The sequence below is a fragment of the Thalassophryne amazonica genome, chromosome 17 (genome assembly GCF_902500255.1).
Source record: "Thalassophryne amazonica chromosome 17, fThaAma1.1, whole genome shotgun sequence".
NCBI lineage: Eukaryota > Metazoa > Chordata > Actinopteri > Batrachoidiformes > Batrachoididae > Thalassophryne > Thalassophryne amazonica.
The window spans coordinates 40,641,650-40,785,828 of NC_047119.1; the positions used below are offsets into that span (position 1 = coordinate 40,641,650).

The following is a 144,179-nucleotide window of genomic DNA, read 5'->3' on the forward strand; positions in this document are numbered from 1 at the left end:
TGAGAGCTCCAGTGACAGACTTAGGGCTTGGAATGATGACTTATCAATAGATCTGTCAGAGGAAGACTGGCAAAAAAGAAACATGCATTCTAGCTCACACCAGATCCATTAACACATGCCTCCAATTGATATGGTTGATGTGGGTGCATGCAATACCAGTAGATATAGATATAATGGTGATGTGCCTGATATATAATCAAAATGCAGAGAACACAAAGGAACATTGATACATTGTGTGTGGTATTATTAAAAAAATTTAAAATAATACTGTTTTGGGAAGAGATTAAAAAATGTGATGGAAAAAACTGTTTCCAAATGTGTGATAATGGACCTCAAGTTTTTATTTGGCTTCTACCCTGAGCAACACAATTACACTAAGAATGAAGGACACTTTTCGATTTAGGCTTACTTAATGCCAAACGATACACAACCCCTGGCAAAAATTATGGAATCACCGGCCTCGGAGGATGTTCATTCAGTTGTTTAATTTTGTAGAAAAAAAGCAGATCACAGACATGACACAAAACTAAAGTCATTTCAAATGGCAACTTCCTGGCTTTAAGAAACACTATAAGAAATCAAGAAAAAAAGATTGTGGCAGTCAGTAACGGTTACTTTTTTAGACCAAGCAGAGGAAAAAAATATGGAATCACTCAATTCTGAGGAAAAAATTATGGAATCACCCTGTAAATTTTCATCCCCCAAATTAACACCTGCATCAAATCAGATCTGCTCATTGACTTTGACCCTATGCCATGACATTGACCCTATGTATGTTTTTGCAGTTTTTGCTCTATGGCAAGATGCATTATCATCTTGAAAAATGATTTCATCATCCCCAAACATCCTTTCAATTGTCCAAAATATCAACATAAACTTCTGCATTTATTGATGATGTAATGACAGCCATCTCCCCAGTGCCTTTACCTGACATGCAGCCCCATATCATCAATGACTGTGGAAATTTACATGTTCTCTTCAGGCAGTCATCTTTATAAATCTCATTGGAAAGGCACCAAACAAAAGTTCCAGCATCATCACCTTGCCCAATGCAGATTCAAGAGTCATCACTGAATATGACTTTCATCCAGTCATCCACAGTCCACAATTGCTTTTCCTTAGCCCATTGTAACCTTGTTTTTTTCTGTTTAGGTGTTAATGATGCCTTTCGTTTAGCTTTCTGTATGTAAATCCCATTTCCTTTAGGCGGTTTCTTACAGTTCGGTCACAGACGTTGACTCCAGTTTCCTCCCATTCGTTCCTCATTTGTTTTGTTGTACATTTTTCAATTTTTGAGACATATTGCTTTAAGTTTTCTGTCTTGACGCTTTGATGTCTTCCTTGGTCTACCAGTATGTTTGCCTTTAACAACCTTCCCATGTTGTTTGTATTTGGTCCAGAGTTTAGACACAGCTGACTGTGAACAACCAACATCTTTTGCAACATTGCGTGATGATTTACCCTCTTTTAAGAGTTTGATAATCCTCTCCTTTGTTTCAATTGACATCTCTCGTGTTGGAGCCATGATTCATGTCAGTCCACTTGGTGCAATAGCTCTCCAAGGTGTGTTCACTCCTTTTTAGATGCAGACTAACGAGCAGATCTGATATGATGCAGGTGTTAGTTTTGGGGATGAAAATTTACAGGGTGATTCCATAATTTTTTCCTCAGAATTGAGTGATTCCATATTTTTTTCCTCTGCTTGGTCTAAAAAAGTAACCGTTACTGACTGCCACAATCTTTTTTTCTTGATTTCTTATAGTGTTTCTTAAAGCCAGAAAGTTGCCATTTGAAATGACTTTAGTTTTGTGTCATGTCTGTGATCTGCTTTTTTTCTACAAAATTAAACAACTGAATGAACATCCTCCGAGGCCGGTGATTCCATAATTTTTGCCAGGGGTTGCATATCCCAACATTGGAAGAAATCCCATAGACCAAAACTGGACCAGTGGCTACGACAAATGATATCAACTCTCCCACTGGAAAGGATTACATATATGTTATATGTTAAAGGACAAATGTCATGAATTTGAAGATATCTGGAGGCCTTTCATTTAATTTATTAAGAAGATGTGAACAAAAGATTAGGTTTGGGACTAATTATTTATAATAGAGACTATTAGGGCACTTGTTTGTTTGTTTTGGGTGGTGGTGTTTGTGGTGTGTTGTTTTGAAAAATAAAGTTAAGGAAAAAATTATTTTTGATTTGTAAAGCTGAGGCTGAATGGTCTGTGGTGTATAGGTTTTAATATAAACTAAAAAAGCTTCATTAATTTCTCTTGGTTAGTCACTAAACCATAATTTATCTGAAATGTGGTTATTGTTCTTTTAGTATCAGATTGTTTAATATGCCAACCTAAGAGCTAACTAGCTCTTTCTCTTTGCTCATAATAGGACTGTTTGTGTTTCAGTCAGCTTTTAGTTGCCTTATCGACCTTTAGTTGACCTTCCAGCACCTTGTCCTCACACATCTCAAGGCCATCTCTAACCCACACCTGGATCCCCTGCAGTTCACCTACAGAGCCAACAGATCTGTAGATGATGCTCTCAGCACGGCCCTCTACTTCATCCTCCAGCATCTGGGCTCCCCAGGAACCTGTGTCAGGATTTTGTTTCTGAACTTCAGCTCTGCTTTCAATACGATCAATCAATCAATCAATCAATCAATTTTTTATATAGCACCAAATCACAACAAACAGTTGCCCCAAGGCGCTTTATATTGTAAGGCAAGGCCATACAATAATTATGTAAAACCCCAACGGTCAAAACGACCCCCTGTGAGCAAGCACTTGGCTACAGTGGGAAGGAAAAACTCCCTTTAACAGGAAGAAACCTCCAGCAGAACCAGGCCCAGGGAGGGGCAGTCCTCTGCTGGGACTGGTTGGGGCTGAGGGAGAGAACCAGGAAAAAGACATGCTGTGGAGGGGAGCAGAGATCGATCACTAATGATTAAATGCAGAGTGGTGCATACAGAGCAAAAAGAGAAAGAAACAGTGCATCATGGGAACCCCCCAGCAGTCTACATCTATAGCAGCATAACTAAGGGATGGTTCAGGGTCACCTGATCCAGCCCTAACTATACGCTTTAGCAAAAAGGAAAGTTTTAAGCCTAATCTTAAAAGTAGAGGGGGTGTCTGTCTCCCTGATCTGAATTGGGAGCTGGTTCCACAGGAGAGGAGCCTGAAAGCTGAAGGCTCTGCCTCCCATTCTACTCTTACAAACCCTAGGAACTACAAGTAAGCCTGCAGTCTGAGAGCGAAGCGCTCTATTGGGGTGATATGGTACTACGATGTCCCTAAGATAAGATGGGACCTGATTATTCAAAACCTTATAAGTAAGAAGAGAATTTTAAATTCTATTCTAGAATTAACAGGAAGCCAATGAAGAGAGGCCAATATGGGTGAGATATGCTCTCTCCTTCTAGTCCCCGTTAGTACTCTAGCTGCAGCATTTTGAATTAACTGAAGGCTTTTTAGGGAACTTTTAGGACAACCTGATAATAATGAATTACAATAGTCCAGCCTAGAGGAAATAAATGCATGAATTAGTTTTTCAGCATCACTCTGAGACAAGACCTTTCTGATTTTAGAGATATTGCGTAAATGCAAAAAAGCAGTCCTACATATTTGTTTAATATGCGCTTTGAATGACATATCCTGATCAAAAATGACTCCAAGATTTCTCACAGTATTACTAGAGGTCAGGGTAATGCCATCCAGAGTAAGGATCTGGTTAGACACCATGTTTCTAAGATTTGTGGGGCCAAGTACAACAACTTCAGTTTTATCTGAGTTTAAAAGCAGGAAATTAGAGGTCATCCATGTCTTTATGTCTGTAAGACAATCCTGCAGTTTAGCTAATTGGTGTGTGTCCTCTGGCTTCATGGATAGATAAAGCTGGGTAACATCTGCGTAACAATGAAAATTTAAGCAATACCGTCTAATAATACTGCCTAAGGGAAGCATGTATAAAGTGAATAAAATTGGTCCTAGCACAGAACCTTGTGGAACTCCATAATTAACTTTAGTCTGTGAAGAAGATTCCCCATTTACATGAACAAATTGTAATCTATTAGACAAATATGATTCAAACCACCGCAGCGCAGTGCCTTTAATACCTATGGCATGCTCTAATCTCTGTAATAAAATTTTATGGTCAACAGTATCAAAAGCAGCACTGAGGTCTAACATAACAAGCACAGAGATGAGTCCACTGTCCGAGGCCATAAGAAGATCATTTGTAACCTTCACTAATGCTGTTTCTGTACTATGATGAATTCTAAAACCTGACTGAAACTCTTCAAATAGACCATTCCTCTGCAGATTATCAGTTAGCTGTTTTACAACTACCCTTTCAAGAATTTTTGAGAGAAAAGGAAGGTTGGAGATTGGCCTATAATTAGCTAAGATAGCTGGGTCAAGTGATGGCTTTTTAAGTAATGGTTTAATTACTGCCACCTTAAAAGCCTGTGGTACATAGCCAACTAACAAAGATAGATTGATCATATTTAAGATCGAAGCATTAAATAATGGTAGGGCTTCCTTGAGCAGCCTGGTAGGAATGGGGTCTAATAAACATGTTGATGGTTTGGATGAAGTAACTAATGAAAATAACTCAGACAGAACAATCGGAGAGAAAGAGTCTAACCAAATACCGGCATCACTGAAAGCAGCCAAAGATAACGATACATCTTTGGGATGGTTATGAGTAATTTTTTCTCTAATAGTTAAAATTTTGTTAGCAAAGAAAGTCATGAAGTCATTACTAGTTAAAGTTAATGGAATACTCAGCTCAATAGAGCTCTGACTCTTTGTCAGCCTGGCTACAGTGCTGAAAAGAAACCTGGGGTTGTTCTTATTTTCTTCAATTAGTGATGAGTAGAAAGATGTTCTAGCTTTACGGAGGGCTTTTTTTATAGAGCAACAGACTCTTTTTCCAAGCTAAGTGAAGATCTTCTAAATTAGTGAGACGCCATTTCCTCTCCAACTTACGGGTTATCTGCTTTAAGCTGCAAGTTTGTGAGTTATACCACGGAGCTCTCTTTTTCAGAGGAGCTACAGCATCCAAAGTTGTCTTCAATGAGGATGTAAAACTATTGACGAGATACTCTATCTCACTTACATAGTTTAGGTAGCTACTCTGCACTGTGTTGGTATATGGCATTAGAGAACATAAAGAAGGAATCATATCCTTAAACCTAGTTACAGCGCTTTCTGAAAGACTTCTAGTGTAATGAAACTTATTCCCCACTGCTGGGTAGTCCATCAGAGTAAATGTAAATGTTATTAAGAAATGATCAGACAGAAGGGAGTTTTCAGGGAATACTGTTAAGTCTTCTATTTCCATACCATAAGTCAGAACAAGATCTAAGATATGATTAAAGTGGTGGGTGGACTCATTTACTTTTTTAGCAAAGCCAATAGAGTCTAATAATAGATTAAATGCAGTGTTGAGGCTGTCATTCTCAGCATCTGTGTGGATGTTAAAATCGCCCACTATAATTATCTTATCTGAGCTAAGCACTAAGTCAGACAAAAGGTCTGAAAATTCACAGAGAAACTCACAGTAACGGTACGATAGATAATAACAAATAAAACTGGTTTTTGGGACTTCCAATTTGGATGGACAAGACTAAGAGTCAAGCTTTCAAATGAATTAAAGCTCTGTCTGGGTTTTTGATTAATTAATAAGCTGGAATGGAAGATTGCTGCTAATCCTCCGCCCCGGCCCGTGCTACGAGCATTCTGACAGTTAGTGTGACTCGGGGGTGTTGACTCATTTAAACTAATATATTCATCCTGCTGTAACCAGGTTTCTGTAAGGCAGAATAAATCAATATGTTGATCAATTATTATATCATTTACCAACAGGGACTTAGAAGAGAGAGACCTAATGTTTAATAGACCACATTTAACTGTTTTAGTCTGTGGTGCAGTTGAAGGTGCTATATTATTTTTTCTTTTTGAATTTTTATGCTTAAATAGATTTTTGCTGGTTATTGGTGGTCTGGGAGCAGACACCGTCTCTACGGGGATGGGGTAATTAGGGGATGGCAGGGGGAGAGAAGCTGCAGAGAGGTGTGTAAGACTACAACTCTGCTTCCTGGTCCCAACCCTGGATAGTCACGGTTTGGAGGATTTAAGAAAATTGGCCAGATTTCTAGAAATGAGAGCTGCTCCATCCAAAGTGGGATGGATGCCGTCTCTCCTAACAAGACCAGGTTTTCCCCAGAAGCTTTGCCAATTATCTATGAAGCCCACCTCATTTTTTGGACACCACTCAGACAGCCAGCAATTCAAGGAGAACATGCGGCTAAACATGTCACTCCCGGTCCGATTGGGGAGGGGCCCAGAGAAAACTACAGCCCGGCCCTGTTGCAGGACAAGCTCTCGCAGCTTGGTGTGCCTGACTCCAACTGTAGGTGGATCACTGACTTCCTGTCTAACAGGAGGCAGCATGTGAAGCTGGGTGGACACATCTCCAACACACGGCCCATCAGTACCGGATTCCCCCAAGGCTGCATTCTTTCTCTTCTCCTCCTCTCCCTGTACACCAACAGCTGCACCCCCAGTCACCAGTCTGTGAAGCTCATGAAGTTCAAGACAGGAAATCGACCACCTGGTGTCCTGGTACAGACAGAACACCTGGAGCTCAATGCCCTCAAGACAGTAGAGATGGTTGTTGACTTCAGAAAGAATCTGGCCAACCCCATCACCCTGAGTGACTCCCTAGTTGCCATTGTGGAGTCCTTGCGCTGCCTGGGGATCACCATCACCCAGGACCTGAAGTGGGAGCCAAACGTCAGCTCTCACATCAAGAGAGCACAGCACAGGATGTATTTTCTGTGGCAGCTGAGGAAGTTCAACCGCCCAAAAACAATGATGGTGAACTTCTACACTGCCATCACTGAATCCATCCTCCCTGCCAAGGACAGGAGTAGACTGCAGCGTATCATCCATGCAGCAGAGGTGAGTGATTGCAATCTGCCATCCCTACAAGACCTGTATGTGTTCAGGGCCCTGAGGCGAGCAAGGCAGATTGTGACTGATCCCTCTGACTCAGGACGTAAAATTGTTGTCACCCTCCCCTCTGGCAGGAGGTTGAGCTTCATCAGGACCAAAACCTCAAGACACAAAAACAGCTTCTTTCCATCCGTAGCTGGACTCAATAATACCAGAGACCCCCACTTACTCTGCCTCCCTCCCCACTACCATAAAGCACAGACTGGTCATCCCTGCACTGAAAGATACTGTACACCTGTACCCCAATCACGTGTTTTTGCATTGTCCCATTTCATTACTTTTTATCTATTTAACAGTGAATGTAGTTTTGTGTATTTGACTCTTTTACTTCTTATATAAGTTTTTTCTTTTCCGATTGTTTATTCAGCAATAGCACCAGATCAAATTCCTTGTATGTGCAAACAATATAAATAAAGCTGAAAGTGACCGAGCAGCACACGATTATAACAGCAAGAGAGTATCTGCTGGGAGGGTCGAAGGTCTTGGAGCGGAGACAGTGAGAGGTCTTCGCACATCTTGTTTGATACATTTTTAGGGAGTAAAACGTTGGTAGACAACATGTCAACTGTGGAATAAGAGCTGTTTTGTTTAACCAGAGGAGTTTTGATCCAACAGAAGAATTTACCCATATGAGGTGCTGGTGAACTTAAAGACACATTTCAGTCACGCAAGGACACTAAGCAGTTCAAATGTATAAATGTATAAAGTGTAAAACATATGAAAGTCATAACAGTAGGCTGTTTCATTTCTCTTATCTTTTGTTTTCTAACTGTTCCATCTCCAACCTCCAGGATTTGTGTTTAGAGCTTGTGACACTTATCATCTTTTTAAAAAAAGAAAAAAAAAATGAACAAACTCTCGTGTTTACATTTTGGAACTAAAACTTCACTTAACCAACAGGTGGAATGGAAGACTTTTTTTAACTAATCTGTGACGTCATCAGACTGCGACAGCCTGGCTGCAGCGGTGTCGGTGATGGCTGCGGTCCCGGAGCGGAGCAGCGGAGGTTCGGGCTCCTGTGTCCGATTCGGACGGCCTCGGTGGCTGCTGGCGCCGCTGCTGCTCTCGGTGTGTCTGGTGCCGGCGGTCTCGGCGCTGCTGGAGGGTCTTTATTGCGGCACTCAGGTCTGCTACGAAGTGCTCGGCGTCACGCGGGAAGCTTCCAAGGCGGAGATCGCACGCGCCTACCGGCAGCTGGCCCGCCGGTACCACCCGGACCGGTTCCGATCGGGAGATCTGGGAGCCGAGGGAGAGACTCAAGAGTCCGCCGAGCAGAAGTTTCTGCTGATCGCCACCGCCTACGAAACCTTAAAGGTAGGTCTGAAAAGAAACTCAAAGTTTGCTTCAACACGTCATCACTGTTTTTAAACGTCACACTTAAACTGCAGGGCCTTTAAAAAAAAACAAACAAAACAACAACAGTGATGTGTCAGTCTAAAAAAATAATGAAATCAAATAAAATAACATTGTGTTTGTAATTACAAAGACACTTTCAGTAATTTAAAAAAAGATCAGTCAAATAAAAAAATAATTAAAAGAACTGGGTAACTTAAAGTCAATTATTAATTAAACAGCCTGTCAGACATAAAGAAAAAAAACTCTTTAAAGATTAACTTAAAGTCAGTCGTTAAAAAAAAAAAAAGAACCCGTCGGTCCTAAAATGATTTCTAAGCAAAACACTAGCATTCACATGCCGACAGTAGAAAAAACGTCACAGCGATCACAAATCTAATGACGTGAAACTTATTTATTTATTCACGGTAATTAGACAGAGCATTTGTCTTAATTTAACAAGTCTTCCATCTTTGTTTCTCTCTGTGACGTCACACGTGTTTAGTAGACGTAAACACGACCGTCCAGCTTTGAGCATTGTTATACAAACCTTTATGGAAAAAAATACTGCAGGTCTTTAGCTGTCCACGACACGTACCATCACGGTGTGACGCTCTCACGGAGACGGCAGAGGTCAAATCCACCCTCACTCACTATCTCACAGATATTTCTGCTCTGTGAATCACTTCTGGAGGCGGAGTCAGAATCCAAACCGTCTTTACGAACTAATGTCTTTGTTTTTGCTGCAGATCAACGCTCAAACTACGCACTTGTTGCCATGGTAACGCCACTGCTCCATCTTACCTTGCTCTTCAGTGTGATGTAGCCACTGTTGTGTTCTTTGTATTTAATGGTGTTTGACAAAGATAAGATAAGCAATTAGAGAGACTTTATTGTCATTGTAATAAACAACAAAACTTCGTTGGTGACAACCAGTCAGTAGCACCAATGATTAATTATAAAAATAAAATAAAAGCGCAGTAAGGTGCAAGAGACTGATAAACTGCTTATTTCTGCAACAGCACCCTCACCCAAGCCTCAAAACACCAATAGGTGGCAATAAAAAAAACCCGCTGATGTCACAGAGGAACAAACATTAGGGTTTGTGGTCAATGCTCATCACAAACTTTCTTTATTTTGAAGATGATGAAACATCTCGTGCTGAAAAAAATGGTCAAACTTATTCTTGTATTTTGCATTTTCAGACACTTTAATAGGAAAATTTGTAACAAACCAGACTTTTGGTTTCTGTGTTAATGATATTCTTCAGAAGAATTCAAACCTTCATTTTAAAAAGTTACAAGGTTTTGAATTCTCAGCACAGCTTCACATTTCTTATAATTAAATTATTAAAAATGCACTGAAAAATAATGGGATTAAAGATGGTTAGTGTAGTTTAAATCCATTTTAGAACAGATAATCCCACTTGGAGCACTACATACTATTCTATTGGATTACCAGTTTCAGAACATATGGGATGAGCAAAAATAACCCTATTCATGAATCTGACTCTGACCCTGAGTCTGACTCTGACCGTGGCCCTGACCTTGATTCTGACACTGAGTATTACCCTAATTTTGACCCTTATCCTGAGACTGGCCGCGACCTTAAATATGTTCCCGCTGCTTTCACGTGTTCAGAGGGAATGTTCTTGGTCAGATGACCTTCTGTCAGATGGGTTGGAGCGTCGATCTGTTTAATAAAGTTGTTTTGTCTTTTGCGTAAAAATAAACATGAGAGGTTTTCTCCACTTCTCTGCTGTTCTGCTTTCACATGGAACATTTTGGATAAATTGTAAAAAATTATTGGAATAAATGTCCTCTGTTGTGCTGATGAAACCCGACTTTCTGCATCTGTTTGAGCAAGTGATAAAAGTAGGAAAAAATATTAATACTTCTCAGTTCTGATCATTTATTGTTTCATCCAACTCTTTTTCACTTTGAGCAAAACTGTTCCAAACATCGGTTTTACGTTTGATCCGTGTAACAGGATCACCATTACCAGAAGCCCCACCCACACTGGGTGTGGCTGCATGCCACACCCAGCTGTGTTTAACTAGACTTAGTCTTAATCAGGTGACGGTTCTGCACCTGCAGGCCGTCCTTGGTGTGGAACCATTTGAAACCAGATTCTTTTGAATGATCTGGATTAAAGAACAGTACAAAATAAACTGAAACATTACAATCTTAATTTTCAACAAACTCTATCCTCTGGTTTTGTGTCCACGCAGGATGAGGACAGTCGGCGAGACTACGACTACATGCTGGACCACCCGGATGAATACTACCAGCACTATTACGCCTACTACCGCCGACGCCTCGCCCCCAAAGTGGATGTCAGACTTGTCATCCTCATCACAGTCTGTGCCATCTCCATCTTCCAGGTCTGACCTCCAAAAGCCTTTTTTAAAAACCATGTATCACATTTAAAGCTGTTTGTTAACCATTTTAAAGTCATACTATCTCAACTTTAACCAGACTAAATCCAGCAGGTTCGCAGGCTTGGAACCAGTGAACCGGTGTCATGTTGTCTGATAGTTTGTGGTCCAGGCAAACAAGCTTACAGTGCATCCGGAAGTGTTCACAGCACTTCACTTTTTCTACATTTCATTCTCCTTATTCCAAAATGGAGTAAATTAATTTTTTTCCCTCAAAATTCTACTCACAACACCCCATAATGACAACATGAAAAAAATTTTTTTCTTTGCAAATTTCTTAAAAATTAAAAAACAAAGAAGTCACACATAAGTATTCACACCCTTTGTGCAGTATTTTGTTGCACGAGCAATTACAGTCTCAATTCTTCTTGAATATGATGCCACAAGCTTGGTGCACCTATCTTTGGGCAGTTTTGTCCATTCCTCTTTGCTGCACCTCTCAAGCTCCATCAGGTTGGATGTAGAGCATCAGTGCACAGACATTTTCAGATATCTCCAGAGATTGTCAATAAGTTTCAGGTCTGGGCTCTGGCTGGGCCACTCAAGGACATTCACAGAGTTGTCCTGAAGTTACTCCTTTGATATCTTGACTGTGTGCTTCGAGTCATTGACTGAAAGATGAACCATCGTCTCAGTCTGAGGTCAAGCGCACTCTGGATTTGGTTTTCATCCATGATGTCTCTGTACATTGCTGCATTCATCTTTCCCTCAATCCTGACTAGTCTCCCAGTTCCTGCCACTGAAAAACATCCCCACAGCATGATGGTGCCACCACCATGCTTCACTGTAGGGATGGTGCCTGGTTTCCTCCAAACATGACACAGAAGAATTCAATATTTGTCTCATCAGTCCAGAGAATTTTTGGTTCTCATGGTATGAGAGTTTTTCAGGTGCCATACAGGCCTGATTGGTGTATTGTCCTTCTGGAAGGCTCTCCTCTCTCCACAGAGAAATCCTTGAGCTCTGACAGAGTGACCATTAGGTTCTTGGTCACCTCCCTGACTAATGCCTGTCTCCCCCGCTCACCCACTTTAACGGGGGGCCAGCTCTAGGAAGAGTCCTGGTGGATCCGAACGTCTGCCATTTACGGATGATGTTGGCCACTGTGCTCACTGGGACGTTCAAAGCAGCAGAAATGTTTCTATACCCTTCCTCAGATTTGTGCCTTGAGACAATCCTGTCTCGGAGGTCTACAGACAATTCCTTTGACTTCATGCTTGGTTTGTGCTCTGACATGCACTGTCAACTGTAGGACCTTATATGTAGACAGGTGTATGTCTTTCCAAATCATGTCCAATCAAGTGAATTTACCCCAGGTGGATTCAGTTAAGCTGTAGAAGCATCTCAAGGATGATCAGTGGTTAACTGATTAACACACATTAACTGATTAACATCAGCTTTAGCAGATGGAATCAGTTAATCAGTGAAATCACCTGATTGAGGGGGGTGGTTACAAAAGAAACCTGCACACTCCTGGCCCTTTCTGGAATCAGTTTGACACCTCTGTCTTAGAGGCATCGGCACAACCGTGGGGGATAATGTGTGTTTTTGAAAACATTTATCAGAGCAGCAGTGGAAACACGCTTCGTGTGGATCTGCTTGTTTTGACTAATACCTAATTGAAAATGGATGAGTGGGTCTCTGGAGGATCCTGGAATGGCTTTGTGTCAAACGGCTACTTAGTGTGACTCAGATGAGGAGAATCACTGACACCGAGTTAATGTTTTGACGTTTCAGTTTTCATACATGGTGTGAATGTGTGATATCTCTGCCTCTCTGATGCAGTACTACAGCTGGTGCAGCAGCTACAACGAGGCCATCAATTATCTGGTGACCGTACCCAAGTATCGAATCCAGGCCACTGAGATCGCCAAACAGCAGGGCCTACTCAACCGCTCCAAGGAGAAAGGCAAGAACCGGCGCTCCAAAGAGGAGATCCGAGAGCAGGAGGAGGAGGTAATCCGTGACATCATCAAGAACAAGATCGACATTAAAGGTGGCTACCAGAAGCCGAATGTGACAGACATCTTGCTGTGCCAAATCATCCTCTTCCCGTACTACCTGACTACCTACGTCACATGGTACGCCGGCTGGGTGTACCGCTTCACTATCTGCCGTGAGGAGTACGGCGACGATGAGAAGCTTTACCTCATCAGGTCAGCTCCCAGCATGCCCTTCTGCCCTCTGACTGGTGTGCCTTGATAGAGAGAGTGGTGTCAACTCAGAGCGTGGCACCATTTTGGGCCCAACTGCGCTGAACTACTGAATGAACCTTTAATGTTTTCAACATTTTTTTGAATCATTTAACCACATACAACAACACATCAAGGTACAGGTGCTATCAAAATAAATATAAAACTAGTTAAGCTATCAAATTTACATAAATTTACAATTTGTGAAGATTTATTTAATTAATTTAAAACCTGATTTATGCAGCTGCAGCTCTGTAACTCTGTGTAATGCATTGACGTGCGTGAGTTTTGTCTCTGGATTATACTTTATTCTGGACTAATTTGACCCTCAATAAGCTTTTCTTTCTACAATCATCACCTCCAAATCAAAGGTACGCTGTACAATTTCCTCTTTTAGACTTTGTGGTATAAAGTTGCGGACTTTTTTGATCCATTTTTAATCTGTAAAAACTGTTGGGATGTTGTAATGGGAGACAAAGGATTGAAAGCAGAAAAGTGTCAAATCACAGCCTTTTGTGTCTGATTTAACAGGTGTACGTCAGGCTTCAGGTCACAGTCTGAACACGGTTTGAAAAAAATAAATGGTCGGACTTTTAATCAGGGAAATTACTCCGGTTCCATTTTCCTCAAATCAGTGAGTGTTAGAGCTGAACTTTAATTTGTACCTCTGCACGTCCAGACTGCTCGGGGTTTTTAATGGAAATACATTGCGATCGGACGGGACATTTTATCCGATGCGAGCGAAATGTATGTAACGTATTAGTTACAGTCAGGAGGTGCCGAACATCTATGGGGAGTCCTGAATCGGGTCCTGCACCTCATTTAATGACCAGCTGAAAATTTCCCCTGAAAACTTTTGTCTGCCAAATGTATTTGAGCCATTATCAAAATGTAAACGGTGTGCGCACTGTAAAACCACGATTATAATGTGATGGCAGACGAAACAGTGAAAGCAGAAAAGTGTCAAATCTCAGCCTTTTGTGTCTGATTTAACAGGTGCACGTCAGGCTGCAGCTCTGAGTCTGAGCACGGCATGAAAAAAATAAACGGTCGGGCTTTTAATCACAGAAATGACTCCGGCCCCACATGCTAGGGGTTTAATGGAAATATGATTAAATGACTTTCTTTGCTAATAAAATTTTAACTATTAGAGAAAAAATTACTCATAACCATCCCAAAGACGTATCGTTATCTTTGGCTGCTTTCAGTGATGCCGGTATTTGGTTAGACTCTTTCTCTCCGATTGTTCTGAGTTATTTTCATTAGTTACGTCCTCCAAACAATCAACATGTCTATTAGACCCCATTCCTACCAGGCTGCTCAAGGAAGCCCTACCATTAATTAATGCTTCGATCTTAAATAGGATCAATCTATCTTTATTAGTTGGCTATGTACCACAGGCTTTTAAGGTGGCAGTAATTAAACCATTACTTAAAAAGCCATCACTTGACCCAGCTATCTTAGCTAATTATAGGCCAATCTCCAACCTTCCTTTTCTCTCAAAAATTCTTGAAAGGGTTGTTGTAAAACAGCTAACTGATCATCTGCAGAGGAATGGTCTATTTGAAGAGTTTCAGTCAGGTTTTAGAATTCATCATAGTACAGAAACAGCATTAGTGAAGGTTACAAATGATCTTATGGCCTCAGACAGTGGACTCATCTCTGTGCTTGTTCTGTTAGACCTCAGTGCTGCTTTTGATACTGTTGACCATAAAATTTTATTACAGAGATTAGAGCATGCCATAGGTATTAAAGGCACTGCGCTGCGGTGGTTTGAATCATATTTATCTAATAGATTACAATTTGTTCATGTAAATGGGGAATCTTCTTCACAGACTAAGGTTAATTATGGAGTTCCACAAGGTTCTGTGCTAGGACCAATTTTATTCACTTTATACATGTTTCCCTTAGGCAGTATTATTAGACGGCATTGCTTAAATTTTCATTGTTACGCAGATGATACCCAGCTTTATCTATCCATGAAGCCAGAGGACACACACCAATTAGCTAAACTGCAGGATTGTCTTACAGACATAAAGACATGGATGACCTCTAATTTCCTGCTTTTAAACTCAGATGAAACCGAAGTTATTGTACTTGGCCCCACAAATCTTAGAAACATGGTGTCTAACCAGATCCTTACTCTGGATGGCATTACCCTGACCTCTAGTAATACTGTGAGAAATCTTGGAGTCATTTTTGATCAGGATAGGTCATTCAATGCGCATATTAAACAAATATGTAGGACTGCTTTTTTGCATTTGCGCAATATCTCTAAAATTAGAAAGGTCTTGTCTCAGAGTGATGCTGAAAAACTAATTCATGCATTTATTTCCTCTAGGCTGGACTATTGTAATTCATTATTATCAGGTTGTCCTAAAAGTTCCCTGAAAAGCCTTCAGTTAATTCAAAATGCTGCAGCTAGAGTGCTAACAGGGACTAGAAGGAGAGAGCATATCTCACCCATATTGTCCTCTCTTCATTGGCTTCCTGTTAATTCTAGAATAGAATTTAAAATTCTTCTTCTTACTTATAAGGTTTTGAATAATCAGGTCCCATCTTATCTTAGGGACCTCGTAGTACCATATCACCCCAATAGAGTGCTTCGCTCTCAGACTGCAGGCTTACTTGTAGTTCCTAGGGTTTGTAAGAGTAGAATGGGAGGCAGAGCCTTCAGCTTTCAGGCTCCTCTCCTGTGGAATAAGCTCCCAATTCAGATTAGGGAGACAGACACCTTCTCTACATTTAAGATTAGGCTTAAAACTTTCCTTTTTGCTAAAGCTTATAGTTAGGGATGGATCAGGTGAACCATCCCTTAGTTATGCTGCTATAGACTTAGACTGCTGGGGGGTTCCCATGATGCACTGAGTGTTTCTTTCTCTTTTTGCTCTGTATGCACCACTCTGCATTTAATCATTAGTGATTGATCTCTGCTCCCCTCCACAGCATGTCTTTTTCCTGGTTCTCTCCCTCAGCCCCAACCAGTCCCAGCAGAAGACTGCCCCTCCCTGGGCCTGGTTCTGCTGGAGGTTTCTTCCTGTTAAAAGGGAGTTTTTCCTTCCCACTGTTGCCAAGTGCTTGCTCACAGGGGGTCGTTTTGACCGTTGGGGTTTTTCCGTAATTATTGTATGGCCTTGCCTTACAATATAAAGCGCCTTGGGGCAACTGTTTGTTTGTTGTGATTTGGCGCTATATAAATAAAATTGATTTGATTTGAAATACAGTAGTGTTCAGAATAATAGTAGTGCTATGTGACTAAAAAGATTAATCCAGGTTTTGAGTATATTTCTTATTGTTAATGGGAACCAAGGTACCAGTAGATTCTCACAAATCCAACAAGACCAAGCATTCATGATATGCACACTCTTAAGGCTATGAAATTGGGCTATTAGTAAAAAAAAAAAAATAGTAGAAAAGGGGGTGTTCACAATAATAGTAGTGTGGCATTCAGTCAATGAGTTCGTCAGTTTTGTGGAACAAACAGGTGTGAATCAGGTGTCCCCTATTTAAGGATGAAGCCAGCACCTGTTGAACATGCTTTTCTCTTTGAAAGACTGCGGAAAATGGAACGTTCAAGACATTGTTTAGAAGAACAGCGTAGTTTGATTAAAATGTTGATTGGAGAGGGGAAACTTATACGAAAACTTATAGGCTGTTCATCTACAATGATCTTCAGTGCTTTAAAAATGGACAAAAAAAAAACAGAGACGTGGAAGAAAATGGAAAACAAACATCAAAATGGATAAAAGAATAACCAGAATGGCAAAGGCTCACCCATTGATCAGCTCCAGGATGATCAAAAACAGTCTGGAGCTACCTGTAAGTGCTGTGACAGTTAGAAGACGCCTGTGTGAAGCTAATTTATTTGCAAGAATCCCCCACAAAGTCCCTCTGTTAAATAAAAGATGTGCAGAAGAGGTTACAATTTGCCAAAGAACACATCAACTGGCCTAAAGAGAAATGGAGGAATATTTTGTGGACTGAAGAGAGTAAAATTGTTCTTTTTGGGTCCAAGGGCTGCAGACAGTTTATGAACACCCCCGTTTCTACTTTTTTTTTTTTTACTAATAGCCCAATTTCATAGCCTTAAGAGTGTGCATATCATGAATGCTTGATCTTGTTGAATTTGTGAGAATCTACTGAATCTACTGGTACCTTGTTTCCCATGTAACAATAAGAAATACTCAAAACCTGGATTAATCTTTTTAGTCACATAGCACTACTATTATTCTGAACACTACTGTACATTGTGATCGGACCGGACATTTTATCCGATGTGAGTGAAAATCTGTTGTACAAAATTCGTTATATATAGTGTTAATTACATGGAAAACAATACAAAACTTTGGGACTTTTTTTGTCTGGTGACTGCAATATTTGGTTTATACGATGATGGTTAGGTGAGTTTTACTGTACATGGGACTGAACAATAAATTTACGTCTTAAAACTTTGATGATGATGTCAGCTTCCATCCCACACGGCTGACTTTATTTTCCCAAATTTTTCTTCTGTTCAGATCTGAAGGGAATCTGTACATCTTGAAGCCCTTGTTGTGTCTATTTGTGCCTCCAAATGCACAACAACCCATCATTTACGTGCAGATAGATTAACAGCCAGCGCTATTTTGAACCCAAGATGACACCATGAGTCACGTGACCGATTTTTTTTTTTTTTTTTTTTTTGGAGGGGGGGGGGTTCTCTCGCCACTATCAAGGCACACTAGCCCTGACAGCCCACTCACAGAATAAAAAAAAACAACATAGCACTGTGACACAACACGCCCACAACATAATTAATAAGTAATACAAAATAGAACTGTATATGTTAAAGAAAAACAGTGTTTTTATAATAAAAATAAACTGTATAAATGCTGAAGTGCACAGTATGTAATAGTAATTCTTGAAAATGGGCAATTAATTTAATTGGTCACAAAGCTTGTGATTAATTTTTTTTAATCACCTGATAACACAACTAGCAACCTTGTCTTGTCACTGCCCTTTCTGTAGAGCCACACCCAAACCTGAGCCCAGCGTTTTGATTGACTGTGAGAACCAGTGATAAACAAACAAACCCGTTAATATGATGCTGTTTGATTTATTTTAATAATTTTTTTGTCTGCCTGCAGGAGGCTGATGAAAATGTCACAGTCTCAGTTTGACAGTCTGGAAGAAAGCAGCAAACGGACGTTTCTGGACAAACGGCTCTGGATCCGAGAAAACTTTGAGGTTTACCTTTATTTATTAATAAACATACAGACTGACATCGAAGAACATATTTAGTGAAAAGTATGATTTACTTTAATGACTTTAATTGGTAGCGGCTAATTTATTTATTAAGAGCGACTTGAAGTTGCAAGTGAGCTCGACGTCCTGACAGTGGCGTGTTTCAGGTTTACCGGCGGCAGCAGGAAGAGGAGATGAAGGTGAAGATGGCGATGGACCCGCGGATGAAGCGTTACCGCCGCTGGATGAAGAACGAGGGACCCGGCCGGCTCACCTTCGTTGACGACTGACGGCGTGCGTGGGTTTGTAACAGCACGCCCACCTTACTGGTGATGCATGCGTGGCAGATGAAGCTGCGAATAGACACGTTAACTCCGCCCCTTTCTACAGGCAGGCATGTTTTCGTCACGATGTGTCAGATGATTGAAGGTTCAATAAAACATGAGCAGGAGTTTACGATTTATTTAAAACAAAAAAATTAGACTACACGTCTCATTTTTTAAATCAAATTTTCTCCACCTGAGTTTTGTATCAACAGATTTCTATATCCATTTCTTTTTTTTTTCTTTAATCAGAGACTGTTACTGTTGCAGCTACTGTCAGTAATATTTAAAGAAGAAATCGCCAAGTGTTTATATTTTTGTCGTTTTGTATACAAAGATCATCACCAGAGTTCAGCTGTTTAGATCCACCCCTCTGCTGCCATTTCCATAGCAACCCGTTTGGTACCTGAGTGTGTTTAACTGCTGGACACGTGGGCTTTTGTTGGATGACTGTTCTAGGAGAAAAATTCTGCATCATTTTTTTGTGGCATTTCCTTCATTGGCGCCATCAGTGCGTCTGCACAAGATTATCGCCAAAGTCAACGGCGACAGTCACCAACTCTACTTTCACCTTGCTGTGACCTTTGACCTAGGCTGAGGGATCTCATGTTCAACATCTTTCAAACCGGAAAAATAAAGACCGAAGCGCCCCCCCCCCCAACATGCTGGGAAATCACTACATTCACTTCCTCCTTTTCTTCATTCAACCAGTCGGTAAACGAGGTGCGTTTGTGTCACTCAGGAATACGGTGAACACGCTGCAGTTTTCTTTCCTGGCCCCACTGATGGATTATTTTCTGGATTTAAGGAGGATTGCGGTTACGAAGGGGCAGGTGTGTGCATCTGTGTGTCCGTCCTTGTTATTTCAGGTAAAAAGTCATTGGTTGATGTCATGTTTGTATTTCCTGGAGAAATTCAACAAAGTGGCATGAAAATCTGAGTTTGTTTTCTCAGAATGCCGTTTATCTGATTTATGTAGAAGTACTGTGAGCTCATAATCTGCTGCGATAAATTACAAACTAAATGGTAATTTGTCATGAGGACATTTTTTAAGAGTTAATAAAAACACTTTTTAAGATCAGAGCCATGTTGGAATGATTGAGGAAAACACTTTGTGGGGGGAAAAAGTTTGTTGTCAGAACCACCGGCTGAGTTTGTTTTCATTGTTCTAGATGATGTTTTTTTTTTTTTTTTACTGGCATTGTGGTTTTGCTGTCTGTGAAAGAGTCACATTTAGAAGAAGTGCACAAACTGAGTTTAAAAGGATCCCACAATGCACGTGATGTCACATGACTTGTGCCTTCATCGGTTTTACACAGACCTTTTATGATGGTGCAGAAAATGCTGTTTCAGCAATGATGGTATTGTTTTCTGTGCCATACCATGGTTGGCCACTAAGCTAAATAGGTGGAGAATAAAAACAAAAACAATACGTAGACTGCATATTCTGTGTGATGTTACCCGTAGGTTTTCTATGGCGACCCGGAACCGCTGATATGAAGCCCGTATGTGGGTGTCGCCATGTTGACAGCAGCAGCTCTAACCCTGGCTACGTCACAATGAATTCATTAATGCATAAAGGGCCAGAGCGTGCGTGCGTGTGTGTGTGTGCGTGTGTGTGTGTGTGTGTGTGTGTGTGTGTGTGTGTGATGAAAGAAGCATGAACACACCTCTTTCTTCCAGTCTGAACCACATAAGCTAACAGGCTAACCTGTGTTTTGGTGTTTATTAAATAATATTTTTGGGGACTGTACAATGGTTCTCTTAACTTTATTTGGGGTGAATATTAAAAGTTATGAGCCGTTTATTTCTTCAGTAATCATATATCAACAGGACAAAGCTACTGACAGCTGCTAAAAGTGATAACGCTGTTAACGTACAACATTAATAAGATGTGAGTTTCACTCAACATGAATATTTCAACAGATGTCTTAGAGGATCTGTTAGGATGCTTCACCACAAGATGGATTATTCCAGGTGTTTGTAGTAAAATACGACACACAAAAACACAACAGCTAGCAGCCACATTGAGCGGACACTGAGCTAAAGTCCAGGGGAAGAATCACTGGGCTCAGTCATTGTCACTCAAAGCAGCCATGCCCCCAGTTATACAGAGCTTTGTCTTAAAACTTCTTAAGCTAAGACATTAGAAAAAAAAAGTTTTTTGTGTGAGTCTGTAAACATGTTTATTTCTGCTCTAAAGTTGGACATTTTAACATAAGCTCCTATGGGAAGTTGCTCACTTTTGGAGCCAGCCTCAAGTGTCCAGTCAAGGAACTGCAATATTTTCTTCTGATAGAGCTTCATCTGAGACCACTGAAGTTTACGGCTTGGAAAAAACTCTGCCTTAAATACTGTTCTGTTTAAAGCCCCATGCACGTGGCGTTGGCATTATACGGGAAGAATATTCTCATCAGGTTGTCATTTGTTGACAGATATTAAAATCTTTAATGTGCCTGTTGTTTTCCATTAACACAATCAAATTACATATTTCAGATTATGGTTTCTTGCAAACTCACCAAAGACAGAAGAACCAAGATGTTTCATCTATTTTTAGACTGAAACCTGACGTGTGTGTATCTGACTGACTAGTTAAATGCCACGTTGACGCCTCTGAACGTTTTCTTTCAGTGTTAAGCTGTTTGACTTGTGTTTTTTTTTTTTTTTTTCTCTAGGCAGGAAGGATGATGCTACGTTGCAGTCGATGTAACCTTTGGCTAGTTTGTGTTTTCACAGTGAACTGATGACGATTGAACATGTGCCATCACCTGCATCATAAATGTGGAAGTTTTTGATTGCGTGTGTGTGGAGTGGCCATCTTACCACTCCCTTTGTATGTGGCCACGTTTGTAGATGATGTGCTTAAGTCTCTCTGACCAAGTCAACTGTTAATTAACTTTATTGTTGAGTCAGTCCTGGAACCTCCAGGCCACTGCGGCCGGTGGTTCCAGTGCTTATCCCCGGATTCTGTAGCGTTACCTAGATGAGGCTAGATGCCAGTCCATCACAGGTTATTTTACTCCTAATTACTTATTTCCTGCTCAGTGGACTGAGGCGATCTGGAACTGAACCCCGGTCTGTAGGCGGGGCTGTGCTCAGTCATGGTTCATGCTAAAGAGTTTAGAAATTCACCTTTCATGACTGAAGTTTGTTCAGGTAGATGCACTCAGAGCGTTGTTTTCACTGCAACTGATTCTAAGGACGACTAATTGATGTACAACAGCTTTGGGGCGGCCCCTCGGCATCATGGGAGCTATCGCCAACTGAGCTAATGTTTTACTGCCATCTTTATTTGTTAGCAGAATAACTCAAAAACTAAGGAAGAGATTTCAATGAAATTTGGTGAGCAGATCAGTAATGTTTTACTAAATAAATTATGTAATTTTAATTAAATTCATGCTGTAAAGTTGATGTTTGGCACATACACGAGCAGATGGATAATGTTCTAAAAAAAAATTGATCCGGAACACATTTTCTACTGGAACACTGGTGGAGGTTGGTGCTCTCTGAGTGCCTTATAGTTAAAGCAGGTATCTTCACATAGTTTAATCAAAATTTCAGTTGTTAATTTTTGACAGCTAAGGAAGGGTCACATGACCTCTGGGCTCTGCTGGTGAGTTTAATCCAGTAAGCACGTGTGAAAAGATCAGGCAGGAAAAATCTAATTCAACATAAAATAGATGTGAAAATATGCACGGTCTTTTGGGTTGGTACGAACGAGTACGCTAGTGCAGGCTTTACCCGAATGCCCTCTGGTGGCCATTTTTGGCCGATGAAAACATGGCCAAACTCGATACAACTACGTTAATTTTAATCACTTTTCAAAGGGGTCAGACTCGTCAATGAAGTCAATTTAATGTACAATGGTTAATTTCAGCAGCACAGTGGCTTAATGGTTAGCACTGTTGCCTCACAGCGAGAAGGTTGTGGGTTCAATTCCCGTGGCCTTTCTGTGTGGAGTTTGCATGTTCTCCCCGTGTGCTCCGGTTTCCTCCCACATCCAAAGACATTGGATTGGAATCTTTAAATTGTCCGTAGGTGTGTGTGTGGGTGTGTCTGTGTTTGTCTGTTTGTGGCCCTGCGACAGACTGGCATACCCTGCCTCACGCTTTATGACTACTGGGATAGGCTCCAGCCCCCCGCGACCCTTAATTGGACTAAGGGAGAAGATGAGTGAATGAATGGTTAATTTCAGGTCAGCTTGGTGCATCAATCTCATCGTTCCAGGCAATGAGAGCTATCAGCTGACTGTTAGAAGCAAGTTAGAGACAAAACCAAACCAGCTGATTTCAATAGAAAGCAACACAGCCTGAGCCTGTTTTCGTCCGGTGTCCAGCCACGGAAGAAGGAATTACCGCCTTCACATGCGCAACTTCGCCGGGTGACTGAAACTTTTATCTCAAAAAGGAAAATGACATGATTAAAAACAATGTGACACTTTATAATAACGTATTTATTCCCAAGTCTCCGAAATCTGAGGAGATGATTAAAGCAGGAAAAAAGCAAGACAACCATTTTTCCAGGAAGAATAAAAGTTATTCACATAAAAACTAAATACAATGCAGAAGACAACAAAATGTCCATGTTTGACTTTCCAACATTAATAATCATTATTCTGTTACTGAACTCAAATAGTGCTCATTGAGATGATCACAACCATACAGAATGAGATTAAAGGTTTATTTGTTTAAGTGCAGTTATAAGAGCTGTAGTCTGCCTGTTAATTCATGACATCACAGGATGCAGACTGAAGGTTCCCCATCTGTGCCATTTAATTTGTCAAATTCAGAGCTTCATGGTTGCTTTAAAAAAAAAAAGATTTTGCAGATTTTAGTGTGCAGATTTTTTTTTTTTTTCAAACAAGAACTACATAAACACACTTCTGAAAAAGTAAATGAATCTTTTGATTCCAGTGGCTCTGCACAAACAAATAGATCTGATCAATAAAACCGTGACATCGGATCAACACCAGGCCCAGAATTTATTTTTATTTATTTGGTTCTTGTGTAAATACAAACAGGAAGTGCTGGAATTTAGTGGCCTTTAAAGTCATCTCATCCCAGAAGGATTTTCGGTCACAGGAATCCGGTTCAGTCTCACATCAGGAAATGATCGGCTCCTGATGAGACACCGGGTACACCCCCCCACCTTCTTTTTTCATGTCTTCATCCACAAATTAGGCAGATTTCAAAAAAGCAAACAGTTGTGTTTTTCCAAAAAAAGCTTGGCAGTGAGAGAAGCAAAATCTAAAACCTGTTTTCAGTCTTTGAGTTGGTTTTTATCTGCAAATGTGCCTTTATGGAAGTTACTGAAGAATACTCACAACTCAAACTCGTTCACAGACAAAATTAACTTCAGGGGATTTTTCTGAAACACTGGTTTATTGGTGAGCATACAAGCCTTCAGCCTCTTTTACCAGTTTTTGTTTTTCTCTACGCAATCTTCAACGCTTGATCTTGTGAAAATGGGTGAGGCTAGAGGGGTGGTGCTGCAGAAGGTGGTGTGTGATGGTCACATGATGTTTGTTAGCTATGGCGCCATAACCAGATCAGGGTCATTTGTACTTTCAAATGACTGAAACTGATTCCCTCAAAGGAATCCACAACCAGTGGGCGCTAGCTCGTTACTTATCTTAAGCTAGTTAGCAGAGTGGTTTAGGAAGCTAGCTAGCTTTCCGCCATAACTTTCCAGCTGCTGTCCAGTGACTGATTAAAGTGTAGATAATTTGACCTTGTGGTGATGACATTGTGTATTTGTAAATGGCTTCACACTGATGGCATACTGACTTACTGAGTCCATCACCAAACCTTCAGCACCACGGATGCCTGAACCCGGGAGGCATTGTTGAGTTTTGTCATTCGTAGATTAACAGGTGGTTATCCAGACCGAAGTCATTTTCAGTCACGGTCTCCGTTCTTAGGACCAGGAACCCTTCACCTGCTCAGACCTTACCGTCTCTGAAGGTTAGACTTCTTGACTTCAGAGACTCCGTTCCAGTTCTGATACCCCACAGAGGACTAAAGTCTTCAAACCGCCAAGTTTGACAAAATGTAGAACAAATCCGCTCAACTTTTCTGTTTCAGTGACTTGTTCATCAGAAGGTGGTACTGTGGCCGTATTCCAAGAAGGTGGCAAGTTTGGACCTGATCAGTGGTTTTTCTGGGAGCGGTTACAAGTTCTCCTGTTCCCCAGCAGATTCCACAGTAACCGGTGACCTGAAGAAATTGATTTCATCTCAAAGTTTGTTTTGTTGTAGTTTTTTTCCCCGCTTCTTCCTTTGTGTTGAAAATGAGCGTCAGTCTGGTTTCTGGTTTACACCCATGTGAACAATGAAGATCTATATGAGTCTTTGTAGATTTGACATGTATTTGGGTGCAAGAGGATCTTGACCTCCAGAGTCTCCGACAAAACTTGTATCTTCTCTCAGACATAACGTTCTGGGCAACATGTTGATTATTGATCATAGGTGTAAAATTAGACATAAACCTCGTTATGTTTTCAGCATTTAGTTTGTGGCTTAACTCATTTATGAAAGAATTTTTTAAAAAAAAGCTTGTTCTTAAGTCTCTTAAGTCCTTTTTTGTTTTCCCCCCGAGCCTGATGTTTCGGTAACAAGCGCTTTAACGAAATGCTTCAGATACTTTGATGTGATGACATTTTGTCTCGTTGGTGTGTTCTCGGAATGGCACAATGAACCTTATGAGGTCTTGACCAGATCGTACACGTAAATGAGGAAGTCGTCATCAAACTTGATGAAGTAGACCGAGGGCTTGGCCTCCACCTGGTGGATGACCATACCTGTTCGTTTTCCGCCATCTTCTTTGGCGTATTCCACCTGTTTACCAACCAGACTGTCCACCACCTCGCCAGGTTCCCTCTCAGCTGAGACACTGTCATCTAAAGAGACACAAAAATAAATCATGGTGTTTTTTTTGTTTTGTTTAGATCATTACTCTAGAACTGAGATGAGTCATCATTTATAAATATATTTATTACTGAATAGGACTTAACTGGTTTTTGCCACCAGAGAGCAGTATTTCACTCTAATAAACATAAAAGGTACTCTGTTCCTTGAGCTTTTATGATCAATTAAAAAACATGCAAAAACAATGCACCTTAATCTCAATGTGAAAAGAAAACATGATCTAAAATAAATAAAATGACTGATTACATCAGTCATGCGTGGCGCGATGCTATTCTGGACTATAAGAACGCACTATTGGCTACAAAGGGGGCCGATTACTCTGATTTGATTAACCAAAACAAGTATAATTCAGAGGACAGCCACCTGTAAGTTGCTCTCCATTTACTGATCAAGATTTCTTAGATTACTTTGAAAAGAAAATAGATGACATTAGGTCAAATATATCCTAGCATGCCTTAGTCCCACCACTGCACCCTGTCACTGATGTGGATGGCATCACTGACACCTCACTTATATTTATGGAATTCAATATTATTTCATTGGGTGCACTGACAAAGCTTGTATCTTCTGTTAAATGCACAACATGCCTTTTCGACCCTATACCAACAAAACTGTTTAAGGACCTGTGTCCTACACTTGGGCATACTATACTGGAAATTGTTAGCCTGTCACTTACCTCAGGATCTGTTACTAAGTGCTTTAAATCCACAGTGATTAAGCCAGTACTTAAGAAACCTAACCTTGATCCTGGTCTACTGAAAAATTAGGGGCCGATATCAAACCTATAATTTTTTCTAAGATTCCTGAAAAAGTGGTGTCACAGCAGCTCGTGGACCTTACTGAGAATAACTTCTTTGAGCCACTGCAGTCTGCTTTTAGAATGCACCATTCCACAGAGACAGCTGAAGTGGTAAATGATCTCCTGCCTACAATGGATTCAGAAACCACTACGGTTCTGTTACTGTTAAACCTTTGCGCTGTGTTTGACATGGTGGATGATCGGATATTACTCGGTTGGAGAATCATTTTGGGATTGCTGGGAATGTCCTTGCATGGTTGACATCCTACCCAACCAGTTGTTCTCACTATCTTGTACAGTAACATCACCTCAAACCTTGTTCCGATGAAATATGGGTTCCACAGTGGTCCGTCTTAGGCCCCCTGCTTTTTTCCCTTTATATAACACCCCTTGGGCATATACTGTGATTACGTTTTGAGATTACATTTCACTGCTATGCTGATGATACTCAGTTGTACATGCTGCTAACTGTTGATAATCTCATACACATCAAGACTTTACAGCAGGGGTGGGCAACTTGTTCCAGAGAGGGCCAAGAGGATGCAGGTTTTCTTTGTAGCCACTGACTCCACCAGGTGATTTCACTGATTAATATCATTTTCAGCAGATGGAATCAGTTAATCACTTAGCACTTAGTAGGCTAAAGTTAGCCAACTAAAGATTTTAGCCTGCTACAGAGGAGGCTAATCTTATTTTTTTTCGACAAAACTTCAGTGTCAACTCAAAAATGGCAGCTATCATGTACCACCACTTGATGGAGCAGGAAGGAAGGAGATCCTTGCGGTAGAAGTGGGTGCTCTAGGACCGGAATAATCCATTGGAGATGTTTACAGACACCGAGGTTCAACAGTGATACCACATCTGTCCACCCACAATCCTCTTCATCGTGGACATGATACCTCCAGGCTGCCATCCACCACCAAACGAGGAAGAACAAACGCCCTGCCAGGCCTTTTTCAGGTTTTGATTGCGCTGAGGTTTTACGTCTGTGGGACCTTTCAGCAGGTTATCTGTGACACCATCCATGTCTCCAAGTCGACTGAATCATGAGGGATGTTAGTTCAGCACTTATCCCGCACATTGGCGATTTGTCCAGCTACCTATTGAATCAGAATCAGAATACTTTATTAGTCCCTTAAAGGGCAATTCATTGCAGATTCATTCATTCATTGAGGGACACTGCAATCTCCTCCCAAGCCCGTCTTTTGGCAGCTAGGGCCAATGTTGTTCCTGTGGAACAATCAAGAGCTACGTTGCTCATATTCCTCCAAAAGGAGAGCGTTCTCCGCTTTGGAGAATGTAGGGGCCTTTTTCCGGGAGCGCTTCTTCTCTGGTGTGATGGACTCAGCCATGGTTGTAGCAGACGGCCAACCTGGACATAAACAAAACTCTTGTGTATTGGAAATGTTTCTTGGCATCGGCATTCGCGAGTCCGCTTATGCCCATTAAAATTGTTGACTAACATTAGACGGCTAATCTACAAATTTAGTCGTCTATGTGAAATGGAGATTAGACAGCTAATGTTGGGGGAGTAAGTAAATTTAGTAGACTAAAAGATTAGACTGCTTTATAAAACCAGGCCCAGTACTCTGCAGCTGTTTCAAGCACTTACTAGAGTCTGGCATGATGCGGAGGTCTCCCTCCTTGTAGTCGTCCAGCAGCTGGTACATGTAGAGAACCGGGTCTTTCTCGTAGGTGATGTAGAACCAGGTGGTCATGATCGGGGCGCGAGCCAGCACCATCCCCCGCCACTCCTCTTTGGGGCCCTCCTCCGTCTCAAACATGTGCTCCACCGCTTTACCGATCATAGCATCTGCAAGGTTCACGTCTGTAAGACGAGACTTCACTGTGGAGACAGAAACCAGTGATGTAATATCCAGATACTGATCTGTTTTGTTTGGGGGGGATTTTTTGGGGGGGGTACTGGTGACTTTGGACCTCCTGATTCTGTCAGGATGCTTTGTTCGGGTATCAGGTTTCTCTGCTGCAATGTGACCTAGCTGCTGCAGACACGATGGACTCTGTCACATCAGCAGAGCTCAAAGTCCTGTTTTTTAGTTGCTGTTTGTAAGGGGGTTCCTTTTTTGGGGGGGGGGGGTACTTGGGGTTGGAAGCTTGACTTTGTAAATTCACCACATGGTGCACAGCCGAGTGATCACATTTTTCTTTTGTCGTTTTATTCTGGGAATCATTTCATTTTAATTAGTGCTTTATTCATTGTGGTTTGAGATCAGGTCTTACCGAGCCTGTCGGGGAGAACCTCCAGTCCCTGAACCCTCTCGTCTTTATGGAGCTCCAGACCGTAAACACAGTCAAAACCATCGTATTTGATCAGGTACAGAGACGGATTCACTGGAACCTGGTGGACCAAACACAAGTTTGATGCTGAGGCCTGAGGTTCTGATTCCTCAGAGACTGATCCCAGCCTGAAACAAACACCAACTGTCGGTCTCTAAAAGTTAACAGTTAGGCTTTCAGGTAAAGTCGCAGATGAAAACTTGAGGTTATTTGAAGAAAGTCAGACTTCCAGTAAACTGGTTCAAGCAGCATTTGGTTTAAATGTGGATGAATAATGTTGCTCACAGTTTGAATTTTAGCTGACAGATAAATTTGAAATCATATGTTTGTCGCATTTTCATTCTTTGATGTAGTGACCAAATGGACTGTCTGGTTACCTGGTCCAACACGGTTCCTTTCCAGACCACGTGACCTCCCCCGTCTTTCCAGATGTGCTGGATCCTGCAGCCGACGATGTTGCGTCGTGGCTGTGACAGAACTTTTGTTGTGGCACCAAGACTGCTCTTATGTTTCCTGACGGAACAGTTCAGCAAACATTAGCTGTTTAGTTTCTCTGACCACTGGTCAAGTTCTTCCACATCATCACCCCATTTTAAATGTAAAACTGCAGAAGCAAAAGAAGAAGCTGCTGCACCTTTAATGTGGACATTTGTTTGCAGGTTTTAATGTGAAGAAGGACTTTGTTCATATGAACTGCAGGTCCAGGCAGTTCTCAGTTGGGAACTGTAATAGTTGCATGGTGTGGCAGATACATAAGGTCAACATGCAAAACAGGTCAGATAGGTCTGGGAGCATGTGCTGGTAATGCACGTTACTGCATCCAGCATACTGTGGAATTGCCCTGGTTCCTGGATGACAACCACCCAATTGAACAATCGGTCCATACCCGCCTGTCCCAGTGTGGTTCTGTGGTGTGGTGGATGCTCCTGCATGCTTCTGATTGTGTGTTTATGTCTGTCTCACTTCGGGACGCTGGCTCATCAGACCTGTTTAGGCATTAAAATGTGTCTGCAGTGACAACATAGAAATCCCACTGAGATGCGGTCACGCTGTCTGGCTTGTGTCTCACCTCCTGTGGTTTGTGTAGCTGTGTGCAGAGGAGGCTTTGAGGTCAGAGTTCATGGTAGATGCAGACGTGCACGTATGTGCCGTCAAACATTTGGTATTCTTTCCAGAGGATTCTGTGCACTAGTCATACTGGTGCAGAAGAGCATCACGGTGACCGTTTGATTCCGCCCACATGCGTGGATTGGAAAACCTTTCACATTTACGGTGCTGTTCAGAGTGGCCACCATGTGAGCAGGACCACCATCAGAGGAGGTTTGGCCGCTCACACCACGACCCATCCTTGGTGCACTTCAGGTGCATTTACGCCTGCACTTTATGTGACCAATCAATACCTGACTAGAATCTGACCCGAACCCGATCTGCACTTTGTGCGATCAGTTGATGTCTGAACAGAACCCGATATGCACTTTGTGCGATCAATCGCTGTCTGAACATAACCAGATGTGCACTTTGTGCGATCAATCGCCATCTGATTGGAATCCGATATGCACTTTGCATGATCAGTTAGCGTCTGAACAGAACCCAATCTGCACTTTGCGCGATCAATCGCTGTCTGAACAGAACCGGATGTGTACTTTGTGCGATCAGTCACCATCTGATTGGAATCCGATCTGCACTTAGTGTAATCAGTTAGCGTCTGAACAGAACTCGATCTGCACTTTGTGTGATCAGTCACCATCCGATTGGAAGCCGATCTGCACTTCACGTGTTCAGTTAGCGGCTGAACACAACCCAATCTGCACTTTGCGCGATCAATCGCTGTCTGAACAGAACTGGATGTGTACTTTGTGGGATCAGTCACCATGTGATTGGAAACCAATCTGCACTTAGCATAATCAGTTAGCGTCTGAACAGAACTCGATCTGTACTTTGTGTGATCAGTCACCATCCAACTGGAAGCCGATCTGCACATTGCGTGGTCAGTTAGCATCTGAACAGAACCGGATCTGCACTTTGCGCGATCAATCGTTGTCTGAACTGAACCGGATCTGCACTTTGTGCAATCAATCGCCATCTGATTGGAATCCGATCTGCATTTTATGCAATCAGTCGGCTTCTGAATGAAACCTGACTTTTAGTTTGTGCAGCCAATCACTGTCTGATTGGAACAGTGATCAATTGTCGTCTGAACAAAACCTGATCACATTTCAGCAAGATGGTGTAGATGTGTTTGGAAGGCCGTCGACTCTTCTTCCCCGTTGTTTGTTTTTGTTTGATCATTGATGTATCACCATCACTGTAGAGAAACAAGGGAGTCACTTTCTCTTTTTCAGTCAAAGGTGTGTGTGTGTGTGTGTGTGTGTGTGTGTGTGTGTGTGTGTGTGTGTGTGTGTGTGTGTGTGTGTGTGTGTGTGTGTGTGTGTGTGTGTGTGTGTGTGTGTGTGTGTGTGTGAGAGAGAGACAGACAGAGAGGAGGAGGGTAGAGGCAGTCAAAATAACTTTTGTTGCCGGTCAAACTGACTGGTTGGGCTGGATCTGAAACCAGCCCAAATGCATTGGCGGCCTGCAGTACTGAATGTATGGCGGCACAGACCCCCACCACAGATTTAAAACCTTCAGACAGAGAAATCTGAAGGCTGCAAAACTGATGTCCTTAACTAACAGTAGTGTTCTGCTTTTACACAATCAGCACTGACTTCACTTTTGGACTTCAAATCAATGTCCACCAAAATACCTGTAACTGTACTAACCTCTAATTCTAACTGTTGTCATTACAATGGATAAGTACGCCCTGCTAAATATTCTTATAGCTGTAGATTGTTTTTTAATTTTTAGAAATACATGTTTCCACTTAAGTGTATCTTCACTTTGCTATTTCAAATTGTACAGTTTTGCATTTATGTTCCCAAGTGTACCACACAAGGTCGATATCATGTCTTGAAGTGGGAGAAGCGTGGCAAACTCAGACCATTGTTCACAATTTTTTTGTATATTGTCATAAATATCATTATCACAAATTTTCTTGAAATACTGTGATATTATTTTGAGTCTCTATCACCCAACCCTAAACACCACAGAAAAAAAAGAAATGTAAAGTTGTGTGGACTCACTTGTGTGGATGCTTTTTCTTCATCATATTTGCAGAAACACCTGCATGCTCTGAGGAGCCAAAGAAATTACAGCAAGTTTATCAAATCTGACGACAGTCGTCCCTGCATCAGCATCAAATGCTGACAACAAAATACTGCTGTTACACCATAGATGTTTGTCGAAAATATACTGTCTACTGAAGTTTAATGTCCTGCAAAGAATATGGGAGCAGATGGACACGAGACTAAAAAAACACTCTCACTCATGCTAACACTGACAGTCTTTTCGGACCCACTGCTCCTGTCATGAACCAGTTTCTCAGGAACAAGGGATCTGAATGTCTTTCCAGTTTGGGTCCTCTGTCAGTACATGGTTCCTCTTGATCACTTAGCAGTTCCAGGAGGAGTCCTTTTCTTGTAGAACAGGTGGCTGAGTGGATAAGGAACTGGCCTGCCAGTATGTAGACCTGGGTTCAATTCTTGCTCTTCCTACTAGTCTGTGTCCTTGCACAAGACACTTAATTTGGATCGTCTCAGTCCACCGAATTGCAAGTGGGTACCTACCTCAGCTGGGAAAGTAACCTGTGTCGGATTGGTGTCCCCTCCAGGTGGAGTCACAGACTCTCATACACTTTATACTGCAGAATCCGTAAGTAATCACCAGCAGATCTCAGAGCCTGGGTAGGGTCTCGGTTCCTGAGGAGGACCCGTTTCTTCTTTAGCGGCTGGTCTGGAGGGTCACAGGTGTCTCTAAACTACCCGCCTCCTACAAGACTAAATAGCAGCTAGTTAACTGAAGTCCATCTTGTGTGTATCGAGCACAGTAAGAGCCAGTCCAAACCAGGATCCATCAGCACACCAAGATGAACCAAGAAGACTGCGGCTGTAACTTCTAGGTGGACTGTGACTGACCACGTTAAATCAGACTGCGAATCGTCAGATACCCAAAGCTGTTTTTTCATCATTTTGTATCTTCTCTTCTTGTCTCACTAATGATGAACTAAATATCATCTATCACTTTGCTCATTGTCCCCTTGTTTACTAGGATTATCACTTTTCTTAATGGGATTATCCCCTTGTTTACTGGGATTATCACTTTGCTTAATGGGATTATCCCCTTGTTTATTAGGATTATCACTTTTCTTAATGGGATTATCCACTTGTTTACTAGGATTATCACTCATCTTGCTGGGACTGTCCCCTTGTTTACTGGGATGATCTCTTTTCTTACTGGGATTATTTCCTTGGTTACTGGGATTATCCACGCCTCCTTTAGCATGCTGTTTCTACACCAAAACCTTAAATCCATTTATACTTAACATTAATAAACCAATTTAACATCTTGTTTTGGCTACAAAATTTGTATATAAAAGAGTCAAACACATTCCCTTAATTTATGGTATGAACGTGTAGCAGCCATGATTGAGTACCAAACAGCACTTTATTTTACTTTACTGCAGCACAGTGGTTAGTGGTTATCACTTTTCCCTCACAGCAAGAAGGTCATAGGTTCAATTCCCATCTGGGACCTTACTGTGTGGAGTTTGCAAGGGCGCAATTTAGAACTAGAAATTGGGGGGACAAAGTGCGATGTTTGCAGGGCCGAAGCTCATCGGCCGGGGGTGTGGGGCCGCTGTAGGCCCCCAGAAGCCAACGGTTTCTAGATAAGCTCAGATGCATTCTAAGCATCCAGAACAGTAATTTTAATGTTTTGAGAAGACCATAAAGTGGACACCATTTGACTTATGCAATTTGAAACTGTGGATGTAAGTACTTTATTCTGAGAATAGCCAGCATTGATTTTATTAACATTCTGGTGTAAATAAGGTATCACCACATGTGTAGAACTCTAAAAGAATGATAGGTTGAGTTCTCATTAAAAAAAACAACTGCAGTGTGGTAAAATGTATTCATAAATATGAAAGAACAGGCTCTTAATAATTATTACTATCGCATACTGTATTTTTTTTCTCAAGATTTGTTTTTGCATAAGTTTGAAAAAACAACAGATCATATGTTTAGGATAAATTACTTATCATGAATAAAATTTTTGAAGTGGCACTAATGACAACACTCATACTGAACATAATTTCACTTGCATAGACTGATTTTGGAGATCAAGTAATAATTGCAGATGGTCTTTCTGAGGTCCCAGATAGCTTTTCTGATTTCCTTTTCTAACTTTCAGAATTTAGTAAATTAGCATATGGTCCAGTGATACTTATGTGTAGACACTAGTCCCTAGAGGCAACTATTTTTGGTTTCAAATCTGGGCAAATGCAGTCCCAGAAAATTCCAAATGTGACAAACAAGAAACAGGTGTTGTAAACAAGTCAATGCTGCTAAAAATACAAACTTGCAGAAACAAAGATACTATTCTGACATGGTTTTGCACATAAGACTGACATGGTTTGCACATAAGACTGGCATAGCATGTTTCAAGTACACACATATATGTCAGAAAGTGGGGGGGGACATACCATATTTTGTCCCCCCCCGGTTGAAAAGGTGGGGGGAGACATGTCCCCCCTATCCCCCACCAAACTGTGCCCATGGGAGTTTGCATGTTCTCCCCGTGCTTGCATTGGTTTCCTTCAGGTGCTCCGGTTTCCTCCCACATTTAAAAACATACAGGTTAGGTGAACTGCAAACTTAATAATTGTCCAGGTCTCCCATGCAAAAGAGGTCTTGAGCTCAATGGGACTAATCTGATCAAATAAAGGTTAACTTATTGGAGACCTTTTACTCAGCAAAGATACCATGACAGATCCTGTACTTGTTTTGCTTAATCTCTGTGCTGCTTTTGATCATTTCAAGGTTTAATTATTTCAGTCAATTCTACATTGGTTTTCCTCATAATTAGTAAAGCAGACATTTTATGTTGCCTTTTTCCAAATCTGTTAAGGGATTCCAGAAGGGTCTATACCTTGCTTTTTGAATATATCCATAGTGACGAGGCTGATGGATGACATCCTGACCTGTATCAGTTGTGTCTCTGGTTCCTGGAGTGCTCTTCATTCATTTGGAGGCTTGGAGGCAGCCAGGCTGCCTGACACGGTGCTGTCCACACCTGAAACGAGACGATACAGGAATCCGGTTTATCTGCTGTGACAAATTTAATAAAAGGATACCAATCACACAGGGTCAGGAGCTGACAAATAAAGGTTCAGTCAGGTATGGCAGCATGGACTGGTGCCACGCGTTTCCACATTTGCCACTCTATAGAATCACCCTGCGTCCTGGAAGGCAACTGCCCAGGCAGACAACCAGGTCATCCCCATCCCTCCAAAGTAACAATGTATCTGCTGCAGCCAGGTAAAACATGGGTGTGTTCTTGACCTTCTCAAGCTGCTGAGGTCCTCAACACAGACACCTGTGTGCTGGACCGTGTCCAGAGAAACACACCACATGGACAAATTATAGTAACTGATGTTCCCTCACAGTGTTAGAGATCCTCCTCATCTGAATCTCAATAAGTAACCGTTCATTTGACAGTCATTCCAGTGTAGTGTTAATTTTGTCACCTGTTTTTTCATTTAGTCTTAGTCTTATGTCAGATGTCTTTTTTGGTCATATTTAGTCAATTCACATACCATTTTTATTTAGTCACGCACCATTACACCAAGGCAACGCTCACCAAAGTGATTAATGATTCCTGCTTACAATGGATTTGGACACCACTACTGTTCTGTTGCTGTTAATTCTTAGTGCTGTGTTTGATATAGTGGAGCATCATATTCTACTCAAGTTGGAGAATCATTTTGGGATTCCTGGAAATAGTTAACATCCTACTTAACTAGTTTCTCTCACTGTCTCCTGTACATTAACATTACCTCTAACCTTGTTGCCATGAAATCTGGGGTGCCACAGGGGTCCATCTTAGGCCCCCTGCATTTCTCCCTTTATATAGCACACCTTCAGCTTATGCTGCGGTTATGGGATCACCTTTCATTGCTACGCTAATGATACTCAGTTGTGCATGCTGATGACTGTTGGCAATCTCATACATAAAGATTTTAGAGGATTGCCTTGTGTCAGTGAAAAACCAGATGTCTAGCAATTTCTTATGTTTAAGTTCGGGGTTGATGAGATCCGCTCTTTACTCTCACAAGGATCCTGGAGGGTATGCCCACCCAGTCTACATGTGTTTTGTGGACTTGGAGAAGGTGTATGATCGGGTACCCCAGGAGATACTGTGGGAGGTGCTGCTGGAGTATGGAGTGAGGGGGTCCCTTCTCAGGGCCATCCAATCTGTACTCGCAAAGCGAGAGCTGTGTTCAAGTGCTCGGCAGTAAGTCGGACTCGTTTCCGCCAATATTTCTCTATGTTGGACTCCTTACCATCCATTATATATATATATATATATATATATATATATATATACATACACATACACACACACACACACAAACAGGGTGGGCCAATAAAATGTTACCACTTTTTGATTGTACACAAGTTTTTGAAATGAGGACTTATTCGAAAATTTTATTTACAGACTTGTAATAGACGCATCAAATTAACATTTGATTCCAAAGGTTTCCCACTTTGTCTCTTGTTTTCCACACAGTTCAATAATTGATGACATGTTCAATCCAAGCTCCTCTTCTTTGGATTACAGCTGCAACACACACATTGAAGTTTGTGATGACATTGCCACACTTCTCAAGAGGGATGACAAAGAAATTCAAAGAATCCCTCTGGCACACAACACACAAGCCCGAAAGCAATAACAAAAATCAATAAACCTAAGTCTTAAAACTATAGCAAGCAATTTTATTATTCTTGTAATGCCTTTTAAAGTCAAACCAAAGTACCAAGTGCTTTAATACTGTCAGGACAGTTATTCCAGATGTTAACTCCTTTAACAGAAACACAATAACTTCTTGCAGTAGTTTGATTCCTTAATTTCTTAAAAAATAAATAAATATATATATATATATATATATATATATATATATATATATATATATATATATATATATATATACCCTTACCAAAAAGTAGTACATACAAGTATGTTTCAAGTATACTTCCAGTTTACTTTTTATATACTTATCAGTACTATTTTTTGGTAAGGGTATTCCTCTCAAATTATAACTGGAGTCCCTCAGGTTAAAGAGATCCTTGACATGTGGCAAGAGTTTATTTTTAACTTTATACATAATTTGTATTGTGATGTAATCAACCAAGTCCCAGAATTTTAAAATATGTAAACAGGCAAATAATGGATTCAGTGGCTCACAATACGATTTGTTAAAAATAATTCTTACAGCCTTCTTTTGCAACAAAAATATTGGATTGGTATCAGATTTACATATATTGCCCCATACCTCAATACAATAGGTCATATATGGAATGTGCAATGAATGATATAAAATAGTTAATGAGCGTTGGAAAATTCAATCTTTTTTGATTGCAATGGCTTTTGACATTTTCGATTCAACAAAATTAATGCTTATCATCAATCACAACACTAAGAAACTTAGTATCAGTTACAATTTCAGTATCATTTAGTGATAAATTTCTGCAGAAATTCCTGGACTTGTTTCCAAATATGACACACTTAGATTTACTAAAGTGAAGCGATATGTTGTTTGAATAAAACCATTGTTTAAAATTCTGTAACTCCTTCTCCATCATATCCAAGGTCTGTCCCAAATGATCCCCACTGCAAATCGTTGTTGTATCATCAGCAAACAAAATACAACTGACGGACTTGGAAAATAAACATATGTCATTAATATATAAAAGAAACAACAACGGCCCCAGAACTGAACCCTGGGGTACCCCACAAGTAATTTTCATAAATTCAGAGTTTGTTCCACCAATATTATGATAGTAAATCTAGCAAGGCCATGGATGGATGATGCACTCCAGGGTGCAGGACTTATCTCTCGGTGCCCTACCTGTGGCACCAGTGACTGCTTGCTCAGCTCAATAATGCACTTTGTTTTTGATGTTATTCTGAATTTTTTCATTTCCTGTTTCTTCAGTTTGGTAAAACTTTATAAAAACCTTGTAATTCTTAGAATGGCCTATGCAGTGGGTCACCCTCTCTGAGTTTAATCTGCTTGAAGTTTCTTCCTCAACATCACCAAAGAGAGCTTTTCCTTACCACTGTCACTTTTATGCTTGCTCAGGGAGGTTTGGTAAGGTTAGACCTTACTCGTGTGAAGCGCCTTGAGGCAGCTTTGATGTGATTTGGCACTGTATAAGTAAAATTAATTGAATTGGGAAAAAAAATCTATTGAAATTGAGTCAGGTTTTAGTCAACTAAAAGTCTAGTTATTGTTAGTAGTTTTACTCTAAAGAAAACTCAGGGTATTTTAATTTAATTTCAGTCAAGACATTTTAGACTTTGAGTAAAAAAAAACAACATTATTTCTGATTTCCATTTCAGTCAATATAGTGTTTCACACACCTGAAATAATGAATATTGTTACCTGACAAAATACACTTGTTGATTGATGGTTTGCAGTGTTTTTCCCCCGAATATTTTAAGTATACAAAGCTTCCTATTTAGATACAATTAGACATTTGTTTTCAAGTTGGTCAGTATTTAAAATGGGATCAGATATCAAGCCTTTTCTTCCACAAAATGTTTCCCCCATGTAGTTTTGTGTTGTGGCCACAAGGTGGCAGCAGTAGTACAGGAAATAGAGCCGCCATCTTTGGTGGCTCCGGCAACATTGTGAATGCAATTCAACTATTGTAGATGAAAATAAAGACAAAAAATAATTTATTTCAGTTTTCATTTCATGCAAAACATTTTTGTCTCATCTTTTTTCATCGACAATAATGCATGTTAATATCGTTGTCATCCTCAGTGTTTTAGAACACTGATGCAGTCAAGTGTCTCGTCTTTGTCATGATACAATGGCCACTGACGAACATGGGCGCAATTTGGTGGGGGATAGGGGGGACATGTCCCCCCACCTTTTCAACCAGGGGGGACAGAATATGGTATGCCTCCCCCCCACTTTCTGACATATATGTGTGTACGTGAAACATGCTATGCCAGTCTTATGTGCAAAACCATGTCAGAATAGTATCTTTGTTTCTGCAAGTTTTGTATTTTTAGCAGCATTGACTTGTTTACAACACCTGTTTCTTGTTTGTCACATTCGGAATTTTCTGGGACTGCATTTGCCCAGATTTGAAACCAAAAATAGTTGCCTCTAGGGACTAGTGTCTACACGTAAGTATCAATGGACCATATGCTAATTTACTAAATTCTGAAAGTTAGAAAAGGAAATCAGAAAAGCTATCTGGGACCTCAGAAAGACCATCTGCAATTATTGCTTGATCTTCAAAATCAGTCTATGCAAGTGAAATTATGTTCAGTATGAGTGTTGTCATTAGTGCCACTTCGAAAATTAAATTCATGGTAAGTAATTTATCCTAAACTTATGATCTGTTGTTTTTTTTTTTCAAACTTATGCAAAAACAAATCTTGAGAAAAAAAATACAGTATGCGATAGTTAATAATTATTAAGAGCCTGTTCTTTCATATTTATGAATACATTTTACCACATTGCAGTTGTTTTTTTAATGAGAACTCAACCTATCATTCTTTTTGAGTTCTACACATGTGGTGATACCTTATTTACACCAGGATGTTAATAAAATCAATGCTGGCTATTCTCAGAATAAAGTACTTATATCCAGTTTCAGATTGTATAAGTCAAATGGTCCACTTTATGGTCTTCTCAAAACATTAAAATTACTGGTCTGGATGCTCAGAATGCATCTGAGCTTATCTAGAAACCGTTGGCTTCTGGGGGCCTAAAGCAGCTCCCAGACCCGCACATTGTCCCCCTCAATTTCTAGTTCTAAATTGCGCCCTTGCTGACGACCATATTTTGTCTCGTCTGACGAAATTAACACTATTCCAGCAGGGCCCAGTGACCCTTTGCAGAGACCTGGTACCAAAGACAATCAGTCATTACCTTAAGTCACTGGTTACAGTCCAGCTCCTACCCAGCAGCTAGCGCCTAACCAGTAAATTAAAGAGAAGTTAGTTCAGTGGGATAAAGAGTTTGACTCCCAATATATAGCCCTGGGTTCAATTCCCACTCACGCAATGTGTCTGTCCTCTTGGACAAGACACTTCATTTGTGTGGTCTCAGTCCACCCAGGTGTAAATGGGTACCGGCTTCAGCTGGGCAAGCAACCTGTGGTGGACTGGCGTCCTGTCCACTGGGGAGTCGTAGATTCTAATCCACTTCATGCTACAGAATCCGGGGGATCAGTTCCAGCATCACTGGGCCTCAGGGCCTGCGTCAGACGTATTGAATACAAGACAGACCATGACTAAGCCAATTGTCAGTGGGATTTATCTATAACTCTTTGTGACATCATAAAGCTTGTTCTTCAGAAATGTCTACTCTCACACCAGAACTGGGTGAAGACCTGGTCTGCATGAACGCCATGTAAGCTGAGGTTGCAGCGTTCTATTGAGCTGAGTGGTAAATTTTCTCCCCTAAACTGTACGGGTTTAATAATGAGGACATGTCGGAAAGTGTTAATCAGTCTGACGTTTTCTGGACAGGTTGAACAGAAACACAAGAAGCTCAGTAAAGCAGGAACTAGCCGCTTCCCCACCAAGTCGTTTTTACCTGCAGAGGAAGTTAACCTACCAGAAATGGAAAAAAGAACATTTTGCAGCATTTAGCTGCAGCTGGTGGTGATCTTCTCCTGTTGCCATTGGCAACGCATGATTAGTCGCCTCATGAGGACAAGCAGAGCTGGACAAGACGGAGTCAATGCAGTGGAGTAAAAGTAGAAACAACAACAACAAAAAAATCACCCGACCCTGAATGCCTCAGTGCAATCCTCCCTTAAAAATCTGGATTTGACTAAAAAATGTGTCACTGCAACAACACTAATCAGACATCAACACTTTTACTTTCTCTCTCAACAAACATGAGCACTAACTAATTAATTAGTGATCTGTACAGTTCCTGGGTTCACCAGAGGAGGCGATATTTGTTTTGCTCTAACGATTTGCAGAAATAACTCACTGATGATGTGGCAAGCTGGCAACAGAAGTAAATGCACTCCAAAAAGGTGGCAACATTTAACAATCCAAGGTCTCTAAAATCCAGTTTTCTGCCAGAGCACAAAGTGTTCAATCCGATCCCGCCGTTGCGTTGATGGAACTGTTAACGTATCAGTCACTGCGTCACTCGCTGCTCTGATGGTGACAATGTTATTTCTGTCTGGCTTCTGTAGATTCAACAAATACATTAAATGCTTTGTGTTACTCAGCACAATAACTGCTTTATGGAATGAACCGGGAGTTAAATACTTCATGTTATTTAACACCACGCTGGTATAAAAAAAACACTCTGTGAATCACTGGATGATTTGATTATTTATTCTTATAGTTATTTGTTAGCTTGTAGATGACGCCATTAGTGGACAAACTTCATTGTGGTTTGAAGCTTTGGTTTACTTTGATGCTATGGTTTGGTTTGAACGTTTGTTATTTTTTTTGGGGGGGGGGGGGGGTTTGTTTGTTATTTGCTTTGGCTTTAGGGTTTGCTTTGGAAGTTTTGTTTGGTTTGAAGCTTTTTTGCCTTGTTTTTTAGGTTTGTTTTGGCCTATGGCCTTTGTTTGGGTTAAAGCCTTTGTTTGAAGCTTTGGTTGGAAATTTTTGTTTGGCTTACAGCTTTGGGTTCAAGCCTTGTTTCATTTGAAGCTCTGGTTTGAAGCTTTAGCTTGCAGCCTTTGTTTGGCTTGAAGCCTTGTTTTAAAGCCTTGTTTCTTTTAAATCTTTGGTTTGAATCTTTGGTTTGAAGTGAGGCTACCTCAAATGACCCCTTTAAACCAAAAAAAAAAAAAAGAAAAAAAAATCAGAAACATTGTCAAACTGGTTTGACATCACTGACACATTAAAATCATAAATACAATAAAATGTGATAAATGGTATCAATCAATAATTTGAAAGACTAGCATTAAAAAAAAACTAATTAAAAAAAATAAATAAACAAATTAACCTGCAGCTCTGATTGACTGCAGGTTCTGCAGAACCAGTCAGCCATGTTGGTTATTTACAAAGTCCGATCTGGATCAAATGGAGCGGACAGAAACCGGACTATGGTCGGGCCTTGGACCGTCGGTCCCAGACAGACATATACAGGTAGACAGACAGACAGGCAGGCAGAGCCCCAGCCGTCTAGCGCCCCTCCCCCGCCCCAGCGGCTCGGCGGGAGGACGGCAATCATAAATCGAACGCTCAGCAGCGGTTTGCGCCGTTTTCTCCGCGGCGGATGTGCGCTCGAATCTTACCGTAAATGTTTTAACAGAGGTCACAGCGGACGGTGTTTGTCCACGGAGCCCGTGTCCACTTCACAGGAACCAGCAGAGACTCCACGACCATCAGACCGAACTCTGTAAAGCTCCACACGAACCGAACCGATGGCTGCATTCGGTTCTTTCAAAATAAAAGTGCCGATGCACAGCCATAGCTCAACGGCTTCTAACCTCACGTGAATACACGTTTGGGTTTTTTATTGTAGAGTTCTACCGAGAAAAGATTAAAGAAACACAACGAAAAGTTCTTCATAAAACTTATCTTTGAATTACATTTCTGATAGGCTGGAAGCCCCGCCCCCTTTCCCCACAGCGGGACACGGACACATTTTGTCGGTTTATACGTCGATTTTATGTCATACTTACTGAGTACTTACTGAGTGTTAGGATTGTCAGTCACTGACTGGTTATCCTCTATTTCGTTAAACCCAGTACCTGTCTTAGTGTATATAATTATATATTGTCACTAAACTGTCCATTTATCTGAGTCACGTTTCCAGTACCGTTAGAGAGACGATTTAAGATGGTTCAAAGATGGAGCTGTCACAATTTCGGTGGGCAGGGCATTCCATGGATCCACTACTCTCTGGCTAAAACTGTTGCCTCTAAGTTTAGTCTGGAAATGTTGCTTGAAAATCTTGAACCCATTAGAGCGTGTTCTGCCTGTAGTGAGAAGAACTGGGACACTTCAAGGTCATCAATCCCATTAAGAATCCTATACACTTGTAGAATGTCAGCTCTTCTGCGCCTGTACTTTAGCGTGGGTAAGTGAAGTGTTTGCAGACGTTCAGTGTAAGGCAGAGTTTTCAGGTCCTTAACTAGCTTCGTTGCACGTCGCTACTTTTTCAATCCTGTCCTCATCTCGCCTGTACACAGGGTGGGTAACAACTGTGCAGTACTCAACTATAGGCCTCACTAGAGATTTGTATAGTTGCTTAAAGGTCGTAGATTGCATGTTGTGGAATGAACGCTTGATTAGTCCCAGCTTTGCATTTGATTTAGCCACTGCAGCATCATGGTGGGCACTGAAAGTCAATGTGTCATCAAACAAGACACCGAGGTCCTTTTCTTCACTAACGGTAATGGTTCACTAACGGTTCTTCACTAACGGTACCACCAACTGAGTAAGATGCTTTTGGGTTTGAACAGCCATAATGGATCACTTTGCATTTTGACAAGTTAAATGGCAACTGCCATTTGCACGACCATGAGTACAGGCTGTTCAAGTCTTCTTGTAGGGAGTCAATGTCGGCTTATTCTTTAACTGGCGCAAAGATGTTGCTGTCATCGGCAAATAGAGCTGTTGCGGACTTAACTGTGTCTGGTAAATTATTTATGAAGATCAGAAATAGCTTTGGGCCTAGTACCGACCCTTGTGGTATACCACTGGTGACGTTGGCCCAGTCCGATAATGTGTCATCCACTCTGACCCTTTGTTTTCTTCCTAGCAGAAACAATTTCATCCAGTCATGAAGTTTTTTTCTGATGCCAAATGCTTGTAACTTTTCTAATAAACGTTGGTGAGGTACTGCGTCAAACGCCTTTTGAAAGTCAAGATATACACAATCAAAAGGCGTGCGCTTGTCTAAGAGGTCTGTCCATTGCTCAGTCACAGTAAGAAGTTGGGTGCAGCACGACCTTCCACTCCGGAATCCATGTTGACCTGGGGTAAACAGTTTGTTACTGTCGATGTGGCGCAGGACGTGTTTTCTCACAATTCTTTCCATCAGCTTACCGCATACACTCATCAGGCTCACATATCTATAGTTGCTAGGGTCTGAACGCTTCCCCTTCTTGAAAATCTGGACTACCGTGGCCTCTTTCCACCGGGAAGGGACTAGACCCGCATCCATGGACTTGGTGAAGATTTTGGCTAGTGGCTTGGCGATCTGTCTACTGGTTTCTTTTAGGATTCATGGATGGATGCCATCAGGCCCTGCGGAATTCCCACTTTTTATAGCTTTGATTTCATCACAGATGGCCTGCTCAGTAAAGTTAACTGTGGTGAGGAAAGATTCAAGCTCCGGTGTTCTTGCCTTTGGGATATCTTCTAAACTTTCTTGTGTGAACACGCTTGAGAAGAAAGAGTTGAGAAATTTGGCCTTTTCTTCAGGGTTAATGGCAGAAGCTCCGTCTTTGAGTGTTAACATGGGTATGCCACTGTCCTTACTGAGCTGAGACTTCACATACCCCCAAAACTCTTTTGGGTTGTCTTTTATATTGTCAGCTATTCTTCGTTTGTGATTTGATCTGGCCCCCCGTATCATCTTGGTAGCTTTATTTCTGGCCAATCAGTAACTTTCAAGGTTTTCTATAGTCTTGTTCTTTCTATACTTATTATGGGCTAGGTGTTTCTCTTTGATAGCATTTATTGCTTCTGTGGTCATCCACTTCTTTCTTGACTTTCCAAACTTAGTCAAAGGTACATACTTTTGGGTGACTGCTTGCAAAATGCTCTCGAACTAATTCCAAGAATTCTCGACATTTAGACCATTTAGAAATGAGTCCCAGTCGCAGGTTTCCAGGTCACTTCGCATGTCATCATAGTTGGCTCTATAAAAGTTTAGTTTTTCTGTCCGAGCTTTGACTGTTACTTGCGTACTTGAGGTGACACAACAAGGTAATGTGATCACTTTTCCCGAGCGGTGGCTGGTACTGTACTTCACTTATGAGGATGGGGTTGTCAGTCAGTATAAGGTCGAGTAGGGATTCTCTCTGACCTTCTCTTGAACGGGTACATTCTGTCACTAACTGAGTTAGGTAGTTGTCTTGGAAACAATCGATGAACCTGCTTGAAGAGGTACTTGAACTGGATTGGCTTATCCAGTCGATGTCAGGCAGGTTAAAGTCTCCACAAAGCACCAGTTCATCATGGTCCATTGCACAGATAACATTGATTTGTTCCATAAGAATGTTGTCATAATTAACATCTGAGGATGGGCTACGATATGTATTGCATAATATGACTGTTTTGTTGTCAAGGACTGTACTAGTTATGACTGTGTCAACCAGGGCTGAACAGTAAATTTGCTTGGTAGGGATATGATTTCTTGTGTAACTTATGGTGCCACGTCTCATGACTTCAGCGCAGTACATAGTATGGCCTTGGATTTTGAAGTCAATCTCACAGATCAGAGCATCCGATGAATATTTAGGAAGGACCTCATTTAGGCATATAAAATCTGGCTTGTCCATCTCCACATGCAAGAAGAATTCGTCTTTTTTATTACTGAGACTGTCAACATTGGCTTGCATGATGGAGATCGATGTGATGTTTCCCAGGTTAGCTTGGGACGTGACTGAAACAGGGTCAGTACACTCCTTAAAAACATTGGCATGGTTAAAAACACTAGTGGCAGAGACACTATCAATAAAAATACCTGCGGAAATTTCCGAGGTAGAACTATTGGAGTTGCATAACTGGTAAATAGCACCAAAATCACCCGTGTTCGTAAAATCAACACTAAAAACACATTGGCCATTTAAAATGTACTCCTCACTATCATTAAAAAGATACTTCAGATCATATAAAATTGTGTCATCACAAGATAAAAGCATAGACCGTTTAATAGTTGGCTTAGGCTGTGTCTGAGGTGTTATTTCCGTCACTTTCTGTTGGGGATGAAAACGCTTTGTCCTGATCCTCCCCTTAGAGATGGTTAGATTTTCTTCACCTGCATTTGTGCACCTTACTAGTTCCTCACGTAGATTCTTCCGTTTTTGTTGCTCATCTTTTGGCAAGTCAGGCCAAAAGCGTCTTATTTAGTCAATTGCGTGCTGAAAGTAATGATTATTTGCTTGTTAATGTGCATAAATCAGTAATCGGTCATAATGACCTTAACGACAAGGTCTCCAGTGGGCGCTACACACAAACAAAAGAGAAAATGAGGATCAACTTTAGGTTGTGATTAAAAGTTAGCCTTAGTGGTTAGTGTTCAAATCTGTTTTCTGTTGTGCTCATAACACTGATAAACGTGATAACTACAGTTAGGACAGTGAGACCGTTTTAATGTTTCCTCTGTAGACTCTGTCTCCGCCACCGTGTACTTGCAGTGAAACAGAACAGATGTTCTTGCTCTTTAAAAATGGCACATCAGCCATTTATTAATTACAGACATTTTTATACACAGTCCATTTTCAGAGGCCAACCCAAGCCAACCCAACTATGCAGACTCAGAATCGAATTCCCATACCGGATCGGTCGCGGCCCGGGTTAACAACGTCCGCCACCGGTGCTATTGCCCAACAGGGTGCCGGTGGAAATTGGGCTACTGCTGGGCGAAGACGACGACGAAGAAGAGGAGGAAAACGTTGCCACGAACAGCGGGAGAAGAAGAAAACTAGAAGGGTGGAAATGAGAGTGGGGACTTTGAATGTTGGTAGTATGACTGGTAAAGGGAGAGAGCTGGCTGATATGATGGAGAGGAGAAAGGTAGACATATTGTGTGTGCAAGAGACCAAGTGGAGGGGAAGTAAGAGCAGGAGCATTGGCGGTGGGTACAAGTTGTTGTACCATGGTGAGGACAGAAAGAGAAATGGTGTTGGGGTCATTTTAAAGGAAGAGTATGTTAAAAGTGTGTTGGAGGTTAAGCGAGTGTCTGACAGGGTGATGAGTGTGAAGTTGGAAATTGAAGGGGTGATGATGAATATCATCAGTGCATATGCCCCACAGGTAGGTTGTGAGTTGAAGGAGAAAGAAGATTTCTGGAGTGTATTAGATGAGGTGGTGGAGAGTGTGCCCAAGCATGAAAGAGTGGTGATAGGAGCAGACTTCAATGGGCATGTTGGTGAAGGGAACAGAGGTGATGAGGAAGTAATGGGTAGATATGGTATCAAGGATAGGAATGGGGAAGGACAGATGGTAGTTGATTTTGCAAAAAGGATGGAAATGGCTGTGGTGAATACCTACTTTAAGAAAAGGGAGGAGCACAGGGTAACATATAAAAGTGGAGGAAGGTGCACACAGGTGGACTACATTCTTTATAGGAGATGCAAGCTAAAAGAAATCACAGACTGTAAGGTGGTAGCAGGAGAGAGTGTCACTAGACAGCATAGGATGGTTGTTTGTAGGATGACTTTAGAGGTAAAGAAGAAGAGAGTGAGAGCTCAACAAAGGATCAAATGGTGGAAGCTGAAGGAGGAAGACTGGTGTGTGAAATTTAGCGAGCAGGTGAGAGAAGCACTAGTTGGAGGGGAAGCAATTTTGGACAATTGGAAGAGTACTGCAGATGTGGTGAGGGAGACAGCTAGGGCAGTACTGGGTATGACATCTGGACAGTGAAAGGAAGACAAGGAGACTTGGTGGTGGAATGAAGAGGTCCAGGAAAGCATAAGGAGAAAGAGGTTGGCGAAAACGTTTTGGGATAGTCGGAGAGATGAAGAAAGTGGACAGGAGTACAAGAAGATGCGGCGTAAGGCAAGAAGAGAAGTGGCAAAAGCAAAGGAAAAGGCATATTGCGAGCTGTACAAGAAGTTGAATAGTAAGGAAGGAGAAAAGGACTTGTACCAATTGGCCAGACAAAGGGACAGAGCTGGAAAGGATGTGCAGCAGGTTAGGGTGGTAAAAGATGCACATGGTAATGTGCTGACAAGTGAAGAGTGTGTGCTGAGAAGGTGGAGGGAATATTTCGAAGAGTTGATGAATAAAGAAAATGAGCGAGAGAAAAGGCTGGATGATGTGGTGAGAGTAAATCAGGAAGTAAAAGAGATTAGCAAGGAAGAAGTGAGGGCTGTTATGAAGAGGGTGAAGAGTGGAAAGGCAGTTGGTCCAGATGACATTCCAATGGAGGTATGGAAATGTCTAGGAGAGATGGCAGTAGAGTTTCTAACCAGATTGTTTAATAAAATCTTGGAAAGTGAGAGGATGCCTGAGGAGTGGAGATGAAGTGTGCTGGTTCCTATTTTCAAGAACAAGGGTGATGTGCAGAGCTGCAGTAACTACAGAGGCATAAGGCTGATCAGCCACAGCATGAAGTTATGGGAAAGAGTAGTAGAAGCTAGGCTTAGAAAACAGGTGAAGATCTGTGAGCAGCAATATGGTTTCATGCCGAGAAAGAGCACTACAGATGCAATGTTTGCTCTGAGAATACTGTTGGAAAAGTACAGAGGACAGAAAGAGTTACATTGTGTGTTTGTGGACTTAGAAAAAGCTTATGATAGGGTGCCAAGAGAAGAGTTGTGGCATTGTATGAGGAAGTCTGGAGTGGCAGAGAAGTATGTTAGGGTAGTACAGGACATGTACAAGAATAGTGTGACAGCGGTGAGATGCGCAGTTGGAATGACAGACTCATTCAAGGTGGAGGTGGGATTACACCAAGGATCAGCTCTGAGTCCTTTCTTGTTTGCAGTGGTGATGGACAGGTTGACAGATGAGATCAGACAGGAGTCCCCATGGACTATGATGTTTGCAGATGACATTGTGATCTGTAGTGAGAGTAGAGAGCAAGTTAAGTCTAGTCTAGAGAAGTGGAGATATGCTTTGGAGAGAAGGGGAATGAAAGTCAGTAGAAGCAAGACTGAGTACATGTGTGTGAATGAGAGGGAGCCCAGTGGAATAGTGCAGTTACAAGGAGTAGAAGTGGTGAAAGTAGATGAGTTTAAATATTTGGGGTCAACTGTTCAAGTGTGGTAGAGAGGTGAAGAGAGTGCAGGCAGGGTGGAGTGGGTGGAGAAAGGTGGCAGGTGTGATTTGTGACCGAAGAATATCAGCAAGAGTGAAGGGGAAAGTTTACAAAACAGTAGTGAGACCAGCTATGTTGTATGGTTTAGAGACAGTGGCACTAACAAAAAGACAGGAGGCAGAGCTGGAGGTGGCAGAGCTGAAGATGTTGAGATTCTCTTTGGGAGTGACAAGAATGGACAAGATTAGGAATGAACATATCAGAGGGACAGCTCAGGTGGGACGGTTTGGAGACAAAGTCAGAGATGCAAGATTGAGATGGTTTGGACATGTGCAGAGGAGGGACCCAGGGTATATAGGGAGAAGGATGCTGAGGATGGAGCCACCAGGCAGGAGGAGAAGAGGGAGACCAAAGAGGAGGTTCATGGATGTGCTGAGAGAGGACATGCAGGTGGTTGGTGTGACAGAGGAAGATACAGAGGACAGGGTGAGATGGAAACGATTGATCTGCTGTGGCGACCCCTAACTGGAACAGCTGAAAGACAAAGAAGAAGAAGAAGAAGTCCATTTTCAGAGGCCATAACTAATTGCACAAACTAAATATAAATATTAATTTTAATATAATCAGCATTTTTACAGCCAGTTTTCTTTGGACAGTTGGGATGAACACATGAACATTTTTTTGGACTTCATCTACATCAATCCTTCAGAAATACAAACAGTCTGGTACTGTACAATAAATCTGACAGGAGGAGGCAGTTCTCAAAAACTGATTGACCGTGGAATAAGAAGACTAGTGAGGGAAGCCACCAAGACACCCATATAATGCTGAAGGAGTTATAGGTTACTGTGACTGGAGAAACGGGCATCAACAGTTATATAGCTTCATGATGGAACAGAGAAGACTTTAAAAACTGATTAAATCTAGGCTTGAGTCTCCCCCGTGCCTTCGAACAATCCATCTATCTGCTGCAACCAGGTACAACATGGGTGTGTCCTTGACCTTCTCCAGCTGCTGGGGTCCTCAACTGTGAGGCACCTGCGTGCTGGCTCATATCCAAAGAAACACATCACATGGACAAAATGCGGTAGCTGATGTTCCCTCACAGTGTCAGTGATCCTCCTCATCTGAGTCTCACTAAGTAACCGTTCATTTGACACAGTCTTTCTAGCGGGACCCAAGGATCCTCCACAGAGACTTGCTACCAAAGACATCCAGTTGTCACCTTAGGTCACTGGTTAGAGTCCAAGTCTGACAACTAACTGTACAGTAAGACAGGAAGCACCAGGACCAGAAAGACTTGGACATTCATTCCCTTGTAAAGACATCACCATCACCAAACACTTCAAACCCTTGACCTCATGACTCCATAAGCTCTTTCCAGGCATCTCTGGAGCTCAAAGACAGAGGACCCAAAAACATGAACGTCACTGCTGAGGGTGGTGAATGTGTCTACAAGTTCAACTTTCATCACATACATGCAGACACATCACAAGCACTTTTGATGGATGAGTCCAGGAAGTTATTGGAAGCCTGGATCTTAGTGTGGATCCCAGACACTATGATTCCTCACTCAGCTTCTTAATTCTTGCACTCAGGGTATCCATTGATTAATCAAAGATTACACCATCATCCATGAGGTCAAGGTCAGTTACTTATCAGTAAAAACACTGAAAAGTCACTGGTTTCTACATCCTGATCAACACGCAGGCATCAAACAGAGTAGGAGCCAGAACACATCCCTGAGTAACACCAGATCTTCCAGCACTCACAGTATCTGTGTATAGGCTAACATGATGTCCAATAACTTCTTGGGGATCCTATGAATTCTCAGGATGTCCAGGTGAGCACGCTGATCAACTGAATCAAACGTTTTATGAAAATCAATATAGGCTGCATACAAGCACTTCAGATTTTCACAATTGCATTCTATGACTACTTGCAGGGCTAGAATACAGTCAATGGTTGACTTTTTGGATGTGAAATCAGACTGTTCCAATTGCTGAGCAGCATGTAGCTGGAAGTAAATCCTGTTAAGAATAATCCTTGCAAGCACCTTCCCTGTAACAGAGAGCAGAGTGATATCCCTGTAGTTATTACAATCCATGTGAACACCCTTTCCAGTTTGGAGCAATGAATCCTTTCTTTCAGTCTGTGGGGAAGGTACAAGCATTTCCACACCCACCTGGAGGACTCAGATGCCACAGATCCCTGGAGTTTTCCTTATCCTCAGCTGTTTCATGATTTGCGCAATTTCACCAACACTTGGTAGTTCACAGTTGACTGGAGAATCAGCCACAGGAACCCTGGATATCTAACATTCCAGTAGGAGGATCAGCCTGATACAACTGTTCAAAGTAGCTGGCCCAATGTGACAGTACACCAGAGGCATCTATCAGGACTGAACCATCCTCTGCCATAACCACAGTGAGGTGGTGTGTAGGTCTGAAGGAACAAAGTGCTTTGATTCCTGTGTAAGCAGGTCGAGGGTCACTAGACCACAGATGATGTGTCATCTGATCACAGATTCCTCTAACAAATGCCTCCTTGCCCGCTCTCCGAGCCATCACAACCCGCTTTCTCAACTCCCTGGATATCTTAAGATTTTCATCAAGCCGTGCACTATGAGTCCCCAGGATGATATATGAGCGCTCTCAGATGTGAAACGCCTCCTCCTTTGTTCTCCAATACAATCCTTAGCAACTTTCAGGGTCTGCTTGCGGAAGATCTCCCACAATCTATTTGGATCACCAGTTGTGTCTGTGTCTGCAAGTCCTCTAGGTAAATCGTCTACAACTTCATGAGAAACCATCAGATCTTGAAGTCTGGCCAGATTTCATTTTGGGTGTTGATCAGGTAGCAGTCTATGAGACTTCAACTGAATCCTCACAGAGGATCACCATCCGCCCTGTCGGCCAATAGTAATGAGTTTTAGTTTTGAAACTTTATATCCAGTTTTATGAGTTGTCCTCCACCAGTGGCGCATTACACCTGTGATAGATAATAAGAAATCAAATCAACATCTCACCTGTGGTCCAATAGGAATGGTATTTCTATTATTATTATTTACACTTTTATTACGTCTGCCAAGGATGTAATAAAATCATTAGTGTTTATTTTTTGTCTGTCTGTTAGCAGGATTAAGTCAAAACTACTACACCGATTTTGATGAAATTTTCACCACATATAGATATTAGGCCATGGAAGACTCCATCCGGATCCGGATTCTGGATCAAGATTTCACTTTATATAGGTTTTTAAGGATTACGTCACCAAATTTGCACCACAGCTAGATATTAGGCCATGGAAGATGTCACTGAATTTTGTAGGTGATCCAGATCTGGATTCTGGATCAGGATTTCAATTTGTACACTTCACTTTGTTGGATTTTGAGGATTACGTCAAAATTACTTAGCGGATTTTCACCAAATTTTCACCAGACATTGGTGTTAGGCCTTGGAAAACTCCAATTTTGGAGGTGATCTGGATCGGTTTCTGGATTCTGGATCAGGATTTTACTTTGTAGACTTGTAAGGATTACATCAAAATTGCTTTACGGATACAACATCACGATGTAAAACTAAGATCAGGAAGATACTAGTTTGTTTCAGCTTGTGAATTCAATATCAGACTGCAGCATCTTGATCAGTCGGACCATTCTGGATCAGTGTGCAATTGTTGCATTGTGTTGTGGAATTCGGATCCAGGTAAAGTTCGGGTCATGATGTGAATCACATATCTGTTGAGTCCTCATCAACTCTTGGCAGATGTCAGAAATCTCTGATTACTCTTGTTTATTTGACTCTTTATTTTGTCATGCATTCTATTATTTATTCTGCAATTTGTTCTATTATTTAGTCTCTTATTTATTCTATTATTTATACCTCAGCCAGATGTGGATCCTCGGGTTTATGAGTGGATCCAGACCCCCGGATCAGGTGTAGTGGATCCAGGTTGTGTGGAACTATTTTCTTTTGGCCATCTTTGTTTCAGTCAGTGCGTAATATGAATTTGTCGTCTGCTCACACGAAAACAAACAAAATATCAGACTTGTCAACCTCTGAGATACTGCCAGAAAATGATGATTTCTAATCTTGTTTTACATATCTTTTCTGAGGTATAAAAAACAAAACACACAATATGACCGGATCTGCTTCATTCATTGGGGGACGGATGCGGACAGAACACCTTCATCTCTGGCTTTTCAAAAACTAATAATCTTGTTTAACTTATCAGTTTTGTAAAAACACAGTCACGACTGAGGTATAAAAACAAAACACCCCTTGTCTGGGAAGCAATGTGAGCGGGGTTCAGGTGATCCTTCCGCCACCCCCAACTCACTGCATCCACTCACATTCGCCCTATTAACGTATCCCATAATCTCTTGCGCGCCAGAGAGTCGCTGCAGTCAAAACAACATAGAGAATCCACATGATGACAATTGTAAATAAATATTATACTACAAAAATGTAATTTTTTATTCTTTTCATCACGTTAATAAGAGACTGTATGCATGATACTCTGAAAACTTGCTAAAACAATTATAACGAATAATCTGTGTCTGCTACGTTTAATCTGCGTGGAATTTAATAAATGCAAACTGAATTTCAGACTTATCATATATATTAGTCTGAAACAAAGAGGACAAACAGTGTTGTAAAGGACAATAATCAAGACGTGAAAGAGCAAACTTCACTTTCCCCCAGAACGACATGATCAGGAAGCGAGCATAGCTCACAGCAGCTCCCACTGAAAATAATGGAGAGACAGCCTGTGATTCTCGCATGTTTACATAAAACAAACGCAATAACAACGTCTATAAACCCAGAGAATATATTCACGAGAGTTTTAGGCACAATATAAAAATAGTTTTATGTTGCGATGTTAATGGTGTTGTCCGTGTGCAGCTGTTAAAGTGCAGCCCGATCAGAGCGTCTCAATGCAGTTCTCAATGTTACTGAGATCTCGCAGCGCGGCGACCTCTCTGAAGTTTTGCGGGATTTGAAACCTTAATAGGGCAAATTGCTCCTCAGACGAGGGCTGTTTTGTCCTTTTATTCTGGCTTTTACCCTCTGGTTGGTTTCATTCCGGTGTCACAGCCCGAACACTCCACCCTAAAAATCGATTTTGTGACCACAGCAGCTAGTCTGAGATGGACTCTCTTCACCAAAAGCGATCAAATGGATTAATGTGATTATTAACCATCAGATGAGAAAGGTAAAACTTCGTAAATCATTGTAAAGTCAGTTTTAAGCAGAAACTAGGCTGTTTCAAACAGAAACAAGGCTTTACTGGGTGACACTTTGAAATGACTGACGCGCAGTGAACGCATCAGCTAGCGGCTCGTGTAGCCGTGGCGCTCTGATTGCTTCCTCCGCCTTTTATGATGAAATAATGCTGAATTTATGTGGAAATGATTGTTGTACAAAAGCATCAGATATCTGTTGCTGAGATAGATGGTGACTGGAGTGCAGTTTTAAGCAGAAATGGGGTGATAATCGTGAACCGCGTCTAGTGACGCATGCGCAGTGAAGGCAGAGTGGGCCAATTTATAGGGGGGAATGTTTGGTCGGCGACACCGGTTTTGTGTCTTTAATGTCCTGTGTTTTTATACTTGCACCATAAAGGAGTAATTTAAATTTTATTTTATTTTCTTACAATGACAATAAAAGTCGGTTCTGATTCTGCTATAGAGAGCTTAGTAACCATGGAAACAAACACTCTGAAGATAACCTGCTACAGGGTAGGTTATGTTCAGAGTATATTCTTGTATGCACAAGTTGGTACACTTAGTACAATCAAACAGAAATCCACGTTCACATGTTTATAAATGAACTTTTAGAACAGAGGAAAAGGGGATTCAGAGGTGGAAAACAAAGCGAGAATAAGACCAGATTTCCAGAGGCACTCTGGTTCTAGAAGGTGGATGGCTCTGAGGAAGTCCCCTAGGAATACCTTCTATAATGAAAAGTGCATATTGATGGACCAGGGCAAGCGCCCCAACAGGAGTGAAGGGGTGGTGGGGCCCCCAATCACTTTTCCACCCCTCTGTTGACTGTGTCAAGTCCGCAGCAACGTCTCAAATAACTGGTATACGTGATCAAGTCAACCTACTCATGTTCTTATTTTTAATTTTCAGCTGGACCCATGGACCTTCTATGCTCAAGTGATGACTTCTTTATAGGTTATTCATGACTCTCATTTAACCAACACGAAAGTGATTGAGTAAATTCATAACTGGTGTTCTGGAACCAACCCAGGTTAAACCAAGACAAGTTCAGTCAGTCAGGGTTTCTGCTGGCATAGGTTAACCACACCTTCTGGAACACCGCTAATCTGTAGTTAATTATTAATTTATTTTTATTTTTCTTTGTTTGTTTTTGCTGTGAAAACCTTTAATGAAATAGGTGACTAACTTTTTTATTTGTAAATCTCACAATTTGTCTTTTACTGACGTATTAATGAAGAAGAAAAAAAATCAAAAAGAATTGGAAAAACTCAGATCTTTTTTGATGTATTTATTGACCAATTCTTCCGTGGTACTTTTATTTTATATGACCCGCTCGCTTCCTGTCTTGTTTGTGCGAACTTGACGCTCCTGTCTTCCTCTCTCCGCCTCTGCCTGCAGCTGCCAAATAGTGCGACCGAGACCCAACACGGCGTCACTGGTTGGCGCACTACGCTCTTTGTCTCTGCCCAAAAGTGAGCTGTTCTGTTGTGCGTGTGGGTGTGTGTGCGCGCGCGTCTGTCTCTGTCTCTGTGTGTCTGCTCCTCTCTGACTGTCTGGCTTTCTCTGTCTCACTTTCTTCCTGTCTTTCTGTCTCCTTCTGTCTGTTTCTCTCTGTCTGTCTGTCTGTCTGCCAATTTCTCTGACTCTGTCTATGTGTTCTCTGCCTGTCTTTGTCTCTCTGTCTGTCTTCCTGTCTCTATGTCTGTCTACCTGTCTCTGTCTGTCTGTCTTCCCATTTCTTTGTGTGTCTGTCTGTCTTCCTGTCTCTTTGTCTGTCTGTCTGTTTCTCTGCCTGTCTTTGTCTCTCTGTCTGTCTGTCTTCCTGTCTCTATGTCTGTCTACCTGTCTCTGTCTGTCTGTCTGTTTCTCTGCCTGTTTTTGTCTCTCTGTCTGTCTGTCTTCCTGTCTCTATGTCTGTCTACCTGTCTCTGTCTGTCTGTCTGTCTTCCCATTTCTTTGTGTGTCTGTCTTCCTGTCTCTTTGTCTGTCTGTCTGTTTCTCTGCCTGTCTGTCTTCTTGTCTCTTTGTCTCTGTCTGTTTCTCTGACAATCTTTGTCTATCTGTCTTCCTGTCTTTATGTCTGTCTCCGTCTCTGTCTGTATTCCTGTCTCTTTCTCTGTCTGCCTGTCTTTGTCTGTCTGTCTCCCTTTGTCTGTCTGTCTGTCTCTGTCTGTTTTTCTTCTTGTCGTCTCTCTGTATGTCTGTCTTCCTGTCGCTTTGTCTCTGTCTGTTTCTCTGCCTGTCTCTGTCTTCCTGTCGCTTTGTCTCTGTCTGTTTCTCTGCCTGTCTCTGTCTCTCTGTCTCTTTTTCTGCCTGTCTGTTTCTCTGTCTGCCTGTGTCTTTGTCTGTCTGTCTGTCTGTCTCTTTGTCTGTCTACATTCCTTTGAACTGTTCCATGATTGACAGCAGGTGTTGGCTGCGTCTCTGGATGTTGTTGTCTTCCTCCTTCAGTCTCTCCTGCTGCTGCAGCACCTCCTCCTGAAGATGAGGAGACAAATCTTATTTATGTTTCAAGGTGCACGTGAGCACCACATACACTAACCCCTAAAATATACTGACAGGCCCCTAAACTATAGATACAGACCTTAAAATATAGAGACAGACCCTGAAATATAGATACACACCCTAAAATATACTTACAGACCCTAAAATATACCTACAGACCCTAAAATATACATACAGACCCTAAAATATAGACACAGACTCTAAAATATAGACACAGACCCTAAAATATACCTACAGACCCTAAAATATACATACAGACCCTACAATATAGACACAGACTCTAAAATATAGATACAGACCCTGAAATATAGACACAGACCCTGAAATATACCTACAGACCCTAAAATATAGATACAGACCCTAAAATATAGATACAGACTCTAAAATATAGATACAGCCCCTAAAATATAGACACAGACCCTGAAATATACCTACAGACCCTAAAATATAGACACAGACTCTAAAATATAGATACAGCCCCTAAAATATAGACACAGACCCTGAAATATACCTACAGACCCTAAAATATAGATACAGACCCTAAAATATAGATACAGACCCTGAAATATAGATACAGACCCTAAAATATAGATACAGACCCTGAAATATACCTACAGACCCTACAATATAGACACAGACCCTAAAATATAGATACACACCCTGAAATATAGATACAGACCCTGAAATATAGACACAGACCCTAACATATAGATACAGACTCTGAAATATACCTACAGATCCTAAAATATAGATACAGACCCTAAAATATAGATACAGACATTGAAATATAGATACAGACACTGAAATATAGATACAGACCCTGAAATATACCTACAGACCCTGAAATATAGATATAGACCCTGAAATATAGATACAGACCCTAAAATATAGATACAGACCCTGAAATATAGATACAGACCCTAAAATATAGATACGGACCCTGAAATATAGATACAGACCATAAAATATAGATACAGACCCTGAAATATAGATACAGACCTTGAAATATACCTACAGACCCTAAAATATAGATACAGACCCTGAAATATAGATACAGACCCTAAAATATAGATACAGACCCTGAAATATACCTACAGACCCTGAAACCAATCAATCAGTCAATCAATCAATTTTATTTATATAGCAGCAAATCACAACAAACAGTTGCCCCAAGGCGCTTTATATTGTAAGGCAAGGCCATACAATAATTACGTAAAAACCCCAACGGTCAAAACGACCCTAGAATATAGATACAGACCCTGAAATATACCTACAGACCCTGAAATATAGACACAGACCCTAAAATATACATACAGACCCTAAAATATAGATACAGACCCTGAAATATACCTACAGACCTTAAAATATAGACACAGACCCTAAAATATACCTACAGACCCTGAAATATAGATACAGACCCTGGAATATACCTACAGACCCTGAAATATAGATACAGACCCTAAAATATACCTACAGACCCTAAAATATAGACACAGACCCTGAAATATAAATACAGAACCTGAAATATTCCTACAGACCTTAAAATATAGATACAGACCCTGAAATATAAATACAGACCCTGCAATATAAATACAGACCCTGAAACATACCTACAGACCCTAAAATATAGATACAGATCCTGAAATATAGATACAGACCCTGAAATATAAATACAGAACCTGAAATATACCTACAGACCCTAAAATATAGATACAGATCCTGAAATATAGATACAGACCCTGAAATGTAGATACAGACCCTGAAATATACCTACAGACCTTAAAATATAGATACAGACCCTGAAATATAAATACAGACCCTGCAATATAAATACAGACCCTGAAATATACCTACAGACCCTAAAATATAGATACAGACCCTAAAATATAGATACAGACCCTGAAATATAAATACAGAACCTGAAATATTCCTACAGACCTTAAAATATAGATACAGACCCTGAAATATAAATACAGACCCTGAAATATACCTACAGACCCTGAAATATAGATACAGACCCTAAAATATAGATACAGACCCTGAAATATAAATACAGAACCTGAAATATACCTACAGACCTTAAAATATACCTACAGACCCTGAAATATAGATACAGACCCTGAAATATAGATACAGACCCTAAAATCTAGACACAGACCCTGAAATATAAATACAGAACCTGAAATATTCCTACAGACCTTAAAATATAGATACAGATGCTGAAATATAAATACAGACCCTAAAATATAGACACAGACCCTAAAATGTAGACACAGACCCTGAAATATAAATACAGACCCTGAAATATACCTACAGACCCTGAAATATAGATATAGACCCTAAAATATACCTACAGACCCTAAAATATAGATACAGATCCTGAAATATAAATACAGACCCTGAAATATAAATACAGACCCTGAAATATAAATACAGAACCTGAAATATACCTACAGACCCTAAAATATAGACACAGACCCTAAAATATACATACAGACCCTAAAATATAGACACAGACCCTGAAATATACCTACAGAGCCTGAAATATACCTACAGACCCTGAAATGTAGATACAGACCCTGAAATGTAGATACAGACCCTAAAATATAGATACAGACCCTAAAATATACCTACAGACCCTGAAATATACCTACAGACCCTGAAATATAGATACAGACCCTGAAATATAAATACAGAACCTGAAATATACCTACAGACCCTAAAATATAGATACAGATCCTGAAATATAGATACAGACCCTAAAATATAGATACAGACCCTAAAATATACCTACAGACCCTGAAATATACCTACAGACCCTGAAATATAGATACAGACCCTGAAATATAAATACAGAACCTGAAATATACCTACAGACCCTAAAATATAGATACAGACCCTGAAATATAGATACAGACCCTAAAATATAGACACAGACCCTGAAATATAAATACAGAACCTGAAATATACCTACAGACCCTAAAATATAGATACAGATCCTGAAATATAGATACAGAACCTGAAATATACCTACAGACCCTAAAATATAGATACAGACCCTGAAATATAAATACAGAACCTAAAATATAGACACAGACCCTGAAATATAAATACAGAACCTGAAATATTCCTACAGACCTAAAATATAGATACAGACCCTGAAATATAGATACAGACCCTGAAATATAAATACAGAACCTGAAATATACCTACAGACCCTAAAATATAGATACAGATCCTGAAATATAGATACAGACCCTGAAATATAAATACAGAACCTGAAATATACCTACAGACCCTAAAATATAGATACAGATACTGAAATATAGATACAGACCCTGAAATGTAGATACAGACCCTGAAATATACCTACAGACCTTAAAATATAGACACACACCCTAAAATATACATACAGACCCTAAAATATAGATACAGACCCTGAAATATAAATACAGAACCTGAAATATACCTACAGACCTTAAAATATACCTACAGACCCTGAAATATAGATACAGACCCTGAAATATACCTACAGACCCTAAAATATAGACACAGACCCTGAAATATAAATACAGAACCTGAAATATTCCTACAGACCTTAAAATATAGATACAGATGCTGAAATATAAATACAGACCCTGAAATATAAATACAGACCCTGAAATATAGCTACAGACCCTACAATATAGATACAGATCCTGAAATATAAATACAGATCCTGAAATATAAATACAGAACCTGAAATATACCTACAGACCCTAAAATATAGACACAGACCCTAAAATATACATACAGACCCTAAAATATAGATACAGAACCTGAAATATACCTACAGACCTTAAAATATACCTACAGACCCTGAAATATAGATACAGACCCTGAAATATACCTACAGACCCTAAAATATAGACACAGACCCTGAAATATAAATACAGAACCTGAAATATTCCTACAGACCTTAAAATATAGATACAGATGCTGAAATATAAATACAGACCCTGAAATATAAATACAGACCCTGAAATATAGCTACAGACCCTACAATATAGATACAGATCCTGAAATATAAATACAGATCCTGAAATATAAATACAGAACCTGAAATATACCTACAGACCCTAAAATATAGACACAGACCCTAAAATATACATACAGACCCTAAAATATAGATACAGACCCTGAAATATACCTACAGACCCTGAAATATACCTACAGACCCTGAAATGTAGATACAGAGCCTAAAATGTAGATACAGACCCTAAAATATAGATACAGACCCTAAAATATACCTACAGACCCTGAAATATACCTACAGACCCTGAAATATAGATACAGACCCTGAAATATAAATACAGACCCTGAAATATACCTACAGACCCTAAAATATAGATACAGACCCTAAAATATAGATACAGACCCTAAAATATACCTACAGACCCTGAAATATACCTACAGACCCTAAAATATAGATACAGACCCTGAAATATACCTACAGACCCTAAAATATAAATACAGAACCTGAAATATACCTACAGACCCTAAAATTTACCTACAGACCCTGAAATATACCTACAGACCCTAAAATATAAATACAGAACCTGAAATATACCTACAGACCCTAAAATATAGATATAGACCCTAAAATATACCTACAGACCCTAAAATATAGATACAGATCCTGAAATATAAATACAGACCCTGAAATATAAATACAGAACCTGAAATATACCTACAGACCCTAAAATATAGACACAGACCCTAAAATATACATACAGACCCTAAAATATAGACACAGACCCTGAAATATACCTACAGAGCCTGAAATATACCTACAGACCCTGAAATGTAGATACAGACCCTGAAATGTAGATACAGACCCTAAAATATAGATACAGACCCTAAAATATAGACACAGACCCTAAAATATACCTACAGACCCTGAAATATACCTACAGACCCTGAAATATAGATACAGACCCTGAAATATAAATACAGAACCTGAAATATACCTACAGACCCTAAAATATAGATACAGACCCTAAAATATACCTACAGACCCTGAAATATACCTACAGACCCTGAAATATAGATACAGACCCTGAAATATAAATACAGAACCTGAAATATACCTACAGACCCTAAAATATAGATACAGATCCTGAAATATAGATACAGACCCTAAAATATAGACACAGACCCTGAAATATAAATACAGAACCTGAAATATACCTACAGACCCTAAAATATAGATACAGATCCTGAAATATAGATACAGAACCTGAAATATACCTACAGACCCTAAAATATAGATACAGACCCTGAAATATAAATACAGAACCTAAAATATAGACACAGACCCTGAAATATAAATACAGAACCTGAAATATTCCTACAGACCTTAAAATATAGATACAGACCCTGAAATATAAATACAGAACCTGAAATATACCTACAGACCCTAAAATATAGATACAGATCCTGAAATATAGATACAGACCCTGAAATATAAATACAGAACCTGAAATATACCTACAGACCCTAAAATATAGATACAGATACTGAAATATAGATACAGACCCTGAAATGTAGATACAGACCCTGAAATATACCTACAGACCTTAAAATATAGACACAGACCCTAAAATATACATACAGACCCTAAAATATAGATACAGACCCTGAAATATAAATACAGAACCTGAAATATACCTACAGACCCTAAAATATAGACACAGACCCTGAAATATAAATACAGAACCTGAAATATTCCTACAGACCTTAAAATATAGATACAGATGCTGAAATATAAATACAGACCCTGAAATATAAATACAGAACCTGAAATATTCCTACAGACCTTAAAATATAGATACAGACCCTGAAATATAAATACAGAACCTGAAATATACCTACAGACCCTGAAATATAGATATAGACCCTAAAATATACCTACAGACCCTAAAATATAGATACAGATCCTGAAATATAAATACAGACCCTGAAATATAAATACAGACCCTGAAATATAAATACAGAACCTGAAATATACCTACAGACCCTAAAATATAGACACAGACCCTAAAATATACATACAGACCCTAAAATATAGACACAGACCCTGAAATATACCTACAGAGCCTGAAATATACCTACAGACCCTGAAATGTAGATACAGACCCTGAAATGTAGATACAGACCCTAAAATATAGACACAGACCCTAAAATATACCTACAGACCCTGAAATATACCTACAGACCCTGAAATATAGATACAGACCCTGAAATATAAATACAGAACCTGAAATATACCTACAGACCCTAAAATATAGATACAGATCCTGAAATATAGATACAGACCCTAAAATATAGATACAGACCCTAAAATATACCTACAGACCCTGAAATATACCTACAGACCCTGAAATATAGATACAGACCCTGAAATATAAATACAGAACCTGAAATATACCTACAGACCCTAAAATATAGATACAGATCCTGAAATATAGATACAGACCCTAAAATATAGACACAGACCCTGAAATATAAATACAGAACCTGAAATATACCTACAGACCCTAAAATATAGATACAGATCCTGAAATATAGATACAGAACCTGAAATATACCTACAGACCCTAAAATATAGATACAGACCCTGAAATATAAATACAGAACCTAAAATATAGACACAGACCCTGAAATATAAATACAGAACCTGAAATATTCCTACAGACCTTAAAATATAGATACAGACCGTGAAATATAAATACAGACCCTGAAATATAAATACAGAACCTGAAATATACCTACAGACCCTAAAATATAGATACAGATCCTGAAATATAGATACAGACCCTGAAATATAAATACAGAACCTGAAATATACCTACAGACCCTAAAATATAGATACAGATACTGAAATATAGATACAGACCCTGAAATGTAGATACAGACCCTGAAATATACCTACAGACCTTAAAATATAGACACACACCCTAAAATATACATACAGACCCTAAAATATAGATACAGACCCTGAAATATAAATACAGAACCTGAAATATACCTACAGACCTTAAAATATACCTACAGACCCTGAAATATAGATACAGACCCTGAAATATACCTACAGACCCTAAAATATAGACACAGACCCTGAAATATAAATACAGAACCTGAAATATTCCTACAGACCTTAAAATATAGATACAGATGCTGAAATATAAATACAGACCCTGAAATATAAATACAGACCCTGAAATATAGCTACAGACCCTACAATATAGATACAGATCCTGAAATATAAATACAGATCCTGAAATATAAATACAGAACCTGAAATATACCTACAGACCCTAAAATATAGACACAGACCCTAAAATATACATACAGACCCTAAAATATAGATACAGAACCTGAAATATACCTACAGACCTTAAAATATACCTACAGACCCTGAAATATAGATACAGACCCTGAAATATACCTACAGACCCTAAAATATAGACACAGACCCTGAAATATAAATACAGAACCTGAAATATTCCTACAGACCTTAAAATATAGATACAGATGCTGAAATATAAATACAGACCCTGAAATATAAATACAGACCCTGAAATATAGCTACAGACCCTACAATATAGATACAGATCCTGAAATATAAATACAGATCCTGAAATATAAATACAGAACCTGAAATATACCTACAGACCCTAAAATATAGACACAGACCCTAAAATATACATACAGACCCTAAAATATAGATACAGACCCTGAAATATACCTACAGACCCTGAAATATACCTACAGACCCTGAAATGTAGATACAGAGCCTAAAATGTAGATACAGACCCTAAAATATAGATACAGACCCTAAAATATAGACACAGACCCTAAAATATACCTACAGACCCTGAAATATACCTACAGACCCTGAAATATAGATACAGACCCTGAAATATAAATACAGACCCTGAAATATACCTACAGACCCTAAAATATAGATACAGACCCTAAAATATAGATACAGACCCTAAAATATACCTACAGACCCTGAAATATACCTACAGACCCTAAAATATAGATACAGACCCTGAAATATACCTACAGACCCTAAAATATAAATACAGAACCTGAAATATACCTACAGACCCTAAAATTTACCTACAGACCCTGAAATATACCTACAGACCCTAAAATATAAATACAGAACCTGAAATATACCTACAGACCCTAAAATATAGATATAGACCCTAAAATATACCTACAGACCCTAAAATATAGATACAGATCCTGAAATATAAATACAGACCCTGAAATATAAATACAGAACCTGAAATATACCTACAGACCCTAAAATATAGACACAGACCCTAAAATATACATACAGACCCTAAAATATAGACACAGACCCTGAAATATACCTACAGAGCCTGAAATATACCTACAGACCCTGAAATGTAGATACAGACCCTGAAATGTAGATACAGACCCTAAAATATAGATACAGACCCTAAAATATAGACACAGACCCTAAAATATACCTACAGACCCTGAAATATACCTACAGACCCTGAAATATAGATACAGACCCTGAAATATAAATACAGAACCTGAAATATACCTACAGACCCTAAAATATAGATACAGACCCTAAAATATACCTACAGACCCTGAAATATACCTACAGACCCTGAAATATAGATACAGACCCTGAAATATAAATACAGAACCTGAAATATACCTACAGACCCTAAAATATAGATACAGATCCTGAAATATAGATACAGACCCTAAAATATAGACACAGACCCTGAAATATAAATACAGAACCTGAAATATACCTACAGACCCTAAAATATAGATACAGATCCTGAAATATAGATACAGAACCTGAAATATACCTACAGACCCTAAAATATAGATACAGACCCTGAAATATAAATACAGAACCTAAAATATAGACACAGACCCTGAAATATAAATACAGAACCTGAAATATTCCTACAGACCTTAAAATATAGATACAGACCCTGAAATATAAATACAGAACCTGAAATATACCTACAGACCCTAAAATATAGATACAGACCCTGAAATATAGATACAGACCCTGAAATATAAATACAGAACCTGAAATATACCTACAGACCCTAAAATATAGATACAGATACTGAAATATAGATACAGACCCTGAAATGTAGATACAGACCCTGAAATATACCTACAGACCTTAAAATATAGACACAGACCCTAAAATATACATACAGACCCTAAAATATAGATACAGACCCTGAAATATAAATACAGAACCTGAAATATACCTACAGACCCTAAAATATAGACACAGACCCTGAAATATAAATACAGAACCTGAAATATTCCTACAGACCTTAAAATATAGATACAGATGCTGAAATATAAATACAGACCCTGAAATATAAATACAGAACCTGAAATATTCCTACAGACCTTAAAATATAGATACAGACCCTGAAATATAAATACAGAACCTGAAATATACCTACAGACCCTAAAATATAGATACAGATCCTGAAATATAGATACAGACCCTGAAATATAAATACAGAACCTGAAATATACCTACAGACCCTAAAATATAGATACAGATACTGAAATATAGATACAGACCCTGAAATGTAGATACAGACCCTGAAATATACCTACAGACCTTAAAATATAGACACAGACCCTAAAATATAAATACAGAACCTGAAATATACCTACAGACCCTAAAATATAGATACAGACCCTAAAATATACCTACAGACCCTGAAATATACCTACAGACCCTGAAATATAGATACAGACCCTGAAATATAAATACAGAACCTGAAATATACCTACAGACCCTAAAATATAGATACAGACCCTAAAATATAGATACAGACCCTAAAATATACCTACAGACCCTGAAATATACCTACAGACCCTAAAATATAGATACAGACCCTGAAATATACCTACAGACCCTAAAATATAAATACAGAACCTGAAATATACCTACAGACCCTAAAATTTACCTACAGACCCTGAAATATACCTACAGACCCTAAAATATAAATACAGAACCTGAAATATACCTACAGACCCTAAAATATAGATATAGACCCTAAAATATACCTACAGACCCTAAAATATAGATACAGATCCTGAAATATAAATACAGACCCTGAAATATAAATACAGAACCTGAAATATACCTACAGACCCTAAAATATAGACACAGACCCTAAAATATACATACAGACCCTAAAATATAGACACAGACCCTGAAATATACCTACAGAGCCTGAAATATACCTACAGACCCTGAAATGTAGATACAGACCCTGAAATGTAGATACAGACCCTAAAATATAGATACAGACCCTAAAATATAGACACAGACCCTAAAATATACCTACAGACCCTGAAATATACCTACAGACCCTGAAATATAGATACAGACCCTGAAATATAAATACAGAACCTGAAATATACCTACAGACCCTAAAATATAGATACAGACCCTAAAATATACCTACAGACCCTGAAATATACCTACAGACCCTGAAATATAGATACAGACCCTGAAATATAAATACAGAACCTGAAATATACCTACAGACCCTAAAATATAGATACAGATCCTGAAATATAGATACAGACCCTAAAATATAGACACAGACCCTGAAATATAAATACAGAACCTGAAATATACCTACAGACCCTAAAATATAGATACAGATCCTGAAATATAGATACAGAACCTGAAATATACCTACAGACCCTAAAATATAGATACAGACCCTGAAATATAAATACAGAACCTAAAATATAGACACAGACCCTGAAATATAAATACAGAACCTGAAATATTCCTACAGACCTTAAAATATAGATACAGACCCTGAAATATAAATACAGAACCTGAAATATACCTACAGACCCTAAAATATAGATACAGATCCTGAAATATAGATACAGACCCTGAAATATAAATACAGAACCTGAAATATACCTACAGACCCTAAAATATAGATACAGATACTGAAATATAGATACAGACCCTGAAATGTAGATACAGACCCTGAAATATACCTACAGACCTTAAAATATAGACACAGACCCTAAAATATACATACAGACCCTAAAATATAGATACAGACCCTGAAATATAAATACAGAACCTGAAATATACCTACAGACCCTAAAATATAGACACAGACCCTGAAATATAAATACAGAACCTGAAATATTCCTACAGACCTTAAAATATAGATACAGATGCTGAAATATAAATACAGACCCTGAAATATAAATACAGACCCTGAAATATACCTACAGACCCTAAAATATAGACACAGACCCTAAAATATAGACACAGACCCTGAAATATAAATACAGACCCTGAAATATACCTACAGACCCTGAAATATAGATATAGACCCTAAAATATAGATACAGATCCTGAAATATAAATACAGATCCTGAAATATAAATACAGATCCTGAAATATAAATACAGAACCTGAAATATACCTACAGACCCTAAAATATAGACACAGACCCTAAAATATACATACAGACCCTAAAATATAGATACAGACCCTGAAATATACCTACAGACCCTGAAATATACCTACAGACCCTGAAATGTAGATACAGAGCCTAAAATGTAGATACAGACCCTAAAATATAGATACAGACCCTAAAATATAGACACAGACCCTAAAATATACCTGCAGACCCTGAAATATACCTACAGACCCTGAAATATAGATACAGACCCTGAAATATAAATACAGACCCTGAAATATACCTACAGACCCTAAAATATAGATACAGACCCTAAAATATAGATACAGACCCTAAAATATACCTACAGACCCTGAAATATACCTACAGACCCTAAAATATAGATACAGACCCTGAAATATACCTACAGACCCTAAAATATAAATACAGAACCTGAAATATACCTACAGACCCTAAAATTTACCTACAGACCCTGAAATATACCTACAGACCCTAAAATATAAATGCAGAACCTGAAATATACCTACAGACCCTAAAATATAGATATAGACCCTAAAATATACCTACAGACCCTAAAATATAGACACAGACCCTAAAATATACATACAGACCCTAAAATATAGACACAGACCCTGAAATATACCTACAGAGCCTGAAATATACCTACAGACCCTGAAATGTAGATACAGACCCTGAAATGTAGATACAGACCCTAAAATATAGATACAGACCCTAAAATATAGACACAGACCCTAAAATATACCTACAGACCCTGAAATATACCTACAGACCCTGAAATATAGATACAGACCCTGAAATATAAATACAGAACCTGAAATATACCTACAGACCCTAAAATATAGATACAGACCCTAAAATATACCTACAGACCCTGAAATATACCTACAGACCCTGAAATATAGATACAGACCCTGAAATATAAATACAGAACCTGAAATATACCTACAGACCCTACAATATAGATACAGATCCTGAAATATAGATACAGACCCTAAAATATAGACACAGACCCTGAAATATAAATACAGAACCTGAAATATACCTACAGACCCTAAAATATAGATACAGATCCTGAAATATAGATACAGAACCTGAAATATACCTACAGACCCTAAAATATAGATACAGACCCTGAAATATAAATACAGAACCTAAAATATAGACACAGACCCTGAAATATAAATACAGAACCTGAAATATTCCTACAGACCTTAAAATATAGATACAGACCCTGAAATATAAATACAGAACCTGAAATATACCTACAGACCCTAAAATATAGATACAGATACTGAAATATAGATACAGACCCTGAAATGTAGATACAGACCCTGAAATATACCTACAGACCTTAAAATATAGACACAGACCCTAAAATATACATACAGACCCTAAAATATAGATACAGACCCTGAAATATAAATACAGAACCTGAAATATACCTACAGACCCTAAAATATAGACACAGACCCTGAAATATAAATACAGAACCTGAAATATTCCTACAGACCTTAAAATATAGATACAGATGCTGAAATATAAATACAGACCCTGAAATATAAATACAGACCCTGAAATATACCTACAGACCCTAAAATATAGATACAGACCCTAAAATATAGACACAGACCCTGAAATATAAATACAGACCCTGAAATATACCTACAGACCCTGAAATATAGATATAGACCCTAAAATATAGCTACAGACCCTAAAATATAGATACAGATCCTGAAATATAAATACAGATCCTGAAATATAAATACAGAACCTGAAATATACCTACAGACCCTAAAATATAGACACAGACCCTAAAATATACATACAGACCCTAAAATATAGATACAGACCCTGAAATATACCTACAGACCCTGAAATATACCTACAGACCCTGAAATGTAGATACAGAGCCTAAAATGTAGATACAGACCCTGAAATATAAATACAGAACCTGAAATATACCTACAGACCCTAAAATATAGATACAGATACTGAAATATAGATACAGACCCTGAAATGTAGATACAGACCCTGAAATATACCTACAGACCTTAAAATATAGACACAGACCCTAAAATATACATACAGACCCTAAAATATAGATACAGACCCTGAAATATAAATACAGAACCTGAAATATACCTACAGACCCTAAAATATAGACACAGACCCTGAAATATAAATACAGAACCTGAAATATTCCTACAGACCTTAAAATATAGATACAGATGCTGAAATATAAATACAGACCCTGAAATATAAATACAGACCCTGAAATATACCTACAGACCCTAAAATATAGATACAGACCCTAAAATATAGACACAGACCCTGAAATATAAATACAGACCCTGAAATATACCTACAGACCCTGAAATATAGATATAGACCCTAAAATATAGCTACAGACCCTAAAATATAGATACAGATCCTGAAATATAAATACAGATCCTGAAATATAAATACAGAACCTGAAATATACCTACAGACCCTAAAATATAGACACAGACCCTAAAATATACATACAGACCCTAAAATATAGATACAGACCCTGAAATATACCTACAGACCCTGAAATATACCTACAGACCCTGAAATGTAGATACAGAGCCTAAAATGTAGATACAGACCCTAAAATATAGATACAGACCCTAAAATATAGACACAGACCCTAAAATATACCTACAGACCCTGAAATATACCTACAGACCCTGAAATATAGATACAGACCCTGAAATATAAATACAGAACCTGAAATATACCTACAGACCCTAAAATATACCTACAGACCCTGAAATATACCTACAGACCCTAAAATATAAATACAGAACCTGAAATATACCTACAGACCCTAAAATATAGATACAGATCCTCAAATATAGATACTGATCCTGAAATATACCTACAGACCCTAAAATATAGATACAGATCCTGAAATATAAATACAGATCCTGAAATATAAATACAGAACCTGAAATATAAATACAGAACCTGAAATATACCTACAGACCCTAAAATATAGACACAGACCCTGAAATATAAATACAGAACCTGAAATATACCTACAGACCCTAAAATATAGACACAGACCCTGAAATATAAATACAGAACCTGAAATATACCTACAGACCCTAAAATATAGATACAGATCCTGAAATATAGATACAGAACCTGAAATATACCTACAGACCCTAAAATATAGATACAGACCCTGAAATATAAATACAGAACCTGAAATATACCTACAGACACTAAAATATAGATACAGGTCCTGAAATATAAATACAGAACCTGAAATATACCTACAGACCCTAAAATATAGACACAGACCCAAAAATATACCTACAGACCCTGAAATATACCTACAGACCCTGAAATATAGATACAGACCCTGAAATATAAATACAGACCCTGAAATATACCTACAGACCCTAAAATATAGATACAGACCCTAAAATATAGATACAGACCCTAAAATATACCTACAGACCCTGAAATATACCTACAGACCCTAAAATATAGATACAGACCCTGAAATATACCTACAGACCCTAAAATATAAATACAGAACCTGAAATATACCTACAGGCCCTAAAATTTACCTACAGACCCTGAAATATACCTACAGACCCTAAAATATAAATACAGAACCTGAAATATACCTACAGACCCTAAAATATAGATATAGACCCTAAAATATACCTACAGACCCTAAAATATAGATACAGATCCTGAAATATAAATACAGACCCTGAAATATAAATACAGAACCTGAAATATACCTACAGACCCTAAAATATAGACACAGACCCTAAAATATACATACAGACCCTAAAATATAGACACAGACCCTGAAATATACCTACAGAGCCTGAAATATACCTACAGACCCTGAAATGTAGATACAGACCCTAAAATATAGATACAGACCCTAAAATATAGACACAGACCCTAAAATATACCTACAGACCCTGAAATATACCTACAGACCCTGAAATATAGATACAGACCCTGAAATATAAATACAGAACCTGAAATATACCTACAGACCCTAAAATATAGATACAGACCCTAAAATATAGATACAGACCCTAAAATATACCTACAGACCCTGAAATATACCTACAGACCCTGAAATATAGATACAGACCCTGAAATATAAATACAGAACCTGAAATATACCTACAGACCCTAAAATATAGATACAGATCCTGAAATATAGATACAGACCCTAAAATATAGACACAGACCCTGAAATATAAATACAGAACCTGAAATATACCTACAGACCCTAAAATATAGATACAGATCCTGAAATATAGATACAGAACCTGAAATATACCTACAGACCCTAAAATATAGATACAGACCCTGAAATATAAATACAGAACCTAAAATATAGACACAGACCCTGAAATATAAATACAGAACCTGAAATATTCCTACAGACCTTAAAATATAGATACAGACCCTGAAATATAAATACAGAACCTGAAATATACCTACAGACCCTAAAATATAGATACAGATCCTGAAATATAGATACAGACCCTGAAATATAAATACAGAACCTGAAATATACCTACAGACCCTAAAATATAGATACAGATACTGAAATATAGATACAGACCCTGAAATGTAGATACAGACCCTGAAATATACCTACAGACCTTAAAATATAGACACAGACCCTAAAATATACATACAGACCCTAAAATATAGATACAGACCCTGAAATATAAATACAGAACCTGAAATATACCTACAGACCTTAAAATATACCTACAGACCCTGAAATATAGATACAGACCCTGAAATATACCTACAGACCCTAAAATATAGACACAGACCCTGAAATATAAATACAGAACCTGAAATATTCCTACAGACCTTAAAATATAGATACAGATGCTGAAATATAAATACAGACCCTGAAATATAAATACAGACCCTGAAATATACCTACAGACCCTAAAATATAGATACAGACCCTAAAATATAGACACAGACCCTGAAATATAAATACAGACCCTGAAATATACCTACAGACCCTGAAATATAGATATAGACCCTAAAATATAGCTACAGACCCTAAAATATAGATACAGATCCTGAAATATAAATACAGATCCTGAAATATAAATACAGAACCTGAAATATACCTACAGACCCTAAAATATAGACACAGACCCTAAAATATACATACAGACCCTAAAATATAGATACAGACCCTGAAATATACCTACAGACCCTGAAATATACCTACAGACCCTGAAATGTAGATACAGAGCCTAAAATGTAGATACAGACCCTAAAATATAGATACAGACCCTAAAATATAGACACAGACCCTAAAATATACCTACAGACCCTGAAATATACCTACAGACCCTGAAATATAGATACAGACCCTGAAATATAAATACAGACCCTGAAATATACCTACAGACCCTAAAATATAGATACAGATCCTGAAATATAGATACAGACCCTAAAATATAGATACAGACCCTAAAATATACCTACAGACCCTGACATATACCTACAGACCCTAAAATATAGATACAGACCCTGAAATATACCTACAGACCCTAAAATATAAATACAGAACCTGAAATATACCTACAGACCCTAAAATATACCTACAGACCCTGAAATATACCTACAGACCCTAAAATATAAATACAGAACCTGAAATATACCTACAGACCCTAAAATATAGATACAGATCCTCAAATATAGATACTGATCCTGAAATATACCTACAGACCCTAAAATATAGATACAGATCCTGAAATATAAATACAGAACCTGAAATATACCTACAGACCCTAAAATATAGACACAGACCCTGAAATATAAATACAGAACCTGAAATATACCTACAGACCCTAAAATATAGACACAGACCCTGAAATATAAATACAGAACCTGAAATATACCTACAGACCCTAAAATATAGATACAGATCCTGAAATATAGATACAGAACCTGAAATATACCTACAGACCCTAAAATATAGATACAGACCCTGAAATATAAATACAGAACCTGAAATATACCTACAGACACTAAAATATAGATACAGGTCCTGAAATATAAATACAGAACCTGAAATATACCTACAGACCCTAAAATATAGACACAGACCCTAAAATATAGATACAGACCCTAAAATATAGACATAGACTCTGAAATATACCTACAGACCCTGAAATATAGATACAGACCCTAAAATATAGACACAGACTCTGAAATATACCTACAGACCCTGAAATGTAGATACAGACCCTAAAATATAGACACAGACCCTGAAATATACCTACAGACCCTGAAATGTAGATACAGACCCTAAAATATAGACACAGACCCTAAAATATACCTACAGCTGTGGACATAAGTTGACATACACCTCGAGCTCTGGTTCTTCAGTTCAGCTCTTAAATCCAGATCGAGGTTCTCCCCAGAAAACACAAATGCTGCCAAACACTCATTCACAGGCTTTTACACTAATTCCATCACTTTCTGGAATCTTCTGAAGAGTTTCATGATGCCTTCATCTTGGTGAAGGTCAAGTGCTGACACACTGAAAATCTAAGAAATCAGGTACGGTATGGGAGCATGCAGAATACAGACCCACCTTAGGATCTGGATGGCAACCATCCAGACAGACAGTAAATAAAAACTAAAAAGAATTCTGTGCTGTAACTGTTATTATGAAATAACTTTTTATTAAAATAAAATCATCAGTGGAACTGAGTGAACACACAAATGACTTTGAACGTGTGTCAGAGTTCAGGTCATGTCTCCGCGTGGTGTGTTCACTGACTCTCTGTCTGCAGAGCTCCTTCCTCTCCCGGTCATTCTCCTCCGCTCTCGCACGAAGCCACGCCTCATTCTGACAGCGATGTCGCTCCAGCATCTCCTGGAGCTCCTGACACACACACACACACACGCACACACACACAGTTTAAAATACATCAGAATTTCTTTGCACATCTTGCTATCAAACTCATTCTGCTACATCACAAACCTGACAAAAACTGATAACTGAAACCAAAACTTGTTTTGAATGAAATGGATTGTGATTCCACTTTAAAATTATAGTACATTAAATCTAATTTGCCACTTCCATGTATGAACAATTAAATTTTCAAGACACAAGAACATAAAAATCTGAACCCACAATTTTAACATAACTGCACTAAAAATCAAAAGTTAAAATTAAATGAAAACCACTCACTTGCAAAAACTAAAAAAAAAAGTAAATAAATTTTGATTTAAAGAAATGAGGTTATCTAATTATATTTGATGTCATCACATTATATCATTTATACATAAAGTTGCACTATATATTAGATTACATTAATAATGATGTGAATTACGTTTTTTTTTTTTTAGTTGATCATATTATTTGCAGTGACTGTTATTTGATTGTATTATTTTGGGTTGGATAATTACATTTTCTGTTTCAGATTAGAAGGGATTACAATGGGTTTTTGATAACTGGATTCTATTACAGTAGATTGACTCCGATTACACTGGGTGAGAGGAACCTGCTGCTGTTGTTGTCTCTGGACTTCTTGAGCTTCTTTGGCTTTCTGCAGATCAGCTGCAGCTTTGGTAAACTCCCACTTCAGTCTGAAATCAACCAATCAAATTCAGTCATCATCAAAGACTATCCTGTTTATATCACCAAAATATGCTATTTCCATGGAAACAGCTGCTGATGGAGAACAAACTTGTACCGGGCCAGTTTGTGGAACTCCTGGTCCAGCAGGTCGAAGGCGGTCTGGATCATGTCCATAGCCTGATCTCTGAAGACCCTGAAGTCCCCGATGTGGACCGAAACCTGGTGGGACAAAGATGCAGGTGGAGCGAAAGTACTTTGAGTTTGTATCACGGTTCCTCTGTAACAAAGTCTCTGTGTGTTCCAGTCTGAGTGACATAAAGCTGCACATTAGACCTGTTCAAAATGTCTATTGTTACAAAATCTTTTGGGCCACATGTTGTTCTTGTTCCACTAATAAAATAAAAGATCTATGCCAAATTTTTATTGTAATCAGACTTTGTTTAGGGGTCCCCCACAAAGCAACAATTTTCCCCAAACAAGCAATGTAGTAATCCAGTAATTCCAGTAATGTTCTCCTCTGGGTGACCAATCAACCACTACTTTTTGCGATTAGAAGCCATCAGATGTACATGTAAAAGAAAAATAATGGCATCAGAGTCTTCTCCCGTTAGGGTGATGTTGCCTTCCCAGCGGAGGGAGAGGTCACTCTAAATCTTATCTGATTGAGTTCAAATTTGGTCTGCACCTATAAAACCCCAAGTAGAACAAAAACAAATATATGGCTTGAAGTTTCTCACAACTTTTATTTTTTCACTATATAACAAGAACAGCCCGACTGCACCTGGTGAGGCAACAGACAAAAGGTCTCCAGTCAACAGCCGCAGAACTTTGTAACTCCCTCAGCGTTATCACAGAGAGCTACTTGTGACATGACTGACAGTACACAAGCTGAGTTTGTTGTCAAAACGTCTCGTTTCACCTGTGCGTTAGCCGCAGTGGTTCTGATGTGGTTGGACGGCACCGACTCACTCAGCTCGTAGCGAACGTTAGGAACCTTTGTGGGAGTGAAACTGTGACATGGAGAGTGGAAGAAAAAAAAAACAAAGAGAAAAGTGATTTTTTTTTTTTTTTAATCTGAAACAGGAAGTCAGGTGAAACAGGATGTCAGGTGTGCTGACCTGTGACTGACCCCCTGAAGACCAAACTCAGACAGAATCTCCTTCATCACTGCAGACATAAAATACACAGTAACTGCTAGTACTACTGTGCAGTACTATTATCTCATAATGACACACACAAAAGGTGTTTTGACTTTAACTCCTACATTAGTCCAAATCACTGAGATATTTCATCTTCCTGTTTGACAACAGTTTACTGTAAATAATCACTAGAAAGCCATTCAGAGCACACATTCCACCGCCAACTCCCAACAACATCATGAGAGGGTTAGTCATTTCAGGTATTCTCTAATTAGATCTTGATTCATGGCCTTTTATCCTGATCACTCATCTTTAATCCTGCTTGTTGACCTTGGATCCTGACCACTCATCTTTTATCCTAATTGATGACCTTTGATCCTGACCACTCATGTTTTATCCTGATTGTTGACCTTTGATCCTGACCACTCATCACTGATCCCGATTGATGATCTTTGATCCTAACCACTTAGCATTGATCCTGATAGCTGGCCTTTGATCCTGACTACTCATCTTTGATCCAGATTGATGCCTTTGAGACTCCCCAAAGAGGTTATGTTTTTGGCGCTGTATGTCTGTGTCCTGCTGATAAAATCAAAGGACTCAGGATAAAAGCTCAGATATCAAAGGTATAACTCACCCCTTGATCAGAATCAAGAGTCCTTTCAGTTACTCTATTACAGGTAACTAGTAATTGTCATTTTATCTCAGGTTAACCAGGTTACACAAGTAAGTAAAGTTTCAGTCCCTCAATTATAGTTCTTCTCAAGTTACCCCATAACTCTTTTTTCCTCAGTTACAGCTCCACCACTGTCAGTAACTGACAGACAGACGGGATCAGGATCAAAGGGCAACATCAAAAGCAGCATCAGCATTTTTATCAATAACATAAACAAATTTGGCAGTCTAAAATAAAAAAATACCTGGTTGTCTTTCTGAGGGGTTGATCAGTTTCATCACCTTCAGGTCATTAAACTCCTGCTCTTCATTCTTCCCTCCAAATATGTACAGCTGTCAATCAAATCAAGAGACAAGCCGAGCAAAGTTAATGTGACGTATGACAGCACGGCACATGAACAAGCATTCGGCTGAAAGTGATTCTCCAAATGTATTTGATTTAGTGAGACTGCTCCTCACCATTTGGATGTTTTTTCAGCCTTCAGTCAGTGCGACCACAGAACTTCAACATGTCTATGATGTGTGAGCTGCAGTATTTGTCTCTGCATGTTTGGTAGTTCTTTGTTGTGCTTTGTTTAATTAATTAATTAATTTTTTGTTTTTGGTAATTTGGCCAAGGCAGATGGATGCCCCTCTGAGTCTGGTCTGCTTCAGGTTTCCTTCTTGTCGTCAGTTTTTCCTGATCACTATTGCCGATGGGCAGGGTGTGGTTAGACCTGACCTTTGTGAAGAGCCTTAGGGACTTATGTTCTGATCTGGCGCTGTACAAACACACGGACTTTAACAGAATCACTCTGGACAGGAAGTGTCATAAAATGAGTTCAAAGTCGTAAAGAAGTGATTGAGACGGGCTGTTTGGGAGGACGTGCTGGACTTTAACTTAAATTCTGTTTGTGCTAAATCATAACATAAGTCATCTCAAAGCAAAATAATGAGTGAGGACTCGACCATACCGATTTTAAATTTGCTCTTCAACAAAGGTCAGAACCAACATAAGGATCAAACCCCAATTTATTCATTTTTATCATTTATTACATTATTTGTGCCAAAAGTGCTGTGATGTGGAGACACTAACGTGGCTGTGGAGGATGAAGGAGGTGTGTCCGTATCGACGGACCGGAGGAATCCCAACGTAGAGCGGAACCTTCCACTTCAACTTAGCTGGACAGAAAACAAACACATCAACAAAAATAATAATAACTGTGGTCTTTAATTTATTTGAAAGGATCTGCTGCATCTGAAAGAGTCAAAATTACAAATGAAAGAAGTAGAATCTGTTTTATGTCTTTTACCGTCCATCTCAAACAATCAGTAAAGGATGCCAAATCTCACTGTCTTCATACAGTCAGTAGAGGGCAATAATGGTCCACTATTAAATTTTACATTTTGAATATTTTAAGGCTTTGACATTATTCATACCAAATATAAGCCATTACATCACATGCAGACATGTCAACTGTTGGACAATAAATAGAAAAGATTTTCTATTCAGGTATAACTTAAACTGCTTAAATTGTCAGTTACATTGACGAATTTGACGTGTTTTAATCCAGTGTCTGAAAACTGAAGTGCAAATACTATAAAGAGAAAAACGCCATCAGCGGATACATTGAATGTTTCATTTCAGGGAATAAACTGTCGTTGTGGTTACACATCGTGTGTATTCGACTCACCAATGCTGAGTTTATGAATTTCATTGGACGATGTCACTGTGCCGTTCTCGTTTGTAATGTTGCCTCCAAACAGGTAAAGATCCTCGATGGGGATGAAAACACTTACCATCAGCAAAACAACAATAACACTGACGGTGATAACAATAATGCACAATAAATTATTATTGCTAAAGGTCAGGTCAGGTGTAGGAGCATGTGCATGACAGAGCCACCCTGACTCCTGATTGGCTACTTTGATCACCTCAAATGTTTGCCAGCATGAGGACCAATTGTGATTCGTCTGGGAACTGGATGAATCTGAGAGCTCCAATTAAATTTGTTCTTAGAAATGTTTGATTATTACTTGGCAACTGGTCTGGCTAAGGCAAGCTACATTGTGATTGGACATCAATGAATTTCATGTCAGATGTAATCGAAGTTGGAGGATCCTTGAGTCCCGCTGGAATGATTTTGTGTCTAATGAACAGCTGCTTAGTGAGACTCATCTGAGGAGGATCACTGACATCGTGAGGGAACATCAACTACCACATTTTGTTCATGTGGTGTGTTTCTTTGGACATGATCCAGCACATAGGTGTCTCAGTGCTGAAGACCCCAGTGGCTGGAGGAGATCAAGGACACGCCCACGTTTCACCAGGCTGCAGCAGGTAGATGGTTACTTTGGAGATGTGGAGATCAGCAGAAGAACTGATTGTCTGCCCAGCTGGTTGCCATCCAGGACCTAAAGCGGTTCTGTGGTGTGGTGGATGTGGCCATGTGCTGTACCAGAGCACGCTCCCCAACCTGAGGCTGGACCTCATTAAAACATGTCACTGTGATTTTGAATTAGTGAATATAAATGTACTTTGTCGTGATGCGCGGTCAGCGTATGTCCGCGGCAGTCTGCTGGACATTCTCCCTTCACTTCCCACTTTTGCCACACCAAGTTCTCTGAACAAAGGACACACCAAGGTCAAAGGTTAGGATCAGAAAAGTCCATCACCACATAATGTGATTATGGATTACTATTCATTCATTTTCAATACCCACTTTTTCTAGTTAAGGATCATGGGGGAGGAGCTTATTCCAGAGGTCAATGGGCGAGAGGTGGGCTTTAATCATCATCATCATTATTATTATTATTATATTTGGAATTAACAAGTCAAAGGCCTTTGTTGTTGTTGTTGTTGTTTGCCCAGTGGGTGGTGCCACTATATGAGGTATTACACTAATTCAAGGCTTGTTTTTTTAGGGGGGGGGGGGGGTGCTTGTTTTCTTTTTTTTAACTGTCTCAATCCAGTGAACAGATTATTGTTTGGAATTGTCACGTGAAAAATTTTAATTCAAGTTTGACTTTAAAAGCTGCAAAATATGTATTTTTAGCCAGAACATTAACACTCAAGTAGTGTCCAGAAAAACATCCAGTAAGAATGACTTTCCATGAGGTCATAGGTCAGAATGAAACTCGAGGAAACCTTCCTGATGAAATAATGAGGATAATAACATAAAGCTGAACAGGAAATGACAGAAATCTGTCCAACTACAGATTCATTCATTAATAATGAATAACATAATCAGAATGTCTGGGGCAGGATTGAACCCACAACCTCTGCTAACCTCTGAGCCCCCACACCATTTAATCTTCCAACCCTGCAAGTATAAATGTACAGTTATATGTTTGTGAAATGTGGTTTCTCGTTATCTTTGTCTTGGTGAAGCATCTCTTTGTGTTATGGCATAATGTCTTTGTGTTATAGCAAAGTCTCTTTGTGTGATAGCACAATCTCTTTGTGTTATAGCACAGTGTCTTTGTAATAGCACAGTCTCTTCATGTTATAACACAGTCCCTTTGTGTTATAGCCCAGTGTCGTGTTATAACACAGTCCCTTTGTGTTACAGCACAGTCTCTTTGTGTTATAGCCCAGTGTCTTTGTGTTATAACCCAGTCCCTTTGTGTTATAACACAGTCCCTTTGTGTTATAGCACAGTCCCTTTGTGTTATAGCACAGTCTCTTTGTGTTATAACACAGTCCCTTTGTGTTATAACACAGTCTCTTTGTGTTATAGCACAGTCCCTTTGTGTTATAACAGTCGCTATGTGTTATAGCACAGTCCCTTTGTGTTATAACACAGTCTCTTTGTGTTATAGCACAGTCTATTTGTGTTATAGCACAGTCCCTATGTGTTATAGCACAGTCCCTTTGTGTTATAGCACAGTCTCTTTGTGTTATAACACAGTCTCTTTGTGTTATAGCATAGTCTCTTTGTGTTATAACACAGTCTCTATGTGTTATAGCACAGTCCCTTTGTGTTATAACACAGTCTCTTTGTAATAGCACAGTCTCTTCATGTTATAACACAGTCCCTTTGTGTTATAGCCCAGTGTCTTTGTGTTATAGCACAGTATCTCCATGTTATAGTACATTCCCTTTGTGTTACAGCACAGTCTCTTTGTGTTATAGCCTTCTCTTTGTGTTATAGCACAGTCCCTTTGTGTTATAGCACAGTCTCTTTGTGTTATAATACAGTCTCTTTGTGTTATAGCCCAGTATCTCCGTGTTATAACACAGTCTCTTTGTGTTATAGCCCAGTGTCTTTGTGTTACAGCACAGTCTCTTTGTGTTACAGCAGAGTCTCTTTGTGTTATAACACAGTCCCTTTGTGTTATAACACAGTCATTTCATATTATAACACAGTCCCTTTGTGTTATAGTACAGTCCCTTTGTGTTACAGCACAGTCTCTTTGTGTTATAGCCCAGTATCTCCGTGTTATAACACAGTCCCTTGGTGTTACAGCACAGTCTCTTTGTGTTATAGCCCAGTGTCTTCGTGTTATAGTACAGTCCCTTCGTGTTATAGCACAGTCTCTTCGTGTTATAGCACAGTCTCTTTGTGTTATAACACAGTCTCTATGTGTTATAACAGTCTCTATGTGTTATAACACAGTCTCTATGTGTTATAACAGTCTCTATGTGTTATAACACAGTCTCTATGTGTTATAGCACAATCCCTTCATGTTATAACACAGTCTCTTTGTGTTATAGCCCAGTATCTCCATTATAGCACGGTCTCTTTGTGTTATAACACAGTCTCTGTGTTATAGTACAGTCTCTTTGTGTTAAAGCCCAGTGTCTTTGTGTTATAACACAGTCTCTTTGTGTTATAGCCCAGTATCTCCATTATAGCACGGTCTCTTTGTGTTATAACACAGTCTCTGTGTTATAGTACAGTCTCTCACACAGTCCCTTCGAGTTATAACACAGTCCCTTCGTGTTATAACACAGTCTCTTTGTGTTATAGCCCAGTGTCTTTGTGTTATAGCACAGTCTCTTTGTCTTCACAGTGTGGCGCTCCCTGCTGCCCGGTGAAGCAGTGTGTACCTGTGCTGAGAACATAGAGATCTTTACAGAACTCTCCATCTGCTCCATGACCTCCAAACATGAAGAGCTGATCACCAACCAGACCAAAACTCTGACCAAAGCTGCACGTGAAGAAAACAAACAAATAAAAAATTAAAATTCAGAGAACGTTATACACAAAGTGTCCATAAAAATAGGAACCCCTTTAAGTCTCAGAGGGAGGAAAGTCTCTCACAGAGCAGGAGGCGGTGATCCGCTGGTTTTCACCGGCGTCCACATCAGAGACACTGAAAGACAACAAATAGGATAATGAACCAAACACTTTGGGGGTGGAGCCATACCCACAGTATGAGCATCTCTAATTCAAATGTCTTCACATGAAATTAGATTTTATTTTATATATATATATAATTAATTACAGGATAAAGTGGATTTTAATTGTTTGAATAATCCATAATTTAGATTTTCTACCTGTGTTGAAAACCATGAGGTCGTCAGTTGGATTCCCTTCCAGAATTCCTCCGTAGACATAGATGTTGTCTCCCACAGCAACAGAGCTGTGATGGACAGCTCTGAGGGCCACAGCCCCAGTGACTAAACTATCCCAGTTCAGAGACACTATTAAAATAAATAAATAAATAACACAATCACTTATTATCCCAGAAAACTGTGAAAAATCATGAATCCCAGCTCTTTTCACACCGGGCCAACATAGAGTTGCATAATGCAGCCTACCGACTACACTGAGCTTATGCAGCCCTACACAGTAAAATCAGCAGTGTAAAACTAACACTGACAGAAGACAATGATTTTACTGTGTACGTGGCAATACGCTGAGGGATGCAAAGGGCTCCTTGAAATGGAACCAAAAAAATTGAACATGTTAAATTTTTTCACAGACTTTCAGCGTAGATCACCAGACGCAGTTTTTTCCCTGTGCGCAACATAAGCTCTGGTCCCACTGAATAATGAGCCACATAGCATTTTTTTTTTTTTTCTGGTACAAGTCCAGTTATTCAACAATTGTGGGAGAATAGTGGCTCTGAGAGGCTCTTACAGGCAGAATATTTGGCTAACGAGGCTCATCTCTGAGCATGGTGCTAATTTCAAGAAGTTCAAAATTTAGAAACAACAATGTTGGGCAGTTTGTGTATGAGGTACTATGAGGACAAATAAGGATTTTAGAGTCATGTTTGTAGTAGTTGAGGACGATGCTGTTAAAAACCCATTATCTGAGCACCTGGCAGCTACGAAGAGAGGACAGGCTATTTTGGCTCCACCCTCTTGTGCACTACAATCCCACCTGCTTTGTGCACTGGACGCTGTATATAAAATAATTATTTTGTAGCGGATTAATCTTTTTCTGTCAGTTTGGATGTTGAAAAAAACACCTCTAATCTCTTCTGGAATCACAGAGGACGTTTCATTTGGAGCTTTTTTCCTCTCTCTGTCTCGTGTGCTGAGGTGGAGAACATATTTGGAACAGCCTAAAATAGCTTGGTAAAACAGTTGCAGGTGCATTCCTTCTTCATAAGCAGCTGTAAAAGTATGTTTATGATAGATTTAACATCTTGTTTTAATGGATCAGATGAGGCGCGCTCTGTGCATGCTAACACAATGACTCGCACTCAAGACAAGCATTTACGCAGAACGTGAGCGTGCAAAAGAGCAATTTTGCAGGCATTAACGGACAAACACAAAGTTAAAAGTTGGATCACGGTGTCAAAATGACTGTAAGTCGTGGAAGAAATAAAGCCAGCAAGAAGCAGCACAAAGGGGACTGTCCAGGAACCCGTGGTTCAGTTCTAGCTGGTCTATGGATGTGTTTTGTGTTGTATTTTTTTGGGGGGGGGGGGGGGGGGAATCAATCCACACTCTTGCAGGGTATATAATTAAAGCGGCTACCTTATTGTGGTGTCTTTTTTTTTTTGGTCACAGAGAGCTGGGTGAACACGCACAACTACTGTATTTAATGACGTTGGAACACAGGTGAACAGCAGCCTGGTGCACGGATGCACACACTGGCGGGACTGTATAGGAGCAGCCTTTTTATTTTTGGACTGCATTTAAAAAATGTCAGAACATCTCGAATGGATGCTGTGAAGTGAAAACCCACACTTTAAAGGGACCAAATGTGGGCGGGCTGGAGGTTTGGACCAAACCCACGCCTAAACGTGCATCAACGTCACATTACATGGCGCTACATGGATCATATGTGCCTTGATGTGGATCATATGCGGAGACACGAGCCATTCGGGGCTGGACGGGGCTCAAATGACACGATGATCGTGGCTCATTAGAGGCTGATACCTGGCACATGCGAGGTACTTAGAGTCACATAGAGGCTTCTTCATAGCGGACACGTGATAGATTTATACGTGGATCATTTTTCGAATAATCACTAACAAATCCATACATGGCTCATTAGTCATGGCTTTATTATTTGGTGGGACCGAGGCTTTACACAGCCATTCCTGTGTACTGGATACGCAGCACAATGCAACTCTATGCAGGTCCGGTGTGAAAGGGGCTGATTTTTTTTCCTGATTTTTTTCTGTTTCTAAGTACTTAATACTAGATGGCTAAAATTATAGACAATTATTTTTCCAATAATAACAAACTGATGAAATAAGTAAATAATTGTATCAGTTATAATATTTACAGATGGTAGAAAAGTTAAACAAAGGATTTAGTTTTCTTGCCATCAGCAACACAAGCACGTTTACAGAAGAAATTTCACAAAAATCTGAAGAAATAACCACAAAGAAGAAAACCACAGCAGTTATTTTATCTAATAATTTCTCTAGTAAATTTCTCAAACTTTTCTTCCGCACTCTATGTCAGAACTGATTTTGATTCTTGTACTGCACCGATATCAAAACAGTAGACGCCTGGCAGACATTCTGTGGCTTTGGGACTGGACACACCTCCAAACAGGTACAGCTTCCCTCTGACGACACTAACAAAAAAACAAAAAACCTGTCATACAAAATCAAAATATTCATCAAATATTAAAAGTCAAGTGGCCTCTGTGTGCGTATGTATGGCTTCAGTCATAAAAAAAACTGGGGAGAGCTGACATTTGCCATTTGGTATGTTTATGTATTTTGGGTCAAGGATGAACAGCGCCAAAACTAAACATTGATAGGACTAATATTTTTGGAGAAATTGCGGATATTATGTAACAACAGTGAACAATGGATGATGATAATTACATTGTGGACTTACACGCCATTCCAAATCATTATAGAAATTTTGCATAATTTATTACCACCCTTGAAAAATGTCAGCTACCTATTTTATAAACACTACTCAATCTAGAGTCCGTGGATCCCCACGGGCAACATGCTAGTGCATATTTAAAAAGGTCTTACTGCTGGGCGGTACGGTGGATTAGTGGTTAGCACTGTTGCCTCACAGCGAGAAGGTCATGGGTTCGAATCCCACCTGTGGCCTTTCTGTGTGGAGTTTGCATGTTCTCCCCGTGTTTGTGTGGGTTCCCTTCAGGTGCTCCGGTTTCCTCCCACATCCAAAGACACGCAGGTTAGGTGGGTTGGAAACTAAATTCTCTGTAGGTGTGCGTGCAGGTGTGAATGTGTTTGTTTGTCTATTTGTGGCCCGGCGACAGACTGGCATCCTGTCCAGGGCGTACCCCGCCTCGCACTCTATGACTGCTGGGATTGGCTCCAGCTCCCCGTGACTCTTAATTGGACTAAGCGTTTGAAGATAAGTGTGTGTGTGTGTGTGTCTTACTGTTCACACAAACTGTACACAAAATTTAAAACTATGAATCAGGTTCAAAACATTTGAAACATTCATCGTCCCAGACAGATGGACCGAGCTGAAGAGGATGTGCAGCAGCTTTGGTTGATAAAGGACGTAGATAGTAATGTGGGTCAGTGTTGTTACCAGAGTGTGTGACCTCTCCGGGCAGATGGAACGTCGCCGCTCTGAGGAATCTCCTCCCACAACACTTTATCAGGAGAAACTACCACCAAACACAAAAGTTCCATTTAAACACTTATGCTTGTACAATGTTTTGACAGATTTTAAGCACTTTGGACCATAAACACACCTTTTAATAAAATATGAATTTCTGTTCTTCTGGACTTTGGTTCTGCTAACAGGTTTCTTTAACAGTAGTTGAAGAACAAATTTAACAAATTTGAGAACAAATGTATGTAGACCATAATCATGTTTTAGTTTCAGTGTGCAAAAATTAATTAAAATCATTTTGATTCACATACCACCACTAACGCGGTAGAAAATAAGCTAGCTTTTGCAATTGTGGATTACAGCAAATAGTTTTTTTGTACCTGTTAGCATGTAGAAGTCATGGAAGTAAACAATATTGTCCTGAATAAAACAGAAGAAAAGTTGTTTTATTTTTTAACCCACATTGTGCGCTTTGGCCCCAGAATAAAAACATTTAAAGTGAAAGAAAAAAACGCCACTACCTGGTTGATGTCAGAAACGCCTCCAAACACAAACGCAATGTTTCCCGCCACAGCCAGGGCATGGCCATGTCTGTCAAAGAAAAAAAAAATTATAATATTATAATTTATAATATATATTATGCTCTTTGTGTCTCATGTTTGGACATTTTATGGTCCAAAAAATAAGAATAATAAAAAAGTTGGCCCACCTGGGACTCGGAGCGTCTCCTCTCACCTGTTTGTCCACCCAGTGACCACTCGCCAACGCCATCTGTGAGTGAACATGTTTTATCGATTTGGACGGCATTAACATCCGTTGTTTCTCTGAAATTTGCCCAAACTAAAGCAATTTTTACTAATTAACTATAACCTGCTGCAATTATTAACACTGCCTATCCCCATTGTATGACATGACAGGTTAACAAACAAAATCTATTTCATATTCTGATATTCCATCCTCACTCCACTTGGTTTCCATCTTATCCAGGAGCACCTTTCAGAGGCAGATGTTGTCCAGACGACCCTCTTCCTGACCTAGTTTCTCCAGGTACCTGCTGGAGTCAGTGGCTGCAAAGAAAACCTACACCTTCTTGGCTCTTTCTGGAATGTCTTTGGGCATCACTGTCCTAGAAGTTCAACACTTTCACCACATATAGAGGCACTTCTGATGGACAAGTCCAGGAAGTCACTGAAAGCCTGGATCTTATTCTGGATCCAGGACCATCACAAACTCAGACACTGATTCCTCACTCAGCTTCTTGAGTAATCAGAGTATCCATTGATTCCACAGAGTCGTCCATGAAGTCAATGTCGGTAAACCTTCCTCTCTGACAAAGCCACCGGTCTTTTTATTCTCATGATTTTGTTCATTGTTTTGGTAATAAGATATTAGTAATAGTTACGAAATGTCCCTCAGATGGACACGGCTCCAAAACATTTCTTTTTACTAAACACGTCAAACCACCATTAAACCAGCTTAAATCTTGACACCGGTTTAAGGTTGTTTAAACTGCTGTGTGTGCGGAACCGTTTCAACCGTTTCATTATCACTAACTCATTTATATGAAGTTAAACATTTTATGAAAATGATAAAATTGGTTGTTGTAGTTTCATCTTCCCACTAGACCACCGATCCATATGACATTAGAACCAGGGGTGTCTAGATTCTGTTTCTGATTCAGATCAGGATGAAAATTTTAGAGCCTTTTTATGTAATACCACATCGGAGAGTTTCGTGTCCTCTGTGGACCCATTTGGATCTTATGGTGACCTGCCTGTCCAGGTTTGAGTCCTCTTCAGTCTTTAGACAGCATCTTATCGAACCAGTATTTTTCCGTCCATGAGTCCTTGTCCAGCTCCCTTCCGTCCTCTGCGTCTCACCTTACAGGTCGGCTTCACTTTGCTCTGCAGGTAAACTGCTGCTTAGCAACAGACACAGACATCCTTCAGACCAGCATTTAACAGGAAAAACACAAAATGTTACATCACTTTGACCAGATGGAATCAGTGAACTCACCTGGTGGAGTGGGTGGCTGGAATGAAAACCTGCACCCTCTCGGCTCTTTCTGGAACAAGTTGAATACCCCTGGTATAAACGTTTCAGTGGTGGGAGGAAACCATGCGCACACAGTGGCGGTTCTACACTGAATTACTCCCCCTGGGCGAGACTCCTCAGAGCACCCCCCCCACCCCCAAAGAAAAACACAATTTTTTGCACAAACAGCCATTTTTCTTATTTTATAATTATTTTTAATATTTTAGAAGTGCCCCCGAAATTGCAATTGAAATTGACATCAAAAGACTGCAGGCAACAATATAATTGTTATACAAAACATCCATGAATTGCAAATTTGAATAAACATGCCCTACATGCTAAATGTCTATCAACAATATTCATTTATCTTTCAGGGATGAATTAACTCCTTGGTTACTGCCTCGAAGTTTGCCGCACTTTTAGTTATGACGGGTTAAACTATGCTTTGTCACAAAATAGAGTTGTAACAAATGGCAAATGTTCATCTTTGAAACCACCTACAGATATGAAAATTTGCTTGGCTAATTACACGGCCCAACATTAACCCAAGTGATGGATATAAATAATAACTGAGCTTGTAACAGTTTTGTTGCAAGTATGAGTCATTCTTCTATTGAAGCATGTGTTAATTTTACACACATTACTATTTTAATATTTGAGATTTCTCCCCTAAAACATCCACCCAAAAATAACAGAATAATTCTTTAACTAGTGCAAACATTAATTTCTGTTATTTGCCTGTAACTCAGCTTCAGCCAATTTACCTCACAAGATCTCATAAATAATTTATTAGTAGTAGTAGTAATAGGATATCCCTCTGACAAAGTCTAGTTTATGCCATTTAGCAGTGTGTAAAATAATAATTTTGAAAAGACTGGCAATTTCTCGGACCATTTTGAGTACACTTTTATGGTTAAATTAGATGTTGTGTTTGCTAAGATCGAATTATTGTTGAGCATATCAACTTAGCAAGCAACATAGAAAGAAGGCTAACAAACGTGTTACACCACGACCAAGTCATGGATACTGTAATCATACAGACAACAGTTGCATTCCTCTTTTTGCTGGTTTCTCATCTTTTTTTCTAAATTGGGCACCTGATGGCATTGACTGTTTTCTATCCATTTGTCTATTTGACACCCAACAATCAACAGATTTTTTTAACCCTCTGGAGTCCAGGGTATAATTGGCAGTTTTTTGTTTTTTTTTACTACTTTTGGATTTACCTTTATAATTTACCTTTAAAAAAGTGTTTACCTGGCCTTGTTTAGTGTCATTTATTTCATCACCTCACCTGCATGACTTTCCAATTTTCCATTCATTCTGACCTACTGTATTAACACAGTAAACCTAAAATCACACACACACACACAAAAAAAAACATAAAATTGGAGTAGAAAAAGGTGTGTTTTTTTTTTTACTGTGAATACCACAAACTTGTTTAACAAACCATTTTCATAACTTCAAATGTAAATATAAATTGTAAATTTCAAAACATATGTACAAATGTAGCAAAAAAAACAAAACAAAAAAAAAACAATGTTAAATACAACTATGTACATAAATGCAGGAAATGCTTCAGGCGTTTTTTTGTACAATTATTTACAAAACAGTCAGATTTCACAATAAGATTTAGAATTTCAAAAACATACGTACAAATATAGTGCAGGAAATGCTAATGCTAAACTATTTAGAAAACAAGCAGATGTCAAAATAAGATTTAGAATGTAAATATAAATGGTAAATTTCAAAAATATATGTACAATGTAGTGCAGGACATGCTAAACTATGTGCAAAATAGTCAGATATCACAATAAGATTTAGAATGTAAATATAAAATGTATATTTCAAAAACATATAGTGCAGGAAAAGCTAATGCTAAACTATTTAGAAAACAATCAGATGTCAAAATAAGATTTAGAATGTAAATATAGATTGTAAATTTCAAAAACATATGTACAAATGAAGCAAAAAAAAAAAAAACAATGTTAAATACAACTATTTACATAAATGCAGGAAATGCTTCAGGCATTTTTTTGTACAATTATTTACAAAACAGTCAGATTTCACAATAAGATTTAGAATTTCAAAAACATGTACAAATATAGTGCAGGAAAAGCTAATGCTAAACTATTTAGAAAACAATCAGATGTCAAAATAAGATTTAGAATAGGGACATCTGTTTTGTCTGTGCCACACAGTTGACACACCAGGCTGCACTTGCTTGACACTGCTGATCTAACAATATAAGATGAATGCATTTGTTGTTGCAATGTCAAGGAAGTGCAGCAACACTGTCCTGTACCAGCGTGCAGTTTTCTGATGGGTGGAGTAGCCCTGGATGAGCTGGTCGACTCCACCCATGTTTTTATTATAAGCCAACAGTGGGGTAGGACAGGGAACGTCTTTCACCGTCCAGCGTCCATCCTTCTCATCCTTCTCATCCTTCACCCTTCTCCGCACTGTCTCACCCAAAAACGTATGATGGATGGTGGAGCACACAGACACCTCCCATGTGTCCATCCACTTTACAAATACCTTCATGTTAGCCAGGTCCATGAACAGTTTGGGACTCGTGTAAAAATTGTCCATGTAAATGTGGCACCCAGTACCAAGTGAGGGTGGCTGGAGCAGGTTCATGACCACATCGGACGACAACCCGTGCTCACTTGTGGTCACAGTCGTGCCAGTGTAAATGGTGAACTTGAGTGTGTAGCCATTACTTGAAACAGCCAACACAAAAAGTTTCATGCCCCATTTTCTTGGCTTGTCCTTCAAATATTGAGTCATTCCAGTTTTTGCCTTCGTCACCACCATCCTTTCATCCACTGCCAGCTCCCTCCTCGGGTGGTATTAAGCCTGGCAGGCACTGAGGATGTCATCATAAAGAGTCCTGACTCAAAACAGTTTGTCATGACCTGCTATTCCCTTTTTTCTATCATTTTCTACATTCTCATCTGGATCACTTAGGTGGATGTTCCAGAATATTGATCTAAATCTGTCTCTGGACATTACTTTCACTGGAAAGGGCACAGACAAAATATGACTTTGTTTCCAGTAGTCCTGGAGACTTGGCAGTGACACCAATGACATGTATATCAGAAGTCCAGAAATTTGTACCAATGACATGTATATCAGAAGTCCAGAAATTTGTACAGATCTTCCATTTCAAAGTCTGTCCAGTTGTATTTTTTCCCCAATGCCTTGTTTTTTGTAGCAAATTTATTGGTGTTGGTGCAAATTGTTCAAATTGTGTCAGTTGCTAAAAACAAAAGATAAAAGTCTTTTGGACTTTGGGTGGAAAGTGTATCAACCTGGACTCCTGGTGTTCTCCGAGGCTAAAATCTGCTTACTGCTGGACCAGTGTCTGCATCCTCCTCCGTGTTCCAGCAGTCAGCGCTGGGTCGTGTCTCTGCTGTGCGTCCGAGCAGAGATCTGGATCTGGAAACAGAAGCGCAAGCTCCGACCCTCTCTTCAGATCTCCGTGTGCACGTTGGTGGATCCACCTGCTTCGTTTGCTCCTCCAGAACAGAAGAGGGATCATCTCTTTCATGACCAGAATCCTCACTGTCTGTTTCAGACTCTGGTGACGCGCTGCATGCTCCATCTTCCTGCAGTTCAAAAAATAACTGAAGTGCTTGCTCCACATTCATAAAACACCTCATTTTTACGAGAAAAAAAAACCCCAAACAAAAACAAAACACTAACCACACACGATTCCCACCAGTAATAAAGAAAAAACGCACACCCTCAGACCCGCGTGGCGTGGGTGGGCTGTGATCAAACACACGTGGGGTTAGTGACTTCTGATTGGTGGAAAATTTCATGAGCCAAACAATGAGGAAGAAGGAGTCGTATTTCTTCCCACAGCTGTTACTGCTGCAGTAGAGAAGGAAATGATCCTTTTGGCTGCGTGTGTGTACATAAACGTGCAGCAAAAAATGACAAAAATATTCATGAAAATGCATGGCATAAAAAATACTCATAAGTCAAGTTATATGAGGCCTATTAACAAAATTTTAAAAGTGCTATAAACGTTGAAGTCTCCACGTTCAACACACATTTAAAGGGAGTCTCAGAGTGCAGCAGATTGTTACTTCTGCTTAACTAGGTCATGTGACTTTTTACACGAGGGCACGTCATTCGACTCCAGAAGGTTAAAGTGCTCATGCCCATGGTCCCCCCCACCTCCATAAATGCCACCCCTGGTGGCTGCCCGCTTCACCCATACCAAAAACTGCTACTGTGCATGTACACACACCCACACACACACATACACATTATTGGCCTTTGGTGAAAACAAATCCATGTTCTTTGCTGTGAGGCAAAGGTTTTGACATATTGTAATAGCCAAGGTTGGGTAGGATTACATTGAAAGAATACATGTGGATTACATGTATGTATGTACAAACATTTGGATTACTTGTAATCTGATTACTTTTGGATTACATTTCAAAGTAATCCTACCAAACCTTGGTAATAGCCAAGTGGCCTCTGTGTGCATGTGTGTGTATGGCTTCGGGGAGAGCTAGCTGACATTTGCCATTTGGTATGCTTAAGTAAGTAGTTTGGGCCAAGGGTGAACGCTGCGAAAATGGAAAGTTGATAGGTAGGTGAACATGGTGTGTGTGCGTGTGTGAGCGTCACCTGCCCTTCTTGAACAGCCTATAAAATGTTATTCAAAGCTAACATACAAATTCTATCAAGAAGGGCTGAACACCAAAACAACACAGACACAGACAAGAACAAAAGACGAGTGGTGACAGTAATAAGAGTGAGGTGATGTCATATGGGTAACATGAAAGAGGCGGAACGCCCACAATACGACATACCAGGACAGACAGCAAACAAACAGTGACAGCAACAGTCTGCTGTCACCATCATCATCATCATTGTCCCTGTATTTATTATTACTGTCATCAGTATGGTTATAACGTTCATAATCATTGTCATTATTATGATTATTATCTTCATAATAATTGTCATTAACATCCACACACATCATCATCATTGTCACTGAATGGAGATTAACTCGTTGTTAGTAACTGATGACGTCAGAGAGCTGCTCACGTTTCAGCACAGCTGTTTGCTTTCTTCATCATGTTTTATTCACAAACGCCACTTCCACCGACACGTGATCACCAAACGTTATCGCACGGCAGAATGCTGCTTCACTTTCAAAATAAAAGCCTGTTCGGTTGTGACACCGCTGGACGAGAGACCCGGATAAATCATTCAGTCCATTCCGGACAATTTTTTTTTTCATTAATTAATTAATTAATGAAAAAAAAAAAAATCAAGATCCTTTCAGCCAGATTGTTGCACATAACAATTCTGAAACAATCAATCTGGGTTAACTGAGTCGTTTGTAAAAGATGAATTTTGATTTGTTGCAGGTTTTCAAATTTAATTGCACACTTTATGTTTTATTGGCGCTAAACTTATTTTAAATGTTTAAAACCTGTTTCACACCAAGACTGAAGAACTTTAAAACAGATCACACTTTTTCACGCACATAATAAGTACGTTTAGATGGTAGCATGAAGTCCACACTGAGAAATGGGGGACTCGAACCTACGACCTTGTTAATGAAATGAAAAGAAATATGAAACAGCTTATTAATCATTTACATAGCCACATGTTAAGTAAACCAGTAGGTGATAAGTTCAGTCCCAGTCCCCCTGTTGAAAGGAAATGTGGGCATCTGGTGTCTCACTGAGGTGCCCTTGAGAAAGATCAGAAAGAATGTGACGTATCAAATAAAAAAGAAATAGAGTCGATAGCCCCGTGACCCTTAACTGGAATATTGAAGATGAGTGCGTGTGCGAGTCGATATGTTACATTAATACAAAGTGTGCCTGCAACTATTGATTATTATCAATTTATAAAATGTCCAAAAATCACTAAAGCCGTCCATCACAGTTTCCTGCAGTGTGACATCCTCCAGTGTTTAATTTTGTCTAAAGTACAAAAATATTTAGTTTTCAACAAAACCGAAAATCACATAAAAAAAAAAACACCGACATGGAATCTGGGAATGTTTGACATTTGTAGAATTTTATAGCATTTATTCTGCTATTTAAACAATGTTAGACTGAATAGTTAATATTTAAATAGTTAATAGTTAATCCAAAAGTTCTCAATCTTAAATTATTGTATGGCGTGCCTTTTATGTGTGTCTTTTTGTGCAATATGGTTAAACGCTTGGATGTCTACTATCTGTCATAATAATAATAATAATAATAATTTCTTAATTTATAACTATGAGGTGCCGTCATTACTTGGCAATATTTTAATAAATTAATGAAGATGATGATGATGCTTTTATTCTGAAGAGTTTGATCTGGTGTGGTAGTTGTGTGTACTTTGACGGAACCGGATCGGATCAGCTCGGGGGATTCGAGCCGACGGTGGATTCATCCTTTTTGCGGGGTTCTGTGGCTCTGAACACGGTGTAGCCGTCGGTACCGTTCGTAGGTTCCGGTTCGGGGCCTGTCCGGGTTGACAGCCAGCAGCAGGACATCCCAGCCGGATGCGGGTGTGAGGCGGACATGGCGCCGGAGCGCGAGCGCTCCGGCCGGGTGGTTCTGGTCAAGAAGATCGTCATGAAGGACGGAACCGCGGTGAGTCCCCGAACCATCACTTTACACCAACACACACCGTCAGAGCACAGATCAGAACACAGGTTCAGGCCATGCTTAAAGGGCTGTCAAATTAGATCAGATAATTTACGTCATTTTAATGCAATAATTTACGACGCGGCGCATTTTAAATGTAAATCTGAGATTATAATTCGATTAAAATTAAAACACTGTCATGTGATGAGGAAAACTGGTTCAGACATTTTAATGCTGAATAAATTTTATACATGTAGTGTTTATATTATATGTATGATATATATAGTATAAAACATTTAAGATTTTAAAGATGTTAAAATATGAAAATGTTACTCGTGAAATGTATTAAATCAGTTTTAATTTTGTTTTTTATGTGATGTAATGTTTACCGAGGATGAAGTTATATAACACCGTCAGACCACATGGGGGCGCTGCTGAGCCCAAACACTCATTTTTAACATCATTATCCATCATCAGAAAGATGATCGCGGATAATCGATCATTTTTAGCTATTTACTAAGAACAACATAGTTGTTTTGTTTTGTTTTTTGTTTGTTTGTTTGTTTTCTTCTTAAATTTGTTGTTTTTGTATTCAGTGAAGACAAACTGATTTCACATGATTCAAACTGCTTTAAACAGAATCATGAGTTTTCTTAATCTCCAGACTAGCAGTAAGGCCTCCTCTCATGGCTGTCATGATGAGTGACAGGACGACAGAACCGTGTGTTTCCTCCCTAGGTTTGGAGGAACACAGTGTGCTGGTTCCTCCTCAATCAGGCTGAGGGTCAACTGAAGACGGATTCTTCGAATCAGCATCTTCTTGTCTCCCCTTGGGGCTGTCACAGCCACTTTTCCAGCTCCTTATCTGGGCCAGAACTTAAGCCTGGGTCCCACCGAATAATGAAGGATGAAGAAGGAGCCACGCATGGGTGTGGAGTGATTATTCAAAGAATGACCCAAACGTACATGACTCTCCTGTGGATGATATCCAGTGTGACCTCAGACATGAAGCTCCTCAATGTGGACAAACAGAGTCTAGTCATCGGACGGAGTCTGATTGTGTTGTAACTCCCAGATTCTGTTCTGAGCACCAGTTTTACTTGTGTTTGCAAGACTAAGATAACATCGGTCCAGACTCGGCAATCTGCGAGACTTCAACCGAACACTGAGGGAAGCTACAAGATGTCTGTGGTTGGACTTCCTAAACTGGGCACTTCTGTTGAACCTCCAGTTCTGCAGAAGTCTCCAGTGGATTCCCATGACAACATGGTCAGTCTCCATAGCAATGCTGCTGGTATTAAAGAAGAAGAAGAAGCCTTTATTGTCATTGTACATCGATGACTAAGTACAACAAAATTTGTCCTCTGCATTTAACCCATTCTAATTACATTTAGACACAATTCAGTACTATGTCCAGCTGTGTGGTTGTTCACGTTGAAACCAGGGTCCAGCAACTTGTAGTCCACAACTTTTGCAAAGTTAAGGAGCACTGAGTCATTTCCACAATGATTATGAGATCCATATGGACCAATGCAGTCGTCGTAGCCAGTCCTGTTGCAGCCGGTGGAATCAGCCGTGAGGCGTGGACTGTCTCCTGTGGGGCAGTCATCAATCCCTGACTGAAGCTGTGAGGAAAAAAAAATCTCCCTCACAAGATGTCACTCACTGCAGTCAGACTGTAAACTGAACAGACAAACACCCAGAGAGTGTTTGAGTCTCAGGTCGGGTCTGGGAGAGTGCACTGTTGCTGCGCGTCTCCACATCCAACAGAGTACAGATTAACCACCTTGGGTTCTGATAGCAACTTCATTCTTTCAGTACACCAAAGATTAGAAGGACTACACTAATAGTAGAGAGTACTAATAGTACTGAGATCTGGCTGCTTCCAGGTTCGAAGGTTTAAAATTTAAATATTACACTCTGTCAAAATGAATAAAGTTTGTTTCTTATATGTTGGCTCCAGCAGGGCATTGGCAGGCCCAGCGTCTGTCACGCGGTGGTGGTGATCTTCCTGGAATTCTTCGCCTGGGGTTTACTGACCACGCCCACGTTGACAGTGAGTAGCCACGCCCCCTTTTAAACATCCTGTTCGAGTCTCAGACATCCGGCTCATTTGTCTGCTGCCGTGTTCATGAAACATTTTGTTGTGATGATGTGTCTGTGTGTGTGTTTTGGCTTCAAACCCACACTCAACCCCAAAGTTTCTTCTGTATACTTCAGTAAGAGACAACTGTAAGTATGCATATATGTCCCTCTCCTGTCCAAACGGGACCTCAGCTTTGTTGCTGAAGATGAAGTTTTCAGTCTCTGAATCAAACCTGCTCTGGGGCAGGTAATCGGCTAGTTTGTAATAAATGTAAAACCACCATATAAAAAAAAAACAGACTGAAAATACCGAAACTAAGAAAAACAAAAATTGTAAAACTAAAAAACATGGGTAATTATAATAACAGAAGCTTTATAGTATAAAACAAAATTAAGTCTATATGTCAAAATCAAGTCAGATGCAGGTGAAATGAGTCTTAAAAGTTTGTCAGTTCTGAAATCTAAACATGAACTATTCCAAAGATGAATCCAAGCCATGGTGAGCGCTCTGTCTATTTGTACCTGAATCTGTCAAGTTTCAGACTTCAGTGGTTCTAAATAAAGGGGCAACAATCCATTTAAAGCCTTAAAAACTAACAACAAAATTTTCCATTTCCCATTAATAGAAGTGCGGACAGATTTGAAACCAACTGCCGATGACAACGGGCAAAAAAGCAAACCAACATGTAATTTAGCCAACTGAGCGAATCTGTTTATCACATTTCGAGGAGCTGTCAGTGATCGGTGATGAAGACAAATGATCCGCTTGTCTAAACGTCATTGTTTGACTTTATTCAGGCTGAGGAATTTTAAATCCGTACAGGGTTAATGTCTTTTTATTTGAGGTTCTGATGGAGTGTTCTCCTCAGAGGAGGCTGGTTTAAAGCCATGTTCTGCAGCCAGCCTCTAGGGGGTGATAGAGATTTTTTTGTGCTGTCTATCTCTGCAGGTGTTACGTGAAACGTTTCCGCAGCACACCTTCCTGATGAATGGCCTCATTCAGGGCGTCAAGGTAGAGTTTTTACCATTTCACACAAAATGTTACAGACGGTGAAACATCAGCTGTTTGGACTGTGACTGACTGACCCCGCCTCTTCTTGTGCAGGGTCTACTCTCATTCATGTCGGCTCCTCTGATTGGTGCATTGTCAGACGTGTGGGGCAGGAGGTTGTTCCTGCTGGTTACCGTGTTCTTCACTTGTGCTCCGATCCCCCTGATGCGGCTCAGTCCTTGGTATGAGTCTTCATGTGGAGAAACACAGAATCTGAATGAGGAGGATTAAGGAGGTCACAGGTTCGAGCCCCAGGCTGGACAAATAAAATCTTGCTGGGGAAAGTGAAACTGCAGGAGTTGTCTTTCTCTTGCTACTGCACCTAAGGTGCCCTTGAGCATCCTCACATAAGCTGCCAATTTTTACTCTGTATCTCAAACACGACATTTTATCATAATTTTGATTGTTTATTAATTTAGATGTCATAATTAGAATTTAGTATCTAAATTTATTTTGAAATTCAATTTTTTTGTTTAGTAGTTTTTATTTTAATATTGTAATTTAACATTATCATTTTAATTTTGTGTGCCTAAATAAAATCTTTTTTAATCTTATTGCTTCAGTAGAATCTATTGACCGTAGTCCTTATTTTTATTTTCTTAGCTGAAACAGAATTCCACAGTAATTATATAATTGAAAGAATTATTCACAACATTTCTCGGTGTCCCTGAATCCATCAAGACAGTAGTCTACTGGCAGAGCTGGCAGCCGTTCCGCATTGGGTGACAGTCCTGGTATTTACCCCCATGTCCTGCGGCCCACATGAGTGTGTGTAGGACGCCCATTAGTCCCGCAGTTGTGTGGGTTCAGGCACACCCCCGGACCCCTAGTTATGCTTCACGCCATTGGCTCCCGCAGCCACGCGTGGTTTTCTCGCATTGGTAAATTCAAATGTTGGCAGGTATGTACTGGATTGATGTGTATTATGTGTAATAAGGTTCTGCTACTAGTCTATAAAATTGTTCATGGACTGGCACCTCCCTACCTAGCTGACCACTTAAACCTTACGTGCTGGCCCGGGCTTTGAGTTCTCAGGGTGGCAGGACTACTTTGTGTCCCTAGGGTGAATAAGAAATCTGCGGGTCATAGAGCTTTCTCTTATCGTGCCCCTGTTCTGTGGAATTTCTTCCTGCGTCAATAAAACAATCAGATCCTGTGGAGACTTTCAAGTCCAGACTTAAGACACACTTATTTTCCCTTTCGTATGACTAGCATACTGGCATAGTATATGCTTTCTACACTTTTCACTCTTTTAATTCATTTTATTAGTAAACGGAGCTGCCACGGCCTCAACTTTACCTAAATTCTGGGTCTTTTAGTGAAGCTTAGAGCTAGTGGCCGGCGATCACCTTAGTATTTCTTCAGTTTTTCCTGTTGTTTAATGCTGACAAACTATGCTGTATTTCTTGTCTTTCTGATGCCTGATGCTGTTTTTTCTCTCTGTTTAAGCTGCAGCTTCATCCAGAGATGGGTGTGGTATTCGTGTTGGAGACTCTCATGTCCTGTGCACCAACAGCATTTCCTGTATTTTTATTTTGTGAATTGTTCTGTAATTTATCTTTGTAGCATGGACCAAGCAGAGGGTCACCTTTTTGAGTCTGGTCAGCTTGAGGTTTCTTCCTCAGAGGGAGTTTTTCCTTACCACGGCTGCTCTGGGGGTTAGTAAGGTTAGACCTTACTTGTGTGAAGCGCCTTGAGGCAACTCTATTGTGATTTGGCGCTATATAAATGAAAATAAATTGAAATTGAAATGTGATCCAGATCTGTGTGTGGAACAGGTTAAGCCTCAGCGGTCTGTTTGTCTCTGCACCTCGACTGATTCAGAAGTGACTCAGATTTTTAGTTCATTCTCTTGAATTGCCCTGCCCCTGTCTCCATGGCAACAGAATAAAAACTTGATTGGATCATTCCTACAGCAAAGCTACCTGATGCTCTCAGTTTGTTTCTCAATAATCACATTGATGGATCTTTAGAGGAGGTGACGCTGGAGGACTCAAACTACAGTTGGCAGTTTCTGTTTGTATACATAATTCTGTTGAACTTCTAATTTTTAAATCTGCAGCTCTGAAATGTTTTCTGTCTGTGTGTTTTTAAATCCAGGTGGTATTTCGCCATGATCTCGATGTCTGGTGCCTTCTCTGTTACCTTCTCTGTCATCTTCGCCTATGTCGCTGACGTGACGGAGGTGCGAGAGCGGAGCACGGCGTATGGTTTGGTGAGGAGTCAAGTCCTTGTTTTCCATCTTTAATATGTTTTGAGCTGTGCTTGTAGAAGGCGTTGTTTGTTTGCTTGCTGTCAGGTCTGGACTTTGTGTGTGTGTGCGCGCGCGTGTGTGAATGAGAGCGAGAGAGCAGGTGTGTGTGAGGGTGTGTGTGTGTGTGTGTGTGAATGAGAGAGAGAGCGGGTGTGTGTGAGAGAGAGGGTGTGTGTGTGTGTGCATCCTCTACATTATCTGTGAAATATCTTACTTAAGTTTTTGCTCTGATGTCATAACAGGATCAGTGTATCTGCAGAAGGAACAACAACAAAACGAAAATGCTGTAAAGTTGAGATGAGAATCTGAGTTTGTCAGATCTGTGTTTGTTAAGCTTGAGTTTGATGTTTGTTGACATCATGTTGCGGTTTAATAATGACAAATATGTAAAAAGCTGATAAAGGAAATATGACTTATTCTGATTTCTTGATGACATCATCAGGAGTGTTGATGGTATTGATTGACAGATGTGGGTAAGTGTGTAGGAGGGGTCCAGTCGATCGAGGCGTTGTTTTGATGTCTTTTGGATTTCTGTGACATTGATGATCCAGACATCTTTGTGTCGCACCAGTTTCACACGTTTTCAGTGTTTGGTCTCTGGTGGGTTGTCCAGCATTTAGAACTTGTCCTCCCGTCCCACAGGTGTCAGCCACATTTGCAGCCAGCCTGGTGACCAGTCCGGCCATTGGGGCGTACCTCTCGGCCTGGTATGGAGACAGTCTGGTGGTCCTGCTGGCCACTCTTATCGCTGTGGCGGACATCGGCTTCATTCTGCTGGCCGTGCCGGAGTCTCTGCCGGACAAGATGAGGCTGAACACCTGTGGGGCACCGATCTCCTGGGAACAGGCCGACCCCTTTGCAGTGAGTACTCAGAACCACAGTCCGTCAGGGTAAACGGTGATCTGGTTCACGTGTGTGACGGTTGTCTGTCTCAGTCTCTGAGGAAGGTGGGTCAGGACTCGACGGTCTTACTGATCTGTATCACGGTGTTCCTGTCTTATCTGCCTGAGGCGGGTCAGTACTCCAGCTTCTTCCTCTACCTGAGACAGGTGAGACTGACTTCCTCTGCAGTGCTTGTGTTACCACGACAACAGCAATATCACTTCTGCTGATACCACAGACCTGAATCCTTTAATACTCAGCATCCAGCATCCGTGACAAAGGCTCATCTATATCTTCTTTAGATTCACCCACAGGCCAGCCCAAAACAAACAAACAAACACAAACTCCATAAAATAAACAAACATCAATAAACCAGAAATTTGTCCATTTTTAATCCCAAGATTTTAAACAGAATATCTAGGTCAGAAGGTTTTGGTCTAATGCTTCCTCTGAGTGAGTCCGTATGAAGACCGTGGGACTGCGCTCAGGCTTCCAGGGCCAAACATTACATGAGGATACTTGTCAGTTTTCCTGTCATTATGATCCTTTTTCATTATTGTTCTATTGTGTGCATCTCATGAATAAAAACTTCACTGTGGGCGTGAAAAGCAAACAAACATCCAGACCTGTCAATCAAAGCGTAGTACTTTTGCAGCTGCAAGAAGTCTGTCCAGCGCCTCACTTTCTGTTTCCTCATCTAATTGTGTGCTTTGGGTTTTTTGACAGTCTGAGTTTGCTGTTAGGTAGCCGATGCAAGTTCTCCCTAACAGCACTAAAGCTAACATTAGCAAAGCTGAAGTCAGCACACGTAGATTTCAGTCACTAATATTGATCTGAAGACTGCAACAGGAATTTTGAGCTAATTAAATTAAAGTTGCATGAGTCTCTGAATTTGTATCGTTTACATGGTAAATCATTAAGGCAATTAAAAAAAAATTATTTTCCCAGACCACGCTGCAAGTGCACAAACACTGAAAGTAGCTGCAGAAATGGAGCTACTTTCAAATTAAAAAAGGAAAGAAACAAAAAGAATCAGTTTCCTTCAGCTGTTGATGTGTGAAACTGCTTTAATTTTGCAAACCTGATTTATAGCATCAATTATCTTTATCATATTTTACAAAAACATATAGAATGTTGTAGATGTTTTTCCACATATTGTGTAGCCATGGCCTAAAAAATAATAAATGCCACAGCGCTGCTCCTCAATAATCTGAGATTATTAATATTGATGCATCTTTCATTATGATGATTGCTGTTTGATATAATGAGAATTTTTGTCTTTGTAGGTCATAAACTTTTCCTCTAAGACCATTGCTGTGTTTATCGGGGTGGTGGGCATTCTGTCCATTGTGGCACAGGTAAGAAATAATCAAATATCAACACATTGATTTAAAATACATTTCATGAGGAAAACATCCTCAAGAATAAAAATCTTATATTTCTATATTGTGAGGATCCAAATGGCTTTCCCCCAACTGCTTCATATTGTGTGCTGCCCTCTGGTGGAAGGCAGCAGCAGAGTTACCCCCAGAGTGCAAACACAAGATTACTTTTTTCGTGTGAAGCTCTTGTTTGTTTGTTTTGCCTGATGGTATGAGTTCTTCTCAAGTCTCAAGTCAACTTTATTGTCATTTCTACAATACATCACAGACATATTGAGAACTGAAATACCTGATCTCTGGACTCCCTGACCTCACAAAAGAAGATATTTAAGAATATAATAACAAAGTATAAATATCATGTGTAGAGATCTAACAGCTGTAAAAAGACAAAACGTTGTAATAGTGTAATTGTAACAAAATTATACAAAAGATAAATGTAAACAAACAAATACTTGTAGTGCAAAATGACAGGACAACATTCAGCAATAATGGATATGTGTAAATTCCATGACCAGAGCAAGAATATATACAGTCTTGTCCTGCCACCAGCTCCCCAAATTACTTAAGCTCTGAAAACTATTATGAATATTTTTATAGAACAGTTGTCTCAGTACTGAACCCTGTGGTACACCACTGGACACAGTGAGGGGAGCTTCATATACTTTTCAAACCAGCTACTCGAATGTGTTTAATAATTATTCACATTCTTGTCATCTTTTTCATCTGAATTTATTTATTTATATGTATTATAACCAAAACTGTCTAGTAGTTTTAGGGGCCAGGAACCCAAAATACACACGAACAGTTTTCTCTTGATTAACTCTGAAAATCAATTGTCATACTAGTGTGGTGGAGTTTTCAGGACAATTATTCAAAAATCACCTGAAGGCCCTGTCACACCTTGACAATTTAGCCTGTGTATGCTGACCATATTAAAAACACTGGCATGTGTGCATACGTGTAATAAATGAATGCAGCTGTCAGACCTTGATGATTAGCCTGCGTATGTCGACAGCCTGTTTCCATCCAGTGGTTTGAGTCGGTACTGCACGGTGTGGTGCGGGTCACAAACAGAGTAATTTAATATTATTTTATTTTATTTTTTTTATTTTTTATCTTGGTGGACCATTTTCATTGTGAACTGAATGCTGATGAGTCAACTGACTGTGCTAACTGCTGCCGTAATGAATGGAGTGCTGTGACTCTTTAAACTTTTAAATCGGCGTGCGGTTGCTTTCTGATCAAGTCCGCTGATCAGGTCATCACGGACCTGAATAATGAAACGCTGTGATGATTTATACTTTTAAAGCACCAGTCGACCGCGATCAGGTGTGTTCAGACCTGAATGAAATGATCTGTCAGTGTGGTGATCAGACAGACAGCGATGGTGCTTTAAAAGTTTAAAGAGACACAGCCCTTTATTAGAGGTCTAGTCACACCTGATCGATCGGGTTGTCTGATGATCACACTGACAGCGACGACGTTTAAAAAGTTCATCACAGCTCTTCTGTGTGATCAGAGCGCGACACCAGCATCCTCTGAGAAATGCACCTGGAGCAGAAAAACCACAGAGGGACTTGCTTTAAAACGCTATGTTTCCAGCCATGACAAGGTATTAAAGTATTTTTAGACATAGACGTCGTTTTCAAAAATTAGGAGCTTTATCTGGATACGTGTCCGTCAGGCTGTGATGGTGAATTGGACTGAAACGAACAGGTAAGAGTTCATATTTACTCCGTGTGTGAATGAAACAGTCTGTTCGCATGAGGACTGCAGCTTTCAGCCAATCAGTGACGAGCATTAATGGACGTATTTAGACTTATGAGTAAATCACAAGAAACATGTGCCAACAATCACAAAACTTACTTACAGCTTATGTCTCACATGTGCAGGATGTATGAGTCACACGCTGGCATGCGTTGAAAATTTTCAGCATACGCAAAGTTTTTCAAGGAGCTCAGCATATTAGGCCGAATATCAGCGACCTTCAATGTGCTCTTAACTAATTAAAAACTTACCCATAACTTATTAGACTCATGCCAGCGTTTTTTTAATATGGTTGGCATATGCTGGCAAAATTGCCAAGGTGTGACAGGGCCTTTAAAACTGTTTAGAGAGTCAGATAAAAATTCTAAGTCTCAGAATAACAGTTTTATTTGCTGGGAAAGGAAGTGATCCAAAAACACCCGGACAGCTTCAAAACACAAAGGATGACAGTTACCTTTATACCCTCACAGGGGTCAGTTTCTGTACCCCACGTGGGTGGTCTTTCCAAACTTAGCAAATTTTACACCAATAAAAACAGCTGTCAATGACATCATTTATGCAGGTGTGATGAGACCACTTCTTGGTAAATCTCCTGGCCTGGAGACCTCATCTCTGGGTCACAAAAATGTACCCTTCCTTTACAAACCCAAATTATCATCATCTTTCACCATTCTTTATGGTTTTAATTCAATATTCCTTTTCTTCCGAATTAAATCCTTTACTGAAATTGCACCCTTAGTTCCAAAGTCTGGTTTCTTGGTTTTTGTCTTTTTAAATAACATACATTTTCACACTATATATATTTAGCATGCATTATTTGAATATATCAGGTGTTTTAATAATTAACTAATCTTTGCAAAAAAGTATACAGTGGTCCCCCTCATTAGTGGCCCCTCTCAGGAGAGGCCACCCCGCATATACAGCCACATTTCTACTGCAACAACTGTCTTTCTATTGATTTCACCTCTCAAGAGGCCACCCCTCAAACATGGCCAGTGGCCCTCTTAAAAGGCCCTCTTAAAAAGCCCCTCAACAATGGCCATTCCGTGAAAATTCCCAACTGTGTTTCCCCACAGAAGTCGCATCCAAACTCTCCCACAAACGTGAGCTTGCGAGATTATTCCAGTAAACAAAAGACGAAAGAAAAACGGCTCCCGCTGGCAAAACTTTTGCATCTCGGAAAAGAAAAGCATTAGAAGAAAAGGTGAAAGTCATTTGAATGAGAAAGGAGAAGTATCCAGGAAGCTGTTGATTTCAATGTTGGTAAAATGCAGATCAACAACATGCACTACATTAAGAAATTCTTGCATCATTTCCTGATGGTAATGCTTGACATTTCCAAGGCATCAGATGTTGCCAGGCAAGTTAAAGCTTTGATGTGCTTAACTGTTTAGTGGACGGATCTTGTTTTGATTTTCATATCGTTTTTGTGACTTTAAAGCAGGGGTCATCAACTTGGTCCAGAAAGGGCAGCAAGGGTAAAATGGACTGCATTTATACAACCCCTGGCAAAAATTATGGAATCACCGGCCTCGGAGGATGTTCATTCATTTGATTAATTTTGTAGAAAAAAAGCAGATCACAGACATGACACAAAACTAAAGTCATTTCAAATGGCAACTTTCTGGCTTTAAGAAACACTATAAGAAATTAGGAAAAAAAAATTGTGGCAGTCAGTAACGGTTACTTTTTTAGACCAAGCAGAGGGAAAAAGATTCTCAATTCTGAGGAAAAAATTATGGAATCATCAAATCAAATCAGTTTCATTTATATAGCACCAAATCACAACAAACAGTTGCCCCAAGGCGCTTCATATTGCAAGGCAAAGCCATACAATAATTACAGAAAAACCCCAACTGTCAAAACGACCCCCTGTGAGCAAGCACTTGGCGACAGTGGGAAGGAAAAACTCCCTTTTAACAGGAAGAAACCTCCAGCAGAACCAGGCTCGGGGACGGGCAGTTTTCTGCTGGGACTGTTTGGGGCTGAGGGAGAGAACCAGGAAAAAGACGTGCTGTGGAGGGGAGCAGAGATCAATCACTAATGATTAAATGCAGAGTGGTGCATACAGAGCAAAAAGAGAAAGAAACACTCAGTGCATCATGGGAACCCCCCAGCAGTCTAAGTCTATAGCAGCATAACTAAGGGATGGTTCAGGGTCACCTGATCCAGCCCTAACTATAAGCTTTAGCAAAAAGGAAAGTTTTAAGCCTAATCTTAAAAGTAGAGAGGGTGTCTGTCTCCCTGATCCGAATTGGGAGCTGGTTCCAGAGGAGAGGAGCCTGAAAGTTGAAGGCTCTGCCTCCCATTCTACTCTTACAAACCCTAGGAACTACAAGTAAGCCTGCAGTCTGAGAGCGAAGCGCTCTATTGGGGTGATATGGTACTATGAGGTCCCTAAGATAAGATGGGACCTGATTATTCAAAACCTTATAAGTAAGAAGAAGAATTTTAAATTCTAGAATTAACAGGAAGCCAATGAAGAGAGGCCAATATGGGTGAGATATCCTCTCTCCTTCTAGTCACCGTCAGTACTCTAGCTGCAGCATTTTGAATTAACTGAAGGCTTTTCAGGGAACTTTTAGGACAACCTGATAATAATGAATTACAATAGTCCAGCCTAGAGGAAATAAATGCATGAATTAGTTTTTCAGCATCACTCTGAGACAGGACCTTTCTAATTTTAGAGATATTGCGCAAATGCAAAAAAGCAGTCCTACATATTTGTTTAATATGCGCATTGAATGACATATCCTGATCAAAAATGACTCCAAGATTTCTCACAGTATTACTAGAGGTCAGGGTAATGCCATCCAGAGTAAGGATCTGGTTAGACACCATGTTTCTAAGATTTGTGGGGCCAAGTACAATAACTTCAGTTTTATCTGAGTTTAAAAGCAGGAAATTAGAGGTCATCCATGTCTTTATGTCTGTAAGACAATCCTGCAGTTTAGCTAATTGGTGTGTGTCCTCTGGCTTCATGGATAGATAAAGCTGAGTATCATCTGCATAACAATTAAAATTTAAGCAATGCTGTCTAATAATACTGCCTAAGGGAAGCATGTATAAAGTGAATAAAATTGGTCCTAGCACAGAACCTTGTGGAACTCCATAATTAACCTTAGTCTGTGAAGAAGATTCCCCATTTACAAGAACAAATTGTAATCTATTAGATAAATATGATTCAAACCACCGCAGTGCAGTGCCTTTAATACCTATCATGAAAAACAAAAGAACGCTCCAACATATCACTAGTATTTTGTTGCACCACCTCTGGCTTTTATTACAGCTTGCAGTCTCTGAGGCATGGACTTAATGAGTGACAAACAGTACTCTTCATCAATCTGGCTCCAACTTTCTCTGATTGCTGTTGCCAGATCAGCTTTGCAGGTTGGAGCCTTGTCATGGACCATTTTCTTCAACTTCCACCAAAGATTTTTAATTGGATTAAGATCTGGACTATTTGCAGGCCATGACATTGACCCTATGTGTCTTTTTGCAAGGAATGTTTTCACAGTTTTTGCTCTATGGCAAGATGTATTATCATCTTGAAAAATGATTTCATCATCCCCAAACATCATTTCAAATGATGGGATAAGAAAAGTGTCCAAAATATCAACGTAAACTTGTGCATTTATTGATGATGTAATGACAGCCATCTCCCCAGTGCCTTTACCTGACATGCAGCCCCATATCATCAGTGACTGTGGAAATTTACATGTTCTCTTCAGGCAGTCATCTTTATAAATCTCATTGGAGCGGCACCAAACAAAAGTTCCAGCATCATCGCCTTGCCCAATGCAGATTCGAGATTCATCACTGGATATGACTTTCATCCAGTCATCCACAGTCCACGATTGTTTTTCCTTAGCCCATTGTAACCTTGTTTTTTTCTGTTTAGGTGTTAATGATGGCTTTCCTTTAGCTTTTCTGTATGTAAGTCCCATTTCCTTTAGGCGGTTTCTTACAGTTCGGTCACAGACGTTGACTCCAGTTTCTTCCCATTCGTTCCTCATTTGTTTTGTTGTGCATTTTCGATTTTTGAGGCATATTGCTTTAAGTTTTCTGTCTTGACGCTTTGATGTCTTCCTTGGTCTACCAGTATGTTTGCCTTTAACAACCTTCCCATGTTGTTTGTATTTGGTCCAGAGTTTAGACACAGCTGAATGTGAACAACCAACATCTTTTGCAACATTGCCTGATGATTTACCCTCCTTTAAGAGTTTGATAATCCTCTCCTTTGTTTCAATTGACATCTCTCGTGTTGGAGCCATGGTTCATGTCAGTCCACTTGGTGCAACAGCTCTCCAAGGTGTGATCACTCCTTTTTAGATGCAGACTAACGAGCAGATCCGATGTGATGCAGGTGTTAGTTTTGGGGATGAAAATTTACAGGTTGATTCCATAATTTATTCCTCAGAATTGAGTGAGTCCATATTTTTTCCCTCTGCTTGGTCTAAAAAAGTAACCATTACTGACGGCCACAATTTTTTTTCTTGATTTCTTATAGTGTTTCTTAAAGCCAGAACGTTGCCATTTGAAATTACTTTAGTTTTGTGTCATGTCTGTGATCTGCTTTTTTTTCTACAAAATTAAGCAACTGAATGAACATCCTCCGAGGCCGGTGATTCCATAATTTTTGCCAGGGGTTGTATAGCGCTTTTCCATCTGCATCAGACACTCAAAGCACTTTACAGTAATGCCTCACATTCACCTCAATGTCAGGGTGCTGCCATACAAGGTGCTCACTACACACCGGGAGCAACTAGGGGATTAAGGACCTTGCCCAAGGGCCCTTAGTGATTTTCCCGTTAGGCTAGGATTTGAACCGAGGATCCTCTGGTCTCAAGCCCAACACTTAACCTTTCTGGAGCGAGTTGATGACCCCTGCTTTAAAGGATATAATTCTTGTGCTGTAATGTTTTCAGCTGAGATTGAGTGGAAGACATGGTTTGTCTCTGACTATACAGTAGTAAATAAATCTGTGATGTTTTTCCCCATACTTCATGCTTGTAGCAATACATTATTGAGTACTGTACACTTGCTGGATTTTGTCTCCCATTCAACAAAGGCCACCCATCTGATGTGGCCACTTTTAGTCTGCAGTTCAGGTGACCTTGATAGAGGGGGACCACTGTGTACTTATTCTTCCAAACAACTGTTGAATGTTATCATTAGCACACAACATAATCATCTTGTAACATTAGCGTATTAGCGTAAGATTCTCTTTTATTAGCACATCGCTCATCTTTGATAAAGTTTCTCCACAGTAGCGACAGTCACACGTTTCAGTTTGTATCCAGTGATTGCATTAACCAGTTATTAAAATGTGTTAATAAACGTGTTAACAGTTGTCCAACTGACTTCTAAAGGTCGTGTATCTCTTTTTGTCAGACTCTCTTCCTCACACTACTGATGAGGACTCTGGGAAATAAAAACACTGTTCTGTTGGGTTTGGGCTTCCAGATTCTTCAGCTGGCCTGGTACGGCTTTGGATCAGAACCATGGTGAGACCTAGTTTAAACTGATTTTGATCAAATATTAGCAAGCACAGACCTGAATTGCGTTCTGTGTCTGAACAGGATGATGTGGGCAGCCGGCGCCATTGCGGCAATGTCCTCCATCACCTTCCCAGCAGTCTCTGCTCTGGTGTCTCAGTCAGCTGATCCTGATAAACAAGGTGAGAAATAAAATCCATCCTCTTGGCTCGGATATTGATTTCTATAACAGACATTTATGTTAATGGGCGAGGACGTGACATGCTGTTCACCGTGTCAGCAATAATCTCGTTTCACGTCTTGGACAGAGATTTGCTCCGAGCTGAGCTGTTCTGTTGTTCACAAGAAGGTCATCGGTTTGATTCCCTGCTAAAGTTCTTGTCTGTGTGGATTTTTTTCTGGACACTCTGCTGTCCTCCTGCCACCTCAACATGCACGTTGGGTTCCTACCGCTGCTCTTGTTGGCTGTTGGGGGCAGCATTATGGCTCCACACTGCTCCTAGTGGTTAGATTGTGTATCTGATTAGTAATGGTGTATTCCCAAAGTATTCACAGCGCTTCGCTTTTTCCACATTTTATGTTACAGTCTTATTCCAAAATTGAGTAAATTCATTTTTTCCCCTCAAAATTCTACTCACAACACCGTTTCTGTGTAGGCTCTCAGTTGTCCAGGTGGTTTCCATAGTAGAGAAGCTTGAATCTTCGACTAGACTGGGTTGCTTGACGCGAGGACGTTTCGCTTCAAATCGCAGAAGCTTCCTCAGCTAAAATTCTTGCTCTGGTGGTCTGACTTCTGTCTTGACTCTTGTAGAGAAGAATAATGGATTGCTGATTATTCTTCTCTACAAGAGTCGAGACAGAAGTCAGACCACCAGAGCAAGAATTTTAGCTGAGGAAGCTTCTGCGATTTGAAGCGAAACGTCCTCGCGTCAAGCAACCCAGTCCAGTCGAAGATTCAAGCTTCTCTACTATACTCACAACACCCCATAATGACAACATGAAAAAAGTATTTTTGAAATTTTTGCAAATTTATTAAAAATAAAAACCTAAGAAATCACTCTTATGTAAATATTCACAGCCTTTGCTCAGTACTTTGTTGATGCATCTTTGGCAGCAATTACAGCCTCACGTTTTCTTGAATATGATGCCACAAGCTTGGTGTCCCTATTTTTGGGCAGTTTTGCCCATTCCTCTTTGCTGCACCTCTCAAGCTCAGGTTGGATGGAGAGTGCTGGTGCACAGACTTTTTCAGATCTCTCCAGAGATGTTCAATTAGATTCAGGTCTGGGCTCTGGCTGGGCCACTCATGGACATTCACAGAGTTGTCCTGAAGCCACTCCTTTGATATTTTGGCTGTGTGCTGAGGGTCATTATCCTCCTGGAGATGAACCGTCACCCCACTCTGATGTCAAGAGCACTCTGGAGCAGGTTTTCATCCAGGGTGTACATTGCTGCATTCGTCTTTTCCTCAGTCCTGACTAGTCTCCCAGTTCCAGCTGTACAATCTTTGAGGTTCTCTTATTTAACGGGGGTAACCAACGAAAGTCTCAATGAAGGACTTATTTCTAGAAGGGCCCACGGCACGTGTCTCTCACTCCTGCTGTTAAGAGTGCCAGTTGGGAGCGTGGCTGCGATCGGGAACTGAACCCGGATCGCTGGCGTCTCAGTCCAACGTGCAAGCCGTTACCCCACCACCTCCCTATCAGACCAGAGATTTTTGTTTCTCATGTTCTGAGAGTCCTTCAGGTGCCTTTTAGCAAACTCCAGGTGGGCTGCCATGTGTCTTTTACTAAGGAGTGGCTTCCGTCTGGCCAGTCTACCATACAGGCCTGATTGGTGGATTGCTGTAGAGGTGGCTGTCCTTCTGGAAGGTTCTCCTCTCTCCACAGAGGAATCCTGGAGCTCTGACAGAGTGACCATTGGGTTCTTGGTCACCTTCCTGACTAAGGCCCCTCTGTCCCATTCGCTCAGTTTAGACGGGTGGCCAGCTCTAGGAAGAGTCCTGGTGGATCCGAACTTCTTCCATTTACAGATGATGGAGGCCACTGTGCTCATTGGGACCTGCAGACCAGCAGAAATGTTTCTGTACCCCTCCCCAGATTTGTCCCTCAAGACAATCTTGTCACAGACATCTACAGACAATTCATTTTGACTTAATGCTTGGTTTGTGCTCTGACATGCACTGTCAACTGTGGGACCTTACATGTGGACAGGTGTGTGTCTTTCCAAATCATGTCCAATCAACTGAATTTACCCCATTTGGACTCCAATTAAGCTGTAGAAGCATTTCGAGGATGATCAGTGGAAATACCTGTGCTCAATTTTGAGCTTCATGGCAAAGGCTGTGAATACTTTTGTATACGAGGGCTGTCAATAAAGTATAGGTCCTTTTTATTTTTTTCAAAAACTATATGGATTTCATTCATATGTTTTTACGTCAGACATGCTTGAACCCTCGTACGCATGCGTGAGTTTTTCCACGCCTGTCGGTGACGTCATCTGCCTGTGAGCACTCCTTTGGGAGGAGTTGTCCAGCCCCTCGTCGGAATTCCTTTGTCTGAGAAGTTGCTGAGAGACTGGCGCTTTGTTTGATCAAAATTTTTTCTAAACCTGTGAGGCACATCGAAGTGGACACGGTTCGAAAAATTAAGCTGGTTTTCGGTGAAAATTTTAACGGCTGATGAGAGATTTTGAGGTGATACTGTCGCTTTAAGGACTCCCCACGCAGTGGGACGTCGCGCAGCGCTCCCAGGTGCCGTTGTCAGCCTGTTTCAAGCTGAAAACCTCCACATTTCAGGCTCTATTGATCCAGGACATCGTGAGAGAACAGAGAAGTTTCAGAAGAAGTCGGTTTCAGCATTTTATCCGGATATTCCACTGTTAAAGGAGATTTTTTTTAATGAAAGACGTGCGGACGGGTCCGGCGCGGTGTGGCGGCACAGGAAAAACACCTCCGTGTTGATAACCATTTGTAAAATCCAGGCGGCTTTTGATGGCTTTCAGTGGAGTGAGTATCTGAGAAATTGTTTAACAGTTGGGCATGTTCCAACTTGTCCTTAAGGCTTCCAACAGAGGTGTTTTTCCTGTGGCGGAGCGTCGCGGCGGCTGCGAGCCGACGCTGCAATCCGCCCGCACGTCTTTCATTAAAAAAATCTCCTTTAACAGTGGAATATCTGGATAAAATGCTGAAACCGACTTCTTCTGAAACTTCTCTGTTCTCTCACGACGTCCTGGATCAATAGAGCCTGAAATGTGGAGGTTTTCAGCTTGAAACAGGCTGACAACGGCGCCTGGGAGTGCTGCGCGACGTCCCACTGTGTGGGAAGTCCTTAAAGCGACAGTATCACCTCAAAATCTCTAATCAGCCGTTAAAATTTTCACCGAAAACCAGCTTAATTTTTCGAACCGTGTCAACTTCGATGTGCCTCACAGGTTTAGAAAAAATTTTGATCAAACAAAGCTCCAGTCTCTCAGCAACTTCTCAGACAAAGGAATTCCAACGAGGGGCTGGACGACTCCTCCCACAAGGAGTGTTCACAGGCGAATGACGTCACCGACAGGCGGTGAAAAACTCACGCATGCGCACGAGGGTTCAAGCATGTCTGACGTAAAAACATACGAATGAAATCTATATAGTTTTTGAAAAAAATAAAAAGGACCTATACTTTATTGACAGACCTCGTATGTGATTTTTTTTTTTTTTTTTTTTTATAAATTTGCAAAAATCTTTAAAAAAAAAAACTTTTTCACATTGTCATTGTGGAGTATTGTGTGTAGAATTTTGAGTTAAAAAATTAATTTCATCCATTTTGGAATAAGGCTTTAATATACCAAAATGTGAAAAAAGTGAAGCACTGTGAATACTTTCTGGATGCACCATATAAACACAGAAACGTGTTTTGCTGTGTGTAATACAAACACCAATAAAAATTAAATAAGATTATTCCATTGTCCTAATAACATCAACAAAAATGAATCCTGTGATTTAACATGTCTAAAAGTACTACAAGGACTCCTGGACAATACTGAATGTGTGCTAGAGCTGAGAGGAAAGCCTGAATGTGATATTAGAACAGTGAACAACAACATCAGCAGCAGCACAGAAATGTACGCTTGTTAAAGCCTTTGAATTAACGCTGAACCTCCACAAGAACATCTAGATTTTTTCATTTCAGCTCCGTTATTTTTGTTTACTAGGGTGGTCCATAAAAATGGTCAAAATTTTTTTGTCAAAAAACTTCAAGTCTCACCCTCTAAATTTGTTGTACCTAACATAAAAACACATCATGTACAATTTCATAAAACACTAATAATTTTTACTGGTAGCACACAGCCCTTAAAGATTTTGCTGGCAATAACTTTGTCATATAGTATGGTCATTTCCAGATATTTCCAAATTATTTCTGTCAGTTTAATATTGATATGTCAGGACAGAAATTATGGCAATACATTGGAAAATCAAATGAATTATGAGATGCAGTTCTTCTCATACATGTATCATGCTCCTACATTACCTACATACTGGGGTAGCGAAGATTTTGTAACAATCAAACATTGCATTTTCATTTTATTGATAAAATACTGTTTCATTATTGATAAATTTAAGTAAGTCTATGCTTTATATATTTCCACATATATTTTGATCTAGTTCCAAACAATAATATTCTTTATGCCTTGCAGTACTTAATATTCAAAAATGTATGAATCAGCACAAGAACCAATTATACAGCTGTGTAACATAAGAGAACATCCTTTACATGATAATAATATTTAAGTTGCTTGCATCATGACCAAGACTTGCTGCCGTTTCAGTCAGAATATAGGTGGCACTTCTGTCTGTTGTTTTGGTCCTATCCAATGCTGCTGCAAGTCCTGGTGTTACAACAGCTTTAATTTTACTGGCTTTTTGTGGCACTGGCATAACAAATTCTTCATCTGGACTTTCTGTGTTCTCTTCACTCTGGCTGGAGACAGTGTCAGGTAGTGAGACATTAGATGGTCCAGGCTCCTCCAGTTTCTCTTTGTATTTTGCTTCTGCAGCTTTCCTTTTTTCTGCTCTTTGTTCTTTGGCAGTTTGTATTTTATCTATGCCTGTCATGCATCCTCTACCTTTCTCTCGCTGAGCAAGTAGGAACTGTCTGTCATCTTCAAACTTTATCATTGTTAGGACATCCTGATGTGCCATGTCAAACAAGTCCTCCAAAGATTCACAAAACACTGTTTCATCTTTCTTCTGCTTGTCTGTATTGCGATTCTTGGTCTTTTTCAATGTTTTCCATTTTCCGAACACCTTTTCTAACTTTGTGATCAGATGCTGCTTTGCCCTCAGTGGGATTCTAGCTCTCTCCCAAAAAGAAATTGCCATGTCTATAGAGGCCACAGCAGCATCATGGACAGTTTTCTTCAAATCAGTGTGTTTGAAGAAAAATACCTTGAGTATTTGCCCATTTGAGGGCAATTTGTTTCCCTTTATTTCAGTCGGTGGAACCAATAAGGTATACAAATGTTCTACTTCTAGTAGCTGACATGTTTTACTGAAGTTTCCAGTTAATGGTTAAGCATGTTAAGTCAGCAAGTGTCTCTTTTTTACATTTATCTCATGTTAGATTCACCATCACCAAAGATCTGAAAGAAAAGAAGCTGTGAATTGAAGCAAAATTTTCAGCTTGTAGCCTAAAATAACATTTTTGAAAGTATGTTGTTTGTGAGAAATATTTAAACCCAGGTATAGTTTTAAATTGAATATAAAATTATACTTTAGTTACACTCAGGTGGTTAACTTCTATCCTCTTTATAAGTGATGTGATTAGATACTGGATAATGGATAACCTATTGCACGGGCACTCGGGCAGCGATAATTGATATATTTACAACCTTCAGCTATGATGTGCTACCTCTAAATATTAATGTATGACAAAAATATTTGGCAGGCTTTCTTTTTTCCCAAAGCATCATAAAATGAAGGGGTGAGAGTAATGAATTTCCAACTTTTATTTTTTTGAACCACCCTATTGTTTACAGATGCAAAATGATAAAAAAAAAAAAAAGAAAAAAAAAGTTGCTGTCCAAATACTTTTGAACCAGACTGGGATACATGCGTCAAGCAACAAGGGGAGCTGCAAGATTTGTGTTTGAATGTTTGTTTGCAGTACCCGGTAGCACTTATACTTCCAACTTTCAGACAATGAGCTCAGTGTCTCCCCCTGCAGGTGTGGTCCAAGGAATGATCACCGGGATCAGAGGGCTTTGTAATGGTTTGGGTCCAGCTCTTTATGGATTTGTGTTCTTCCTCTTCAATGTTGAACTCAGTGCAATGGACCCAATCCAAGGAGAGTACAACATCGACCCTCTGCCTCTTCACAGTCCTACTGAGGTAACATACACATTGATACCTTCTCATTTTTACTGAGGAAACATGCTCACTGACACGCAGTCCTACAGAGGTAATGTACACACTGACGCCAACTCAGTCCTACTGAGCCAGCATGTGCATTGAAAACTACTCAGTCCTACCCAGGCAGTGTACACATTGACGTCCACACAGGTCTACAGAGGTAATGTGCGCATTGTCAAATACGCAGAGGTACCAAAGTAACGTATGCATTGACGACTATGCAGTTCTACCGAGATAGAATACACATTGATGCCTACGAAGGACTACTAATGTGTGTTGTCATTTCGGCTGCTCCCGTTTTGGGACAGGCTCGCCACAGCAGATACAGCCAGACCACATTGGTAATTGGCACAAGTTTTATGCCAGATGCCCTTCCTGATGCAACTCCAGTTTTACCCAGAGAAACACACACACACAGCTGCTGATGTTCCGAAGAGGTCTCCCATCCAAGTACTAACCAGATGCTGAACTGCTTAGCTTCCGAGATCCGATGGGAGCAGGATTACACAGAGCAGACCGGCTGCTATGAAGGACTACTAATGTAGCTACTACTGACTACTAATGAGCGTACGCATTGAAAACAACACAGTCTTACCAAGTGGAACAGAGGCCAGCAGGGATTACTGTGCATAAATAGTTAGTAAAACTCACTCCCCAACACTAAAAGGATTCTCTGGTCACAAGTCCAGGGGCCTCATGTACAAAGCGTGCTTACGCACAAAAACGTGGTGTACACCCGTCTTCTCGTCCATGTGCAGATGCATCAAAAGTGACTTGAGTGTGGAAATGTGCGGTGCATTACGCAAAAATCCAGGCTGGCGTATGCACGTTTCTACAGCTATTGTGCCACATGGACAGGTGACGCAGGGAACCATTAATAGTGTGAAAACAAGAAGTCATCAGAGTGATGTGCACATCAGAGACACACGGATGAACATTTAACACACCCACGTGTTTGCAGTTATATGAATGGATATAAAAGTACACACAAAGTGATGCATGGCATGATTCATGATTAATCCATTTAACAGTGTACTGAATAAACTGCCCCTCTGTGTCTCCACGTAATTTCCAGTCATCTATAGTATAATTTATTTTCTGTCTTCATGTTGTCTGATGTGACGTCGTGGGGAATCCCTGCTCAAAGGGCCTATTTACATGAAATTGCATGTTTAAATGGGGCGTGGCCGGGGAGGAGTTTGGTTCCACGTTCATTTCCACATTTAGTGGGATGTACAAACAGAACGTGCGTAAATTCATGCCTACGCACACTTTGATACATCTGAATATATTTGTGCTTACTCCAGATTCAGGGTGTTGGCGTACGCCAACTTTTACTAGAAAGTTCACACATCTTTGTACATGAGGCCCCTAAGCCCTGGGTTTTAGCCTTCTGGTTAGAGAGTCCGCCTTCCATGGTGGGGATCGAGAGTTCATTTCCCGAGGAGTGTGAAGAACACAATACAACACAGATTATTCAGTGTTTCGTAGTTGTGAATGTTGTGCCATCTAGCAGTCTGTGACTCACGTGAGAGGTTGGTTTCAGCAGGGCTTCGGTTTAGGGCACAGTGTAAACACACCTCGTGAAGCATGGACAACAGGACAACATGGGGGCATGGCAGACATTTATCACAGGTGCTACACCTCTTCTGGATAATCCTCTCAACTTGAGAGAACATGTCATCATCATAATCACTTGTGATCTCGCTGAATCAGCGCCATGCACATCCTCGTTTTGCCATTGTTTATATGTGCTGGGAGATGCCGGAACTCTGCTGGCACCGCGGTGCATTCTGGGAAGTGCAGGGGGATTTTGGGAAACATTAAAATACCAAATAGCCACTACACAAGGTAACTTATGCATTGACACCTACGCAGTCCTATTCAAACCCCAACCTCCGGTATGGTTAATTGAATCAAAGGCAAAAGTGCAAAATATGGCAGTTCCTTAAATGGTCACTTGAGGTTGTCTTCAAAAGAGAGTGACTTCCTGTAGACCCTCATGTTAAAATGTCCAATTTCATAGCAGACATAAACATGTTTACAGCCTGGTACCAAAACGGTTTTTGGTCTTAATAGCTTGTTTGCCCCTGCATGACAACAGGGGTGACTTTTTTAAATAGCTCATCATTTTAAGATATTTTAAGCCATAAAGTTATGAATAATTTGGGGAGTGTTTGCTTTGAGTGACAGCTAGTGTGCCGTGAGCCAAGTCCAGAGCCTCGCTAGCAGAGACCGCTAGCTCTAGCCACTAGTTGTTGTGGACACACCGTGTCTGTCCTGTTCCAGTATTTCTGTTGAGTGAAATTTTTATGTTATTTAATTTGTATGTTAGCACTGTTGGCAGGTTTTGGTAGATTAGTAACATTGGCTTTAATGCTACGCCACAAACCCAGTCATAGTTTTTGATGCCTTGAACAAAAACCATGTGTCCACAAACATATGCATTAATAAAACACCCAAACCCAAGTTAGCCTGTTAGCTGTAGCTTGTTCGGTAACTCTGAGATGGGGGCGTGTTAAGGCTTCTTTTGTCCCGTCCAGGTCAGGTCTTGTTCACGCAACACCTCTTTGAGCTTCAAAGCGGTTCTTCACAAAACGTCTGAGTGATGCCGCTTTGATCAGAATATATACAGTCTGTCATCCTACCGCAGTAACATATATACCAACATCTGAGGTACCGCACAAACTTGCATCTGCCATCTCTGTATGTCTCTCTCAGCGATCGCTCATCCCTGGCCCGCCCTTCCTGTTGGGCGCATGCACGGTGGTCATCGCCTTCTTGGTTGCTGTCTTCATCCCTGAGAAATCTTCCTCATCCTCGTCCTCCCAGTTGTTAGACTGTGATAAGCCCTGCCCAGAAAGCAAGGACTCACTGTCTTCATTGGTTGGTGTCCACATTAACACGCCCCTCCCGGGAAGCGATGAGGAGGCCCCGCCCATGGCCAGTGACGAGGACTTTGAGCCCCTGCTACAGGACAGCATTGTTTGACAGACAGGTGGAGAGAATAACAGAATTTACATGATTTATTTATTATTTTGTTGCAACCAGTAACATACATGTTCACCAAAAGGTGGTGCTACATGGAATCAGATTGTCCAAAGACTGATTGATGGCAAGAGCGTTTCTTTGACTGAAGGCTGGACTAAGTATCTTAGGTGCACCATATTGTTACCAATAAGGTTGAGGGGGCGGGTCACTATTTAATTGGACAGTGGTGAATTTTTGATTGACAGGAGCAGGGTTATCGCGCCATTTAAACTTTTTTGATTGACCTGTGGAATTTTTTTTTTTTATGGAAAAAGGAGTGTGGCCAGTGAAAGTGCTGATCTACTGTATAACCATCTGAACAGGAAAGTGTTTTAAAAGTTAAAGTTTAAAAATAAATGTATCTTTTTGAAAGACATACTTTAAAGTGTTTTTTTTAAGTTATTGTACAAAATACTTTTTTAACCGTGTTGAAACACATCAGCACTTTTTTGGTTCCTCTCTACTTTTATTGATTTTGAAGTTTACTGTGAAAAATAACATATTTCTTGATGTGTAGATAAATTTACCTGCTGTAACAATGCTAACAACTTAAGAATGTGTTGAGAAAAGCAAAAAGTTTGAAAAATGTTTTAGTAAATCAGTAAATGGACCAAAACCATTTTTATTAAATTCATCACTAAGAAAGAAATCGATAAATGATGTAATAGTGACATAGACAAAAAAAATTTCTAACGTAATGGTGGGCTGTTGATTGTCTGGCGTTCTTATCAGTTACACAATAATTGTTATTTTTCTTTACTTTTGTTTGTTTGTTTGTTTGTTTTATTTTAACTTTTTTGTTTTAAGATAATATACAAATAGTGACTGGTTTGGAGGGCAGCATAATGGAATGTCACCCCGAGGGATCATTGTTGCCCGCAGCACCATTATGCTGCTCGATAAACCAGTCACCATTTGTTTTATTATACATCTGTGTAGTTAATAAATTTGTCTTTACAATTATATGAAAAAATTGCTAAGTCATTTTTTATTTTTGGTTATTGTTACTAGAAACAAATATGATGTCGTCTGCGATGCATCACCCTGCGCATGCGTGAAACATTGTTGGCCCATTATGACAAAATCGGTCCGCAATAACTCATAATGTTGCCCGAAATGGTGCAGAATCAGTCAATAATGTGCCTATTGTTAACTTTGGATGATTTATTGTGAAAAGTATTGCAATTATTACATGCGAACCAGCCAGTCAGAACAAAGGATTTCAGTCAGATGTATAATAACATAAAATAGCTTTATTGTCATTGTACAAGTACAATGAAATTGACTTTTTAATTTATTTTGCAAATTAAGTTTCCATCTGCAATTCTGAAGCAGTCCACAGCAATAAAAAAAAATGGCTGTTTCTTCTCCCGAAACCAGCCATGGAGTCATAGGTGATTATTTTATTGATTAATCAGCTGCTTGTTAATCCTAACCATTAAGGGGCAGAGCCAGGATTTTTTTTTTTTCCTCCCCATATGTTGTGATCAGTGTTTGGACCTTGGCAGAGGTTTTCAGTCTGATGTATCCAGAGGTTAGGCAGGTTCAGCCTGTGATCAGGATCATCATTAACTGATCAGAGTCAGTGTGCATGTACAAAAAACAAAGCCTTCAGTGTGTCGACTGAAACATGGAACATGCTGTCGTCTGTAAATGTACCAGCTGCTTGTTGGTAAGTGGAAATTAAAATTAACCATAAACACCAGAAATCAGTTTTTATTCATCGCATTATCTTGCGTGACAATGAAGATGTATACATTTTTCTGCTAAGTTTCCATGTTTGTGTAGTTTCAGGTGCAACACCGGCAGATATTCACAGAAGTGTACTTACATCAGTCTAACATATTTAGCTTGGTTTTTCTTTCTGCATTTGTTGGGTTGGACAGAGCAAAAGCTGAAATTTTATATTTAAATTCATGAGTTCTTTAGTTTTATTTTAACTGCAAATGCAATCAATTCTATTACCTTTTGCTAATGAATTTCATTTAGCACTATATAAACTCCCTTTATTTATTGAATTATTTATTTATTTTTTTTCTTCTTCATGGACCTGCGTTTGAATCCTCACGCTACCCGACTTTTTCCTTGGACAAGACATTTAAGCCACATTATTTCATTCCACCCAGCTCTAAATGGTCCAGGCCTCAGATGGGGGAGTAACCTGTGTCTTGTCTACAGGGAGTTGTAGATTCTAATCCACTTGATGTTACAGAATCCAGAGATAAGCACCAGCACCAACGGGACTCTGGGCTGATTTCAGACTTCTTGCAAAAACTTTATTTCCAAAAATGTTTGGGTACATATATACTTCTCAAAAGATTGTATTGAATCATTATTGAAAATGCATTTGCATTTTTAAATAACCTGTGCCTTTAAAGAAAATGTAATTATTTCAATATGAATAGTATAGTATTCTTACTTAACTAGTAACATCATAAAGGATAATACGCATCCCCAGCACAATCGCTTCACACTACTACCCTCAACAACTTGGACAACTGAACTGTTGAAACAGTTTTTACCCACAACCAATCAGGCTAGTGAACAAGTCTCCCACCCAGCTCACGCTGACCCTCTTACACGTGGAGTAAAGTACACGGATCCTTGTGCAGTTCCTCACCAGTTTGACTTTGTAAATGCACTGACACTTTATTCTACAATGCAGCATCATTATTATTGTTGCTATTACCATGACAATAATAATAATAATTACTATGATTATGGAACTTTTATTTGTTTCATTATTTTTATTCTATTTCTACTTTATTATATGTGGGAGATATGCAAGTAAGATTTTCATTATACAAATAAACAGTTTTTTCTGTGTATATGGCAATAAACGTCTATACTACTACAACACTCATTCAAAAATACTACTATTGATATACCACATACTGTTCATGTTGAAAAGTAATTATCCTGTCACTAAATTACTGCAACTAATTACTGCATAATGCTACTACACCAAAGTTCGTGGTTATATTATAAAAAGGAAAACTATGCATACAATTAATTTACGACTGGACTACTACACAAAATAATGTGTTTTGAAAAGCTAATGTAAAATATATTTAATATTTACAAACTAAAGAATGTCATAAAAATAATTTCAAATGTATACTTTCTTGAGTCTGGAGTGTTTGCGTTTGGGAAAGTTTCTTTGAATGAAAGTAGTGAAAGAGCGACTCTTACTGGGCAACACGTGTCATTTGTCCCTGGGAATGGTCCAATCGGCTCGATGGTGACGAGTCACGTGACGTGGGTGTGGCGTGGAGGAAGGAGGGAAGAAGAGCAACATCAAACATGGAGGTTGTTCCCGTGGAGAGAAACTGGACGGAGGACAAAGAAAGGTTGCTCATCGCCTTTTTCTCCAGTGAGTCTAAACGACACAAACCGCCGCTTTTTCCCGCTAGGCTCACGCCAAAGTTGCTCTCTTCAGCAACGTGTCGCCCGACGGTCCAACATCTATGAGCAACCGTTGCTACGGTGGCGACACGGGAGTGAAGAGCAATGGCGACGAGCAACTATTTTAAAACACAAAAACACTGATTTCACGTTTGTAAAATAACTTTATCCCACACGTCTCAAATTACTATTTGTGATTTTAAAATGAATTTTACAAAGTGAAGCGAAAACAACCACATCTGTTTATTATTAACATTTTTTATTTATTTTAATGTTTTAGGACTTTATGTGGAATAAGTTTAAAAAGTCACAGTGAACTTATAGCACTTTGGTTTAAATGAACAAACGGGTAAATTATTCAAAAGTTGATCTGTTTGTTTTTTGGGGGCGGAGGGGGAGGAGTAATGTTAGCTTATGTGGGCGGTCTCACACCTTTGTTTACAAACATTATTGATGTAAACAAACCTTCAGTAGTTTGTGAAACTATAAATCTCGTCATTATCGACTTCTAAATTTAAATTTCTCATTTTAAATCCTTTTTGCTTTTCTATCATCAAAATACGCCGACTTTGGAACATCTTCAATTCTTAAACTGTTGAATACAATTTAAAATATCATCTTTACAAAAAATTAAGAATTTTTAAAAGACATTCTTTTTATTTCATCAATGTATGATTTTTTTAACCTGTTGAATTTAGTTTAAAAATTTTCACATGCACATTTGTTTGTAAAATCATTCAGTTACTTCTTGATCATGTTTATCAAAATAAAGTAAATCAATTTATTCTGGTAGTTAATTATTCAAAATGTAATGTAAAAAGTGAAAATGTGAGGAGTTGTTTTTGTTTCAACATTGTTCACTTCATGACTTCTATGTGCGTGTGTGTTTTGGTTTTGGATTGGTAGACAAATTAACAAACCATTTGAAGATACTGGTATGTTTGTCCCATCCAATACTGATAATTTTTCACTCTTTATAAAAATTATATTTTTTCACAAAGTAAATAACTTTACATGTAAAGAACAGGGTTTTTTCTGTCTTAGTATTGTGGACTGCACCTTTTACACAACAGTGAGCTCCAGTGTACATTCGGATTAACATTAATCCTGGACCACAGTTGGACGCTGTCCAACATAAAGTATGTTTAGAATAAATGTAGACATACTTTTGTGCTGATTAGAGGTTCGGTTATTTTTTTCTTTTTGTTTATTTTGTGTCATTTGTCAGAGCACAGCTGTCTATGGAACCACAAATCTGAGAGTTACAAAAACCGGGAACTACGAACCAGAACTCTAGAGCGTCTGAGGATCCTCCTGTCTGCTCATCCGCCTCCGGTTCCTTTCACAGGTCGAGTTTTGTTCTCTTCAATGAGGATTTGGAAGATAAGAAAGAAAACATGAATTGCAGCCTAGAGGTCACAAAATCAAAAATGAAAGTTATTTCTTAGAAATGCTAAATGTGTTGCAGTTTCTTAGCCTAAATGTTAACGTTTTGTTGCTTTTCTTTGTCCTGTGTCACATAAAACAGGATTCCTAAAATCCTGGTTTTATGGCTTTGATTGGACAAACAACATATTTTGTGTGATGTCATAATGTACTACTGTGATGTCATAATATCACTTTGAATATTGAAAATCCAATCCAACTTTATTTATAGAGCGCTTTAAAAGAACAACAAAGTTGACATTGTGCTTTCCAAATAAGACATTAATAAAATACAACACAAACAAAACAACAACAAAAAATAGTTAAAAAAAAAGTGACTACCACTGACCAGAACATGAACAATTTTGAAATGCCTTAGAGAAAAGATGTTTTTAAGCGAGACTTAAAAACCTGTAATGAAGGAGCCAGCCTAACATCCAAAGGCAACTCATTCCATAGTTTGGGGGGGACTACAGCAAAAGCTCAGTCACCCGGTGTTTCAGTCTTTACTTGGGGACAGCAAGAAGTAACTGGTCAGCCGGTCTGAGAGACCTTCGAGGGGTGTATATATGTAAGAGGTCTGCCAGATACGTGGGAGCCAAGCCACTCCAAACTTTAAAAGTAAACAATAAAATTTTTTAAATTAATTCTAAAATAGACAGGCGATCAGTGTAGAGAGGCAAGAATAGGGGTAATGTGCTCACATGTACGTGTTACTGTCAGGAGAGGAGCAGCAGCATTCTGGACCATTTGTAGATGTGACAACGAAGCCTGGGGATACATTGTCAATTTGTTGACATAAAATTTGATGTGGATATTTGATGCCCCCTATTAGGTGATCGGATCAACGCTAGATCCCCTTCAGAAACAAGTTTTCGTTCCAGTAAAAGCGGCCTATTTGAAAATAACACTGGTTGTACATTAAAATATGAATGTGTGTAATTTGAAAAGTTCAACACAATTAAGATGCACAAACGGGAGAAATCTGGAGTGGAACCTGGAAAAATTGCAACAAGAAATCAATGAAAATGGCACACATGCACAGAGTCAGCGTTCCATTGTATTATATATCTTATATTGTAGACGTGCCAGTTCATGAAGACTGATGTGCATTATTGCCCTGCCTTTCAGTTACCTCTCCGACTTGTGTTGAGAGCATCAGCAGAGACAGACTGACTTCCTGCATTGTAGTTGGGATTCAGTACAGCCTCACATGCGCTGGCCATAATATAATAATTATTCTATTAATTCTAACTAATAATAGAACAATTATATGTATATGTTCGACTCAGACAAGCACGGTAATTTTGTTGATCCATTTACATATTGCAAATTATTCTTGATAATCTGGTTAATCTAGTAAAAAGGTTAGCAAAAGTAATCTGGGTTTTTTCTGCACATTTGTAGACATGTTAGACTTGTGTAGACTGTAGCTTAACACTTATAACTTTTCATTTTTAAAAAATATTATTTTTTTGCATGGTGATAGAAGAACAATAATGATTAGATGGTGCTCAACACAACTGAATGACCTCAATAACTATAAACATGCCATTTTATGCTGTAAAAGACCAATAATATGCTTTGAATTTAGGAAAACCTGTAAAATAAAAAAAGGATAGGTTTCAATGTCAGAATCCTTGGAAAAACACAAAGATGTCATAATGTTGAGACCTAAGCTTCAAAAATATTTTATGTTAATCATGTAATAGGCTCAGTGTCAGCACTGGGCCTAACTCTTGTCAAGACAAACTTAGGGAATACATGGAATTTATGAACGGCAACAAATACGCTGGTGGTTACCCACTTGTCTACTTTATTACATATGATACAGGTTGCTAGTAAAATAGTTGACTTCTGAACCAGGCTGGTACTGCCACTTCTTAAAAAGTGTGTGTTCTTTTTTGGCTGGTGGTTCATTCAATGCAGCAGCATCATCTTGATCTTTGGCTTTAAGATGGAAAAAGCATTTAATTTCTGCTTCTCTAACCAGTGAGCTGGCAGTCACTATGTTTACACACTGCTAGGATGTGAAAGCTGAGCAGTGATAGGTTCAGACGGATCACATGGAGTTCCACTTCTCAGTGGAAATATATTTTATCTCGCATTTATATCTCGCTGTTGTGCAGACTTTTTGAGTTGAACTCTGTGAAATTTGCTTTTGTATAATTTTTAACAAAATTATTGCGTAAACATCATTTAGACCGATTAATGGAATGGAACGCAAAGAAGGATTTTTCATCCGATCGCCTATATTGATTGTATGAAGTCATGTCATTTGCACATTTGGATGATAATGAACTTATTTACTGGTTTCAAGAAAACCAAATTCAAACTGCTTTACAACATATAAAATACAGATTTATTTATTATGTTGAAAACAAGAAGTGGAAAGCGCAGAAATTAGAGCAAATAATCCAACCATGAAATCAGAAAAAAATAAAACCAGTTACTAAGTGACAACAACAACAAAAAGGGGATTTGAGACTTGATTTTAATGATGTATCACTCCAAAATCCTGCACTTATATCTGAACACTCATCAGTCCTCATGAAGTCAAGGCCTTTGGTTTTACAAGAGGAAGCATCTCCTAATTGAACAGCCTGTCAACTTCAGGTAATCTGTTAGTCGTGGGTTTAATAGAACATCTCAGTGATACTGCAGTTGATGATATTACACATTTCATTTTAAAAATGTTTAAAAAAAAAATAACATGAGGGAGTAATAAAATAGCCGAGAAGGCAAAGAACAAATCCAGAGTTTTCAGTGCAGTGAGTGGAACCCTGCATGAACCACTGAAGGCTGAAATTAACCCTCTGTGTCATTAAGCACCTTAAGATCTATGTTGAAACCAGTGGTAGGCACAGTTCCATTAATCCGCTAATTATCGAAGATAATGTTTTCATTATCGGATTAGCTTTTCAGATAACTTTGAAAACCGTCATCGGACTAATTATCTTCCGATAAGTTTTGGTCCGATAATTTTTAGACCACTAACGTATTTTTGCAGACTTGGTAAACAAAGCTGAATAGTTACAAACATCTATGAAATCTAAAATCATTTAAGTACCTACCTGCTAAATGTTTTAGTAGATGCGCTGTTCTATCCTCTGTAAATAGAGGAGAACTGGTACCAAAAGAAACGCTCTATCCTCTGCAGGGAAAGGAGAACTGGTCACAAAAAAGAAAAAAAAGCTCATTTCTTTTGACCCCATACTGATACGTTGGCATTATCACCCAAGTCATCCAGAGGCATACCGTTTTAACTTATGGTTAAAATTTTAACCAAACTAATTTCGGACAAGTTATTTAAATTAATGTCACGTCTGAAGATTTATAAAGTGAAAATATCAGATATATGTTTTAAAGTAATGCACTAATTTTGAAGATTTTATAAGAATAACACATTTTATTTATGAAGCGCCTTACATTTGACAAGCAAATCTCAAGGCGCTACCATAAAAATACAACAAAATAAAACACAGTAGAACGGGAAAGAAAACAATTAAGAAAAAGCTTTTGAGAACAAGCAAGACTTTAAGTGTTTTTTTAAAAGTTTCAGCTGACTGTGGGAGTCTTAGATGGTAGGGAAGAGCATTCCACAGTCGGGGTGCAGCCGTCTGGAAGGCCCTATCTCCCATAGTACAGAGTTTGGCCTTTGAAAGCTGGAGTTGGTAACTATCAGCAGAGTGAAGATGATGTGATGGATTGTAGGGACTGATCAGATCTTTAAGGTACACCAGTGCGCTGCCATAGACACACTGATAGGTCAGGAGACAGATCTTATATTCAATCCTGAACCTAACAGGGAGCCAGTGGAGGGTTTTAAGGATGGGTGTGATGTGCGTGGACTTCCGCACCACCATCAGGATCCTAGCAGCGCAGTTCTAATATACTGGAGTCTCTGCAGGTGCCTGCCAGGTACCCTGATGAGGAGTACATTGCAATAGTCCAGCCTGGAGGAGACAAAAGCATGGACCAATTTCTCAGCATCGGGTAGGGAAAGGGAGGGACAGAGCTTGGCAATGTTCTGGAGGTGAAAGACTGCAGTTTTGCAGAGGTGCTGGATATGGATGTCAAATGACAGGTGGGGATCAAACTGTACCCCAAGGTTAGTGACAGTGGAATGTATGGAAATGTTGTGGCCAAATGAAAAGCAGTACGAGGAAAGGACCGAAGTTGGTGAGGGGTCCCAATGAGCAGACCTTCGGTTTTGTTCCTGTTAAGCTGAAAAAAAATTGTCATTCATCTACGCCCCCCGTCTCCTCCAGGCAGGCCGTAAGAGCAGTTATTGAAAGTGAGGGTGATGTAGTGTCCAACCTGATCTGAGGTTTTAGTGTGGACGTGCTGTGCCCAGGTGCATTATGGGTACCTCATTACATTCACGACAGAAGAAATGCATTTGAGAGGCTCTGATCAGGCTCCACATGGACAACAGCATTAAAATCTTTGTATATTGTGCCTAAAACTCTCATGAATATATTCTCTGGGTTTATAGATGTTGTTATTGTGTTTTATGTAAAAATGCCAGAAGCAGCTCAGGTTGCTCCTCCATTATTTTCAATTGGAATCATAGCAATCAATTCCTGTTTGCTGTTAGAGTCCTGCTTATGTCAAACACTGTCTCGTCTTTGTTCCAGAGTAATATATATAAGATGTCTGAAATTCAGTTTGCGTTTATTAAATTCCACGCATCTTAAACGTAGCAGACAGGGATTATCTGGAATTTTGTTTTGGCAAGTTTTCACAGTCTCTACTGCCATCTACTGGCCAGTAGTGTTCGTGGCAGTATTTGCCCTAGTACTGAGCATCCAGTAGTTGGCAGTGTTCTATTTATTTTGACACCGGTTATATCAGACGGTTATCTAATTACAACTTGGCTTTTTTTTTTTTTTACAAATAACAAAATGGCATATTTTACAAAAGCACATTTATCTGTAAACAACAACACATGACACACGTGTTGGTTTACATAGAATGAATGAGTCAACCAATCAGTGTTAGCGGAGGCACATTTTACCCATAATCTTTTGCCATCTGTCTGTGTTTGTTACAAAAGTTCAGAATTAGGGCATTATTATTATTTTAACTTTGTACCAATGCCAGAATTGACATTAATGGAGTTATTCTTTCAGTATTAATTTTATTTATAAACCAAACCATAAGTCAGCACTGCTTTTTCCAAGACCTCCGCCTCACGGCAGCGCTGTTATTGAGTAGAGAGTTGAGCTTCACTGTTTCTCTCAACTGCTTCACTGCTGGAAGTTATGTAGTAAATAGGAGCTTCCAGCAGTCGGCAAGGCGCTCAAAGACAGAAGTGCTGACTCATTGTTTGGGTCGCCTTTGATGCTACCAGAAGCGATTGTGGTGTTAAAACTCCAAATCAGCTTGTTAGTAGTTGCAAGTGTACCAGAGACAATACTGGAAGTTATCGGTTATCTGTAGCTTCCGATACATTTTTGGGTGGTTTATAGATAACTTTTCAGTTAGCTCATTATCTGTTATCGAAGCAAATTTTTTGGTTAGCTGTGCCCACCACTGGTTGAAACCACCAACAATCAAAACCTTTTTGAGATATCCTAGCAGGTCCAAAATTTATTCACTAAATTCTTTTTGAACAGGGGTCACCAGCTCTGCTCCTGGGGGTCAGCTGACCTGTATGTTTCATGTGATTAGTAAAATCCAGTGTTTTTCCTGGCTATTGATTGACTGAGAACACCTGACTTATTTAATTGGCAGTGGGTGGAGCAGGGAGAGTTGGAAACCATGAAGGACAGATGATGATCAGTAGCAGGATCAGTGATCAATAAACTTACAATATGGTTCTGGGTGGTCTGTATAACACAACAAGCCCAAAACAAACAAACAAAAAAAAACAACAATGGTTGATCAGTCTGAAAATGCCCTTTGACCTTTGCATGGTTTTGTGTGGTTTTGCCTCTGCAGTGGACAACATTAAGAGCAAGTTCAAGAACCTTCGTACCACCTTCCAGCGTCAACACAAACTGGTGAAGGCGAGCGAGACGTGCAGCCCTGACCGCGTCTTCATGCCGCAGTGGAAACATTACCAGCAGCTGATGTTCCTGCAAGGCTCCTTGGACCAGGAGGACGCCACGGACGACCTGCCGCCGCGTCCACCATCTCCACTGACTGTCCAAAAGGAGGAGAAGCAGCTTATCCCAATCGTCTCCTCCCCCTTATCCTCCAATATGATTAAATGTTACTGGACGGAGGAGCGAGAGCACATGCTCATATTCTTCTATTCTGGTAAGAACAATAACAAACTGTTTTATTTTATTAAATTAAAAATGTAGACAGTGACAGAAAGTGTGACACAAAACAAAAAGTTCAAGCCTGTTTTCTGTTTTGTTTTTTAGATATATTTTTTGGTGGGCGGCACAGTGGATTAGTGGTTTACACTGTTGACAACAAGAAGGTCCCAGGTTTTCTTCCCACCTGGTCCTTTCTGTATGGTGTTTGCGTGGTCTCCCCGTGTTTACTTGGGTTCCCTCCGGGTGCTCCGGTTTCCTACCACATCTAAAGACATGCAAGTTTGGTGAACTGGTGACCCTAAATTGACTGTAGGTGTGAGTGTGTTTGTTTATTCATATCTGGCCCTGTTACAGACTGGCATCCTGTCCAATGTGAACCCCACCTCTCACCCTATGAATGCTGGGATAGGCTCCAGCCCCCCACCCCCTGTGACCCTTAAGTGGAGTGAGTGAGTATAGAAAATGAATGAATATTTTTTTTTTTTGCCATTTTTCAGCCCTCATTACAGGACAGTGAGAGAGACAAAGACATACTGCAACATTTGGTATGATCCTTAAACCCTCAGCCACAGGCGTCACAAATAAAAATATCATAAAAATATTAATGAATACCCAGTCACACATGTAAATCAGTGTGCCATTGTCACATTGATGGTGGGTACTGTCAGTCACGCGGTTCCATCAGTGTGGCATTGTCACGTTGATGGTGAGTACTGTCAGTCACGCGGTCCATCAGTGTGGCGACACAGTGATGGATACCGTTAGTCACACGGTTTCATCAGTGTAGCGTTGTCACGGTGATGGGTACTGTCAGTCACACGGTTTCATCAGTGTGGTGTTGTCACCGTAATGGTGGATACTGTCAGTCACACAGCTCCATCAGTGTGGCGTTGTGATGGCGGGTACTGTCAGTCACACGGTTTCATCAGTGTGGTGTTGTCACCGTAATGGTGGATACTGTCAGGCACACAGCTCCATCAGTGTGGCGTTGTGATGGTGGGTACTGTCAGTCACATGGTATCATCAGTGTGGTGTTGTCACAGTGATGGTGGATACTGTCAGTCACACAGCTCCATCAGTGTGGCGTTGTTACGTTGATGGTGGGTACTGTCAGTCATGCGGTTCCATCAGTGGTGTATTGTCACGTTGATGGTGGGTACTGTCAGTCACGCGGTTCCATCAGTGTGGTGTTGTCACGGTGATGGTGGGTACTGTCAGTCACGCGGTTCCATCAGTGTGGCGTTGTCACGGTGATGGTGGGTATTGTCAGTCACGCGGTTCCATCAGTGTGGCGTTGTCACGGTGATGGTGGGTACTGTCAGTCACACGGTTCCATCAGTGGTGTGTTGTCACGGTGATGGTGGGTACTGTCAGTCACATGGTATCATCAGTGTGGTGTTGTCATGGTTATGGTGGGTACTGTCAGTCACACAGCTCCATCAGTGTGGCGTTGTCACGGTGATGGTGGGTACTGTCAGTCACGCAGCGCCATCAGTGTGGCGTTGTCACGGTGATGCTTTGTGTTGTGCAGAACACAGCTGTCTGTGGAACAAGAAATCTGAAAACTACAACAACCGTCAGCTCCGAGTGCAGCTGCTTGAGCGTCTGAGGCACCACCTGTCTGACCAATCAGTGAGCTTCTCAGGTACAGCATGACACTGTTTATATTTCTGAATGATTGATGGAATTGTTCATGTATTCATCCCCCACGTGTCAGAAGAAAATGATGATTTTGGTGTAAATTAATCAAACTTTGGCGGTAACTGAAAAAAGATGATGATGATTTTGGTGTAAATTAATCAAACTTTGGCAGTAGCTGAAAAAAGATGATGATGATTTTGGTGTAAATTAGTCAAACTTTGCCAGTAACTGAAAAAAAAGATGATGATTATGGTGTAAGTTACTCAAACTTGGGCAGTAACTATCATGAGTACTTTTTATGTCTCATTCTCTCTCTTTTTTTTCTTTCCTAAAGCCTTACCAGCTCCTACGTAGGTCTGAAGGGTCCAGTGTTTCGTTGTTTTCTAACTCTGAGCTGCTCTTCTTATAGTGGAAGATGTAAAGTGCAAATTCAAAAACTTTCGGACCATATTTAACCGGGAGTACAAGGCGGTGCAAGAGAGCAAGGTGTCTGACAAACCTTACGTGTCTAAGTGGAAGCACTACCAACAGCTGCTCTTCCTCTGTGAGTGCTGCGATGAGGATGAGACTTCGGATGATCTCTGCATTATGACTCCAAAAGAGGAAACTCATCCTGATCCTGGAACTCAAACAGTGTGTTCCACTGTCCGTGGCTTCTTCTCTAGTTCTACCCAGAGTGGCAGTAACGCGTTCAGCACGTCTGGTCACAGTGATGCTCAAAAAAACTCCCCATCGCCATACCTCATCTTCCTGTCAGCGTCTCCAGACAGTCTCAAACCTAGCAGCCAAAGAACCCGTTCCACCACCACCGCGTCTCCATCCGGATCAGTACTGCCAGATACCAAACCAGTGTCTCCAAGCCCCGCCCCTCTCATGGTCTCCACATCCAGTTCAGTTAAGACTGACGTCAGACTGAGCGCAGAGCCACACTGCCACTGGACTGAAGACAAAGTTCATCAGCTCATCACCTTTTTCTCCGGTAGGTTGTGATTCAGACCTTCTTCAGCTGTCGATCAATCAATCTTGCAACGAATAGACATAAAAATGCTCCTGATCAGTTCAACGGACTAATCAATACACAAGAATCAGCATAAGGATTGTGACTGAGTGATTGGTTTCCCCATCAAAATATAAATGATTGTGAATTTTTTAATCATGAGACCTGAGATTTGAATTATGGTGGTTGGGGGGGATTTCCTGTGACTTCTGAGTGTCCAGTCTTGCAGCATGGAATCAGATCCAAATTGGATACGCCCATAAATTGTCTGTCGTGTCACTCGCTCTGCTTCTCACTGCCACAGCTGCTTCTGTCCTTCCTCCAGTCAGTTTTCACTCCAGTAAAACCACTCACTGCTCGCTGAAAAAAGAAAAAAATGTTCACCATCAGGTGTGTTTACAGGGACATGATGTCAGGGGACAGCCATGTTTAGGCTCAACCAGCCATTGGGCGGGGCACACACACCTGCATCCATAACCTGGCACTCGTCATCTGACAGCATCACAAAGATTATAATCCAGATCAGTCACAGCTTCATGTGTGTGAACTGCAAAGCGACACCAACCACAGTCATGTGACTGTTTCTGTGTGTGTCTCTGCATTATGGCCCAGTCACACGGCACTTAACGAAGGGTGACGAAACCCTGACGAAACAAGAAACCTGGACTTACGTTGACTTTTGTTGGCATCGTTTAAACCTTTGCGCAGCTTCATTCCTGCAGCTGGAGCTTCGTCAGGATTTTTAAACTTGAAAAATTTGAACGAAGGGCAATGAAAACCTCAATTCGTCTGTGTTTCGTTTTGCTGTCGTTCTTGAATCATTTGGTTAGTTTTTGTCACGTAATTGTTTAATTTGACTTTGTTGGAGCAGCTGAATGAATGAACAGTGCAGACGCCGGTGTGTGAGCTCTGCTTCTGCTGCTGCGTTCGTGTACCGTCGGAAATTACAGAGCCAACTCAGCCTGCTTGCTTGGATTTTTTTTTTATCTGGGTGGGGAGTCAGGTTCAGCGGGTTCAGGCACCTTATATAGGGAGAATTAATCTTTTTTGTAAATACAATTAATTATTTTGCCACAAGCAACTGTTGAATTTGAAACAACAAAAAAGTTGTGTATTTTCCGACGGTACCTGAACACAGCAGTAGCGAGAGCAGCGGCTCCTGTGTGCGCTTATTTTTTATTAAATATAACGATATGAGTGTAAGAATGACAATCCAGCCCTTATGTACATGTGGCAACAGGTAGATAATTTAAAAAATTATATAAAGAGCTGTTCTGGAAGGCAGAATTCACATTGTGGATCAGCTGCAGCTGGTGCAATAACCGCACATGTGAGTCAATGCGCACGTTCACACGCACTGATCAGTTTGCTGCTCTGATATATTCAATCATCTTTACGCTTATATTTATTCCCTGTTTTGACAGTTTTCTGTTATAAATCAATATATATGGCTTAGTAACGTACACTCAACAAAAATATAAACGCAACACTTTTGGTTTTGCTCCCATTTTGTATGAGATGAACTGAAAGATCTAAAACTTTTTCCACATACACAATATCACCATTTCCCATAAATATTGTTCACAAACCAGTCTAAATCTGTGATAGTGAGCACTTCTCCTTTGCTGAGATAATCCATCCCACCTCACAGGGTGCCATATCAAGATGCTGATTAGACACCATGATTAGTGCACAGGTGTGCCTTAGACTGCCCACAATAAAAGGCCACTCTGAAAGGTGCAGTTTTATCACACAGCACAATGCCACAGATGTCGCAAGATTTGAGGGAGCGTGCAATTGGCATGCTGACAGCAGGAATGTCAACCAGAGCTGTTGCTCGTGTATTGAATGTTCATTTCTCTGCCATAAGCTGTCTCCAAAGGCGTTTCAGAGAATTTGGCAGTACATCCAACCAGCCTCACAACCGCAGTCCACGTGTAACCACACCAACCCAGGACCTCCACATCCAGCATGTTCACCTCCAAGATCGTCTGAGACCAGCCACTCGGACAGCTGCTGAAACAATCGGTTTGCATAACCAAAGAATTTCTGCACAAACTGTCAGAAACCGTCTCAGGGAAGCTCATCTGCATGCTCGTTGTCCTCATCGGGGTCTCGACCTGACTCCAGTTCATCGTCGTAACCGACTTGAGTGGGCAAATGCTCACATTCGCTGGCGTTTGGCACGTTGGAGAGGTGTTCTCTTCACGGATGAATCCCGGTTCACGCTGTTCAGGGCAGATGGCAGACAGCGTGTGTGGCGTCGTGGTTTTCTGATGTCAATGTTGTGGATCGAGTGGCCCATGGTGGCGGTGGGGTTATGGTATGGGCAGGCGTCTGTTATGGACGAAGAACACAGGTGCATTTTATTGATGGCATTTTGAATGCACAGAGATACCGTGACCAGATCCTGAGGCCCATTGTTGTGCCATACATCAAAGAACATCACCTCATGTTGCAGCAGGATAATGCACGGCCCCATGTTGCAAGGATCTGTACACAATTCTTGGAAGCTGAAAATGTCCCAGTTCTTGCATGGCCGGCATACTCACCGGACATGTCACCCATTGAGCATGTTTGGGATGCTCTGGACCAGCGTATACGACAGCGTGTACCAGTTCCTGCCAATATCCAGCAACTTCGCACAGCCATTGAAGAGGAGTGGACCAACATTCCACAGGCCACAATTGACAACCTGATCAACTCTATGCAAAGGAGATGTGTTGCACTGCATGAGGCAAATGGTGGTCACACCAGATACTGACTGTGCAGAAATTCTTTGGTTATGCAAACCGATTGTTTCAGCAGCTGTCCGAGTGGCTGGTCTCAGACGATCTTGGAGGTGAACATGCTGGATGTGGAGGTCCTGGGCTGGTGTGGTTACACGTGGTCTGCGGTTGTGAGGCTGGTTGGATGTACTGCCAAATTCTCTGAAACGACTTTGGAGACGGCTTATGGTAGAGACATGAACATTCAATACACGAGCAACAGCTCTGGTTGACATTCCTGCTGTCAGCATGCCAATTGCACGCTCCCTCAAATCTTGCGACATCTGTGGCATTGTGCTGTGTGACAAAACTGCACCTTTCAGAGTGGCCTTTTATTGTGGGCAGTCTAAGGCACACCTGTGCACTAATCATGGTGTCTAATCAGCATCTTGGTATGGCACACCTGTGAGGTGGGATGGATTATCTCAGCAAAGGAGAAGTGCTCACTATCACAGATTTCGACTGGTTTGTGAACAATATTTGAGAGAAATGGTGATATTGTGTATGTGGAAAAAGTTTTCGATCTTTGAGTTCATCTCATACAAATGGGAGCAAAACCAAAAGTGTTGCGTTTATATTTTTGTTGAGTGTAGAATAGAATTTAAAATTCTTCTTCTTACTTATAAGGTTTTGAATAATCAGGTCCCATCTTATCTTAGGGACCTCGTAGTACCATATCACCCCAATAGAGCGCTTCGCTCTCAGACTGCAGGCTTACTTGTAGTTCCTAGGGTTTGTAAGAGTAGAATGGGAGGCAGAGCCTTCAGCTTTCAGGCTCCTCTCCTGTGGAACCAGCTCCCAATTCAGATCAGGGAGACAGACACCCTCTCTACTTTTAAGATTAGGCTTAAAACTTTCCTTTTTGCTAAAGCTTATAGTTAGGGCTGGATCAGGTGACCCTGAACCATCCCTTAGTTATGCTGCTATAGACGTAGACTGCTGGGGGGTTCCCATGATGCACTGTTTCTTTCTCTTTTTGCTCTGTATGCACCACTCTGCATTTAATCATTAGTGATCGATCTTTGCTCCCCACCACAGCATGTCTTTTTCCTGGTTCTCTCCCTCAGCCCCAACCAGTCCCAGCAGAAGACTGCCCCTCCCTGAGCCTGGTTCTGCTGGAGGTTTCTTCCTGTTAAAAGGGAGTTTTTCCTTCCCACTGTAGCCAAGTGCTTGCTCACAGGGGGTCGTTTTGACCGTTGGGGTTTTACATAATTATTGTATGGCCTTGCCTTACAATATAAAGCGCCTTGGGGCAACTGTTTGTTGTGATTTGGCGCTATATAAAAAAATTGATTGATTGATTGATTGACTCAGGCGCTGTGAGCTCCGTCCCAGCGCAGAGTCCTGGAACGCACAGATGCAGACACACACTGCTGCAGCTGTGGCTCCAGGTGCGTTTCACTTAAAGCGTCGAGATCATTAGCTTCGGTCTTTTTTTAAGTTCCTCTTTCGTCCCTTTTGTGCTCTTGCTTCGCAGGCTATTCAGTGATAAAGCTCTTTCGTCCATCTTTTCTCAACGAATTGTGACTTATTTTACTTTTTCCCTTCGTTCAGGAATCGTTGTGTGACTGGGCCATTACAATAACAACCATTGTGGATTGTCACACAGACACACAGATAGGATCTGATCACGTCCTTTGTCATATGACAAAATCAGATATACAGTAAATGTGGGTTGAACTTATGGTCTAAACAGTACGTTTTGTCTTTTAAGGTTTTGTGTCCTTTATCTGTTCATAGATCACAGCTGCCTGTGGAACCACCGGTTGGACAGCTACAGAAACCGTTTGCTGAGACAAAGACTGTTGGAGTCTCTGAGTGTCCTGCTGTCTGAGAACGAGCCCATACCTTTCACAGGTAACTGATAATCACACTACAGCTGACCACGTCCACTTTAGTTTTACCAGCATTCTGTGTTTTGAAGAACAGGACCTGGACTTGGACCTTCAGCTGAAGCTGACATTGTTCCACTGGAGAGTTCCTTCATACTTTTCCTTGTAGCTTTTCGTGGTGACATTTGTTCTTTGTTTTATGTTCTGACACGTAAATAAACGTCACTGTAATTGGACCATTAGGCAAAAGTGTTTCACTATGACGACTCCAAACCAGATGACAGCAGAGACTTCAGGAAACCAAATCATTCCCAAAGCTAAAAACAAGTTCTTGTTCTTCATTTTTCAGTCGACGACATAAAGACAAAGTTCAGGAACCTGCGCACCATCTTCCAACGCGAACACAAGTCGGTCAGCGCAAACAAGACCTGCGGCTCAGAGGATTTCTACCTTCCAAAGTGGAAACACTATCGTGACATGATGTTCCTGTGCGACTCATGCGATGAAGATGACTGCGCAGAGGACCTCAACTTCCACGAATCCCAGGAGTCCAGCCTCGTGTGTCTGAGCAGAAGACAAGCTCGGCCCTCACAGCAGTACCAAACTAACGGGACCAAGGTCAGCTTGGACCCTCTGACCTCCCCAACTCCTCACGACCCTCAGCATGCTGCCTCCTCCTCCTCGCCATCCACATCAGGACACCAGCCAGTGAACCTCCAGGCACCGACCTCCACCACCGAGTTCCCAAACCTCAAGAGGACTTTTGACCACATGCAGATGATGTCGCCTCATGCTGGCTTCATAAAGTATGTGGAGGAGTGCCTGAACGAGACTCCGCCAGACAGAGTGAAGAAGCTGAAGAAGAAGATCATTGAGACCATCCACAGCATGTCGGAGGACTTTTAGCGCAACGGCTGCATGTTGTGTTCACAGGCCTTAAACTGGTTTCTCTGAATGAAGGGCCATGCTAATGTTAGCATGTTTCTACCCTGAGCATTCAAGAGCGCTGAGTCATGGTTTCATGCTAATGTTAGCTTTTGCATGTTTAATGTTATGTTTTATCTGTTTACAGAGTGCTACCCTTTGAGACTTTAGCACAGCTTTATTTTTCAAACACTAAGAAGTATTCTGGTTTGTCATCAGAATGTTTTTAAAACTGACTAACACACTGTCCTTCCGCCATGTTTAATTTGTATTGTTGCATTTGACCTTTTAAGGGCACCAAAGGTCATCTGTCAAGTGGGAAGCTGACATTTGCATTCATATTAGCGTTTAAAGTTACCCACGGGTCCGTCTTTAATCTGCTGATGTAAACATCCATGAGAAACACTGAGACAAAACTGTGACTTTTGATTTTGAAATAACTTTACTCTCCCTTTCCTTCAGATCAAAACTCTTGATTTATTTATTATTTTGTTCAAACTCACAGACACACAGGACCGATAACGATCACCCCCACGTGCACGACCTCTGTACATGTGTGATTGTTCTGAAAAAACAATTCTCCATGTGGGAGTTGTTTAGGTTCCTGGGTTCAGCTTTGGTTGTTGGAGGCTTTGTAATTGTCAGCAGACTCTTCTGAACCAAACTGAGTCATGATGATTCTGAGCCTTTAAACGTTGTTTAAAATGCGGAGTGTTTGTGCAGACGTCTGAACTCTGACCTTCAGTGGGGCAGAGTGGGGTGGCTAGACGTAGACAGAAATGTGTGGAAATGAATCTTTGTTGTGTTTAACATCTTTGGGAAATTTACTTTTTTATTTAACAGAATTATTATTATTGTTATTGTTTCTTCACACTTTTTAAGTTTTTAAAACAACATTGCTTAAATTTCTTTTGTCATTATTTAATGCAGTTGCATTTACATACAGTTACCATATGAAGCTTTCCTTAAAACACTATGCATGTATATATTACAACTTAAAATTCTTTTTTATTAAATAGAAGTCTTTAAACACTGCGGATGATGATCCATTTTTTACCACCAGCTTTGATGACAAAAATCTATGAAACCATTGACTCTATGTTTATTTAAATTTAGGATCATTCTGCTGCTTGTCACCACACACATGTGCCTTCAGCACATCACTTACAGAAAGTGTCCAGAGTTATAAACATGACCTCAGGGTTAAAGCCTTTAACATGCCCCCAGTCAATCCTGTTTAAGTAAAGAATTTCTCTGGTTAGATTCCTGTTTGTTTTTCTTTCTACTAAATGTGTTAAACATGTTAAAGAAAAACTCTGAAATCCTCATCGTGTGTGTATTATTTTCACAGTGCAGAAAATAAAAAAATTAAATGAGATTACTGCACTTGAGCAGAAACACTTGCCTAATATTTCTTTAAAAAAAAAAAAAAAAGCTCTGTGTCATCTGAACATAGGCTGATCTCTGGTCTTTGTGAACCCCTGGTGACCTTTGACCCTTGTTAGCTGATACGTAGCGCTGCCATCAAACCACATTCCTGTGGCGACACACACCCAGGACACGTCTTTGAGAGTGGCTCAGTGTCTCTGTCAAGTTCACATGACCAGACCATTTACGCCGTATCCAGTAAGGTTTTTAAGGTGCAGCACGGTGACACATCAAGCAGTCTGAAATACTTGTATTCAGAGCAAAAATGCAGTGACACTTATCAGAGTGCAGAGGCACAAAACACGCTTTTACCTCTGGATGTCTGCGCTCAGGAAGCCACGACTTTTCACCAATGTGCACAAAATTCAGATTTTTGTTTATTTGCCATAACTCCACAAAGTAATCAGACATGTAATTTACTTCGCCAAGAGAGGGCGGCAGTGTTTTAATCCTGACAATAGAGGCATATTGGGGATTTATTTTTTCAATGTTTCTGTGAAGGCTCTCAGTTGTCCAGGTGGTTTCCATAGTACAGAAGCTTGAATCTTCGACTGGACGGGGTTGCTTGACGCAAGGACGTTTGGCTTCTAATCGCAGAAGCTTCTTCAGCTAAAATTCTTGCTCTGGTAGTCTGAATACTGTCTTGACTCTTGTAGAGAAGAATAACAGAAGCCACAATAGCTGGAGTTTTAAAACTCCAGCTATTGTGGCTTCTGGAGTTTTAAAACTCCAGCTTTGTGGCTTCTGTTATTCTCAACAAGAGTCAAGACAGAAGTCAGACTACCAGAGCAAGAATTTTAGCTGAGGAAGCTTCTGCGATTTGAAGCGAAATGTCCTCTCGTCAAGCAACCAGGTCCAGTTGAAGATTCAAGCTTCTCTACTTATTTTTTCAGGTTTTTTAGCAAATTGTATTTAAAATGAGCAATATATGCAAGGTCCTGCTTCTACTTTTTTTGTTGTTTTTTGCTATTCCTCTAAGATTCACAGCAGCTCAAAAAAAGGCAAGTTGCTGTTGAGTAAATAAAATACAAGTTAAAGACGTCACACCTGCGGTGTGATTGGCTAAAGGAACATTATTGACAGACTTTCACCTGTCCATTGTGTGCATCTGCACATTAAAACTTTAAATCCGCTGACATCTGTCAAATAATAAATGATTTTCTTTTAACTGCAAAGTCACAGTTTAGCTCATTTGCTTACCTAAAATTATACTTTTTTTTTTTAAATACAATACACTCAAAAACTTCTTCACTCCCAATTGTCCAGGTGTGTTCCTGGTGGAAAAATATCGACCGCCGGTTGAAGTGCAGTCTGACCGCAATCTGACTGCATTCTATATATTTGTACAGCATGAAAACAGCATTTGAAGCATTCTGATCTCGTTCGATGGGCAGTTCGAAATGATCTGCCGCGTGGAATCCTGGCCAAATGTCTCGACTGCCTGAATGCACTACGAGTTCACCTTGAGTGCTGTTGGAATATACGAGTATTTCTTCGACCCGCAATCAACCTCGCTTGTACGGCATTTTAAGTACATTCGTCATATTCCTCCGTTTGCAGGGGTGGTGGCCAAGTGGTTGGTTTCAGTGCAGAAGGTTCCACATTTCTCCATGTAATGTGGAGTTGCGTCAGGAAGAGCATCTGGCGTAAAACCTGTGCCAATTCAACATGCAGATCCATGCTTGGATTTGCTGTGGCGACCCCGAGTGCAAACAAGGGAGCAGCCGAAGGGACTTACGTCATATTCCTCCGTTCAGAGGCTTATGCGCACGGATCATTCAGGGTAGGTCAAAGTGCAGTCCGAGTATTCGGAGGGCTGTCATCCGCAATTCTTATTCCCTCCCAGATGTGGCACAACTTTTGCTTCTTTTTTTTTATTTTTATTTTTTTAACATTCCACCTGATTCGGCTTGATTTGTGTTCATTCTTGCTAAGGCTAAGTGTAACGGGGCTTTTGGTAAATTCAAGCTGACATCAATCCACTGAGTCTGCAGCAGCTAGAAAACATACATGGCAGACATATCAATGGTTTTTCCACTTAAACCACTTCCATCAAATCCACCAATACAGTAGTTTTGTCCACAATGTGCAGAAAAATCTCTACTGACATTTGACGTGTAATTTAGTAAAGATGTATACAGTTGTATGTAAAGGTTTGGGCACCCCTGATAATTTCCATGATTTCTCTCTATAAATCATTGGTTGTCTGGATCAGCAGTTTCAGCTAAATATATCATATAGCAGACAAACTGATATTTGAGAAGTGAAATTAAGTTTATAGGATTTACAGAAAGTGTGCAATAATTCTTTAAACAAAATTAGGCAGGTGCATAAATCTGGGCACCCCAACAGAAAAAATACATCAATATTTAGTACATCCTCCTTTTGTAGAAATAACGTCTAAATGCTTCCTATAGCTTCCAGTAAGAATCTTGAGTCCTGTTGAAGGTACTTTGGACCATTCTTCTTTACAGAACATCTGAGGTTTGTTGGTTTCTGAGCATGGACAGCCCGCTCAAAATCACACCACAGATTTTCAATAATATTCAGGTCTGGGGACTGAGATGGCCATTCCAGAACGTTGTACTTGTTCCTCTGCATGAAAGCCTTAGTACATTTTGAGTAGTGTTTAGGGTCTTGTCTTGTTGAAAGATCCAGCCCCGGTGCAACTTCAACTTTGTCACTGATTCATGAACATTGTTCTCAAGAATCTGCTGATATTGACTGGAATCCATGTGACCCTCAACTTTAACAAGATTCCCAGTACCTCCACTGGCCACACAGCCTCACAGCATGATGGAACCACCTACAAATTTTACTGTAGGTAGCAAGTGTTTTTCTTGGAATGCTGTGTTCTTTTTCAGCCATGCATACCGCCCCTTGTTATGTCCAAATAACTATTTTAGTTTCATCAGTCCACAGCACCTTATTCCAAAATGAAGCTGTCTTGTCCAAATGTGCTGTAGCATACCTCAAGCAAGTTGAACGATGCACAGAGACACTATCTGCAGCAAGGTCATGTAGGTCCTTGGAGCATGTCTGTGGGTTGACTATGGCTGTTCTCACCATCCCTCGCTTCAACTTATCTGAAATTTTTCTTGGCCTGCCACTTCGGGCCTTAACTAGTACTGTGCCTGTGGTCTTCCATTTCACTATGTTACTCACTGTGGAAACTGACAGCTGAAATCTCTGAGATAGCTTTTTGTATCCTTCCCCTAAACCATGATTTTGAACAATCTTTGTTTTCAGGTCATTTGAGAGTTGTTTAGAGGCTCCCATGCTGGCACTCATTGGAAGAGATGCAAAGAGGGGAAATATTTGCAAATGGCCACCTTAAATACTCTTTCTCATGATTGGATTCACCTGTGTGAGGAGGTCAAGGGTCAGTGAGCTTACCAAACCAATTTTTCGTTCCAATAATTAGTGTTAAATGTATTCAAATCAATAAAATGACAAGGGTGCCCAAATTTATGCACCTGCCCAATTTTGTTTAAATAATTATTGCACACTTTCTGTCTGCTATATGATATATTTAACTGAAATTTCTGATCCAGACAACCAATGATTTATAAAGGAAAATCATGAAAATTATTAGGGGTGCCCAAACTTTTGCATACGACTATATCTTATTTCTGTCTGTCTCAACTGTCTCATGTCTCTCAATCTCTCTCTTTTGCTCTTTGTCTCAATGTCTCATGTTTCTCATGTCTCTCACTCCCTCTCTCATGTCTGTTGTTTTTCTTTCATGCTTCATGTTTGTCACTCTTGTCTCATGTCTCTCAATTCTCCAAGTCTCTCTTGCACTCTCATGTCTGATGTTTCTCACTTTCTCCTGTTTGTTTCATATTTCATATTTCTCACTCTCGTGTCTTGCTCACTCTCGTCTCTCATCTTTCATGTCTCATATTTCTCATTGTCTCGCTCATGTTTCATGTTTCTCATTCTCTCATATGTCTTGCTCATGCTCATGTCTCTCATCTCTTTCGTGTCACATTTATTGTCTCATTTCTCATATTTCATGTTTCTCATTCTCTCATGTCTCTTGTTCTCTCTTGTCTTATCTCTTTCATATATTTCTCATTCTCTCATGTCTCTTGCTCACTCTCATGTCTTTTATCTTTCATATTTCATGTTTGTTATTGTCTTATGTCTCTTGCTCACTCTCTTGTCTGTCCCTTCCTTGCTCCATCATTTTACCTTCTCACCCCTCT

At 40.0% G+C, this 144,179-nt stretch overlaps 5 protein-coding genes and 1 long non-coding RNA gene across 12 annotated transcripts; 3 read left to right on the forward strand and 3 right to left on the reverse strand.

Annotated features, from left to right (window-relative positions):
* The first annotated feature begins 7,958 nt into the window (after positions 1–7,958).
* On the forward strand, positions 7,959–19,607 carry dnajc25 (DnaJ (Hsp40) homolog, subfamily C, member 25). Its single transcript, XM_034192570.1, has 5 exons — positions 7,959–8,336; positions 10,585–10,737; positions 12,577–12,947; positions 18,110–18,209; positions 18,374–19,607. Exons 1-5 carry the CDS (start codon positions 7,998–8,000, stop codon positions 18,494–18,496), a joined length of 1,086 nt encoding a protein of 361 aa, XP_034048461.1. The 5' UTR covers positions 7,959–7,997; the 3' UTR covers positions 18,497–19,607.
* Positions 19,608–24,038: 4,431 nt separating this feature from the next.
* On the reverse strand, positions 24,039–42,093 carry LOC117529442 (spindlin-1-like). Its single transcript, XM_034192228.1, has 7 exons — positions 41,943–42,093; positions 34,628–34,719; positions 31,671–31,719; positions 28,929–29,064; positions 28,495–28,612; positions 27,866–28,099; positions 24,039–25,426 (listed from the first exon to the last, which is right to left on the reverse strand). The coding sequence occupies exons 2-7, from the start codon at positions 34,665–34,667 to the stop codon at positions 25,227–25,229; spliced, it is 777 nt and encodes a 258-aa protein (XP_034048119.1). The 5' UTR covers positions 34,668–34,719; positions 41,943–42,093; the 3' UTR covers positions 24,039–25,226.
* Positions 42,094–55,743: 13,650 nt separating this feature from the next.
* zmp:0000001301 (rab9 effector protein with kelch motifs) lies at positions 55,744–88,229 on the reverse strand. 3 transcript variants are annotated; one of them, XM_034192116.1, is made up of 21 exons: positions 88,057–88,229; positions 86,992–87,053; positions 86,804–86,873; positions 86,663–86,702; positions 86,256–86,334; positions 85,217–85,305; positions 82,818–82,964; positions 82,582–82,633; positions 82,368–82,468; positions 79,853–79,938; positions 79,009–79,090; positions 78,411–78,496; positions 77,581–77,668; positions 76,640–76,688; positions 76,440–76,531; positions 75,637–75,742; positions 75,445–75,529; positions 74,718–74,822; positions 56,183–56,294; positions 55,814–55,821; positions 55,744–55,766 (listed from the first exon to the last, which is right to left on the reverse strand). In XM_034192116.1, exons 2-19 carry the CDS (start codon positions 87,051–87,053, stop codon positions 56,190–56,192), a joined length of 1,524 nt encoding a protein of 507 aa, XP_034048007.1. In that variant the 5' UTR covers positions 88,057–88,229; the 3' UTR covers positions 55,744–55,766; positions 55,814–55,821; positions 56,183–56,189. The 3 variants fall into 3 exon arrangements, with proteins under 3 accessions (XP_034048007.1, XP_034048005.1, XP_034048004.1); XM_034192114.1 differs by lacking the exons at positions 55,744–55,766; positions 55,814–55,821 and adding an exon at positions 55,906–55,946 and having other exon boundaries at positions 56,188–56,294; XM_034192113.1 differs by lacking the exons at positions 55,744–55,766; positions 55,814–55,821 and having other exon boundaries at positions 56,172–56,294.
* Positions 88,230–88,298: 69 nt separating this feature from the next.
* Positions 88,299–109,348, reverse strand: LOC117528859. The gene is made up of 3 exons (XR_004565899.1): positions 109,218–109,348; positions 98,647–98,653; positions 88,299–88,336 (listed from the first exon to the last, which is right to left on the reverse strand). It is a non-coding gene; the product is annotated as an uncharacterized LOC117528859 (long non-coding RNA).
* mfsd14ba (major facilitator superfamily domain containing 14Ba) lies at positions 94,669–120,980 on the forward strand. Of its 4 annotated transcripts, none has more exons than XM_034191433.1 (13): positions 94,669–94,939; positions 96,897–96,989; positions 97,968–98,030; positions 98,124–98,251; positions 100,170–100,284; positions 100,966–101,184; positions 101,259–101,372; positions 102,492–102,563; positions 109,749–109,861; positions 109,937–110,034; positions 116,062–116,244; positions 116,352–116,406; positions 118,098–118,116. In XM_034191433.1, the coding sequence occupies exons 1-13, from the start codon at positions 94,868–94,870 to the stop codon at positions 118,099–118,101; spliced, it is 1,329 nt and encodes a 442-aa protein (XP_034047324.1). In that variant the 5' UTR covers positions 94,669–94,867; the 3' UTR covers positions 118,102–118,116. The 4 variants fall into 4 exon arrangements, with proteins under 4 accessions (XP_034047324.1, XP_034047325.1, XP_034047323.1 ...); XM_034191434.1 differs by lacking the exon at positions 118,098–118,116 and adding an exon at positions 117,167–117,177 and having other exon boundaries at positions 116,352–116,411; XM_034191432.1 differs by lacking the exons at positions 116,352–116,406; positions 118,098–118,116 and adding an exon at positions 118,968–120,980 and having other exon boundaries at positions 94,675–94,939; positions 96,900–96,989; positions 116,062–116,225.
* A 1,470-nt stretch (positions 120,981–122,450) lies between these two features.
* LOC117528857 lies at positions 122,451–139,575 on the forward strand. 2 transcript variants are annotated; one of them, XM_034191428.1, is made up of 7 exons: positions 122,451–122,649; positions 123,906–124,029; positions 130,053–130,373; positions 131,910–132,023; positions 132,429–132,998; positions 137,525–137,641; positions 137,966–139,575. In XM_034191428.1, the coding sequence occupies exons 1-7, from the start codon at positions 122,515–122,517 to the stop codon at positions 138,520–138,522; spliced, it is 1,938 nt and encodes a 645-aa protein (XP_034047319.1). In that variant the 5' UTR covers positions 122,451–122,514; the 3' UTR covers positions 138,523–139,575. The 2 variants fall into 2 exon arrangements, with proteins under 2 accessions (XP_034047319.1, XP_034047321.1); XM_034191430.1 differs by having other exon boundaries at positions 122,496–122,649; positions 123,910–124,029.
* Positions 139,576–144,179: the final 4,604 nt, after the last annotated feature.

Bases quoted from the DNA above. Each gene is read 5' to 3' on its own strand.
- dnajc25 (XM_034192570.1), top strand. From the start codon at position 7,998: ATGGCTGCGGTCCCGGAGCGGAGCAGCGGAGGTTCGGGCTCCTGTGTC. The intron at 12,948-18,109 runs GTCAGCTCCCAG...GTCTGCCTGCAG, and splicing joins GAGAAGCTTTACCTCATCAG to GAGGCTGATGAAAATGTCAC. The intron at 18,210-18,373 runs GTTTACCTTTAT...GGCGTGTTTCAG, and splicing joins GGATCCGAGAAAACTTTGAG to GTTTACCGGCGGCAGCAGGA.
- LOC117528857 (XM_034191428.1), top strand. From the start codon at position 122,515: ATGGTGACGAGTCACGTGACGTGGGTGTGGCGTGGAGGAAGGAGGGAA. The intron at 122,650-123,905 runs GTGAGTCTAAAC...TTGTGTCATTTG, and splicing joins GCTCATCGCCTTTTTCTCCA to TCAGAGCACAGCTGTCTATG. The intron at 132,999-137,524 runs GTAGGTTGTGAT...ATCTGTTCATAG, and splicing joins GCTCATCACCTTTTTCTCCG to ATCACAGCTGCCTGTGGAAC.
- LOC117529442 (XM_034192228.1), bottom strand. From the start codon at position 34,667: ATGAAGAGCACTCCAGGAACCAGAGACACAACTGATACAG. The intron at 29,065-31,670 runs GTGAGTCCACAC...CTGTTCCGTCAG, and splicing joins AAGAAAAAGCATCCACACAA to GAAACATAAGAGCAGTCTTG. The intron at 28,100-28,494 runs GTAAGACCTGAT...CTGTCTCCACAG, and splicing joins GGTTCTCCCCGACAGGCTCG to TGAAGTCTCGTCTTACAGAC.
- mfsd14ba (XM_034191431.1), top strand. From the start codon at position 94,868: ATGGCGCCGGAGCGCGAGCGCTCCGGCCGGGTGGTTCTGGTCAAGAAG. The intron at 96,990-97,967 runs GTGAGTAGCCAC...CTATCTCTGCAG, and splicing joins TGACCACGCCCACGTTGACA to GTGTTACGTGAAACGTTTCC. The intron at 101,373-102,491 runs GTGAGACTGACT...TTGTCTTTGTAG, and splicing joins TCTTCCTCTACCTGAGACAG to GTCATAAACTTTTCCTCTAA.
- zmp:0000001301 (XM_034192116.1), bottom strand. From the start codon at position 87,053: ATGGCGTTGGCGAGTGGTCACTGGGTGGACAAACAGGTGAGAGGAGAC. The intron at 86,335-86,662 runs GTACAAAAAAAC...GTTTGGTGGTAG, and splicing joins TGACTTCTACATGCTAACAG to TTTCTCCTGATAAAGTGTTG. The intron at 75,743-76,439 runs TGAAACGAGACG...CTTTGTCCCACC, and splicing joins CACTGCGGCTAACGCACAGG to AGGTTTCGGTCCACATCGGG.